The sequence below is a fragment of the Mercenaria mercenaria genome, chromosome 3 (assembly GCF_021730395.1).
Source record: "Mercenaria mercenaria strain notata chromosome 3, MADL_Memer_1, whole genome shotgun sequence".
In the NCBI taxonomy this organism is placed as follows: Eukaryota; Metazoa; Mollusca; class Bivalvia; order Venerida; family Veneridae; genus Mercenaria; species Mercenaria mercenaria.
The window spans coordinates 82,546,915-82,660,772 of record NC_069363.1 but is presented as its reverse complement, the minus strand read 5'-3'; the positions used below and the strand labels follow the sequence as shown (position 1 = coordinate 82,660,772).

General features: G+C 35.2%; 2 protein-coding genes across 4 annotated transcripts; one reads left to right on the top strand and one right to left on the bottom strand.

Annotated features, from left to right (window-relative positions):
• Positions 1 to 17,967: 17,967 nt before the first annotated feature.
• LOC128555746 (transcription factor sem-2-like) lies at positions 17,968 to 27,033 on the bottom strand. 3 transcript variants are annotated; one of them, XM_053539082.1, is made up of 3 exons: positions 26,922 to 27,033; positions 26,050 to 26,307; positions 17,968 to 23,608 (listed from the first exon to the last, which is right to left on the bottom strand). In XM_053539082.1, the coding sequence occupies exons 2-3, from the start codon at positions 26,261 to 26,263 to the stop codon at positions 22,560 to 22,562; spliced, it is 1,263 nt and encodes a 420-aa protein (XP_053395057.1). In that variant the 5' UTR covers positions 26,264 to 26,307; positions 26,922 to 27,033; the 3' UTR covers positions 17,968 to 22,559. The 3 variants fall into 3 exon arrangements, with proteins under 3 accessions (XP_053395057.1, XP_053395056.1, XP_053395054.1); XM_053539081.1 differs by lacking the exon at positions 26,922 to 27,033 and adding an exon at positions 26,495 to 26,797; XM_053539079.1 differs by lacking the exon at positions 26,922 to 27,033 and having other exon boundaries at positions 26,050 to 26,796.
• Positions 27,034 to 48,972: 21,939 nt separating this feature from the next.
• On the top strand, positions 48,973 to 99,368 carry LOC123524249 (thimet oligopeptidase-like). Its single transcript, XM_045302310.2, has 17 exons — positions 48,973 to 49,312; positions 57,102 to 57,241; positions 61,283 to 61,398; positions 62,522 to 62,653; positions 65,969 to 66,006; positions 67,332 to 67,444; positions 70,375 to 70,429; positions 75,737 to 75,901; positions 81,160 to 81,321; positions 86,022 to 86,087; positions 87,059 to 87,163; positions 88,299 to 88,406; positions 88,765 to 88,838; positions 89,786 to 90,017; positions 93,127 to 93,258; positions 96,354 to 96,470; positions 99,211 to 99,368. The coding sequence occupies exons 1-17, from the start codon at positions 48,983 to 48,985 to the stop codon at positions 99,304 to 99,306; spliced, it is 2,181 nt and encodes a 726-aa protein (XP_045158245.2). The 5' UTR covers positions 48,973 to 48,982; the 3' UTR covers positions 99,307 to 99,368.
• The last annotated feature ends 14,490 nt before the right edge of the window (positions 99,369 to 113,858 follow it).

The following is a 113,858-nucleotide window of genomic DNA, read 5'->3' as shown; positions in this document are numbered from 1 at the left end:
AGAAGAAATTAAGAGGGTGTCCATTTTTCATTGTTTTTGTTACAAATTACATACAAATTTGTATTGTTTTGTTGTTGCTGTTGTTGTTGTTGTTGTTGTTGTTCATTTAACCCTTAGCCTGCTGCAGGCGAATTTAACAGCCTTTGCAAACAGCTTGGAACCAGATCAGACGCCGATTAAATCGGCGTCTGATCAGGTTCCAAGCTGTTTGCTACTCTGACAATATTTCTTCCAATTTTGGAGCAAATTGAATGAACTTTACAATTTTAGCAGACGACATTTCCAGCAGACAACAATTTATCTAGCATGCTAAAGGTTAAGTAATTGAAAACTCTTACGTGTCCGCTTAAAACTTTGTGTCATTTTCTCTAAATAAATCCTGAATACAAAACTAATGAAAACTGTAAAACAACGGAGGAACGGATTTCAGTATCATGACCGAGAAATGATAGTTTTGTTAACATTAAAGACGGAGATTATGCTAAAGTTTGATCTTTGTATGACTCTTTCACAAGTGTGAAAATGATGTCATATCGCCTCATAAAAAACAAATTCGTAAAGGTCACGAATGAGAATGAGCTGTCTTAGTCACTGGATAAATTGCGGAATTTGAAAAAAAAGCATCTATAGTAATAAAAATGTGTAATAATGAGTATATATGGAACTATGAATATGCGTCTGGCTAACTCTTAGATTAACAATTTGTGGTTTCCCAAATCTCAAATTAAACTATAACGTCACCCATCTTTAACAAATCAAACTCCAGCTTCAGCTTGAAATACTGCCAAAATATCATGTCAAAGTCACACGGCAATGTCTTAATCTGTTAATTTAATCTTGTAAATGATAACTTATTTGTTGAAACAAGATTGGGAATCACCGTTTTTTGCTACTTTGAACACGAGATAAACCGAGATAAATGATTTTTTTACGTTTATATATATAGCGTCGAAATGCGTATCCTTGTTTGAATATAGTATGTCCCTAATGGCATCACAGCGTTGGCTACAGTTATTTACATAAATTATGTGACGTCGTCATGGCGACCTCGCCAATAATTTTGATATAGCTATTCTCTTTCCTACAACTTGACCGAATTTCCAGTGTATTTAAACGGGCGCTTTTTTAACACGTTTCAAATCTGAACTCGGCGATATATGACCATTTTGTGTCGATTCGCCGTAAAACCCAACTCACTCACTCAAATCTGAACGGTATTTTCATATAAATATCGACGTTAAAAACGTCATATTGCCGTAAATCCTAGTTTATTACTTTACAATGGCGTTGCATAAAATATCTACCTCTAATTGTGCAAATGAGATCTATTAGAAAGATTAATAAAAATTTGAGAAATCAAAACTTTAATCGTTTTAAAAGCGTTACAAGTTTTATGAGATAAAATCAGTATTTTTTTCTGGAAGCGGGCTTTGCGGTGAGATGTCAGAACGTTGATTTAGCATTTTTGGGCCATTTTTCACGGAAAGCGAACATTGTGGCGCAATGTTAGAATGTGCTCTGCTGTGTTTCAGCAAAAGTATGAATTTTTATCAATGGCCTTAACTTCTGAAAAACAATCTTTTTACTTAAATTTTCAAACTTTTAGTTTCTTGTGTGACCCTGTTTATTTTGTAAAAAATAAAACGTATGATTTTGTTCAAGTATTGCTCACAGTACAAGGTGAGCTCGATTGTAAATCCGTGTTTAGGCTTATTTGATCTGGTACACCGATTTGCAGTCTATTCATCCGGATAAGATTCCGTTGATCTGCGATTGAGAAAAACCTGGCATGGTATATCGGCGCATACTGTCACGTCCGCCTAAAGAACTCAAATTTGCAGATTTACATTCCGTGTTAATATGCACCGTGCAATACTCATTATAGATATTACATAGAGAACATGTAAACGGACTGGGTCAATTTTTATCATAATACGGTTTTACAGTGAGAAGAACAACGTGATTACACACAGCCGTTAACATAAAATTGATTGAAGTGTGTTAGAAGGGTGCTTAACGTGTGATATAAGTTATTTCACTTCAATTTTTTCTCTCCCAGACTGTTAAATTATGCATTTTATTGTATTTCAGCAATAAAACATACAGTCTAAGATCTGCGGCTCTAATGGCCAAGTTATACCTAAACATCGTAAAAAAATATGGTAAAAAACTTTTGTTACAATGGTGCAAATGTTTGGAATTCAATACTAAATGAAATTCGCTCCACATGTTCTCTAACGTCTTTTAAAAAGAAATATAAAAGTATATATTACAGTTGACTGCCTAAAGAATCTCTTTGTTTATATCAACTGGATTATAACTATGCCATTATGATATAATTGATTATTATAACTAATTGATTGCCTAAATGGAAATTGTATAAATGGATACTTAAAGGCAATATCTATTTTAAGGGGCAGTGACACGTTTTACGCTTCGCAGGATATTTCAAGGTAATGCACAGGGAAAGACATAAATATATATATATAATTTCCTCACAAATATGCTCGTAATCTCAGTAGGGTTGTCATATTAGACACGTTAATAGTTTCTCTAACAGCAGTATTCGTGCCATTTTACGCATTTATTGTATATATTCATTCTTTATTAAAGTCTCATTCTTGCATAAACATTCACTCAAACAATAATATTTATACAATTAAAATTGCAAGACCATTCTAAGACCATACTGTGATCCTGATTATGATTTTTACGCCAAACTCTTTGTTTAATTTTGACGTTGTCGTCATCGACATCATTTGATGTTGACGTCATTTCCTTTGTTATGTTTAGTTTGAACCCTGAAGAAGGCTAATGTAGCCGAAACGTTGGTTAAAAATAAAGTGACTTGTTTTAAAAAGTTTTTGTAATTTTGACTACTTTTAATAAATGGATACTTAAAGGCAATATCTATTTTAAGGGGTATTTGTCTAAGAATGAATGTGATATTAATAAGGATGAATGTCGTATTAATTAGGTTATATGATAATGTAAATTGTATTTGGTTGTTGTTTTTCAGAAGGCCACATTTAAAAGCAAGATGTATCATTTGTACTTTGTACTGATCTATATCTTCATGAGCTACCTTCTATAAATAAAGATGTTATTATTATTATTATTAAATTATTATAACCTTTATGTCTTCAGTTGCCCGTTTTGCACACAGTGACACGTTTTACGCTTCGCTGGATATTTCAAGGTAATGCACAGGGAAAGACATAAATAATTTCCTCACAAATATGCTCGTAATCTCAGTAGGGTTGTCGTATTAGACACGTTAATAGTTTCTCTAACAGCAGTATACGTGCCATTTTACGCATTTATTGTATATATTCATTCTTAATTAAAGTCTCATTCTTGCATAAACATTCACTCAAACAACAATATTTATACAATTAAAATTGCAAGACCATTCTAAGACCATACTGTGATCCTGATTATGATTTTTACGCCAAACTCTTTGTTTAATTTTGACGTTGTTGTCATCAGCATCATTTGATGTTGACGTCATTTCCTTTGTTATGTTTAGTTTGAACCCTGAAGAAGGCTAATGTAGCCGAAACGTTGGTTAAAAATAAAGTGACTTGTTTTAAAAAGTTTTTGTAGTTTTGACTACTTTTATTACTTATATTCAAGACCATTCTAAGAAAGACTAATAAGAGACTATTATCATAGTATTTACAATACATTGCAATGTCTATCAAACTAAAGTTAAAGCTTGAGCTGAAAGTGTTAATCCTGATAAACTTTCTAATATTAATATTGATAAGCCTAAAATCGGCCATAAAAAAAGAAGACCGGCGATATTGCCACAAAAGTGCATGACAAAGAAATCGTTCTAAAAAGCAATTATTACACCAGATTAGATCAGGTGTAAACTGATTAGCACCAGTTTCTCAACTATATACATTGTATATATATATATTGTAAGAGGGGGTTGTAGGACTGCTGATAGTTGTGCAATTGGTAAAATGGTCTAAGTTGTTAACGAAGAGAAGCATTTCAATGAACTTGAGACATTATTACTCACAAATGGAACACAGTGTGTCGTCAGGGAAAATACCGGACGTAAAAAATACGAAAGACACTTAACCCAAAACGTTCGGATCAACTATTTTATAAAAATACACACGTTTGATTTAGTCACACAAACAAGTAATTATAACGCTTAATCAGTATACGTAGATAAATAAACATATATAATGTATAGACAGATAAATTGCAAGTCATCGTTCAAAATTTGGTCAGTTTCTAAAAAGCACTTTGAAATTTAGAATGTCGTGGGTGGAGAGTAACGCTGACAGGAGATAAAAGGTACAAGATAAAGACTTAGACAGCGTACGTCCAAGTGTGCGATATCAGCTTGTTTGAACAAATGTCAACAGGTTATCTACAAGTTGTCATCAGCTCATATTTATAGATACATACATGTTGTTTTACATAATGTCAATAAGTTTGACTGCAGGCCAACAATAACACATGCATATATAATATTTTAACGTACTACATTTCCACTTTCAAGTAAAGTTATTAACGTATTGATTGATCAGTCAGTCTGTACCCTTTAGACAAAACGATTTATGATAATATGAGCCGCACCATGGGAAAACCAACATATTGCATTTGCATCCGCGCAGTCTGGTCAGGATCCATGCTGTTCGCTAACGGTTTCTCTTATTGCAATAGGCTTTGAAAGCGAACAGCATAGATCCTGACAAGACTGCGCGGATGCGCAGGCTGGTTTGGATCCAAGCTGGTCGCAAACGCACTCTGTTGGTTTTCTCATGGCACGGCTCAAATATGGTGAAAAAGTCAAACGAAATGAAAACAAAATGTTATATATGTTATCAAAAAACTTGAAGACATACTGAGTAAGACAATTTATAACACTCCTACTTGATTTTCAATGTGAAAAAAACTTAGCACAAAAATACATAATTATAACGTTTTAAAGGCACTGACCTCCAGATTTGACTGAAAATAATCTTTCTTTCAAGTTGAAGTTTGGTCATATTATGAACATTAGAATATGAGGTTTTGTTTCTAAAATATCTTATAATTTTAAACCAAGAAAAAAAATGACCTCGTCGGGAATTGAACCCTGGACCGCCGCGGCAATAAAGACATTTTCCCGGTGTCGTAACCAATAGCGCTATAGCGGAATAAGTAAATTATGACTTCGAAATATAGATATATATAATCGAGACAGTTTACCTGGAGTAAAGCGTTACAAACGCTTTTCGATTTTCATCGAAAAAAAGTATTCTCATGTGTTTCCGTAACATATAGTATGACAGTAATTAAGTTTTAAAGCCTTTTTAAGAAATATAGCATTTATTTCCAGATATCAAAAAAAAATTCTTTTGTTGTCGAACGATCTGGAGGCCAATCCCTTTAATACATTTTGCTCAAATTTCATTTAAATAAGAGCCTCTCAGGCGTTATTATTTATTTATTTAATGATGAATCCAGCTCGGTTGCCTAGTGGTAGAAGGCGAGAGGTCGTTGGTTCACTTTCTGGTCGCGTCATACCAAAAACATGAAAAATGGTACTTTCAGCTTCCTAGTTTAGCGCTCAAGCAGTGAAAGAATCTCATATTCAATCACCAATGCCGCAATTTAAGCAACGGGTACAACTGATACATTTCTGCCATGCCTTTTCCTTTTATGTAAGGTCTTTAAGTACGATGTTGTACAAGGTCAAGGATTTCTTTTCTTTGCAGTCAAACTTCCTCGAAAGACCGCGCCTGTTAAGAACCACTTTCATTAAGAGACCGCTTTTTCAGTTCTTTTCGTTTTGTTGAAGAACAAATTATGTTATGTATAAGAGCAGATATGTTAGGAGACCACATTCTTCCCTTCCATCACGTAATCTCTTAATGCAAGTTTTACTTATCTTCCTTTGGAATCGAAAGGACAGCAAACATTTATGTACAGCATTCAGATATCATTGACCGATATTTTGATAATTAAACCTGCAGAATTTTCATCGCACCTCACTTATGCTTCATATATCAATTGTTCTTTTACTAAACAAGCATAAATTGTCCAGAAAAGGTCTGCAATGTTCGATTTGAGATTTCCTATTTTAGAAACAAATAACTTGAAGAAAAATATTTTGTATACCGTAAATATGAGTCAATGCTCTTTAAAAGTATAGATGGGCATCTGTGATATTGGCGCTAGGAAACAATAATCGTTTTACCCTTTAACTACCTTTTGAATCCCTGGTATCAATCGACGGTTCTATAACCATTCTTTTAAATGACACCGGCCCCAACAACTGACACTCGGCTTCCGAAGGGAAATCAATAAATGTCATAGGTCGATTCCAAGTGTTTGTGGCTCAAATTGCTCGATTAGCAGACGAACGCCTGTTATGACAGACGCTGTCGCGTGGTGTGTAGCGCGTTCATTTAAGGTAATGAAACCGTAATGACATTCGGACATTCACGTTCGATTGCATATTCTCTAAACGCTATTTCGGCATCCATTCTCCAGCTGCTAATGTAGTTCATATGAACAACTAGCCGCAGAATGCCGAAATCGTATTCGGAGAATACACAAATCGTACAGATATTGCTGAATGTTATTACAGATCCACTACGTTAAATATGACTTGTGTGTTTTTGTCTTTTTGCTTGGGTACGAAATCTATCCAATATGTTTTATCATTAGACATCTCGTAAATTTGTACTTTATACCCGAATGAATAATTCTGAAACAGTGATTTACATAATGTATTGGAAATTTTGCTTTTACTTTCAGTTACATCGTTTTGATTAATCCAGTTATGCGTTCTGTTAAAGACGCGCCACAAGCTAACTGTATTCTTTTGTATTTCCATAATGGTAATTATACATGATTTGCATGAGAAAAAAAAGAGAAATACAAGTATCTGTAGTTACAAAGTGACAGTGACATATATAAGGTCAAGTCGATGTATTTAATGTCTAAATATATTATTGAATTAATGTAGTAGTATGCACAGTACTCGGGGTATTAAGGTAAGTTTAGACCATACTTTGTTTCTACAGTGTAAGATAGTTATTATTTTATGTTTTTAAAACTGTGCTGAAAAAGAATTGACTGAACAAGTTTGCAGATGAAGTTGTAAAAACACATTAATTCAGAAAGGGCCTAAGTTGCCCACCTTACATCTTGTAGAATACTTGTATTATACCAGTTTTATCAGATTGATGTGCACGAAGTTCATTTTGGAGGAAAAAGTAGGTCATTAAGCTGTGGTGAGACTTTAAGAGCGCCGAAGGTTCTCACGTGGCACCACAACGCAAGATTTTCACGAACTACAACCGGTAAAGTGTCCGCCTATATCATATAAAAAGTTCGTGTGAAAACAGAGGCAACCAATTTTATGTTTTCAAATATGCATTCCTTTTCGGGTCAATATATTGATAGGGACTGGAATGCATTCATTATATACAGCTGAATCGAAGCATAAGCATTTAGACTGTCAATATTATCGTATGATCAGCAAATTTATTTCTTGACCTATATAAATGAAAACAGTGAGCATGTATGTATTTCAAATGTTTAACTCGGCTGATAACATTGCAACTAAACTTTAAACCATTTAAGTGTTACAGTTACAAAGGTTGGCTTGTTTCTATAAGAAGATTTTCCAGTTATAGCACGTGCAAATTGTCATTGGGTTTATTATAAATAGGATCTTTTCTAGGACATGCATGTCTAAACCAAAGGGAAACAAAAATGCTATGCTACTTACATTGATATTTTTGGAGTAGAGAAAAATCATAAGCAATTCTTACAATAATAATAATAATAGTAGTAGTAAAATTGTGAATCATATTCTCTAAATATAGATTTGTAAATTTAGTGTGCACGAATATTTCTATCCCTTTATGCAAGGTACTTGATTAAATAATATGAAATTGCTAAAATAATCTACCATGAATTCTGTTGTTTTTGTTTTGTTTTGTTGTTGTTGTTTTTTGAATATCTATATAAACGTAATTCAAAAGTATTAAATATTTATATATTGCGATCTTACGCCCCTCCAAAATATTTTTAGTTTGCTTCAAATTTCAAAACAAATTCACAAACCATACAGCGGCAATGGCAACCTTAAATTATTTCAATAAATGAATGAATGAATGAATGAATGAATAAATAAATAAATAAATAAATAAATGCATGGATAATTCAATATATGAAATATAAATATTAGGGCTACAAGTTTTGCCATCATTAAATGATTTGCCGTTCGGTATGTCCCGTTTGCGCTAAAAGACTACGATAATGTTCATGTAACTCAACTTTTATGGCTCATCTTTGCATAGAAAAACTAATAAACTTTAGTACTTCAAATACTTAATGAGTGTCAGCGCTAGTATCTTCAAGCTTTGATATTATGGAAATTATTTATACTTACAAAGTAAGGACTTGAGTAAGTGGAAACACTATGTAGTTAGGTTTCATTTTCAGTTGTGATTCAGCAGTCACCCCATCCTTCCTGTGTCGGTCAAGTGTTTCAGATATAGTCTTACGCCGGGTTCATCCGTACAAAAGCAGTCCGAAGTCACGATATTTCATTCATGATTCTACTTTTGATATGTCATCCAAAACATAATCTATTTATGCAGGGTCTGATTCAGGTAATTAATTAACGACGGAAGCAAATGCTTGTCCTCATATGTCCGCATTTTGTGACCTCATTTGATACCAAGGTCAATAATTGATCAAAGGGCATGCTACTGGTGTATTCATTGTCATTGTTTTGAAGTATTGCATTTTCTTAATTCTCCGGTGGAAAAGCATATGTCATCGGCGGAAGTACCATCTGGTGCGGGAACGTCGCGGGGCAGAAGAAACATGTCAGCAACGGCAGTATTGTATGTTGTATATAATACTTTGTGGAAATATCGCGGGTACGGCATTTATTATACACGGAAAATTTTATTATCTCGAAGTTCTTCGTAATAGGAAAACTGCGTAGAAGGCATATGTCACGGACAGTAATATTTCTTTCTCTACGTGGCGGTAACGTTGCGGAGAATGCACGATGTCATGTCATCGACGGGATTATTGTATTCTCTAAACCCTATTATGTTTAGTTGTCGCCGATAAGACACATTGTTAGTGTAAGTTCTTGATGAAAATTAATATATAGCATCAGCTACTATTGCCTGTGCGAGATTTAGAAGTTTTAACTAGCATTTCTCAATATGGCTTCTGTAAATGTGGAAAAACTAAAAGCGTTTTCTATTCGGTTATTATTATGTCAAAAGATGCAAGTCTTTGTAATTAAATTAGTCTTTTGTCGTCCATATCATCAAATCAACATTTTTTTCTAGATGTTTCCGCACTTCTGTACAATGTAATAAGTTAAGATAAATGATAACTTCTTGAAAAAGATCTGTTTAACATTATCTTCCTCTAAAATCACGATGAACAAAATTGATAATCAATACACTACTTAAAAGAGTTTCCGTCTATTTGACAAGTTCAAAAGCAGAAGGTCAAGTTCTTTTTTTACAGACAATGCAAGTCATTGAGCCATCAAGGACCTAGGTACTTGATATTTACCTTTTTAATTTTGCGGAAAATTAAGCGATTCTTTTTCTATACAAAGTACAGTAGAGTGTTTCAATCATTTTCAATTCTTGAAATAACGAAACCACGGGATCCTGGAAAACCTGGGATGGGCTCGTGGGATGGGATGGGATGGGCTCAAGGACATGGGCTGAACCCATTTGCTCCCAAATTTTCTCAGAATTTCGAAGGTTTCTTAAGGTGAAACATTTCTCTACAAAACAAATGATACTCCTGGGAATTCGTGCCATGTTGCCAGTAAGGTCTGGTCGAGAGTAACAAATGTGTTCATGTCTTCTTCAATGGGCACATACCAATAATTACAATGAAAATGATATTTATTTATAATTCATTAATTGTTATTATTATTATCACTAATATTCTTGATCCAGTCTGAAGAACACTTTTTAAAATAGTAATAACTTTAATATAATAATTATAAAAGATAAAAACAATGTAAATGTTTTTATAAGTGATATTTTTTATGAAATAACAATAGAATGATATAGTGAAAAAAATATATTTAGATATCCAAATGATAAATAATTCGGCGGAAAGAATTATGAAGATAAAGGTTAGAATTACAATTACGTCACAGCGAGAAAAATGACGAATTTAGCAGCTGACTTAAAAATCAAGTAAAAAAATATGAGAATGAACCTTCAAATATTTTCTTTACATTTATTTGTTACGAAATAAACATTAGTTTTGAGAGAAAATATGAAATGAAAATAATTTAATTCTGAAAACCAATGTACTGAAATAACAAGAGCAAATGCTCGACTATTCGAGTTGCTGGAATATTTGGAGATAGTAACTTGCGTGCAAACCTTTAACTGGAAGTTTTAAATTCCAAAGGGGGCATAATTTTGCAAAATACTTGTGAGGATTATGGAACTTGATGCCATGACCTAGTTTTATAAACCAGAAGAAATGAGTGAAGTTTCAATTCAGTATTTGCATTAGTTTAAAAAGGGGGGCATAATTTGTCCAAAATACATGTTAAAGTAATGGGACTTGACCAAATGAAGTTGGTTATAGAAAAATAAAAAAGTAAGTTTCAATGATTATGCCTTCAAATGGTATACGTATTTGCCTGCAAAACTTTAACCAATGTGTGGTGCCACGCCGATGCAAGGGTGAGTAGAATAGCGACTATTCTTTGAATAGTCGATTTAAAAAATCAAAGTTTATTCACAAAATTCAGTACAAAAAGATTATAAAAATAAACTTAGATATATCATAACATATGATAACAAAGGGGATTCTGAAACATATGTTAATTTTCAATTTATTGAATATAAATAAAATAATAAATGTTAATGTTTACATTAACAACAAGTGAACAATAAACGGTTAATATTTTGTTCCCAAGTAATTGCTTTTTTGCTTTACTTATGATAAAAATACAATCCATAAAGTTTTCATTACTTACATTGGAACAGTAGAAGTACATTCTTAGGAGTTAGAGAACTAAGAATTTGTTTTGTTTTTCTTTATTTCCCCTCTTGGCAGCGAATTCACTCTCTCGGGGAATTGTAATTACAGGCTGTGTTCCTGCTATCCTTAGCTGATCTCTTAATTGCTGAGTTGAACTTTTAATTCATGTTCATCACTGTTTATTTCTTTGACCTTGGGCCCACGATCCCATGACCTTGAGCCCATCCCACGAGCCCATCCCATGAGCCCACCCCAAGTTTTCCAGGCTGCCCTATCGAATGTATCAGCGATTGATTATGAATTTCATTGTATTTGCCAATGGAGAGTTACGGAATGTATTAGCGGTGGGTGTTAGACGATGTTACCTGACATAATGGACAATGTCTATAGGTTTATTTCTAGTGTTCTTGAATTTGAAGAAATAGTTTATTTTGTTAGTAGGGTTTTAATTAGTAAATTATTTGCCGTATTGTTTCATATACACTCATGCAATAAGGTAAAATATGTACAGAAACGTACTAGTCGTACAATAAAATTAGATTATGTTGTCCCGAGTATAAAACCCTTAATTGTATACCTATATAACTTGTGTCAAAATACGGCTTCTATTTCACACGTAAATATAAACAGGCAGAAAAGAATCCGTATTGTACCTTTTGTATTGCATGTTGCCGGACTACTTTAATTTTACGCACGTAAAAAAAACACTAAGTTAAAAGAGGGGTGTTACAAAAATAATGTCATTTTTGTTTTATTTCGCGGGAATCGTGTAATGTGTACACAAAATCACCTCGTGTCGATAGAATGATCACTGAATCGTAACATAGGTAAATATCTCGCTCACACGTTAACTGACCTTGGTACAATGCATTGCTTTAAAGCGTATTCATTACACTTTACACAAAATGACTGGGAAAAGAGCATAAAATGTGCTTGAAGTTAGGGCCTACATAAAAGTTAGGTCGCTACTGTGCATGAGGCCTGTAGATATTCACCATGAGGTGCGGGACATTTATGGGGAGGGTCAAAAGTCTCACAGGACTATTTGTAGGTGGGTAGCTAAATTTTTGACCGGACAGCAGCAACTCAAAGATGCTTTCGCACAGGTCGTTCTGCAACAACTACGTCGAAAGGTAACATCGAATAAAATCTGCAATTTGCTAAAAATGGATGCTCAATTCAACGTAAGGCAATTGGCTCGAAAGACAAACTTGTCGTTAGCACGAGTTCACGGAATTTTGAAGAAACATCTAAAACTTAGAAAAATAAATGCAAGATGGATACCCCATTTGTTAACAGATGAACAAAAGAGGACCCGTGTAACAATGGCAAAAAAAAACACTTCTGAACATGTACCCAAAATACAGCAAAAATGTTTTTGACAATATAGTTACTGGTGATGAGACCTGGGTTTATTATTTTGAACCAAAGCGGAAGTGTTCCAACCGAATTTGGGCCGCCAAAAATGCGAGACGCCCAAGTATTGCCAAACGATAACGAACGGTGAAGAAGGTTTTGTATGTAATTCTTATCACTCATTAGGGTCTAATCATTCAAATTCGAGTGCCAAAAGGTAGTACGGTCACAGGAAAATTCTATAAAAACGTTTTTGTTCTACGAAAATTGAAGAACTACTACAAAAGTCGCCGTCCAAAAACAGGACTTAAGTACCTCCGACTTTTGCATGATAATGCACCCGCTCACAAGGCACGCATTGTGACAGAGTTTTTGGAGTCAGAGAAGGTTACCGTCCTTCCACACCCGTTTTCGCCGGACCTGGCCCCCTGCGACAATTTTTTGTTTCCCAAACTTAAATATCATTTGTCTGGAAAGAGATAAAAATTGAGAAATGCCTTTGGATCTGCTGTTTATCAGTATCTGATAGGTGTTCCCATAAAAGATATGAACAATGCTTCCAAAAGTGGATTGACCTGCTCAAAAGGTGTATTCAGGCTGTCAGAGTATTTTGAAAGACAGAGCAAGTTAACATGATCAGAAGATTTGAAGTATATGAGAACCGTATATGAGTATATGACATTACTTCTGGAATACCCCTTGTATTTTAACATCGAAAAACATTGAAGATTTCGTTCGATAACAAAACAACAATAAAGTGGAGGTATATAGAAATAAAAGAGTCATTACAACAGTAGCTAGATCTTGGATTTTGTATTCGGCTCTCGTAGATTTTGCACCTCGTGAGATCCGATCTGGCAAAATCGACTTGAACCGAATACAGCATCCCGTATCGAGCTACTATTATAATAACCCTATTGTCTTACACAGGCAGGCATGTTAGATCATTGTAATATTTTCTCTCGGGAAAAGATAAGCTGCACGTACGCATTGTTACGTGATAACTGAGCGCGACTTTAACCTTATATTATAGTTACTTATCAATTGTACAATTTTAAAACTGTATATCTTCAAGTGTTGCACTTTTCATTACCTTTCATTAACAGACTCAGACAAACCGAGCTTTGGTTGCTTCCGAAGTATGCCTTTAACGAAACCTTCTTATATAATGAGCCTCACCATGAAAAAAACCAACATAGTTCATTTACGACCAGCATGGATTCAGACCAGCCTGCGCACCCGAGCAGTCTGGTCAGGATCCATGCTGTTCGCTAACGAATTCTCTAATTGCAATAGGCTTTCAAAGCGAACAGCATGTATCCTGACCAGACTGCGCAGACTGGTCTGGATCCATGCTGGATGCAAATGCACTATGTTGGTTTTCTCATGGTGCGGCTTATATCATATTGATAACACGAAAATTGAAACCATAAACATGTATGTCCTGGTTAAAAGTTATATTTTTTAATATACAAGTATTCAATTTTGAAACAGTAAGTGTTATAGTACATTCCATTATACTCTTGTAATCTTGTTTATTCGTTTATACACCCAGAATGTAGTTTAAAAAATGCTATAGCTCAGAATAAGAAAAGTTTTGTTTTTTTTTGTTTTTTGTTTTTTGTTGTTTTTTTTATAACAGTCACTCGTGTTTGTTTAGTTTTAATACATTTATTCACATGAGACCATTTACAAAAAAAAAATTTGTTCATGAATCAATTGTTCATGTAGTATGAAAGTTTCATTGAATTTGGAGATGTTCAATATTACTTACATGGAAAAACTTATTTCTCTTTCGGTATATTACTATTATTGTTCTATTTATAGAACTGAAACGCATGTTTTCGTTCAGCTATTGTAGCGGCCAAGAGCATTTGTATAACCGGAAATCAGGGGGTTAAATACAATGTGTGTATATGATAAAATGTCACCTTAAATGATTCCGTTTCGTGTTGTTTTATTTTCAATACAAATTGATATAATGTTGTTATTGATGTTCTTAATTGTGTTGTTATTGTTGATTTTAGCATAATAAGTTCAAAGCTTTCTTACTCGATTTGCGTATGTAGAGCAGCTCCAAAATAATTTTTGCCTCCTTGTACTTTTTGTTCATACCTTATTAACATATTGAACAACACTATGTTGCAAACCGTAACATAGTTGTATTAAGTTCATGTTTATTATTCTGTTGCTAGAGTGATTCCACCATTACTAACCACCTTAGAAAGCGTCATAGTAAAAGTAACAGAAGAAACCATAGGAGCATAGAACAAGGAAACGCATCCAAAAGCCAAACACAGCTAATCCAGTGAACCACAAATCGACACTGAAGTGAAAAGATATAACAGACGGTGTTAGTATCAATCAATCTTTTATTATAATGATAGTATTGTAAAAGTAGGGATAGGAGAAATAATGAGAGCTGGGGAGGAGGATATATAAGCACGGAATACTCAACATATATTAAACGGCACTTTCATAACTGAACTAAGTTGAAATAAGGGCCACTTACATGGACCGGTCAGTATTCTTTGCAAAGGGATCTAGGGAGTTTACCTTTAGTCTGCTGTCGGCAAGTGATTCTTCTTTTGCAACCAATGTAAACCAAGATCAGCTTGCACGAATGTGCAGGTTGATCATGGTCTGCACTGTTCGCTATTCAGTCAGTAAATTTTCGGTGAACACCCCTTCGAATAATAAATGGTATTGCCCAAACTGAATGATGGACCACTCCATTTTAGAAATTTAGCAGGGTAAATATTAAACGCGTTTGAAAGACGCAAGCCTTACACATCCTAAATAGAACTTGATACACGAAATTGGGTAAATAGAATAACTCGCACTGAGCTAATCTTTAACGTAATTGACATATATCTGGTTGTATAAATTCAAATATATAAGAAGGTCGATCGAAAGCTTAGAAGCATGCAAACAAAATAGCAGCAGTTTGAGTTATTCTTTTTATGAGAGGCAATGAAATGTGCAATACACTCCACGCCCAAAACACTGGCTTTAGTGGCATTCGATTATCGAAAGAACTTAACTTGAAGTTAGGCCCTACTTCAATGATCTGTAGAAAACGCTGAGTATAAGAACGGGTTTACCTTTACGGTCATCACACGGTACATTTAGACTGCTTAAGTGATATATAACTACAAGCAGATCTTTTAAAATCATTAACATATAAAAAGGTCAAACCATGGCAACAGCACAGCAATGCACCCAGTAGCTCATCTAAAGTCAACGCTCCAAATGCTGTAAGGCCTAGACCTTGGCTATGGGTCAAGGCATTTCGGTCGTCATTAGCACAGTTGGGGCCTAATGACTTTCACAGAAACAAAGGTTATTGTTTATTGGAAAGTCAGCCAACCTTTTATCTGTATCAATAAGTGAGGAGTGAAAACGGTGTATTTCATTATCAGTCTTTTATTTCATTAATATGTGGTAACTTTAAAGAAAAAAAATCTATTTTGGGACATTTTTCTATTTAAAAAATGTTGTTCAAACATAACAATAAAAAGAAATAAGTTTTTAGAAACATATTACAAATCTTACCGTACTATTAGGGTGAGAAAAAAACATGTTTTAATTTTTCAAGTTCTGTCTGGTCTATGCAAACAGCTTTCAACTTATAAATTCAAAAAAATAAAATAAAAAATTTACTTTGGTCTTATCAGCGTTATTCCGACGGCATTTAAATCATAATCTTGTGAACATAAATTTTGTTCGAGATATACAGATGAAGTTAAATTTTTAAGAAAATTGTGACATTAACACATCTAAATTCTCATTTTACCGCTTTTTGAATATTGTAAAGAACATTTGTCTTAAACTGAAGAACCCATGTGCATTTTAATTTTATAAAATAAATCAAGAAAGGGTTGCACTTTTATTGAAAATGAAAATTCAGTGTAGATGAAACACACTAAATCGAATTTACCCATTATGTTACCTCCAGTAACAATGCATGTTTATGATAAAACTGCTTTACCATTTCTTGTGAGTATTATATATATGAGTATAAAGGTTAGAGCACTTTAACTGATTTGACCTTTTTCATTGTTATGTTATGTGCAGATATTGTTTAAGAATACCAAGATATCTTGATTTCACTTTATCCTTTTTTTTTATCATTATTATGAAAATCAGCCAAAAATAAATCTATGCTCTGATTATAATCCCCCAATACTATTTTTTATCAAATTCTCAGTGGTCACCGCAATACAAAGACCCTATGTTTTATTAGGGGTTTTTAATTGATGTTGGAATCCAATTTCAGTAACTGATTAGGGGTTTTTAATTGATGTCGGAATCCAATTTCAGTAACTGATACTTTTTTTCCAAATATCTTGTCATGCACAAAAAGGGCAATTCTAAAATGAAGTTGTTCATTCTGTTTGAAAAATGTGGCTATAATATTCAATAGCAGGCCTCTTCTTAATCAGAGAATCAGAACAAACTGAACCAGACAACAAAGATTATTGCTATATAATTGAGCCGCGCCATGAGAAAACCAACTTCCGCGCAGTCTGGTCAGGATCCATGCTGTTCGCTTACAGTTTCTCCAATTCCAATAGGCTTCGAAAGCGAACAGCATTGATCCTGGCCAGACTGCGCGGAAGCGCAGGCTGGTCTGGGTCCATGCTGGTCGCAAACCCACTATGTTGGTTTTCCCTTGGCACGGCTCATATATATGGGTTTTTTTGGACGACGACTATGTTTTAGAATAAGTATATCAAGTGATTAGTGTGTGCAGGAATTTAGATGATTTTGTTGCTAATCATAAAGACATGGAAACCATAGTCTTGCTATTTTATGTAGAAAATTAATTGATACTATAAAGACTATTCTGTGCAACTATAAGTCGTAAGTAGTTAGTGAAAGTTGTTAACACCGGTGTTGATGCGACACATATACATCTCGAATTCCAAGTGGGCCGGTGGTCTAGTGGTAACACGCTTGACTGTCAGTCCAGAGGTCCGGGGTTCGAATCCCGGTCCAGGCACTGGAGATGCTTTTGAGTTAGAGGCCTGTACTGGTTCTTCCCAGGAAAGACGGCTTCGCGTGTATCGGTGCTATGCACCAGGCACGTTAAAGAACCAGACTGTCTATTCGCAAAGAGATAGGCTAAGTTAGCCGGACACGCCTGTATCTAAAAAGTTCTGTCTGTTCTGGGGGCTTTATCTCACTTTGTCCCTCTGGTCAGATCGCTCTGTGTCTGTACTAATAGAGGATGAATTTCGCGCCGTGTGTGGCTGCGTTTGCTATATGTAAAGCGCCTTTGAACGTGTTTACCATGAAAGGGCGCTATATAAATCTGGTATAATAATATAAAGTTTTTGTTTTACTTCGAGATAACCGAAATCCGACGTAAAATTTTTTTGTGCACATTTTTTGAGACGGGACTTGAAAATGTCTTCGAGATAGCCGAAATTTCGTGATAAGCGAGTTTGAATTATCGAGTTTCAACTATATTTTTGTTCTTGACACTGTTCAAAGACACTCCATATCACAACAATCACGACCTGGTTCGCTTCACACTGGTTGAAATATCATTATTAAGAAATGTTTATAAACCATTAATAACATACATACATATAAAACTAAAATATTCAAAATTTTATTGCATGTATTATAATAATATATTACAAATTATCTTTTAGAAAGATAATAAAAATAAATCTCATATCTATTTCATATACAGCTAAAATAAGTATAATTATATCCACATAACAATTTGACAGTCAGTAATATTTTAATACGATATAAAACATCAGTTTTAATAAAAATTTATCTCTTAATAGTAATTTTAAATAGCTATAAATAACGTTTAATTAGCGTCAGAAAATGAAACATTTGCTTTTAGAGGTACCGCATTAATCATTGACCTAGACGCATGTTTGCCCTTGATGTTTCAACAAATAAGTCCGCATAATTTTTATCTGCAATATACATATAATGGGTGATAAGAAGTCTAAGTGCATATAAGGGAAGAAGCAGATAGCTTTCTCTCGCTTTCACACCCCGATATATACTCATTTCTTTATTTCTTTTATTTATGTACTGATTGTTTCTACTCATTTATCTCATTATGTAATGATTATTCATACTCATTTATCTCAGATTCATATAACGAAACTACAGATACCTCTGATCTAATTATTTCTTTATCTCAGAAACTAACCAAATCAAAATAACGTTACAACGTTACAAGCTAAAGCTGGAAAAGGTTCGACGGCTAAAAGCACGTTCTCAAAAGTACAAAAATGTAGTAAGGTAATTGATGCATAAATGAGCCGCACCATGACAAAACCAACATAATGCATATGCGACCAGCATGGATCCAGACCAGCCTGCGCATCCGTGCAGTCTGGACAGGATCCATGCTGTTCGCTAACAGTTTCAGGCTTTGAAAGCGAACTGCATGGATCCTGACCAGACTGCGCGGATGCGCAGGCTGGTCTGGATCCATGCTGGTCGCAAACGCACTATGTTGGTTTTCTCATGGCGTGGCTCAAATGAGAATCGGCAACTTCCGTGCGATTACGTAGTTCCCAATGGCTGCCAGGTATAACACTAATTTTTCACTTGGCATGGCAACAGAGGTCTAAATTAATGCTAGTTTCTGTTTAAATTTCATTGTGGATGTACTTTTGACATTTTGGTAGGAAAAATGGGAGAATGGGTCTAGCTATGTTTGGTAGCTCTTTAAAAAATGTCAGTTTTATATAGAATATATAGGGAAAACGATTTAACTGTGTGTGACCTTCGACAAACTTCGCCTTAACAGAAACAATCGGAGAATGCGTAAAGTGACGGAAATTGACGATAACTGGTCTAATACTTTTAAGAATTATTTTCACTGTATTTCTGACATTTGTTGTAGTTTCTATTGCAGTGTTAATATCATGATGTATTGTAATTATTTTTTCAAACTGTTCAGTAATGCCTTGTGTAGTCCTTTCCTGGCAATGAAAACTGTCTGGCTAACCTACTAGAAAAATCTTTTACATTAATTTTCTTAACTTCTGTTTTTTCACAATTTTGTTACGTTAGCAAAATTATAGACATTTGTAAATATCTAGGAATTTTATTGCTACTTTTAGTGCTTTAAAGCATATGGTTTGATTAAAGACTAAAAACATTTAAAGGCATTTCAAAGTCAAATAGCCGAAAAAGTGTTTTCATATGTTGATTCAAACAGTTATTATTCTATAATTATTTTTAACAGAACATAATTTTATTTCAGTAACTTATACCTATATAGTATCTCGTTACATACATACAATTTTATATAATTATTTCATGGTCACGTGATAAACACATACAATGTTTAAGTAAAGAAAAAAAGTAAAGAAAAGAAACATATAGCAATTTGTAATCACAGTTTGCAAATGGAGAATAGACGTTCACATTTAACAGATGTTGCTCTATTATAACTGCACGACATGATATCATACGTTGTAAATATTTTACAAGTTATACAGTACGATATAACACACTGACAAACTTATTACAAATATCTTATACATGCATTTATAAGACTGACATGTAAAGTCAATTGCACTAAGGATGAATCAAACATAAATAATATATGGGTCGAAATTAATAATGGACATATGAATTGAGTAAAATGTAAAACGAACCGTATGTACCACATATGCAGAGGTGCCAATTATTACAGACAGATTTATGCACATGGTTGTAAAATGATTAAATCAATAAAAATAACTCTTTCATATCATTGCGCCTTTACCTAAGCAATATTAACTTCTAAGCAGATAATATAGTACACTTAAAATCTGCTAAGTGCAACAAGTTACAAAAACCAAAGTATTTCCAAGTAAGGAAACATTTAACATTCATGGAATATCTTACAATCTACAAAGTATTATTTTGTTTAAAACATTCAAAACTCCCAACAGATACTTTGCTCATGAGCACCGGTGCTTGCGGTAATTACTCAATTAAATTTAATTGTTTTAAATCCACTTTACATTCAGTTCCATTAAAACCTTGCCTTTTTGGATACATTTCCCAGTTTTCGAAGAAATCGTAAAAACTGAATTGTTTTCGCTTTATTTCAGACATTCTATTGATTTCGGAAGTTAATTTTAAACACTTTTTGAAAACGAACAAAAACGGGCATATCAGTAGTTTACAAAGTATAATAATATTTACAACATTTTCAACTTTTTTTATCGATTTCAGTAATGAAAGCAATGTAATCAGAATTAGAAACTTTCCAACGAGTATTAGTTCTTTTAATAATTTTGTTCAGTTGTTATGTATTGATGATTTTTTTCTAATATTAGTTAAAATTTATTCGTTACCTTAGATTTGATGAAAAAGTCTGAAAATGACTACTGAATTTCCAAAAATTAAACAAAAAAATCTTATCATGTATTCATTTTAATACAGTAAAACTATTTTATAGTTTTTACGATATGCCTGCCAACATTAGAAAACTATCACAAGCACATAAAGTAATAAACTACACCACTCGAAACAGAGTGTCAAGTACATCAACTTGCAGAATAAAATATCGTTTTATAAGAAAGCAAACAGTTATAAATAAAATATATGTCAGTAACAATGACTTTAGAGATAGTTTGAACAGCCATTAAACATAGTTTGACTGATCAGTGTATAAAATAAGAACAAAAATATAAAAATGTGGAGATTAGACATGAAAACAAATAAATATATGTTAGTTTAACAGGTACAAGATATAAAAGAAACTGCAAATAGCTGATGAATATTTAAAACTGTATTAGTGTTTTATTGACCATTTCCTGATAAATATGATATTCAAGTAGTTTCTTATGAGTGAGTGAAGAGGTAATTACAATAGTAAAGGGGCATGTTTAAGCGTATAAACACAAAGAAAGATGGTATTCAGCTAATTGACACGTCCTTAACATTATAAAGTTTTGTACATGGAACCCTTAAGAATTAATTTCAAGAAACAATTATGAAATATGTTTATAAGAAATTAATTAAAACATGAGCTGCCATTTTAAAGGTGTCTTGTTTTTATTACATACATAAGCTGCATTTCAAACTTGGAAAAATTGTACCATTACGCAAATCAAAAGAGAAATTATGCATCCCTTTTTTACACTCTTCAAAGCAAATTTTCTAATGATTTTATTCTAAAATTCAGTCAACAAAGTCTGTTTCACTCCCAAGTTATTCGATGGGAATGTAAACATTTTCTTTTCACAGAATATCTTTGCATATATCATTTCACTAAAACGATATGTTTGCCTACTTCCACGCCCTGATTGGAGAGAGTTTACCAGATTCATTGCTAAAACCAAAGGTAAATGTATCTTTACTTACACTATAACATGCGTGTGTGCATTTTATTGTAATGATTTAAAGACGTTAGGTAGATAGTTAATCAGAAGTATGTGGAGAAACGTGCAAGAAGAATGCAGATCATTAAAATGTAGACTAAGAGTAAAACCGACACGTAAGGTGAAGTAAGATACCATAGACTGGGCAATATACCCGAGTTTTTAATTTTCGCTAATATTTGCGAACTGTGCGGCCTAGAAATTCGAAACAGGCGTGAATATGAACCAAAAATATGCCTTGAAACATAGCCACTGATCAGTTTCGAATTAAACAACGAGAATAGACTAGTAAAAAAAGCTATTTAAAAGCGGTGCAAGAAATCTATTAACATTACCTCACTTCAAAATTGATTTCTAAAAGGATGAATTAATTACAAGTCTTTAGTTGCTTTCAAGGACACTTTAAGTAGTGTCAAGATGTCTTTCTTATTACATGATTATTCTTTACACTTCTGAAGAAAAACTGTGCTGTATTACAGTACATAGAGTGTCCTAATATGAGAAGTAACAACTTCATAAAATGGTATAGAAAACATCTCATTCAAAATCTTTTCAATCATTTACAAAACGTTTTATCTTTTTTCCAGATTTTATTATAGGGAACTCAATCATTAAATATTGTTCATTTTTCAAAACCACACGATATTCTTTTCTCAAATGTGTTGTTACTTCTTAATATTATCATAATTGCATCTTTGTTCACTGTTGTTTTACTTCGCTAAAAGTTCAATGAAGTTTATAATAGTTTCTTTCTGATCTAATTGATAACAGCCTTACATTAAATCGCATGCAAAATACTTCTTTTTCACATAAATACTTTTGTTAATTTCATCCCGTTTTATGCGTAATTGCGTTAATAATTGGCTGTGCATCAAATTCATAACACACACTTGGAATATCTCGACACTGATCAGTATCTTGCATCATGGCGGGCATATTGCAGTTGCTGTTTTCTTCCGTTGTGAAGTCATTTTCCACCACACGATTTTGGTTTTCATTTTGTTTCTGAAAGCCATTGATGTTGCCCATATCGCCTCCAACGGAATGGTGAGGAAGATTTTTATTCAGATCAAATGATGGTCGGTTCATACCACCTTGCTGATTGTTTGGGTTTATATATATTTCCATATCTTCAGGATTAATATCACTCACGTCTAATGTCACTTCGTTCTGCTCATAATACCGAGATTGAACTGTTCTGCCATAAGTAAAGTCTTGGCTCATATTCGATTGCATTGCCTGTTGCGAGTAAAGAGACAATGGGTAATTTTCAGTTTTTGTTGTCTGTTTATTGATACTCCCCCAGTAGTTTTCATTCTCGTCTCTTTCTACTTTAATTTCTTTAGGCACTGGTATCTGAGAAACGAAAGCGGAAACTGTTTTGGGTAACTTGAAGTCAAGATGAGACGCTTGGTGACTTGATTCATAATGACTTACACCAGTTCCCTGATAACGATGAAGATACCGATAGCTGTAAAGGGTGCTGTCATGGGAAGCTTCGTCTGGGCTGCGTGATGGGTTTGATTCGGGAGATACTGACAAACGGTTGGCTAAAGGTGCGCTTGAGCTAAGTCGCTGGAAGTCAGCCTCGGACTGCTTGTTTGTGAAATCATCGTAACTAAAACTGTTGGACCTTGGAAATCCCCTCATTGTGTAGTGTGGGCTGCAGCTTGATGCCCTATCATAGAGTACCGAGTTTGATGCATTTTCTTGTTGGGGACGTGTGGTATGGTTGTTGTTTGTCTTCTTCGTGCCTTTTCTCCGGCGCGGACGGTACTTGTAATCCGGATATTGTTTCATATGTTCTTGTCTAATTCTCTCAGCCTCGTCAATGTATATCTTCTTTTTCTCAGGTGGCAAATTTTTCCAGTTCGTGCCTGTAATATATCAAGTATGAAGAAAAGTTGACAAAATATAGTATTCCTTTCGTTAACAAACTTGTTCTCATCTGATTACTATTCTGTTTTAGCTCTGAAGGAACATGTTTTAACAACCATTCGTTTTTTATGAAAGTATGTGGGAAAGCAACCAGAAGCGTGAGATATACAATAAAATTTGACGTATATTTTTTAATTTAAGCACTAAATATAATCATAATTTAAAAGATGTTTAATTTATAATGAACATATAATTGCAATAATAAATACATTTACATGTATTTACTCTTCGTGCGTTTTATATTGTCATTATAACTGTTTTAATCAATGTACAATTATAACATTTCAATTGAAATGATGTTTGGGAAATATTTAAAATTATCTCTGTCATCAATGCTAAAGTTAGTTAATCTGGATCTTATGAAATAATATTTTTATTAATTAAATGTTAAAAAAAAAACAAGAATTTGCTTATACTATTGATAATTAACTGTATACACAAGAACACAAATCAAGTTTATTTATGTCTATTCCTACGTACAGCATACTGTGAAATCATTAATATTCGTGGGGGACTAATTTTCGTGGATTTCGTGGTTGAGTCAATCCACGAAATTTAATCCCAACGAACAAGTAAAATTCCCATTCATTTTATGTTTAAAAGTTAAAATCCTCGGATTCATATCCCCACGAAATTGCCGTTTTGTCCAGAACCACGAAATTTTATGCCGACGAAATTAAATGATTTTACAGTAATATAACAGTATATTATCGAGACATTATAATATGCCTATGCAGAAATATAGCAGGCAACTTTTTCTTATACATTATATTTATACATTTACAAAATCGCGGTGTAATTTTGCATATTCATCATGTTTTCTTTCTTTTTTCTAAGGGGCAAACAGAAAACTTCCAAAGTATTGAAATTAGAGTCTGAAAAAACTACCATTTCGATTACTCATCGCCTTGTTAGCTATCTTTACCACCTGCAGGCATCCACGTGCCGGGATCACACAGACTTCGCAGGGTCAGATTAGAACCCTGCTTTCTGTTAATTAGCTTATCTGGGACTCCTAATTGTCAACTCTTATCAGATTAACAAATTAGACCTATCTGCTTTTTTACTACAAAAAAAGATTTACAGATAGTTTTACAAGCACTGCAACTGGTTTTTTTTTTTTTTTACTTAAGTTTCTTTCTTGTGTGATATTATATATCTTATTATATTATATTACATTCTATTATAATTACATCTTTTTTTTCCTTAAGTTTATTTCCTTGTGAATTTAGTATTATGTTATATTATACTGTATTATATTATATCATATTACATTTCTCTGCTTTTTAAAAAAAAAGATGTTCGGTCACATAAATGGTTATGTTAAGAGGGTTTTTTTTTATATTTGTAAATTCACATTACATATTTCATTACAAATAGCTTTACGTATCATTTTATATACATGTATCTCATTACATATCTCATGTACAATGAAAAACTTCAAGAACTGAGATAGTTGCTGCAGTTTCAGAATACAATAATTGAGCCGTGCCATGAGAAAACCAACATAGTGGGTGTGCGACCAGCATGGATCCAGACCAGCCTGCGCATCCGCGCAGTCTGGTCAGGATCCATGCTGTTCGCTTTTAAAGCCTACTGCAATTAGAGAAACCATTAGCGAACAGCATGGATCCTGACCAGACTGCGCGGATGCGCAGGCTGGTCTGGATCCATGCTGGTCGCAAACCCACTATGTTGATTTTCCCATGGCACGGCTCAATTCTGTTTGATTTTTTTCGTTCAGATTTAAGCTTAGTTTCAATAAGTTAGCTAATCAAACTAGACATTCAAACTTCCTGATTTGTCAAAATCTTGAAATAAATTTTGGACAAAAGGACGTGCGTAAATCCTGCCTGTACGTTTAATCTAGAGACTAGAGTCCTGTATTGTGTATTGTAATTTTTCATTTTGAACGAACATTTTCAAATCGGGTTTTAAACGTCTTAACTTTGAGTGCCATAAATGTTTATGTAATATATTTTTATTTAGTTTTTTATTACTTTTATCTCCACCGAACGGATTATTAATGTAGTTAATGAAGAACAAATGGAAGCGTTTTACTGTAATCAAGCACTGATGATAAAACAAGTAGCTGCACTTGATACACCAAACACCTTATGTTAACAATGCATTACTATTATACTATTCACTCGTATTTTCCAACATATACATAGACAAAATGAGAATTCCAACTGTTCCATTGATCTATTGTCAGTAATTTGAAGTTTATCTCATCACGAACACGAAGTTTTTACGTTCTTGCATCATAAATGCTACACAGGTAAAAGTTAATTTAGAGAATTCTATCTTTACAGGTTATTTTACAGGCTATTGTTGTTATGAACAATTGTGAATATTACACAAAACAAAATTCACTTACCTAGCATTTTGCTGAGTTCGGCATTGTGCACGTCGGGATTTTCGTCTGCGAGTATTTTTCGTGCCGTCTTTGCCCAAACCATGAAAGCGTTCATCGGTCTACGAATCCGTTGTTCTTTTCGTGGAGGAATATTCATTGCAATGTGTTCTCTAATAGCTGGATATGTCATGGCAGGTATCCACTGTGTGAAACCGTACGCACTAGAATGCGTCATACAGAAATCCGTCTGCTGTTCTGTAGGCGTGGAAAAGGAATAACCTGGAATAACATTTCCATCCATATTTATTTTCTGGTTATCTTTCGCTTCATTAGCAATTACACTTTTCTTGATTTCTAGTGAATTAAGCAGCTGTGTTACAAGATAATCAAAGCTTAAGAGTTTTTTCTTTTATTTTAAACAAAGTAATCTTAAAAATTCCAAGGCTGTAAATAACGCTTCACTTACACAAATTAAGACCAGTCATCAAGCGCGTGCTGTTCTTAATACTATGCAAAAAAAATCCCAGTCATGTGATTTTTTAAAACCGATTTTAAATTAGTCGTAATAAGTCGTTAGTATATCGAGCATTATTAGATCACCCTTTGAAACTTTGATCAGTGAAAGTTATCAAATCGCCGATAAAGTTCACAAATGTGTATCTTTCGTCCTCGGTGATTGGTAGTTATACATTAACTCTATTAGATAAATGAATTTTATTCGATAAACGCTTGGAAAACAACAGAACAGTCCTTGGCTAATTAGTTACTTCGAATCTGAGAAAATATGAACGAATAAAGAAAAGTAATAGCTGAGTTATATCTTATCTAGTTGAATTTTCATGCAGTGCGAGCGTCATATATCAAATTTATCGTGCGAATATGTAAATCCTTACCTGCAAAAAAAAATGGCGCGCCACTTGACAATTTATTGTTTAACGAGCCAAGCTAAATTCTTAAACAGCTTGCAAACTGAAGACGCTAGATCAAAAATATATGAAAGACTTAAATCTAAAGCCCTTTATAAGAAGATGTTTCACTTTTTTAAGGAAGATAATTGGAAAAACCGGAAAGCTAGGTCGTGGAAAAACGGAATTTAATAGGATGGGGGTGGATAACCTGGCCAGCGTATTACTTTACCGCGAAAGAGTTATAAATATATATATAGGCCTATACTTTCACATCTCTTAATAGAACACTTCAGAAGATCATTAGAGATCGTTTATCATGTACTTATATACAGATGCTTAACAAAGATAAACATTTTAAAGTGATAATTTAAGGTTACACAACATGATGTTATTAAGGTCGTGTCGCATTTCGATATTGATGAAGTTATCTTTTTTGAAATAGTATATGTAAACGGTATCTACATGTTTAATAAACTGCATCTTTCATATAATTTAATGCATTTATATTTCGGAACGTCCACTTTTAAGACACTTTGAAGTAGGTTTAATCAAATATCACGGGAAAAATATCATGGTCTGTACATGTGCGCAGAATTAATAATCTATAAAACGCATATTATTTTAAAGGGGTATAACTTTATTCGAACTTGAGTATTGGCATCAAGGAAAGTGCGAAAAGGTTAGCTCAACTCAATATATACCCACGTAACCTGCAAAATAGGCAGAAAAACTTTCTGTTGTAAAACAACAGGAATTGGGTTTAGGAATTTAGGAGTGTCTTACATAATATAACTCAAAATGCTAGTATCTTTACTACCAAAATCATTTTAAATAACTGATATTGACAAAAATAATTTTATGGCCGTTGTAATGCAGTCAACTTCTGCTTGAAGACTACCTCCGAATAAATGCGATTACTTAAAAAAACTGCTAAATAGAGCCACATTTTCACGTTAGTGCTAGATGAGAAAAGTACATAAATCGTTTTTTTTTTTGTTTTTTTTTTTTGTTGTTGTTGTTGATTTTTGTTTTTTCTTAAAAAGAATAGGAAATTAAGTTTGTATTTAATGAGCTTGAACAAAATTGAATTCGCGATTTTCTTTTGCGTCGCTATGGAAACAAAATGATTGTCAATTTGATCAACTATATAGAAATATTCGTATTTTCCCCACTTTCTTGCAAACGCGGCATGGGCACTGACCATTGCCGTTCCTTTTAAATCACATAGATTAGTTATTCGTTTCTGTTTAATATACAGATTTATAGGTTTGCGCAAAAGGCGCGTTACATGTCCAGAAATACTAGTAAATAATTTGATAAAATATACTGTATAATAAAGGGGATGCTGTTAGAAATGTTCGCTTCAGATTGTATTATATATAACGCAGATCCCGACAGTTGTTAGACTGTTGCTTATCATGCATGTCCATCCGATAATATTTTCCATCCATTCATTTGGACATGTCTGTATTCTTAATGTCACAATTTCGTTATGAAATGATAGCTTGTCACTAGAAATTGTATAAAGTTATTGCGAGAAATGACATACGTTCTCTTCCTATTAAATGTATATATGCATATCTATCCGTTTTGAAAACTTTGGTGGTGTATAGTGTTATGTATGCCTGAGTTATAGCTTACCCCTTTAAAATATATAGGAAATATCGTGTTGGTCGGGGTTTATCTTAGCGTGGGGATTTTCTTTTTTGGGGATTTAATATATTTATATATGTCTACGCACAGCAAAAATCTAAAACAAATTATTATTATTTAAGTCAATTTTGATCCTATTTTTTGCAGCCTCTTACTACACTGCATGGCCAGTACATCGGAGGATTTATGTAGTAAGTTTGTAATAAATACTGAATTTTCAACAAATTAAGCAAATTACTAATTATATTAACTACGATCTATGCTAGTTTCCTGTGCTTTTGGCCAGTACATGAGTATGTGAAAGGTAAATAAGTGCATCCTGGTACTCTCCGGAACATATTTATATACTAAAATTAAACGTACTTAAAAACGAAAGTAATTACTCGGTTTTGAACAGTTGACATACATCTGAAGACGTGCCCATTTCAATGTACATAATAAAAAAAAAATGCGTGTAAACAAACGTCATAGAATCCGTTCTTTCTAGGTACATCAACGCTTTGGTCACTTCTGGAAAATTTGAAATAAAAACAGACGTATTAAATATAGAAATGTATTGTCAAGGTTTAGTACTTTCCGCCCACAGACTAAGTTCTGTTTGTTTGTTTTGTGTTTAGCGCCGTTTTTCAACTGTATTTCAGTTATTAACCTAACCAGTGTTCCTGGATTCTGTACCAGTACAAATCTGTTCTCCGCAAGTAACTACCAACTTCCCCACATGTATGAATCAGAGGTGGAGGACGAATGATTTTAGACACAATGTCTTTTATCAAATCGTCACGTAGAACATACACCGCGCCCGAGGATCGAACTCACGACCCTGCGGTCCGTAGATCTGCGCTCTCCCTATTGAGCATGGACTAAGCTGCTGACTTTGAACAAAATGTAAAACCGGAGTATCTTTTTTATTTGAATGTCAGTATTATTTTGGGCCGAGAATTTTATATTTACCTAGCTAGATATTACTACACAAGTTTAGAAATAATATGAAAGCTTCAAAAATGGTGTTATGCTTAAATAAGCCAGAACTCTTTAATCTAGTACATGTACTGATAATTACTTGACCCATTTTATATATCACCTGTCCACAGTTCAACGCTATTTTTTTCTGGGCACAAGTCAAGCCTTGAAGAAAAAAATTTTGGAAATTTATATCTGATGTCATGTAATAAAACACATATTGAAAGGCTTGCCGGTCAATAAGTGAATACTAATGAACTTTTGTCATTTTTGCTTTATTCCCAACATATTTATACATTTTTGTTACAGCTATTACATTAAATTTGTTTTATACTTAAGAAGTGATACATCCCAAACAGTGGTGTATCGTTGAATAAAATCATTGTTTGGAATACAGATGCGAAAGGGCGCAGTCCGAGTGATATAATAATAAGCATATGAAGAACTAACAATGATTTTAAGAGCAAAATATTGTTTGGGATATGTCAATTCGAGTGTAACACGTTATTTACATCTTTGAAGATGTTTGCCAAATATTTGCCCGTTTCGTGTGGTTTTCGCTGTGACTTTTGACGCTATGTCGAAATAATTATGACGTAAAAACAGTGCACGTGTTATTATCAGTATCAAAATATTTATAAAACGCGTTGGAAACAAAATCCTTCAACATTAATGAACATTAAAGAAAAACATTACAAATTTCATAAGTTGACAAATGATATAAAGCCTACTTTCCTTCTACATATTTTTTTTCATTTATTTAAGTATAACTGTCAGACTTAAATTAGCAACTGACCTGCGTCTGTTTCAAGCAGACTCTATCTTCTTCCACCTTGATAAATTATTATGTTTGAAATACCAAGCTGTGCCACCAGAGCGGACACACAAGATGCTGTCTGGTACTACAGAACGCCTTTTAATAATTACCTTAGAATTGTCACTGTAAACTCTAACAATTGTATTCATCAGAAATAAATGGATTTGAAAACACGTAAAAAGCGATGGTAATGTTTGGATAATAAGCGTAATAAGTGTTAAACCACAATATTTAAACAAACTTGAGTTTTTATTGGAGAAAAACACAGACACAGCGCTATCTTTTTGGGAGAGCGTGATCATCGTAGCAACGCAACGTCAAAGCCTATTCCCCAATTTATAATTGTAAGGATAATGCATGTTTTTTCGTGTTACAACCACAGGTACCATGGCCATCGTGTTCACTACCCGCCTTGATTTGACCGTGTAAAATCCTTCGGGATACATAGATACCCTTGGGATTCTTCAAATGTTGTAACCATAGGTACCCTGCGGCTGGACATATAGCCGTCGTGTTTACTACCCGCCGTGATTTGACAGTTATTTCTCATATTTGAAATTATTTACGTTTATTGTTACCAAATACCCCCAAAGCTTTCGATTTAAGTGCATCTTTACAATATTCAGAATTTGCCGATGATATTTATAAAAAAAAAAGACAAGATAGCTCTCACGCCATTTTTCAACCAACAGAAATGGATTGAGCCCGACTGACTCGCGGATTTTGTCACTTTTTTTGCTACCTCCGGATTCATCCCTTCGTTTTCAAAAAATGGCATGAGCTCCTTGATCTTTTAATTCATCTGCAAATTCTATATTTTTAAAAAAAGCATTTAAATTGAAAGCTGTTGATAACTATAAATGTAAATAATTTCAAATATGAGAAATAACGGTCAAATCAGGGCGGGTAGTAAACACTACGGATATATGTCCAACCGCAGGATACCTGTGGTTACAGCATTTGAAGAATGCCTAGGGTACCTATGTATCTCGAAGGATTTTACAGATGCTACTACAAAGAACAAACATGCATTATAACTGTTGAAGCAAAATTTTGTAAAATTGCTTACTCAAATGAATATTTTGCCACTTAATACTACTTAATTAATAAAGCGTAACAGCGCTAAAGTACGCTTTCGGTCAGTCAGCCATGGATCGAGCTTATGTAAAACGGTGTCTCTCCTTTTTAACACACGTTCGCTACTCTTTTAAAAGAAATTAACAGAAAATGTATATTAGAATGATAAAAAGCATACTAGAGTCGAAGACGGTTACGTATTTATTTTATAAGATATGTTGTAAAACGAAAGTTTAAGTAAAAGACAACAATAGATATAATATCATAAAAATAAAAACGTTATTCATGATCATACGATAGAAGAGGCTGCGCATGATAACATTACTACTTTCGAACTTGTGTTGTTCTGGGAAGTACACTGATTTTCTTTTCACATGTCGAAATTGCGTTTTAAAAACGAACAACGAAAAACGTGGATTACCAGAACGTAGGACATTTATAGGTACAGTCTTGCTATTATTTAGCCCTATTAGATCTTAGTATGAGTTGTTATCATTTTAGGTTATTACCACGCGCTAAAATATTACCGATCAGCTGGTCAAGTTATGGAACAGCAACTTGTACCTTTATATCATAACTGACTTCACTGCAGCAAATTATAAAACAGGAAAATCAGAATTTTGGGACTGTCCATATAAAGATTTGTATTTAAGCATATTGCTTACATCAGTCCCTCAAAATATCCATTCAATAAATACGCTATTCGTTCACCTGAAAGCCACAAAGTACTAGTAAACTGCGCTACCAAGGGCGCTTCTGGAATGGTAGCAACGGCCAGTCAGCATTTTTTCAGCAAAGGAAAGAGAACAAATCACAGGGACTTAGGTCGGGCGAATATGGAGGGTGCGGCAATCGTTTGACCGGCTGCTCCTGTTAATACTATTGTACACGTTTGCCTTGGTCTGTAGATGCATTGTCGTGAATAAGGCAGTTTTTTGAGCGACGTTTAATATATTTTTTTTCTCACTTATTTTAGAGCCCTTTCTCTGTAAAACTTTCCAGTAAGAGATCTGCCGGGTGCATTGGGTCTTTGCACAACAGGACCTTTGGAAATGAAGAAAATTGCGCAAAAACACCTTTTTGCAACTTTGAGTTCTTTATTGCGATATTGATCGTACTTGCTCTTTCCTAAGCCACTTACGGTTGTTTATCTGCCTTTAAGGTTCGAAATAATATATCATGTCTCATCCCCTGCGGCACGTTCATTGAACCTCCTTTCACCTGCATATTTTTAGAATTTGCCTTTTGGGCTCTTTTGTCTTTAGTCAAAAGATGGGCTACCAACTTTGCACATTCCTTCGATAATTTTTCTAGTGTTTGGTTAGAATTTAATGAACATTTCCCGATGAATGCCCAGTAATGCAGCTGTTTTGGAAACTGATTATCTCGAGTCATCTGTTACAACGGCTGCTACAGCAGCAATGTTATGAGAACATGCTGACGGTTGTGGGCGCCCTACACACTTAGATATTAGACTTTAGATTCTCCCGTATTAAAGACCCTTACTCACCCATAAACAGCGGCTATCGCCGTAAACAGTTTAAAATTCTTGAAGAATCTGCTTTCGGGGTATATTCAGAGATATGTAGGACATAATTTCCTTCCTTCTTAATGTTAAAATCGTGTTGGCTATTGAAATCCCCTAGATGTCCATGAAAAAAAAATCGTGCTTGTATCTTTTATAGCTTATACGGAAGCGCTTTCGTCGCAATATTTCCTGAACTCCCCTCGTATACAATTTAACCTTGTTTTATTTGTCCGTTTTTTTTTATGCATTTCTCATCTTGTTGAGAGATATCAACTTGTTGAGATAAATCAAAACATCAATGGAAAAAAAGTATTTAACAAATCGAAGAATGAGAGCGAAACTATTGTATCTTGTTTCTTAATCTATATACAGTAACAATATTTTCGAGATCATCCCTAGGCATGCTTGACGTCGTGGGAGTGAAATGCATATATAGGTTGACACGAGAAATTCAAGATTCCCACCAACAACACGAAAAAAATGAATCTTTTAATGAATACACTCCCAATTACCACCAGAAAAAAATGAATAACAGAGGAACTAAAGAATTCTAATTAATGTTTGAGCTCACTGGCACCAGACCAGAAAGGAAAAAAGGCATTGTATATGTTATATGCTATCCCTAGGTATATGATAAGAACCATGGATCATGAACGGGAAATTGTTCTCTCATTTCTCACCTAAACATCACAATTCGGAACTATGCATATTGTACAAGTGGTGTCTCATTATTTCATATTGCAGAGACACTCCGCATATTTTATGCTTTCGTCAACATTACAGAAAAAAAATCTTAGAAGAACTTCCCTATATATTTTTATTTCGTAAAAGTAATAAATATTATGTGATACGGTTAACTTTCAAGGGAAGTGCCGTTTTCTATAATGCTGGCAGAACTTGTGGCCCGTTTCATTGATTGTTAATGTCTATCCGTGCTGTAAGTATATAAATACATGTATAATATGCGCTAAAATATGTTTAACCTAAACTACTTCCCTCTAGACGACACGTGTGCACATGAGGCGAACTGCAAACAAACAAAAATAGAATGTAAACTATTCAGTTATACTATAAAATTCTAAATGATGAATGAAAAGTCATCTTAGAATTCAAATGATTTTATATTTAATATCATACAGTGGTTTGTGGTGTTGTTTATTTAATCCACATCGCACATTTATGTTGCATATACATATTCAAGCGTATGGGTGACCGGGTCACCGGGGATAGTTACCTATTTCATATTTTATGGTGTATTGAATGAACTAAGTAGCCGATTTTGCCCGTTTCATTATCTTTGCAAATCTGAAGCATCGCAATTTTCATATCCGTTAAATTAAATCTAAATAATATTTCAACGCGATAAAGATATGTGTAGTCAAACGACAATTGACATGCATTTCCATATCAGCCAATCAGAATAAAGTTCTCCACCTCTGATTCATGTGGGGAAGTTAGCAGTAACTCGCGGAGAACAGGTTAATTACTGGTGCAGAACCCAGGAAACTGGTTCCGTCATTACATTGAAAAAACGGCGTTAAACCTAAACACACAAACGCACATTATGTTGTAAAATAATCCAGAATTTATTATGTTGGTATTGGTCAGCCTTAGAAATTATGCAGATTCGATCAGATACTATTGTATCTCCTGAGAAGAATTCATATTAATTCCGAACTATTAACTTTTTATTAACGTAAAACATATATTCCAGTATTCCAGACAAATACAAATTTAACTTGTACCGAAAAGGTACCATTGTTTGGGGGTTTTTTTTATTATTATTTACAGTTTTTGAAATAGACCTGACTGTGAATACATAGAAATATGTCAATGTACTAAACCGCTAAATTCAAAATGCCTGTTTTTAATTGAAAAATTGAAAAGATTAAATCTACCTTCCTAAGATATATTGTTCTTCCCTTTTTGCTAACCGACACCATTATGGACTGGTCCATTATTCAATTTGGGCAGTGCCATTTGTTAATTGATGGGGTTTCACTGAAAATTTACTGACTGACTTGCGAACAGAGCAGACCATGATCAGATGTGCTGGCTGATCTTTGTCTGCACTGGTTGCAAAGGCAGAATCACTTGCCGCCAGCAGGCTAAAGGTTAAACAACTTATGTGAGAGTAAATCAAATCTTGCATGTACCAATTCACGGAACCCTAGCAACACCTTAGTTACAGAAGACCATAAATATCTGCTAAAAACAAAGTAGAAATAACCGGAAATAATTGTGACTGTGTACTCAGCATGAGGTAATAATAAATTACCAATGTTTTACTTTCATATAAAACTATTTTCAATGCTGCACTGATAGGATACTTCCTAACAGTTGAAGTGTAATGAAATACTGATTCAATGCTGTTTCTTATTTGCATTAAAGTATCTCATTGAGTACAGCATGAAATGTTGCACCAATTAAACACTGTAATTCTATACGGATTTGTATTTTATTGGGATAGTCTTACGACTTAAGAGCGTAACGGATAGAATTTTATGACGAGAAATCCCAAGGTGCACGGGTGGAAGCCCAATGCTCCAACCACTGAGCCAAAGAGTCGACTCTCTGGCACAATTGTAACGGAGATTGGTTGTAAACTTACAAGCTCTCAGTAAGCGACCGTAACAATAGAATTAGTACAGGTTTTTAATTTATTTCAAAAATGTTTTCTTATTGGATACATTGAATGGACTACATATTCCAACGGACCAGAAAATACAAAAAAGAGAATTTTTCAGCCGCACAACTACAACTGCAATAGGTTAAGTTAACTAGTTAACTTTTGAAAACTAATAAATTTTAGAAGAGATAGAAATAAACCAAGCAAAATAAAGCCGACTCCGTTTGATTTGGTCTATTCATGAGAGGTTATGTATGTGCAACACCCATCACGCCACATAGAAACAACTATTTAAGCGGAATTTTGTTAAATAGATAGCTTGAAAGAACTCCAAATAAATACAGTGAAAGAACCCCAGGGTCACGAAAAATCAAACAAAAAAACATTGAGTCCAAGTACAGGGTAATCTTTTGTGGTAAGCTGTTGATAACTATAAATGTAAATAATTTCAAATATGAGAAATAACGGTCAAATCACGGCACTCTTTTAAAAATGTCAGTTTTATATAGAATATATAGGGAATACTATTTACTGGTGTGTGACCTGTAAATAGGCTGAACACCACCTGCAGGAAGACTAAAAATAGCTAGACCCATTTCAGAGAACAAATCCTTATCTCATTTTAAAGAGGTATGATCAAACTGATATAAAATGAAGAGAAAAGTAGCGGCCATGTATTTTCTAAGAGAGATTTCTCTTGTCACATTTGCTTACTGTAAAATCACATCAAAATCACACTGCTGTGATCTGGAAGTACTACTCATACTAAAATTGAGTTTCATTTCACCAAATACAACCTCCTCTCCCATTTTTCCTACCAAAATGTCAAAAATACATCCACAATGAAATTTAAACAGAATCAAGCTTTAATTTAGACCTCTCTGGCCATGCTAAGTGAAAAATTAGTGTTCAAAAACCTGTCCGCCATTACGCGACTGGACCAGATGGCTCCCACGCTGGTTCCGTTACTATAGTTAGCCCTACAATTGTTTTACCTTACTCCTCGTAAAATCAATCCGAATGCCATTTCACCTATCTCAAATGATTTAAAATGATGCTAAATGGCTTAAAACTCCTAAATGTTTCATATATCTTTGGAATTAAGAAATTGGACCTATTCTGGTCGATTTTAGGCCCAAGCAAGTTTTTTTATCACAGTTTACCAATGGCAATGTCTCAATGTTATTGAAATTAGCATGTTTTTATTGAACATATTAAACTAATATCTTGTAGATTAAATGGATCCAGAATTACAATTGCATGAGCAATAACGTTCATTTATCCTCAACGCAATTTCAATCAACTAAGGCTTTATGATCGTTGGCAAATTCCACGTTTCACAATTCATAAACAACTGTAAACTACTAAATTTACTGGGGAGAAACCTTGCAGCTGACTACCAATGAAAAAATACAAACATTCGCGTTTTCACGGCAGCTGGTTGTTTCGCGACTATAAAATTTCGCGGAAATACACTGACTGCGAAAGTCGCTAACTTAAATAGCGCGGAACCATTTCTAGGTTTACAATATAACGCTTTTTGTGTATCTTTTTTTAATGTGGTTGACCTGTATTAAATGTTCATTCCTCCATATTTTCTAAATATCTTATAAAAGAACTAAGCAAATCGTTATGAAATAGGTGTATCTTGTGAATGGCTGATAACTTCGAATAAAATTCAAACAGTTTTCTTATAGTCCAGCGTAAGGTTTGAATATACATGTAGTTTAACTTTTTAAGATAAAACCCATGAACATTTGTACCAAGTTCGGCGCTTTTTCCACAAATGCCACGACTTTATGAAATGGAGTCGTTATAATTATGACTGTACTATAGCAAAGTGCTGGAAAAGAAACCCATACAAAACAGGCAAAAATTTAGAGAATAACTTAAAATATACAGACAATACCTTGATAACGTGTAGAATCTAAATGATATACCTCAAAACAGTTACTTGCTCTTGAATAAAATCATTGTTTACCCTTCAGATTTGTATTTTTATATCACTCCAGCTGTGCTTTCGTGATATAATTCCTTCTGATCATGACAAATCGCTGTTTGGGCTATATTATTATTTCTTCACTAAACAAAATAGACAATCATGAAAGAATGAATATTTCTAAATGAATTTAGCAAAAATTAAATGTCAGTTTATAAAGTTGAGTGACATTTCTGGTGCATTGTAATACAGATTTAGATTCTAAGGACTTTTAATTGCTAAATCGGGAGTTTTTAAATCAAAGTTAGTTGAAAATATTCATGCTTCTGAAACACAAGTGGATATTGATAAATTAACCCTTACAATGCTAAATTTATATTAATGCACTTGTCCATCTTCCAATTTGGACAGTACCATTAACTGTTAAAAGGGGTGCATACCAAAAAGATACTGACTGAATAGCAAACAATGCAGATCATGATCAGACTGCACGGATGCATAATGTTTATGCTTAATAGGATAGATCGTTATTTAATGGATTTCTCATTATTGTACTGAATATAAAATCATGACCACTGAATGAGCTAGCCATTAGTTTCGATAATAAAATCCTAAATAACCTTTCATTTATGCAAAACATACCGGGATAGTAGCTGTTAAGCTGTTCTAAATTTAATCAAACCCGCCAGCTTAGCTCAGTAGGTAGAGCGTTGGTCTACAAATCGCGGGGTCGTGAGTTCGATCCTCGGGCGGGGCGTATGTTCTCCGTGACTATTTGATAAACGACATTGTGTCTGAAATCATTCGTCCTCCACCTCTGATTCATGTGGGGAAGTTGGCAGTTACTTGCGGAGTACAGATTTGTACTGGTACAGAATCAAGGAACACTGGTTAGGTTAACTGCCCGCTGTTACATGACTGAAATACTGTTGAAAAAAAAACGGCGTTAAACCCAAAACAAACAAAACAAAATTTAATCAAAACAAAAAGGCCATACTTTATCTCCGGCTAAGAAAACGGGAATAAACTCAAAGTCCTCTGGGGGAAATTACGTATTCTGAGTGGTGCTAGCGAGAAGAGCACTTTTTACCATCAGAGTACTTTTATGTATTAATTTTGGTACCGGGAATCTACAGTGTAAAGAAATGTTCCCAGTGTCAATTCTATATTTGCATTTCTTGTAATGTAAAGAGCGCTGATGATAGTGTGTGCATTTTTAAACCATGCTTAAATTGTAATAAAACATATTCTATGATTGTCACCTAGTTACTGCTCAGGTCGAGTTAAATTGCTGAAAGGTATTGGCTAACAGTTGGTAGTAGCGGTTATGGGGGTTGGATTCCTGACCCAAGCTGTCTAGTAAAATAGTTCCAGCTGTAGTTGGAGCAGATATTGCTTTTAATAAAAAATACTGATTTATATATATATTCTTAAGTGTCAGAAATTACACTCACCAGATCTGATCCATGAAAAACGTATTTGTTGGAAATATGTGTGTGCTTGCATACTTGAAAAAAATCTTATGATGTAGAAACCGCAAAAATATGCATAACGACAAGAACAATTATAGAAATTGAACATGAGAATAATTCCAGTTATAAATAAATTGTCAATATTATGGCAACACATGTAAAAACTATTACATTGCAAAAAGAAAGAAATATTTCTAGCAAAAAGATATGCATGTACTAAACTCAAAAAGAAGAAGTTGTTGGAACATTAATATTTATCACCAGTATTACATGTGTGTCTTTCTTTATTGAATTTATTAAACTCGTTGAATAAAAACGGTATGAAAAGACATTTATTTACTATACTTCATGAAACTATATATAATCATTTTTTTGCGTCTCATCGAAGTACATTAGTATATTTTACAAAAGTTGTAAACAAGAAGATATAAAACTACAATGCCATTCATATAACGGGCTAAAACATTATTACATAAACGTTATTTTATTCATAGCGTTATGTTAATTATATTTTATCAAAGTCAAGATCCATAGTTCGCATATGCAAGAAAAAAAATAAGTTAAAGAAACAGATACCACCCCGACCAGATCGTAGGCGAACTTCTTATATTATAGGAGTCGTAAGTAGATACAAATAAAACATAAAAAGGAAATCACAGTATTTGCAAAGATAAAACTGACTTCTTTATAAAATGTCATAGCAGGTTTTTGGCAAAAATTCTATTAATAAATGAATGATGTGAAAACACAAGTTTATGTAAAGTACTTAACTTGCGAAATGCAGCTGTGGGGTCAAAATTGCTATGTGAAGATGATAATTGTTGTTCATATTGTCGTTGCCCTTTCATATACATTGTATCACGATTAATTAATTGTATCTAGTGGAGCGGCTTCTGTACTTTTAACAATTTAAAGAAGCCGATATCAGTTAAGGGTCTGTCTACCGGTTTGCGGTTTATTTTGTTTGTTTGCATTTTTTTTTTTGTCACGAGAGTCTACTTTCACTTTCTTTTATCGTAATTATATTGTATTATTGCAAGTTTTACAAAATTTGCCTGACGTATGAACAACATCTCTTGTTTTTCCATATTACATACGTCAGCTATCGCACACCTACATGATATATATTGTATTTCCATATCACTTTGCGGATACATTTTATATTCAATGTCATAACACGTATGTGTTTCCTGGGCGCTAACAGTCATTCTATTTTGCAAAATCAGTAAATCATATTAAAATACACATTCAGTGAAAAACTGCCTCGACCACGAAAATGAGTATACGATAATGTCCCTAAATTTAACTATAAACTTGGAAATTCCGAATGCAAATGCCACATGACTGGTGTTCTCGTGTTGCACAAGGACAAGCGACGATAGTTAGTTTAATATATGTGTATAAATATATTAGCCGCGCCATGAGAAAATCAACATAGTGGCTTTGCGACCAGCATGGAGCCAGACCACCTGCGCATCCGCGCAGTCTAGCCAGGATCCATGCTGTTCGATAATGGTATCTCTAATTGCTATAGGCTTTGAAAGCGAACAGCATGGATCCCGACCAGACTGCGCGGATGGTCTGGATCCATGCTGGTCGCAAAGCCACTAAGTTGTTTTTTTCATGGCGCGGCTCATATATAACAATCTTAAATTCACATATACCCTGTAAATGGTGTTAATCATGTTACTAAATACAGTTTGGTTAAACGCTACTTTAAGAGAAACAATAGTCTTCTAAGACAATAAAATATGATGGCACTGATGTGTTTATACCTTTCTAACATACGGTTCACTTCAAAATTGTTGAAGGATTGCTTTTTTATCAAGACCTTGCTGTGTAATTGTTTTGCTAAATGTGTATCTGTTCCATTTTGCAAATGTCAATCATTTTCACAGGGCTTGTTTTGGGGAGGCCGCATGGTACGTGGCCATCATGAGACGATTAAAGAAATTCGTACTTCCCTGATTACCTCCCTTTAATACTCTACAGTTTTCTTTTATACCTCAATCGTTTTGACATGAACGGACTAAGCAGCTTCTTTATTCTGTATAAATATGACAAATTTCTATATAAAACTGACAAATTTCTAATGGCTGCAGCACATTTCTTTTTAAATGTCTTGCTACATACATTTTCTTGAAGAATATTGTCAGTGCTGAATAAAAATCAAAAGAAAAGTGGGGGTCTTGTTTGATGCAAGAAAACTATTTTCAGTCAAACACACAAACTGCACAATCAGCTAAAAATGAGACCCAAAATTGTAGTGGTTGTGTATGACATAAGATTCCATGACAAATTCAGGCCGTCAAGCTGTCATTTCATTATGAAAATGCTTCCTAACTGTCAAGCATAGATTTGTCATGTGATTTCAGCAAACACTTGCAAACAAAATAAGGGAAATAGTTCTACAGAGCAAAAATACTGAGAACTATTTGAATCCGCCATTATGCGACCACCATTTTTTTGCGCAATTTTCCTATTTAGTGTCTGTATACCTTTTAGATCTGGCATGGTTGTCAGGTTTCTCTTTACATTTCTGCAGTAAAATGTATTTCACACTTAAACTTCAAAGTTAGGTGAGGCACGCCATTTTTTTTTCGGAAAATTCAAAACGTAAAATCAGCAGTGACTAATAAAGCAAGAAATTGCGGAAAATAAATATTTGCAAACATTAATATCAATTAAAAGAATTTTGGCTTTGATATTTTTTCTCAATGTCTTCTTAGTAATTAAATGATTCATACATAACCTATATCTATATTTGTAATTGTTATTAATTATAAACTGCGTGGGAGTATATCGGCACGCGACTCGATACTTAAGTTAAATTGCATCTTTTTATATCTCAATCATTTCCCGCATTTTCTGTTTACAAAACAAAATATTAATCATGACTTAAAATCCCGGCTTGTCCTAATTAAAATGCATCACATTCATTGTAAGTATATTCGTTTTTGAACTTTGGTTTTTTTATATATACATTCTTTAATACGATCACGCCATAATATACCAGGAATTGAAGGACAAAGAAATGCCAGTTCTTATATTTCTCCTGTAACAATCTAAGAGCATGCCATGTGTAGTTAATGTTCGTGTGAAATAAAATACGAAAGTCATTTTACTTTTGTAAGCGAGCTCGATTTAGCTTAAAAATAATACTAAGAATAAACACACAAAGAAGGTCAAAATGCAAAGCTTTGTTGTCATATGTTACGAGCGCATCTAATTATAAAGAGTGTTATTCTTAGATAAAACATAAAAGTCGTGTCTTTTCCAAAATTCTTATGTGTACATTTTTTTAATCATATTGTTTAAGCTTATATTTTATATTTATACCTACAATTAAGTTAAACTGCACGTTTCTGTGAGTAAATAAAGTTCTTGTACAAAATGCATTTCAGGAATTTGGAAGTTGTGTTAAGTATAAATTTCATTGTCTTATATCCTTGATATTGTAAAACGAAGGCCAACAAATTAAATGTTAAATAATTATTGGTATGGTTTTGCTATTTATTTATTTTTATTTTACAAAAAAGGGAGAAAATATATATATATATATGTTTACCACAAGATAAGTCATTTGAATAATTCATATAACTTCTAAAAAAGATAATAGGTGAGGGTAGATTTTTCGGAAGCACAGAGCACCACAAACACAGCCTCAGAGCCACGCATTTGCAAAGTAGGCACACAACAAAAAGAAGCTGTAACGCAAAAATATTATAGACGGGTTGCTTCAAAAATCCAACAAGTACATTTTGATTTAATGCAAAATATAGAAAAAGGGGGAGGAGGGGGTAGAAAGGGGTGCATGAGGGTGGTTGAAGGAGAAAGTGGAACAAGGATAAATATCACAGTTACCCTATAAAGTAAACCACAGCTGCGCAGACACTCGCGTATAAAATACACACACACGCAGGCACGCACGCACGCACGCACATACATACAGACACACATAACTAACTTACATAGATAACACTGTAGAGCTACGCCCAAGCCACACAGACGCACAAGCACACACATAAGCAGGAAAAAACAACAATCGGGCACCGCCTAAGGATCCCGGCTGGGCACGATAACTTACTCATAGTAAAAGGAGAGGGGATGCCAAAGCAAAGGAGCGCAAATGCAAGGGGAAAGGATAGCAGGGGGCGAAAGGGGAAGTGAGGAGAAAGTGTTGATATACATGTTTGGAGGTCTAAAGCTGTTATGAATATACTAACATGTGCAAAGAATAAACGTATAAGAAATGTGTTACATATAAAATTACTACATAACTTGTGTACGCCTTGTGTTTTTGTTACGTTTATGTATGCAGTTACGTCCCCTCTGGCAGGTAACTGCCGATTTGCAAATGCACTCTGTAAAGGATTTTTTTTAAAGATAGTGTTCAGAAGTTGCCAGTAGTTCGGTGAATAAGTCAAATCATAGTGCTTGATTTGATATACTTTGGGAAAACATTCAACAAAGCGCTTGTTTTTAACAAGAGATAGTTTCAATGGTATTGAGTATGACTGTGTGTATTAAATGGTTGCATGCATGACATTATTTTTGCTTAATAAATAGTTATATCCTTACTGGACAACATTCACGTGACAGCAATTGTGTTTCATAAAGTTTCACGTATTTCTGTACTTAAAATCAGATTTTGAAATGTAAATGTTTAAATGACTGTTAAATAACCCTTAGAATTTCTAAGTTTGTATATCGATTTGCGTTGAAAACCTTCAGTGTAACTATGTAATAGTTATTCTGCTGCTGCAGTACAGAGTGACTGCATTATGCTTAGCAAGCAACTTGTTGCGAGATATTCCAAATTATGTAGTTAAAGGTCAATTGTCTTGATTGGGGGTTAAAACCTTCTTTAATATATTACTATATTCGATTCTTCTTCTAGTAGATATGATACAGTGTTGAAACTTATTCAAATGCGGACGGTCTGACAGACATAGGTTAAAACTGACACCCACATGTTTTACGATACTTTTCAAGCAATGCTATGATGTGTATAATTGTAAATGACTCGAATTTTCTTTTATGGAACTAACTCTCAGATAGAGAAAAGTAGTCCTGCGAAACGTAACCAGACCATATTATTAGGTCTTAACAACAAACAATAATATTATAAGTGCATGGTTAATATACTCTTTGGGTACATCAAAGCTTTCTTAAAGGCTCTTCCACCACACATGAACGTCTTGCTGTTAAACCATAAAGTTGACTAAAGAGTTTCGCCGATGGCATATCACAGAAAATAGTCATTGAAGGCCATTCTTTCTCCGCTGCTACGGTTACATCTGGTTTCCTCTGCAAACGGTTATGGACCTCAACTCTTTCTCCTTTACAAAAATGACTTACGATCAGGTGATGATTCAATGTTAGCCTTTTTGCCGATGAGAGCATGCTGTAACGTATCATCTTATCTGGACTTAAGAAGACCAAAAACAGTTCCAGGCAGATTTAGATTACCAGCAACATTGGGAAGATGAGCGAGAAAAAGGCTTTTGACTCTGTTGCAACGAGGATAACTAGCAAGATACAACTGATTCCGTACATGACCAACGGCTGCGATTGACCTGAGGTTCAAAATACCTTGGAATTACAATATTATTGATGGTACGTTTTCATGGAAAAAGCACATAGACTAGCGCTTCTCCGAACAAAACTTCTCTGCCTGCTCAAATGGAGCAAATACTATATACTAAATTGCCTTAGTCAAACCACAGTAAAAATGTGTGTCAAATGCGTGGAGCTTTCCTAACATAGCCAATACTTTCGGGTTCTTTGGGATCGTGGAGTCCGTTTTATTATACTAGAGTTTTGCTCAAGCCAGTGACAGGTGACAGAGGGTGTTGGAAATTTTGAACATTCCGTGCAGTTGCCTCATATATTCGTCTAACTTGTTTCTAGACATGCGGTCAACAGGCTTCCTCCTCTCTTCGTCAGCACCAACAGATACCACAACTCCTTCTCCCCTACTGGTAGCAGACTCTCTACGGATAAGCTATGGGTCGGCGATTAATGAGGAATGTTTGTTTTTTGTTTTTTTTTGTTTGTTTGTTTGTTTTGTTGTTGCTGTTTTTGTTGTTGTTGAAATAACCCAAAGACAATTCTTTCAGTAACAGTGTGAAAAGTGACAGGGTTGTTAAAATGTTATAGATAAGAAAGAGTAAAAAAAATAACGTAAACATCAGCCAACCAGCATATTTGCCACAACTTCGTCGAAGTATTCCATGCTAGGGATAATGCAGAGATGGAGTTATCTGATATACAGGTGATGTTTCACCCTGTTATTACACGCATAGTGACATTCTTTCACATGTATATGTATATTTCTTCACATTATGCGAAAATGCACAGTATTTTGAAGAACATCTTGCAAAATTAGACCCATCGCTGAACGCCAAGAAGAAGCAGAAGAAGAAGACTCATCGATTTTCGCACGAGTGAAAATATTTTATATAGCCAAAGAGAGGAACTTCACTTTCTTCTAATTTATGGAAAAGAATTACAGATATTTTAGCTTTTGAAAGCGATGTGATCATATTCAGTATATTGTTTTTCTTATGAAAATGAATTTAAAAGAAAATGGTCTTTTGGGGTATACTTTGTCTATTTTCAATTGGATATATAGTAAAATACGGATAATTTACTGAAATTACTTCTGTTTGACAAAGATCAAAAAAGTTTATTATTTGCACGATAACACCATTTCAAACGGCTTAGTAATCTATATTCATTTAACTGTTGTTTCATTTCAAATTCAGTTTTTTAGGTGAAGAAGAAAAAGGTCTTTTGGAAGCGTTTTGTAGATAAGTATAGATATTTTTTCGTTAACGGCAAGACTTTAAAAACATTCTCGTATATTTCCGTCAGTTCTTACGGAATTTAAAGTACCTAACGATAAAAACACAAATTGACGAATACGCTTCGTCATCCGATATTTTACAGTCTTTTTTTTATCAATTTTAAACAGCTTGTAGGTTGAAATTTGAATCAGAGTCTAGCTCGAAACTCTTAATATTCAGTTTTAAATTCGGGCCAGCATTGAAATTCCAGTCTGTCGAAATCTAAGGAATGTAAGAAGAAATCAAATTTTCAAACGGACGAATATCGAACTGAAGTAACTTCGAGCAAGAGAAATCACCAAATTTCGAGTTGATTTGAAATAAGAGCCAGCTGGAAGATCGAAATTCAAAATTTTCTAGTTATAACCCAAAATTTTCATGATAAACACTATCAAAACACCTTGTAAACACTGTCAAAACCGCTTTTTCGGTTTTCTTAGTGCGATCCATTGAAACAATCAAGAAATAGTTGTAATGGATCGCTAATGGAACATGTTCCACTAAATGGATTGCGATTTGGATGCGAGTTATTAACTTTACAGTGTCATTCAGAAGGCTTTCTCCTCTTTTATCAGAAAACATATGGTTTTAATCCCTCCAATTTACATTCACGGCTTATCATCTAGTTGCCATGGTTAAGTTTAAGAAATACTTTATAGCAAAAGAGTGTTTTAACACTCTTTATGCACGATGGGCGGTTATACGTCGGGTGTAATAATTTCACGAGGGAGCGGCCCGAGTGAAATTATTTGTACGACGTATTACCGCCCGAGTGTATAAATAGTGTTGAAACACTCTTTTGGTATGAATTATTTCGATTCTAATATGCCCTGAATCTAAAACAGTAGATAAAATATAGTAACGCTCTTTCTTGGTCGCAACAAAAACTTTGACGTCATCGCACGTTAACGTGACGTTATTCTCTTACGCTAGAATAACGTCACGTTAACGTGCGATGACGTCAATGTTTTTGTTACGCTCTCGTGAAATTATTACGCCCGACGTATAACCGCCTATCGTGTATAAATAGTGATAAAGCATTGTTTTGTTATAAATTATTTCTTAAATCTTGTCTTAGGAATAATATAGAGGGGCATAAATTAGTGCATTTTGTAGGTAATAAGAATAGAGGATGGACAGTGTAGATTAATAGAAGAGGAAATGGTGGTTGTTATTTCATTTATTTTCTATTATTTATAAATAAATGTATTTTCTTAATATTTACAATTAAGTATACATAAATGCATGTTTACGTTGTGATTTTTTTAAAGATATTTCAATAAAATAACTGTATGATAGAATTCCAAGATTTTATTTAATATAACATAATAGTTTTTTGAAATGCTGATTCAAATGGCATACTTACTGTACATTATAAAAACTAGCTAATGTATGTTTCTCTTTGTTTATCCGTATTTCATAAAGATTCAGTTTCTGTTAGCTGCATGATTTATTAAATGATTTGTGTAAAACTGAATCGCAATGATCATGAAAATGTTGTACGATTACTAAATTTGTATCATGTCATGCATAATTTATATAACAATATTGTAACCATCCTTTAATACTTTAAACGGAAAGGCCTTTTCAACAATTACTGTAAGTGCATCTTTGTAAATCTAGGCTACACATGAGTAATTTGCCAAAACTTGAATATAGCCTATTGTTAGGAATGTATCTGTTTGATGAAATGCATTACATTGAGCGATCTATTATGCGATCCATTAAATGATCTATTATGCGATCCATTAAGCGGTCTATTATGTGTTCCATTTAAGCGATCTATTATGCGCTCCCTTAGCGTGTTGTTAAACGACACATTTACGTTAATTAGCGATCCATTGGCTCATTTGCATGTGAAATTGTAGCATGGTTTTCATGGTGTTTATTGAACTAACAACTCGCTTGCGGATCATAGTTTTGGTGGCGTTTATTGACAGTGTTTATGTGGTCTTTTTTATGTTTGGGATAGCATGAATTTCTAGTCGGTCAGAATGGTTTAAAACTGAATTGCGATCTTCAAGCTAGCTCTAAATTCTATGTCTGCGCGATATTCATTCTGATGTTCGAGCTGGTTCGACATGCTGCACTGGATGTTGGAAATGTCAAGCCGGATCATGTACTGTATTCATAGTGTATAAGGTGATTGCTGGTAAAAGTTATGTTTGGTTGTCATAAAGTTGCCGTTTATTATGTTTTTTTGTAAATATTTATAATTAATCTCACCCGGGTTCTAGGCATGAAATTATAACAGCGGTGTCCGGTAGTCACCGTTATTTACTTATTTACTGGAGCAGTAAAACGGTTCATGAGCACAATCCATGTCTTAAATACTAAAGAAAACATTAAGTTTATTATTCAGATTTATTAGTGCTGAGGAAAACAAGAATTTTATAAAAGCTCCCGATTATGGCGTACACATTGCGGTCGTATTTATTATTTATCGAATTTGCGATCGTATTTTTCTCGGGATTAAAGAATTATAAATGAATTCTACTTGTTTCCTGTCACTTACAATGTATTTAAAAAGATGAGAAAAATACGAGAGCAAACATTTGAAAACATCTCCCGGTTTAAAGATAATATTGTAAATACTGATTGATTTCCGGACCTCTAGCCAGCATTGTAGGTTATAACACACTAAATAGTTGTTGTTCTTTATTCTATATAAAATTGACCTATTTCCAATGACCGCAGCACACATTAGGACCCATTTTAAATTTCTGTAACTTACATTTTCTTGAAGAATATTGTCAGTGCTAACTAAAAATCAAAAGAAAAGTGGGGGTCATGTTTGATGCAAGAAAAATAATTTCAGTCAAACACACAAACTGCAAAATCAGCTAAAAAATGAGACCCCAAATTATACTGGTGGTGTATCATCTAAGTTTCCATGAAAAAATTTTGTCATGTTGTTATTTCATTATGAAAATGTTACCTGCATAGATCTGTCATGTGATTTTAGCAAAAAGAATTGCAAAGAAAATAAGGAAAATAGCTCTACAGAGGTACTCGGGTTGGGTTGGGACAAATGTCCGGATCCCTATTTTCTACAAAATTTCAAATTCGATTAAGATTTAGAATATTATTTCTATCGAAAGTAGACTTTTTTTTAACCGAATGCATCATTTGATGGCAACATCGATCCGGCGTCTTGGGTTTATTTCAAGTAGAATTTTACCAAGTATATCGACTGTCAGTTGTGTAAAGTCCTCCCAAAGTATTCACCTCTCTTTTATTAACTGTAGGTTACAACTGATTTACAGAAAATTTCATTTTTCATCCACAAATTTGAGAATGACTAAGGCATCCGGTAACCGGCTAAACTGGAAACTCACCCAGGAGCTGATCGAGAAATCCACTGAAGAACTCATAACGAAAAATAAAGCAATCTACGACACCGTTGGTGCTGTTAATGCAAATGACGTTACATATGAAAATGTAGTAAAGGTAGCCATATAATATTGTTTTTACATCTTTGTTCACGGTTACTAGTGTTAGTCAGTTCGGATACGTCAGTGTCCGAAATTAAGCATTATATAGAAAATATTCATGTTGTGTAAGTCTTGTACATGTTGATGAGGCACTGTCTTGGAAGTGTGTATAATTTTTTGAACTTTAAAGTCACTTTTTTATCTTGGGAATTGTGTTGATGTCTGAAATTGAGCATTATTATAATATATAGGGATATCCGCGCGAAATCATTCGTCCTCCACCTCTGATAATTCATGTGGGGAAGTGGGCAGTTACTCAAAAAGAACAGGTTAGTACTGGTACAGAATCCAGGAACACTGGTTATGTTAACTGCCCGCCGATACATGACTGAAATACTGTTGAAAAACAGCATTAAACCAAAAAAAACTAAACATAATATTACCAGTGGTGAAAATAAACTTGTAACAAAATTATATATTTTGTTTGATGCCATATTAATTAATAGGTACAGCCGTACAGGTATGGAGGGAGCGTCTTTGAGAAACAATAGTTGAAATAACATTGTAGTTTTTTTTTTCAGATAGTGTTGTGTTAACTGAGCTTATTTTGTTGATTTTAGTTCAGCAACATCAGGATTGTTGGGAATCGTCGTAGTATATATTCTTGTTGGTAATGATGCAGAATGTGGCATAATGCTAAATATAATTATACTGAACAGAAAAAGAAACTATCCAGATGTATAAATGGGGTATTTTTTAATAAAACACATAAATTTATAAATTTGACTTGTTTTCTTCATACCACATTACACTAGAAGAACTTCACGTGTAAAATTTAAAAAATTGATCAACCGTGAAGTCAGTAGTCCCACAATATCCGTTTTATACGAAATTCACGTGCGCATGTTATTTACGATTTTATTTTATTGGCATTGGAAACATTGACGATTGATTCACTCGAAAAACAGGATAAAGTTAAAAACATGTTGTTGGCTGCATGGCACAACTGAATCAAATTCAGTGCGAGCGCGCAATTGAGATGTTACAATGCAACAGACACGCTGAAGATATAGCCAGAATTTCGTGCAAAACGGCTGTTATGGGACTACTGACTTTGCGGTTCTTCAAGTGTAATGTGGTATGAAGAAAACAAGTCAAATTCATAGATTCAAATGTTTTATTAAAATATACCCCAGTTATACATCTGGATAGTTTCTTTAACTGTTCAGTATATAATGTGTGGGGAAATGGGGCGTAATGTATATGTTTACCTGCATCTTTGATATTGCATACTATAATGAATACAAAATGGTTTATTTATAAACTCTGGTTAAACTATATATTTATGGGTGGAAATGCTTGAAATCATACTTAGAATTAAACTTGAGGAAATAATTTCACGAAATAAACTGAACAGAAGAGATAGATTTCTCTCAGAGTTGTTTCTCACATTAAATTATACATTAATAGTAAGCATTACTCAGTGGATATATGATGAGGTGCCTGTCATATTTAAGTAAAATATTACATTCTGTAGCTAACTGGCATACACATATAACATGACATTAGATAGTATCCAAGCAAAACCAGTTTCCGACCACTTAACATGTTTTTTATCCAGTTTCGTTGGCATGCAAGTCCAACCCTTTGGTTTATTGCCTCATACTTTCTATCAGTGTAAATGCTATAAAAGCATACCATTTAAGTTTCAAGTTTCTTACTGAATCCCTGGCATGATCACTTATTCTGAAAGTGGTCAGTAGGAAGTCATCAGGGCCTCCGCTGTCGATCGCCAATGTCGCCATTTGCGATAATTTTAAGAATTTGGCGCTAAATTTTACAAACTGGCGAAAATAAGTGGCGCATAGTCTTTTTTTCTCGTCATTTGTTTTTTTTCTGTAGTGATATAAGCGGCCCAATAATTGGTTCCCGATACACGTGTTTACCTAGTCGCTGGTAGTGAATAAAATCGATAACCAGTCTAGGCGGTGTAATTTGACAATTCGACTGTTGAAGTTGGTTGACACTTTGAGAATATAATTGCGTAATAATGTGTGAACTGATGGTTAATCAGTAATTAAAACATCTGCCAGCTTGTATGTTTGAACTCTGCCGAGAATTCACCAAAATTAAGGCCGATCACGGTGTACTTTATGTGTTGTGATTTTTACAAAAAAGATCGACATGTTTGTGGCATGCAGTTGTATGACTGACGAATTTTTAATAAGTACGAAAGATACATTTAATTTGTTACTTTTTGCAAATATATTAGATAATTTTGTAATTCCTCAGTTTTCATAAAAGATTTTAACGATGAATCCGAAAACAAAAACACAACAGCCTTAATTTGTATCCTGGACATGGTAAATTAATTTCTTTGAAATGTTCAGAAACTGGAAGATATCACTTGCTACCATGGCTTCTTAAAAATCATCAGATGAGTGTTCAACTCGACCTTCTAAAATAGCAAAAATTCCGAATTTTCCTTTCCGAAAATAAATGAGTCCTGGAATATTGGTAATTCATGGATAGATATGATTCTTAAACTAAGGAAATGATTTGTGTCATTTGTATCCAACTACAAATTGAATTTACTTCTACAATGAACTAATACATCTTCAAAAGAAATTATTTACTATATTTTATTTCTCTATGCACAATCTGACAGCCAAATAAGAGAAATAAAAGTGGCTCAGAACTTTGGCTCAAAAATGGAACTAAAGTGGCTCCAGCTTTTTCAAATCGGCGAAAAGGTTGGCGACAAGTATGAAAAACCCAGAGGAGGCCCTGAGTCATGCTGGAAATTTACATCCTAAATCCGACCATGTGTGGTATTTTCGCTCTTACAAAAAGAAACAGCACTTAACTATTACTGTAGTTATATTTCACCATGGTAAACATAGGACACTTGTAAATCAAGCCTGGTAACAACAGATTACAGGAGGTTGGGTAAAATAAATGGCAGGCAATAATTAGTGCATTATCTGAAGAACTATATCATGTGCATAATAACTCAACAGAACCTAGGTGTCACATCTGCTACATTGATAGCTGTCACAGATGACAATGTATGGCAAGCTTTTGACGACTCCGAATATTTCAAAATGCTCAGAAAATGAAGAAAACTGTTGCAAGGACAGCGTCAGAATTGTATTGTCAAAATAATTTTATATGGTACACTTCACAACTTTTGTTGGAACTCAGAAAATGAAGAAATCTGTTGCAAGGACAGGCATCAGAATTGTATTGTCAAAATAATTTTATTTGGTATGCTTCATGATTTTGGTAAGAAACATGTGTTAGAGAATATACATTCAGTGCAAAAGATATACAAATAATGGATATTGGTAATAATAGATAGTAGCCAAGGAAACATGCAGGATTTTTGGTAATAAGAAAAAGCTCCAGAAAACTTGGTGCTGCTACATAAAAGTAATTTATATAAACTTCCTAGTACCCACACAGTTTCATATGAATTATTTAACAATTTACGTGTTTTTAGCTCACCTGAGCATTCACCTGAGCAATGCTCAGGTGAGTTTTTGTGATCGCTCTATGTCCGGCGTCTGTCTGTCGTCTGTCAACATTTAGCTTGTGTATGCGATAGAGGCTGTATTTTTCAACTGATCTTCATGAAATTTTGTCAGAATTATTTCCTTGATGAAATCTAGGCCAAGTTTGAAAATGGGTCATCTGGGGTCAAAAACTAGGTCAAATCAAAGAAAAACCTTGTGTATGCGATAGAGGCTGTATTTTTCAATTGATCTTCATGAATTTTGGTCAGAATGATAACCTTGATGAAAGCTAGACCAGTTTCGAAAATGGGTCGTCTGGGGTCAAAAACTAGGTCACTAGGTCAAATCAAAGAAAAACCTTGTGTATGCAATAGAGGTTGTATTTTTCAACTGATCTTCATGAAATTTTGGTCAGAATCATACCCTTGATGAAATGTAGGACAAATTCGAAAATGGGTCATCTGAGGTCAAAAACTAGGTCACTAGGTCAAATCAAAGAAAAACCTTGTGTATGCAATAGAGGTTGTATTTTTCAACTGATCTTCATGAAATTTTGGTCAGAATGATTGCCTTGATAAAATCTAGGTCAAGTTTGAATATGGGTCAGCTTGGGTCAAAAACTAGGTCACTAGGTCATATCAAAGAAAAAGCTTGTGTATGCAATAGGGACTGCATTTTACACCAAATCTTCATGAAATTTGATCAGAATGTTTGTCTGGATGAAATCTAGGTCACTTTTGAATATGGGTCATCTGGAGTCAAAAACTAGGTCACTAGGTCAAATTAAAGAAAAATCTTGTGTAGGCAATAGGGGCTGCATATTACACTGGGTATTCATAAAATTTAGTCAGAATGATTGCCTTGATGAAGTCCAGGAGGATTTCGAATATGGGTCATCTGGGATCAAAAGCTAGGTCACTAGGTCAAATCAAAGAAAAACTTTGTGTATGCCATAGAGGCTGTATTTTTCAATTAATCTTCATGAATTTTGGTCAGAATGATTGCCTTAATGAAATCTAAGTCAGGTTCGAATATGGGTTATCTTGAGCCAAAAACTAGGTCACTAGGTCAAATCAAAGAAAAACCTTGTGTATGCAGTAGGGGCTGCATTTTACACCAGATCTTCATGAAATTTGAGCAGAGTATTTGTTTGGATGAAATCAAGGTTGTGTTTGAATATGGATCATCTAGGGTCAAAAACAAGGTCACCCAGGCAAATTAAAGAAAAACCTTGTGTAGGCAATAGGGGCTGCATTTTACACTGGATAATCATAAAATTTAGTCAGAATGATTGCCTTCTTAAAAATCATCAGATGAGTGTTCAACTCGACCTTCTAAAATAGCAAAAATTCCGAGTTTTCCTTTCCGAAAATAAATGAGTCCTGGAATATTGGTAATTCATGGATAGATATGATTCTTAAACTAAGGAAATGATTTGTGTCATTTGTATCCAACTACAAATTGAATTTACTTCTACAATGAACTAATACATCTTCAAAAGAAATTATTTACTATATTTTATTTCTCTATGCACAATCTGACAGCCAAATAAGAGAAATAAAAGTGGCTCAGAACTTTGGCTCATCCTAAATTTACATCCTAAATCCGACCATGTGTGGTATTTTCGCTCTTACAAAAAGAAACAGCACTTAACTATTACTGTAGTTATATTTCACCATGGTAAACATAGGACACTTGTAAATCAAGCCTGGTAACAATAGATTACAGGAGGTTGGGTAAAATAAATGGCAGGCAATATTAGTGCATTATCTGAAGAACTGTATCATGTGCATAATAACTCAACAGAACCTAGGTGTCACATCTGCTACATTGATAGCTGTCACAGATGACAATGTATGGCAAGCTTTTGACGACTCCGAATATTTCAAAATGCTCAGAAAATGAAGAAAACTGTTGCAAGGACAGCGTCAGAATTGTATTGTCAAAATAATTTTATATGGTACACTTCACAACTTTTGTTGGAACTCAGAAAATGAAGAAATCTGTTGCAAGGACAGGCATCAGAATTGTATTGTCAAAATAATTTTATTTGGTATGCTTCATGATTTTGGTAAGAAACATGTGTTAGAGAATATACATCTAGTGCAAAAGATATACAAATAATGGATATTGGTAATAATAGATAGTAGCCAAGGAAACATGCAGGATTTTTGGTAATAAGAAAAAGCTCCAGAAAACTTGGTGCTGCTACATAAAAGTAATTTATATAAACTTCCTAGTACCCACACAGTTTCATATGAATTATTTAACAATTTACGTGTTTTTAGCTCACCTGAGCATTCACCTGAGCAATGCTCAGGTGAGTTTTTGTGATCGCTCTATGTCCGGCGTCTGTCTGCCGTCTGTCAACATTTAGCTTGTGTATGCGATAGAGGCTGTATTTTTCAACTGATCTTCATGAAATTTTGTCAGAATTATTTCCTTGATGAAATCTAGGCTAAGTTTGAAAATGGGTCATCTGGGGTCAAAAAGTAGGTCAAATCAAAGAAAAACCTTGTGTATGCGATAGAGGCTGTATTTTTCAATTGATCTTCATGAATTTTGGTCAGAATGATAACCTTGATGAAAGCTAGACCAATTTCGAAAATGGGTCATCTGGGGTCAAAAACTAGGTCACTAGGTCAAATCAAAGAAAAACCTTGTGTATGCAATAGAGGTTGTATTTTTCAACTGATCTTCATGAAATTTTGGTCAGAATCATACCCTTGATGAAATGTAGGACAAATTCGAAAATGGGTCATCTGGGGTCAAAAACTAGGTCACTAGGTCAAATCAAAGAAAAACCTTGCGTATGCAATAGAGGTTGTATTTTTCAACTGATCTTCATGAAATTTTGGTCAGAATGATTGCCTTGATAAAATCTAGGTCAAGTTTGAATATGGGTCAGCTTGGGTCAAAAACTAGGTCACTAGGTCATATCAAAGAAAAAGCTTGTGTATGCAATAGGGACTGCATTTTACACCAAATCTTCATGAAATTTGATCAGAATGTTTGTCTGGATGAAATCTAGGTCACTTTTGAATATGGGTCATCTGGAGTCAAAAACTAGGTCACTAGGTCAAATTAAAGAAAAATCTTGTGTAGGCAATAGGGGCTGCATATTACACTGGGTATTCATAAAATTTAGTCAGAATGATTGCCTTGATGAAGTCCAGGAGGATTTCGAATATGGGTCATCTGGGATCAAAAGCTAGGTCACTAGGTCAAATCAAAGAAAAACTTTGTGTATGCCATAGAGGCTGTATTTTTCAATTAATCTTCATGAATTTTGGTCAGAATGATTGCCTTAATGAAATCTAAGTCAGGTTCGAATATGGGTTATCTTGAGCCAAAAACTAGGTCACTAGGTCAAATCAAAGAAAAACCTTGTGTATGCAGTAGGGGCTGCATTTTACACCAGATCTTCATGAAATTTGATCAGAGTATTTGTTTGGATGAAATCAAGGTTGTGTTTGAATATGGATCATCTAGGGTCAAAAACAAGGTCACCCGGGCAAATTAAAGAAAAACCTTGTGTAGGCAATAGGGGCTGCATTTTACACCGAATAGTCATAAAATTTAGTCAGAATGATTGCCTTGATGAAATCTAGGCCAAGTTTAAATATGGGTCATCTGGGAAACATGTTTACACTGTTATGATGTGTGTCTCAGGTGAGCGACCAAGGGCCATCTTGGCCCTTTTGTTTGTTTTTTTTTATTAAATATCTGTTTCATGAACCAAACTGATACTTTTGAAACTTTTACTGTATTTTGTTCTCTGGTTTTAAAAACTAGTAAAAACAATATTTTATTATTTCCTTTTCAGTAACATGTCAGCTCATTAAATTGAAATTGAAAATATTTATATCTAAAAATAGTCTGCGTTTACAATCAACATTATGCCTCTTCTAGCTGTACATGGTATCATTAAGAGAGCTTAGGTTTGAGTGCTGTCTGGATAATATATGCTACCATATATCAAATGATATCTGAGAGAAAATGTTTTGTATGCAGTAAAGCATGTCATTGTGCAAGTAGTTAAGCACAGGTATTTATATTGTTTATAGATGACCCATTTTGCTGTATATTATTGTGTTAAGGCCAACCTGTTGGGAATATCTGGCTGATCTGATAATTTTCAGGATATAATTCTACTCCCTTTGGGTCAGCCCAAAGTCAGTTGGTTTAAACAATATGTATTTCTAAATTTGTGTTACATACGCATATGTGTTAATGTCACAATAGAGGAGTAAGCTGCAAGCTCATATTGGAACTTCTTTACCTTTTCAGCCACTTGTAGATTTAGACAGGGAGTATGCAGTTGAGAGAAACAATATTGATTTTGTTCAACATGTTTATGCAGACAAATCACTCAGAGACTGCAGTGTGGAAGCAGACAAGAAGCTCTCTGAATTTGATGTTGAAATGAGGTATGATAAGCTAAGAAAAATATATATATTTATATTGAACAGACTTGTACAGGGGTCAGTTTTCTTTTGTCTTGAAAAAGAAATGCCAATTTGAAAACCTTAAGCAAAGTAGGGTCATGTTTCATATAATTTAGGTCACCCTTTATCAACATAACACAGATGAAAATTTCTGAAATCTTGTAGTTTTTTAACTCGTCTGATTTTTGAAAAAAATCTATGAGGTATTATAGTCACTTGATCGTCTGCGGTGGTTAAAGTTTTTGTTTAGGTCCATCTTTTCTCAAAAACTATAAGAGCTACAGCTTTAAAACTTTGCACACTTATTTATCATCTTTAGGGTACTGTGTAGGCCAAGGACCATAACTCTGATATGCATTTTATCAAAATAATGGCCCTTTTTGTATTTAGAAAATTTGAGTTTCTTGGTTAAAAGTTTTGTTTAGGTCCACCTTTTCTCAAAAACTATAAGAGCTACAGCTTTGAAACTTTGCACACTTGTTTGTCATCATTAGATTACTTAGTAGGCCAAGAACCATAACTCTGTTATGCATTTTGTCAGAATTGTGGCCCTATATTGTACTTAGAAAATTTGAGTTTCTTGGTTAAAATTTTTGTTTAGGCCTGCCTTTTCTCAAAAACTATAAGCGCTACAGCTTTAAAATTTTGCACACTCGTTTGTCATCATTAGTTGACTGTGTTGACAAAGAACCATAACTCGATATATGCATTTTGTCAAAATTATGGCCCTTTTTGTACTTAGAAATTCTGAACTATGACTTTTTTAGCTCACCTGAGGCAAAGGCTCATGGTGAACTATTGTGACCGCTCAATGTCCGTCGTGCATCTTTTGTCCGTCAACATTTCTTAAAAAATCTTCTTGAAAACCACAGGACAGAATTACACCAAACTTCACAGGGATGATCCTTGGGTGACCCCCTTTCAAAGTGTTCGAAGAATTGAATTCCATGCAGAACTGGTTGCCATGGCAACCGAAAGAAAAAACTTTAAAAATCTTCTTGTCTGAAAGCACAGCACTTAGGCCTTTGATATTTGGTTTGTAGCATTGTCTTATGGTCCTCAGCCAAAATTGTTCAAATTGTACCCCTGGGGTGAAAAGAGGCCCTGCCCTGGGGGTTATATAGGAAATAATACTTAAAAAATCATTTGATCCTATTTCCAAGACTGTTTAATTATAATTACCTGATGACCCCAAGTAATATGATGTCACTTGACTGTGACCTTGACCTACTGACCTACTTTCTTGTTTTTTAAGATACAGTCTTGAAATTTTGATGACATACACAGTTTTGCACACCAATAGTAAAACTGAATTTCATTGACCATGAATGTGACCTACTGACTTTCTTAATATTTTATCATCAGTTTGATCTTTGAAACATGTAGCTCATATTACTCAGGTGAGCGATCCAGGGTCATCATAACCCTCTTGTTTCTTACATACTGACCAGCACTTGCAGACGAGTGATGGCACCCGTAGGCGGTGCTCTTGTTGATTTATGTGAATGCAGTGCAACCTATTTGGGGAAAAAAACACTCTTTCTGCTCCAGATAGGTTAATTAACAAAGAATTCCTTCTAATGAGGAAGAAAACATCTGTCCTTGCTGGTTTGAGGGTTGTATTAAGGTTGTATAGTGTATAATGTAAAATCAGATATTTTGACTACATTTTATTTTATGAACATTTTATATAGTTTCAAAATAAAAATACACTCAGTTGCCGTTTACTGATGTAAATTCGAAACCTTGCTTTGGGTGTAGAACTTTCCATGTGAGGAAGTCTTCCAGCAGACCAGGGCACTTGTTTGGCCTATTTTGGGGGCCGAATATGGGCCCCATTCCCCTCATAAAATAATGTTTTTTTCCCCCTTTCTCAGAAGAAAATTCTGAAATAATGCCTGAAGTCCCACTTTGGGTCTTTCTCCACCATCAAAAGCTGGAAAAGGTAAGATATTCATGAATGGCCATCATTTGACTATAATTATTATAACATAACAGAACCTTTGCAAGAATTTATTTTCACAAATACAATAGGGTTATTATAACAGTAGCTTGATCTGGGATGCAGTATTCGGCTGAGTGGATTTTGCCAGATTGGATCTCACGAGGCGCGCAAGCGCCGAGTGTGATCCAACCTTGCAAAATCCACGAGAGCCGAATACAAAGTCCCAGATCTAGTTACCGTTATAATGACCCTTTTATTATATACCTTTACCATTTTGATTCTTGTTTTGTTCTTGAACGAAATCTTCAATGTTTATCGATATTAAATGGAACTTAGTGAAGTTTTTATGTGCGCTATTTATAGAAATGTGTCTGGTCATGCATAATAATGAAAATAGTCCGGCAACATACAATACGGAAGGTACAATACGGAATTTAAAAGGTACAATACGGAATTTTTGTCTGTTTGTTCATATTTTGTTGTGCAATACAAGCCGATTTTTTACAGAATTTATATAGGTATATAATAAAACTGCATATTTACTGGTAGTGAAAATACATATCTTTACACTAATTTCTGCTTTTTGCACTATAGACATATAATAGGGATAGGTATTAGCAATTTCGTAGCGTAGTATATTATGATAGGCAACTCCAAATTGTGATACATATCAAAACTGATGTTTCAGATTAACACAAAAGTAGTGTTGCACATGTTTCTGTTTCTCTTTCTGCTATACCAGCATCATGGTGTGGTAAGCTAATGAGCTTAATAAGATTAAAGTGTAAGTTTATGAAAAATAGTTAGAAATTTGCAACAAACACATTTGTTGAGCAGCTTATCATAAGCGATACACTGTTGCATTCGTTAACATACAAGCAGGTGTATCTGACTGATTGAGTAACACATCAGTCAATGACTCAACGCCGTTTTGTTCAGACCTGTATATAAACGCAGCAAAAATATCTTGCAATGGTAACTGCTTTTTTTTTTTGTCCCTAAACAGACCCAGTCTTCTTTCACCTGCGATTTTGCAGACAGCACATATATACAAAATTGGTTAAAAGGCATAGCCTTTATGCGAAATTGTTTAAAATAGCTGTCTTGTAGATCGCGAAATATTTTGAAATTCAAAGTAATTTATTTCTCTGTTAGAATTGTCATATGTGAATGGGAATTCTGTTGTACTGAGTTATAAGTTTTGAAATTTCATATTTTTAAAACAGAATCAAAATAATGTTGCACAAATGAGATAGATATATTACCAATATAGCTTTTCCAAGTACTTTGAATTTCGATATACAGTCGACATCGTACTTGCGACCACCTCTGTTAGGCGATTTTTGTATTAAACGACCGGTCAAAATCCCTCCCGAATGTTTTCAGTACATAAATTCATTCCATTAAACAACTTTTTTATTAAGCGACTAGCGACCACATAAATGTAGTCCCGACAGGTAAAATATTCGACAAAAGTATCTATGAAGCGACCGGGTACCAAAATTCTACCGGGCATTTCTTCATCTGTGTAATTAGAGAGTACGTTTTAAACATGACTGAATGCAATTAACCTTTGTATCAGTCAAACTGACAAACCATCTAGCCATAATTTTCACGGTTTGTGGACTTGGAAAAGTGTTCATGATGTTAAAACAGATTTTGAAACCATACATGTATGTTCATAATAAATACAGTTACATTAACAGTTAAAAATAACTTTTCTTTTCATCTGACTGAAATTCATTAAGCGACCATTCCATTAAGAGACCACTTCTTAGCAGTCCCTTGGGTGGTCTCTTAATACAATGTCGACTGTAATGTTTCTATAACTGTTTTTAACCTTTCGCCTGTTGTCGGTAAGTGATTTTGCCTTTACAACCAGTGCAGACCAAGAAAGCCTGCACATACGTGCAGGCCGATCATGGTCTGCACTGTTCACTATTCAGTCAGTAAATTTTCAGTGAATACCCTTTGGTAATAACTGTAAGAAATGATACTGCCCAAAATGAATGATAGACCAGTCCATTTTAGAACTTTCACAGGGTAAAGGTTAATGCTGTTTTTATATTCCGTTACAGTATGAGACAGGATGTGTTTGATTCTCTTGTCGCATTTGAGAAGACAGGAATGGAAGGGTTATCAGCAGAAGTTAAACGTTATATTGAAAGACAAATCAAACTGGGCAAGAGGAATGGTGAGTACCAGTCTGCTAACCCTATAAATAGGTTAGCATGACTTTGAACTATATATAAATATATATATATATATATATATATATATATTTATTTATTTATTATAAGATTTTTTGTACAATTTTAAAGACTGTACATAGAAACTGTCTTACCAAACTGACCTTTATCATATATTAAAACAGAAGGAAGAAGAATAGTGGTACCATATGATACAAGTCTAGGTATCTGTACAGCTTATTTGATTTTAGGCAAAAGTAGTGGTAGAAATGAAATTTGGTACAATCTGATCTGGAAAATTAAATAAAAATCATCTATGGCCAGTTTCCTGAAGTAGGTTGAAATGGCTAAAAATATATTCTTTCAATATATTTATGTTGCCATAAATTTTGGAAGACAAATTGTTAACTGGTCTGGTTGTACATTTTGTTACCTGGCTCTCACAATGTTGTGTCTTCTCTGTATCTTTTTCAAACACCAAAGTTTTCCATAACTGAGCCGCACCATGAGAAAACAGACATAGTGCATTTGCTACCAGCATGAATCCAGACCAGCCTGCGCATCCGCCCATTCTGGTCAGGATCCATGCTGTTCGCTTTCAAAGCCTATTGCAATTAGAGAAACCTTTAGCAAACAGTATGGATCCTGACCAGACTGCGCAGATGCGCAGGCTGGTCTGGATCCATGCTGGTCGCAAATGCACTATGTTGGTTTTCTCATGGTGCGGCTCAACTAGACTTTATGCAGAGTGTAACTGTTGGTCATTTTCAGTGTAAGGTCACGGTTGTATAGTGAACTGTCTGATACATATAAGCAGGGTTTTATTGCCAGTCCTTATCTTTACTTGGCACAAGTGTTTGTCGTAATCAGTGTGCAAAAGCCAGCTTTCAGACATGTTGGTTCAAGGTCAGGGTTGTTTGACTAGATCAAAGGCAAAATTGGCAGTATTGTGTGCCCATTCTTTATCATTTAGCCCTTTTAAAAAGGGAACAATTTCGAATAAACTTTGAATAGTTTTTTGCCATGGTAATATAATTCAAGGAATGCAACTTTGATGCATGTTGGATAAACGCTAACATATATGTCTTGTAGCTAAACTGATATGTAGATCTTTGTTTTATTTTACAGGGTTACATTTACAGAAAGAAACACAGGACAGAATTAAGGCAATCAAAAAGAGAATGAGTGACCTTTCTATAGACTTCAGTAAAAATCTTGGTGAAGAGAATACAATACTGGAATTCACAGAGGAAGAACTTGGTAAGCCTTAAAGGGTGTGAAAAAAATAAGAAATAAGTTCCTTCTTAGCTAGAATGCAATATAATGTTCCTTTTGATAATCAGATGTTCAAAACTACTTTTAGGTATTCCATTGATGTAAGAGGCAAAATACCAGTGCATGAAAATAGACAGGCTGTGATATCATACTTGTATTTGAATCTTATTTTTTTTTTATTTGATTGTTTGAGGTGTCAGATATTTAAAGTTTACACACAGTTGGTTTTTAGCTCGACTATTCAAAGAATAGTCTAGCTATTCTACTCACCCTGGCGTCGGCGTCGGCGTCACACCTTGGTTAAGTTTTTGCATGCAAGTACATACAGCCATCAATTAAAGGCATATAGCCATACATGCCATAATTTTTCCGGACCTTTCCGGGATTCTGAGTTAAAATTTCCGGGATTTTTACCCTTTGTCCGGGACATACACCGTGACATTAGTGTTCGTCTGTTTCATGCATAAATATCATAAAATTATATGCAGTTTCCGGAGATAAACATTGTTCCCTCGCTTAGGAATAATTTGTTGCAAATGTCGTCTAGCTTTCTAAGGGAGGTAAATAGGGTAATTTACGTCTATAGTTCGGCACGTGAATTGGTTGCGTTCCCCGAGGTGAACTGAATTGGGAGACTTGCTATATACGAAGAATTAACCTGGTCATCGTGATTTAGAATCCAGCTTATTTAGTATCTTTTTAAAGCTTAAAAGTTTACCTAATCGTTAATAAAATGGAATCCTCAAAGGAATAAAATAAATCTTGTAGATAAAATCGATATAAAATATTTCGGGTTGGGTCAATTTTCAAGGATCGGCCGGCAAAGGCATTCAATAGTCAAAAGTTTAATTTAGAATATGTGTGACAATCAATCTACATTTTGAAAGATTACAACCTTTTAAAATAATTATCATTTAATTGACCGTTATCAGCCATTTCTTCCAGTTAAGGCTACATGTAGCTTCACCGCCTACGTGCTAACAACAAGATTTTCGGCTATTGTTCCTAATATTAAATTATCATAAAACTGTTATTGATTGCATAATTTTGTCAATTCTTAATCAGGGTCATCAAAATAGCTGACTGTAAATTAATCTGAGTCATCAAAAGGTCGTAGTGCGCAATATGAGTGGTGATCGGAGCTAGCTTAATCAACGTGTCCCGCTCGAGGGCATGAAACTGATTATCGGATAATTAGGAATAAACAATGTGACACCGGTGACTGTTTATTGTGTTTTAAAATTCAACAATTTATAGGCAAAAAAATTTTTTTGGGGGCTTATTTTTGTTTTTCTGTATTTTTAATTTTCCGGGACATTTCAACACTGTCCGGGACACCGGGAGGAGTATGTGATTTCCGGGACAATCCCGGACAATCCGGGACGTATGACATGTATGCATATAGCTTTGAAACTTACTTTTTCTTTTTCTAGGTCAATTACCAACCTCTCTGGGTCAAGTCCCATAACTCTGACATGTATTTTGAGTAAATTATGCCCCCTTTTGGACTTAGAAAATTTTGGTTAAAGTTTTACATGCAAGTTACTATCTCCAAAACTAATGCAGATATTGATTTGAAACTTCACATGTGTCTTCGGGGTTATAAAACTAGTTGATAGCAACAAGTCCCATAACTCTTACCTTCATTTTGGCCAAATTATGCCCCCTTTTGGACTTAGAAAATTCTGGTTAAAGTTTTGCGTGCAAGTACATACAGCTATTTCTAAAAGGCATATAGATTTGAAACTCATTTTTTCTTTTTCTAGATTAATTACCAACCTCACTGGGTCAAGTCCCATAACTCTGACATGTATTTTGAGCAAATTATGCCCCCTTTTGGACTTAAAAAATTTTGGTTAAAGTTTTACATGCAAGTTACTATCTCCAAAACTAATGCAGATATTGATTTGAAACTTCACATGTGTCTTCGGGGTTATAAAACTAGTTGATAGCAGCAAGTCCCATAACTCTGACCTTCATTTTGGCCAAATTATGCCCCCTTTTGGACTTAGCAAATTCTGGTTAAAGTTTTGCGTGCAAGTACATACAGCTGTTACTAAAAGGCATATAGATTTGAAACTTATTTTTTCTTTTTCTAGATCAATTTCTAACCTCACTGGATCAAGTCCCATAACTCTTACATGTATTTTGAGCAAATTATTCCCCTTTTTGGACTTAGAAAATCCTGGTTAAAGTTTTGCGTGCAAGTACATACAGCAATTTCAAAAAGGCATATAGATTTGAAACTTTTTTTTTTCTAGATCAATAACCAACCTCACTAGGTCAAGTCCCATAACTCTAGCATGTATTTTGGGCAAATTATGCCCCCTTTTGGACTTTGAAAATTCTGGTTAAAGTTTTACATGCGAGTTTCTATCTCCAAAACTAATGCAGATATTGAATTGAAACTTCACATGTGCCTTCGGGGTTATAAAACTAATTGATAGCAGCAAGTAGCATAACTGATATGCATTTTGGTCAAATTATGCCTCGTTTTGAACTTAAAATTCTTTTGATATTTAACCTTTTTGGGTAATATTTTCCTGCTTCTGGGACAATATTTCGAGATATTTATATAAATAGTCGAGCTTGGCTGTCTTACGGACAGCTCTTGTTTGTTGTTGCAAACAACTAGGTTAAATTTATCAGACAGATTGTTACAGATTCTTATTGTTACATATAGGGATTCACTACACATATGTAAATAAGTACACATATGTATAGAAGTAGAAGCAATGAAAAATCATCATTTCTTTGGTAAATACACATGACCATAGTTATGTCCATATCTCTGTAGTAATTACATTAAAAGCTATATATTTCAGTGGTTCTATCAGGTATAAAAAGTTTTAATTCCATACCTCATATTTTTATTTCCATAGAAATGAGACAGGAAACCAAACTTTTTAGTCATTTTTAACATTATACAAAAATGTATAACATTTATTGTGTTGGAGTGCTGTAAAATCCAAATCTAAATTTGAAACGATTTTTTTCTCAAGTTCCAACTTCAGCCCAGCAAATCAGAATTGAAGTAACAACTGGTCATTAGCCAAAAAATATTAACTAGGGAATTTTATTAGGATCATGTAATGGTAAAATATATGGTGAAATATGTGTAACAGTCCTACTCCACTAGACCAAACATGCTCTTGACTTGGGGAAAAGTTATTGGATTAGAGGGGTTTTGTCATGATGGCATTTGAAGAAACGACATATACATTATGGCTTTGTGTCACGTGGTTGGCAGGCTGCTCTGTTCTTGTTGTACATCTCAAATGATTTACTTTTTATTTACAGCTGGACTCCCAGAAGACTTTGTTAAATCTCTTGAAAAGGTATGCTAACCCTGCTAAATTTCTAAATTGAACTTGTCCATCTTTCAATCAGGACAGTACCATTAACTGTTAAAAGGGGTGCTTACCAAAAAGATACTGACTGAATAGTGAACAGTGCAGACCGTGATCAGACTGCATGGATGTGCAGGCTGATCTTGGTCTTCACTGGTCGCAAAGGCAGAATCACTTGCTGCCAGCAGGCTAATGGTTAAATGAAGTTCATAGTAAATGTTTCTGGATCATTATGATATCATGGTATATAAGTATTCCACATAAATTGTAATTTGTGAATATTCATTGATTTTGCCTGCCCTGATTGCGCAATAGAGATGATTTATTTGTTCAAACTGCCTTGAATAAAAGCAGAATCTGATTGCTTCATAGTTTATTGTCAGTGTCAGGGGTGAAGGAAGTAGTCTAACTTTGAGTGGGCCTCCACCTCTAGATAACTGAAAAAAAAAAATTAATGGGTATTTTGAAATTTTACACTATGGTGTACTTTAGGGAGGAGATGTGGGGATATGAATATTTTTCCTTAATTATAAGTAATATTTTTTAGCAGGCAGTTCTTGCAAGGAGTTGAATTTGTTTGTGCAGAATTACAAAATTTTTACATACTTTTGTCAGGAGATATTAAATACAATTATTGTGGGTGGGTCGGGGGGTGGAGGGTTGTTAGGCGATGAAAAGAACTTTTTCCCAATAATGGCACAGTGACTTTGCATAAATTATTCATTGATATGTGTTTTATAATTTGGCATAATCAGTATGTTACAAAAAAAAGCAGTTTATAACCCAGTGACTTTGTATTTAAGTGTTTTAATCTATTTTAAGAATGGTGAGAGCTATTTTATTGTGCCGGCATTAGTGTCGTCATCACCATTAGGTTAAAGTTTTGCTCGCAAGTTTATTTTATGTATTTGATTGAGACCTGCTGAAATAAACAAGTTTGGTAATTCTTTGTTGAATTTAGCTCCGATTATGGATTTTTTTATGCACATGGAGTGTTTGGGTTAAAAATTTTCGTGCAATTATCAAGCTATATCACGATAAGTACTATATATTTTCAAACTTAGCACAACATACTTCTCTTGAAATGTTCACTCATAAACAAGTTGGAGAACTCTTGATTGAATTGTATTCAAAATATGACCCATATTTGACTTACAAAATTTGGCTGAAGGTTTTACTTTGCCATAATAGAATTTTTGATTGGTAATAAACTGTACTAAAGTAAGTTACATAAGTCTTACCTAGTTATGGCCCTTGTTTGACCTTGAAATAGTCCAACTCTTTATGAATAGTTCTTTTTACTTGTATTTCAGACAGATGCTGGGAAGTGTAAGGTATCACTAAAATACCCACACTATTTTCCATGTATGAAGAAAGCTCGAAATCCTGATACTAGGAGAAGACTGGAAACTGCATTTAATTCAAGGTAAAATAATAAATCTGAGCCGCACCATGAGAAAATCAACATAGTGCATTTGCAACCAGCATGGATCCAGACCAGGCTGCACATCCGTGCCGTCTGGTCAGGATCCATATTATTCGCTTACGGTTTCTCTAATTGCAATAGGGTTTAAAAGTGAACAGCATGGATCCTGTCCAGACTGCGCAGATGCGCAGGCTGGTCTGGATCGATGCTGGTTTCAATTGCACTATGTTGGTTTTCTCATGGTGCAGCACAATTATAATGTCTTTGGCACAATAAACACTGATGCTTACTTCCAGGTGGCAGAAAGTGGGAATAAAAGTAACCAATGTTAGGTGCTTTTCTGTATTTTTATAGGAATTTTTATTCTAAGTATCTGTAAAAATTGTTTGCTGTAAAGCTCCTTTGATTTTAAAATGGAAATATTTCTGGTCCTCATGATGAAAATATTTCAGGCTATTTAATGGAATACTTCTGAAATTTCTACTGTCATAAATCTAATATTTAAGTTCAGAAAATTACAACAACAACTAACAGCTCAACAATAACAACAGCTTGATACACTTCTATATCCATCAAAATTTCAAATTACTTATTATACACACGTGAAATGGGATGTATGATGAGAACATCTGTGGAATGGTGGGCCTCATTCACAAACATTGTCTGCTCCCTATCTTGAGCAGTCCATATGCAAGTCACACGTGGGTTATGGCCCTTGATTTGCTTAAAATTGTGAAAATTGTCTGTGTCTGCTTTATAATAACTTGAGCAGTTCTTATCCAATGTTTACCAGATGTAGTCACGACATTTAAGGGCATATTACCTTGGCCACATATGATAACCAGCCAGATAGTCTTTGTCACTGTAGAGTTTTTGTCCTTGTATTATGCAAAGTTGAGAAAATTTAAAACTAGACTGCTTATTAAGTAGGGTATTGTAAAAGCCAAAAGTAACTTGTTGTGACAGGTGTATATATTATATTATGTCAGTTTTACATCCTTGTTTGGTTTTTTATAGTTTGCAATGATGGTTGTTTTAAAGACACATATGACAATTTCCTATATGTATATAGTAGAGACCGTACCATAGCTCTTTGCATACTTTGATTTTTCAAACTAAAGTGATTTTTACAAGTGCACCGGTTACGATAAAAAAAATGTAAACAACGGACTCTGTCTATGAAACTTTGAAATGAATGAATGACAGTCGCTCTTAGTCATAATACTGATTGACAGTGAATGCTAATGACTCCATGTGTTGCAGAAAGGTATTTAGTTTGTAACTGTAATTTCCCATCAATTGAAATCCTCTCAAAACTGGTAAAATAATTACTTATATTTGGCCAAAACTCACCGTGTTTGCCGTTCGACAGCTGCAAAAAGGGCAAATATAAAAGATTCAGTGTAAGTAATATTTCACTGGTACTACCAGTTAGTAAGTCCATACTCTGAACAACACGTCAGAGAAATTTGGGCAGATTTGACCGATTATGACGTTGGCAGCATTAGATTATATTTTTTCTTTACACAAAAATTGCCGTTAGGTAACAAAGCGAATATGCCGATAATCCGGAGTTCACCGATTATTGTTCCAGTTCACGCAATGTAATCCAGCAATTAAACTGCATAGCTATTAGCTACTGCTGTTATAGGGAAGTGGTAGAGTGTCTGCCTTAGGGGTGAGAGGTCCTGGGTTCGAGTCCCAGTTAGAGCTTAACTATTTAGATTCTGCTATTTAAAAGCATTGTTTTGCTGTTAATAGACTGTTCCAGATGTTCTAAATTTTTAGCACACAGTATCATGGATCATTATTTAGCAATCCAGATCAAAGTTGAATGTTAAATCAAATGCACCCAATTAGAAAATATTGACTATATTATGTCCCTTTGATGTTTATGCTCTCCATGTTCAAGAAGAGTTACATTTCCTTGATCACAAAATTTTCGTTAACATGAAAATATTAAATGCTCATAACTCCACACTTCTGGTTAAAATATTGTCTATATTTCTGTTTTTGAGAAATATATGGACCTTTGTCTTCATTTCAAAGCTTTTTAACTTCAAACCTGTGATTTGAAAAACTTAGGTACTATCTCTATATATAGGCAAAAATTTTCCTACAGACAGAATTTCTTTAAACACTTTGTGTACTGACTGAGAATCAAGTTTAAAATGGAAATATGTATTAAAAATCATAGGTACCGGTGCTTGCTCTTGAATTATCTGCCCTTGAAAATCAGAAAATACTTTAAAAAATCCAATTTTCAAGGACAGATAACTCAAGATTAAGGCAAGGAAACTGTGCATTTTAATTGATCTTTCTGTTTAAGTCATCATTTGCATTCATTATACAAAGTTTAAAGAAATTTGGTCCATGGGAAAGACCAGGACTTTGAGGTATCTTTTTGTCATGTTTGTAGTCAAGGGCAGTTGCCACAGTGTCTATATTGACATGGGGCAAAATTTTCTTACGGATAGAATTTCTTCTTTAAACTGTGTTTACTGACAGAGAATCAAGTCAAAAACAGAAATATAAAATAAAGCAAATCATAGGTACCCAGCCTTGGTCATGAATTGTCTGCCCTTGAAAGTCGGAAAATACTGAAAAATCTATTTTCAAGGGCAGATAATTCAAGATCAGAAACTGGTACCTATAATTTTTAATACATATTTCCGTTTTAAACTTAATTCTCATTCAGTACACATAGTTTAAAGAAATTCTGTCCGTAGGAAAATTTTTGCCTATATACATGTAGGAAATTGTCAGATGTGTCTTTAAATCATTATCAGTCCTGTAAAATATGTCAGGCTTTGATTTCCAGGTAAAATGACAAGTATTAATTAGGTGCAGTAAAGAACAAATGCACATGCGCTGTAATAGTGCTACAGTCATTTATTGACCAAGATATTATTATTAATTTTGCTATGCAGGTGTGTGAAAGAAAATACAGCGATCCTGGAAGAGTTAATCAGGCTGAGGCATGAGGTAGGAGCGACTTGATTCATTGTTTGGCAAAGAACTATCTTGGGTTTTTGTACCCCAGAAGAATGAAGTTGTAAGGGGGGTATACTGGTTTCAGGTTATCTGTCTTTATGTCTGTCTGTCCGTAGACACAGTCTTGTGCACACCATCTCTCTTCATCCCCTTGACACAATTTAATGAAACTTCACACAAGTGATCAGTAACAACAGTAGTTGTGCATGGGGCATGTTAGGTTCTTTCAGAAAAAAAATTTGTAGAGTTACGGGACTTTGTTTTTTGTTACTACACTATATACATAGACACAATCTTGTGCAACCCATCTCTCCTAATCTCCGTGACACAATTTAATGAAACTTCACATAAGTAACCAGTAACAACAGTAGTTGTGCATGGGGCATGTTAGGTTCTTTCAGAAAAAAATTTGCAGAGTTAAGGGACTTCGATTTTTGTTACTGTATACATAGAGTCTGCATATGCAATCTTGTGTGCACCTAATCTCTTGAACCCATGCACACAATTTAATGAAACTTAATACAAGTGATCAGTGGTAACCCTAGTTGTTCATGGTGCATGTTAGGTTCTTTCAGAAAAAAATTCTGCTCAGTTATTTGACTGTTTTTTGTTAACATACTATATACATAAATCTGCATATGCAATCTTGTGCGCGCCTAATCTTCCGACCCCTTGAAACTTCACACAAGTGATCAGTACCAACCCTAGTTGTGCATGGTGCATGTTATGTTCTTTTAGATAAATATTCTGCAGAGTTATGGGACTTTGTTTTTTGTTACTATACTATATAGATACAGTCTATGTACATACAGTCCACATAATTATGCAATCTTGTGTGCGTCAAATTGCAATGTACTGTGTAAGTGAGTGCGGGGGGTACATTTATCACCTTTAGTGATAGCTCTAGTTTTTCAAACTTTCTTGTATTTCAGTTTGAATATAGTTTTTAATGTACAAGGAGGAAAGTTGATATTTTTCAGTTGAGAATTTTGTCGACTTTACAGGTTTTACATAGGTAGCTTGAGCTTTAGCGCATGACATGGAACGTTACATGATGGCACAAGTGCAGTCTGTAGTGCATGTGCGTAGCGAAAAGAATCTGTCCCCTGTGCTTATGAGCACAAGGTCTTATACTTACACTGATGGCTATGAATATATTGCATCTGATGTTCACTCGGAGAAAGATATTTGCATCTGACACTGATGCAAACAAATATCCTCATTGTTTTCCATTAAGAAATTGCAGGATTTGAAACTTGAATAAAACATTTTGAGAAGATCTACAACATGTAGAAATGAGGTTGTTTATCATTGAAAAAAATCTTAGTTTCAAAACACTGACGCTGGTAAGTTACAGTGATACTTTGTTAAAAATTCATTTCTCGGTAGATGGCTACCAAAGACAAAACAGTTTATAATGATTTTGAGAGGTCTTCGTATTAAACAGAAAATATGAATGACTTGGAGAAATATTTATCAGAGTAAAAGCATGGGGCAAATTTTACCCTTTTAACAATCCTGTGAAATCAGGTTTATTTCCGCTATATTAGTGAATTGTGGAATTAGTGAAATCCGCTGTATTAGTGAACTGTCTGTATTTGCGAAAACAAAATGCTCACGGAAGCATCATTGTTGTTGCAAGTGGCCTTCTATGTATAATGTGTTGGCCATATATCTCAAATATTCCTCCTTGAGAAAGCTAAAACTTAGCCTCACAAAAATATCTGGTTTTACATTATTTCTTGGAGCTGTGATTATGTTAATTTCATTAGGTTGAGTTTGAAACGAGTTCTACATCTTGCTTTAATCACTCTTGACACCACATTCCTGGCGGTGCCCTTCCCTTTGAGGGTATGAAAGAAGAGAAGCCAGTTTCACTTTCAGTGTTTAAGAGCTAACCAGTTGAGGTACTGGTACTTTTTTCAGCTTGACCATTCAAAGAATAGGGGAGCTATCCTACTCTCCCCGGCGTCGGCGTGAACGTCACACAAATGTTAAAGTTTGCGTACCACCCCAAATATTTTCAAAGTCCATTGAGATATTGCTTTCATATTTTGCATACTTGTTTACCATCATGACCCCAGTCTGTAAAAAGGAGGAGGCAACTCTATCAAGCATTTTGACTGAATTATGGCCCCTTTTCGACTTAGAATAAATGTTAAAGTTTGCGTTCCACCCCAAATATTTTCAAAGTCAATTGAGATATTGCTTTCATATTTTGCATACTTGTTTACCATCATGACCCCAGTCTGTAAAAAGGAGGAGGCAACTCTATCAAGCATTTTGACTGAATTATGGCCCCTTTTCGACTTAGAATAAATGTTAAAGTTTGCGTACCACCCTAAATATTTCCAAAGTCCATTGAGATATTGCTTTCATATTTTGCATACTTGTTTACCATCATGACCCCAGTCTGTAAAAAGGAGGAGGCAACTCTGTCAAGCATTTTGACTGAATTATGGCCCCTTTTCGACTTAGAATATGCTTATTGTAATGTTAAAGTTTTACCCATAGCTTATGTTATACTATCAAGCACTGAGAATAGTCGAGCGCGCTGTCCACTGACAGCTCTTGTTCATATCATTGTTATGACACTGTTGGGTATAAAACCCATGACTTCCTACACTCAATGATCTACCATTAGACTACAGAGGCAGTAAGTGCTTACAGAGTTCAGATTTATGATTGAGTGAAAACTCTGTGTATGAACTTGCAGTGTACGAAATTCAGATTTGAATCCAATAGCCCGTTCGGGCTACCAGATTAAAAATTTTCCAAGCCCGACACCATTTTCCCTAGCCCGAACTTTAACACCTTAAAATACATAGTTTTTGCACCATATAACATTTTGTTTTACAGACATCTCTATGCATGTTTGAAGTAATAAAAAAGACATACAATGTACAGTACATGTTTGCCATGTTTTTGAAAAATTTTAACTCTAAATACTCCAGTCCAGATCAACATCGTCAGAGTCCAAAAGCATCAGACATGACACTCCTTGCCAAAACGAAACCTAAACTATTATGCCTGATTTTTTAGGATCTGCACTCGCCAATTACTGCAACTCGGACTGTTGACAATTTGTAAGATGTAATACCGAGTGCTGAATACACATTACACACACGCTGATAGTATAATTTAAGCTCCACCTACTGCAGGTACTTGTGAGATTTTCGCGAGAAGTGTGAAAGATAATGAAATTATCCGTTAAGCCAATTAGAGCTGCGGTTACGTCTTTGACACTGTGTTTGATTGTCAACACGTAAGAGTGCAAAAACCAATAATTCCATAAGCGTTTCTCAGTCTGGAAAATCACGATGCAGTACTCGTTTAATTAGCATGTTTTTAGCTCACATGTCACAAAGTGACAGTGTGAGCTTTTGTGATCGCGCAGCGTCCGTCGTCCGTCGTCCGTCCGTCCGTGCGTCCGTGCGTAAACTTTTGCTTGTGACCTCTCTAGAGGTCACATTTTTCATGGGATCTTTATGAAAGTTGGTCAGAATGTTTATCTTGATGATATCTAGGTCAAGTTCGAAACTGGGTCATGTGCGGTCAAAAACTAGGTCAGTAGGTCTAAAAATAGAAAAACCTTGTGACCTCTCTAGAGGCCATATTTTTCAAAAGATCTTCATGAAAATTGGTCAAAATGTTTACCTTGATGATATCTAGGTCAAGTTCGAAACTGGGTCACGTGCCTTCAAAAACTAGGTCAGTAGGTCAAATAATAGAAAAACCTTGTGACCTCTCTAGAGGCCATATTTTTCATGGGATCTGTATGAAAGTTGGTCTGAATGTTTATCTTGATGATATCTAGGTCAAGTTCGAAACTGGGTCAGCTGCGGTCAAAAACTAGGTCATTAGGTCTAAAATAGAAAAACCTTGTGACCTCTCTAGAGGCCATACTTTTGAATGGATCTTCATGAAAATTGGTCAGAATGTTCACCTTGATGATATCTAGGTCAGTTTTGAAACTGGGTCACGTGCCATCAGTAACTAGGTCAGTAGGTCAAATAATAAAAAAACCTTGTGACCTCTCTAGAGGCCATATTTTTCATGGGATCTGTATGAAGATTGGTCTGAATGTTCATCTTGATGATATTTAGGCCAAGTTTGAAACTGGGTCAACTGTGGTTAAAAACTAGGTCAGTAGGTCTAAAATAGAAAACCTTGTGACCTCTCTAGAGGCCATATTTTTCACAAGATCTTCATGAAAATTGGTCAGAATGTTCACCTTGATGTTATCTAGGTCAAGTTTGAAACTGGGTCATGTACCTTCAAAAACTAGGTCAGTAGGTCAAATAATAGAAAAACCTTGTGACCTCTCTAGAGGCCATATTTTTCATGGGATCTGTATGAAAGTTGGTCTGAATGTTCATCTTGATGATATCTAGGTCAAGTTTGAAACTGGGTCAGCTGCGGTCAAAAACTAGGTCATTAGGTCTAAAAATAGAAAAACCTTGTGACCTCTCTAGAGGTCATATTTTTGAATGGATCTTCATGAAAATTGGTCAGAATGTTCACCTTGATGATATCTAGGTCAAGTTCGAAACTGGTTTACGTGCCGTCAATAACTAGGTCAGTAGGTCAAATAATGAAAAAACCTTGTGACCTCTCTAGAGGCCATATTTTTCATGGGATCTGTATGAAAGTTGGTCTGAATGTTCATCTTTATGATAGCTAGGTCAGGTTCAAAACTGGGTCACATGAGCTCAAAAACTAGGTCACTATGTCAAATAATAGAAAAAAAACGACGTCATACTCAGTTCAAAACTGGGTCATGTTGGGACAGGTGAGCGATTCAGGACCATCATGGTCCTCTTGTTTTTTGAACAAATGAGGAAAATTCGGTAGCCCAGTCGGGCTTGTACCTGTGGAAAATCGGTAGCCCGAGCTGAAATTTGGTAGCCACCGGCTGTCGGACTACCCTGAATTTCGAACACTGAACTTGCCTGTGAGTCTATACAAATTCAAATTCGAAGTCACCACCTTAATAGCCTAGTGGTAGAGCATCTGCTTCCAGTGCAGAAGGTCATTGATTCAGTCCTCAATTGCCTCACACCAAAGACGTGAAAAGTGGTACCAGTAACTTCTTTACTTGGCACTCGGCATGAAAAGGAAAACTACTTTTTCTTCTCTCATACGCTCATGGCGATGCATTTGACCAGGAATGAGGTGTCAAGAGTGATTGATATAAGTTGTGGAACTTGTTTAACAATAGATTTAAAATAAATCAGTATAAACTAAATTAGAATTGGCCCACAACATTTGTTAAAGAATAGTTTTTTTCTGTTTCAGAAAGCACAATTGTTGGGTTTTAAAACTCATGCAGCATTTGTTTTGGACATGAGGATGGCAAAGACTCCAGAAAAAGTTGCAACTTTCTTGAAAGATTTGGGGGAGAAGTTAAAACCATTAAAACAACAAGATATGGAACTTTTCTTGAAGTATAAGAAGGAAGATGTAAGTGAGCTGTGAAAATTATGAAACATTTTATATTCCAGTTTGATATATACAATAAAATCATGATTGTGCATGAGGGCCTAAAATTTTGCGAATTTTGCGGTTGCATCATGAAATGAAATAACAATGATTTGTATAAATTTTTAGCTCACCTGTCACAAAGTGACAAGGTGAGCTTTCGTGATCGCGCGGCGTCCGTCGTCCGTGCGTGCGTCCGTGCGTGCGTCCGTAAACTTTTGCTTGTGACCACTCTAGAGGTCACATTTTTCATGGGATCTTTATGAAAATTGGTCAGAATGTTCACCTTGATGATGTCTAGGTCAAGTTCGAAACTGGGTCACGTGCCGTCAAAAACTAGGTCAGTAGGTCTAAAAATAGAAAAACCTTGTGACCTCTCTAGAGGCCATATATTTCACAAGATCTTCATGAAAATTGGTCAGAATGTTCACCTTGATGATATCTAGGTCAAGTTTGAAACTGGGTCACGTGGGGTCAAAAACTAGGTCAGTAGGTCTAAAAATAGAAAAACCTTGTGACCTCTCTAGAGGCCATATTTTTCATGAGATCTTCATGAATATTGGTCAGAATGTTCACCTTGATGATATCTAGGTCAAGTTCGAAACTGGGTCACATGGGGTCAAAAACTAGGTCATTAGGTCTAAAAATAGAAAAACCTTGTGACCTCTCTAGAGGCCATATTTTTCATGAGATCTTCATGAATATTGGTGAGAATGTTCACCTTGATGATATCTAGGTTAAGTTTGAAACTGGGTCACGTGGGGTCAAAAACTAGGTCATTAGGTCTAAAAATAGAAAAACCTTGTGACCTCTCTAGAGGCCATATTTCTCAATGGATCTTCATGAAAATTGGTCAGAATGTTCAGCTTGATGATATCTAGGTCAAGTTCGAAACTGGGTCACGTGGGGGTAAAAACTAGGTCAGTAGATCTAAAAATAGAAAAACCTTGTGACCTCTCTAGAGGCCATATTTTTCATGAGATCTTCATGAATATTGGTCAGAATGTTCACCTTGATGATATCTAGGTCAAGTTCGATACTGGGTCATGTGGGATCAAAAACTAGGTCAGTAGGTCTAAAAATAGAAAAACCTTGTGACCTCTCTAGAGGCCATATTTCTCAATGGATCTTCATGAAAATTGGTCAGAATGTTCACCTTGATGATATCTAGGTCAAGTTCGAAACTGGGTCACGTGCGGTCAAAAACTAGGTCAGTAGGTCTAAAAATAGAAAAACCTTGTGACCTCTCTAGAGGCCATATTTTTCAATGGATCTTCATGAAAATTGGTCAGAATGTTAATCTTGATGATATCTAGATCAAGTTCGAAACTGGGTCACGTGGGGTTAAAAACTAGGTCAGTAGATCTAAAAATAGAAAAACCTTGTGACCTCTCTAGAGGCCATATTTTTCATGAGATCTTCATGAATATTGGTCAGAAGGTTCATCTTGATGATATCTAGGTCAGGTTTGAAACTGGGTCACGTGGAGTCAAAAACTAGGTCAGTAGGTCTAAAAATAGAAAAACCTTGTGACCTCTCTAGAGGCCATATTTCTCTATGGATCTTCATGAAAATTGGTGAGACTGTTCAGCTTGATGATATCTAGGTCAGGTTCGTAACTGGGTCATGTGCCGTCAAAAACTAGGTCAGTAGGTCGAAAAATAGAAAAACCTTGTGACCTCTCTAGAGGCCATATTTTTCATGAGATCTTCATGAAAATTGGTGAGAATGTTCACCTTGATGATATCTAGGTCAAGTTTAAAAGTGGGTCACGTGCCTTCAAAAACTAGGTCATTAGGTCAAATAATAGAAAAACCTTGTGACCTCTCTAGAGGCCATATTTTTCAATGGATCTTCATGAAAATTGGTCAGAATTTTTTATCTTGATGATATCTATGTCACATGCGCTGAAAAACTAGGTCACTTTGTCAAATAATAGAAATAACGACGTCATACTAAGTTCAACACTGGGTCATGTAGGGATAGGTGAGCGATTCAGGACCATCATGGTCCTCTTGTTTAATAATTTTCCATGTATTTTATCTATAAAATTTGAAATCCACAAATTAATACTCCAGTAAAAATTATGTTTTGCTAAGTCACAAAATGTTATTCCAACAAAATTAAATGATATCAGAGTAGTACATTATATAAAGATGAATCTAAATCATGTCATGGCTGCCAGGGGGCGTAAGTCACTTTTCCCAATATGTTGAAGTTCAAATTTAGAAAATTTATGAAACTGCTGGCCCTATTTTAAAATAATTTCACACAAATTGTCCTTGTGTGACCTCCTGCAAATACTATTTAAATTTTTCTGATTCGTCAAAAACCATGGCCGCCAGGGATGTGGTCACTTTTCATCAATAATTTCTTTAAACGACATCTCCTCCAAAACCACTGAATGGATTTTTATGAAACTTTACACAAATGATCTCTTGGTAGCCCGCTTTCAAAATTGTTTAAATAGTTCCTGTTCATTGAACATATGGGTCTTTTTAGTTCAAAATAGGTTTTCAGCTATCAGGCTTTAAAAATCCTTCTCTAGAGCTTTGATATTTGGCATGTGATATAAGGGTTTTTGACTCTACCATAATTGTCCAAATTATTGCCCTAAGATCAAAATGGCCATGCCCCTGTGTCTGACATGTACTTAATATAGGCTTATATGTAAGAAACTTTGAAAATCTTCTTCACGAATCCATAATGGCAAGAGCCTTGATATTTGGCGTGTGATATCAGAGTTTTACTGTCTACCATAATTTTTAGCTCACCTGAGCAATGCTCAGGTGAGTTTTTCTGATCGCTCGATGTCCGGCGTCCGGCGTCCGTCGTCTGTCAACATTTAGCTTGTGTATGCGATAGAGGCTGTATTTTTCAATTAATCTTCATGAATATTGGTCAGAATGATAACCTTGATGAAATCTAGGCCGAGTTCGAAAATGGGTCATCTCGAGTCAAAAACTAGGTCACTAGGTCAAATCAAAGAAAAACCTTGTGTATGCGATAGAGGCTGTATTTTTCATTTAATCTTCATGAATATTGGTCAGAATGATAACTTTGATGAAATCTAGGCCGAGTTCGAAAATGGGTCATCTCGGGTCAAAAACTAGGTCACTAGGTCAAATCAAAGAAAAACCTTGTGTATGCGATAGAGGCTGTATTTTTCAATTAATCTTCATGAATTTTGGTCAGAATGATAACCTTGATGAAATCTAGGACGAGTTCAAAAATGGGTCATCTCGGGTCAAAAACTAGGTCAATAGGTCAAATCAAAGAAAAACCTTGTGTATGCGATAGAGGCTGTATTTTTCAATTGATCTTCATGAATTTTGGTCAGAATGATTGCCTTGATGAAATTTAGGCCGAGTTCGAAAATGGGTCATCTCGGGTCAAAAACTAGGTCACTAGGTCAAATCAAAGAAAAACCTTGTGTATGCGATAGAGGCGGTATTTTTCAATTGATCTTCATGAATTTTGGTCAGAATGATTACCTTGATGAAATCTAGACCGAGTTCGAAAATGGGTCATCTGGGGTCAAAAACTAGGTCACTAGGTCATATCATGTAAAAACCTTGTGTATGCGATAGAGGCTGTATTTTTCAATTGATCTTCATGAATTTTGGTCAGAATGATTACCTTGATGAAATTTAGACCAAGTTCGAAAATAGGTCATCTCGGGTCAAAAACTAGGTCACTAGGTCAAATCAAAGAAAAACCTTGTGTATGAAGTAGAGGCTGTATTTTTCAACTGATCTTCATGCAATTTAGCCAGGATGTTTACCTTGATAAAATCTAGGCCGTGTTTGAAAATGGGTCATCTCGGGTCAAAAACTAGGTCACTAGGTCAAATCGAAGAAAAACATTGTGTATGCAATAGAGGATGTATTTTTCAATTGATCTGTATGAAATTTGGTCAGAATGATTGTCTTGATGAAATCTAGGTAGATTTTGAATATGGGTTATCTGAGGTCAAAAACTAGGTCACTAGGTCAAATTAAAGAAAAATCTTATGTATGCGATAGAGACTGTTTTTTTCAATTGATTTTTATGAAATTTGGTCAGGTTGATTGCCTTAATGAAATCTAGGTCGAATTTGAATATGGGTCATCTGAGGTCAAAAACTAGGTCACTTGGTCAAATCAAAGAAAAAACTTCTGTATGTGATAGAGGCTGTATTTTTCAGTTGATCTTCATGAATTTTGGTCAGAATGATTGCCTTGATAAAATCTAGGTCGAGTTTGAACATGGGTCATCTAGGGTCAAAAACTAGGTCATATCTAAGAAAATGCTTGTTTTATCGCAAGAGACCAATTTTTTGGTCCAATCTTAATGAAAATTGGTCAGAATATTTGTTTCCTTGAAATCACTAGGTCAAACATGTTTTAAACTGTTATGGACTGTTTCTTAGGTGAGCGACCTAGGGCCATCTTGGCCCTCTTGTTCAAATTATTGCCATAGGTTCAAAAATGTTTGTGACGTATATAATATAGGCTTATATAGAAGAAACCTAACTATACTTGTACCATTACGTTATACAAACACACTTGGAGCCATGTACGCAGATGAGCACTTTAGGGTCAATGACCCTCTTGTTTTGTAAATGAATCTTAATACATAGAAGGAAGCCATCCAGCTGGCTTACGGAAGGTCGGTGGTTCTACCCAGGTGCCCGCTCGTGATGAAATAATGCACGGAGGGGCACCTGGGGTCTTCCTCCACCATTATAGCTGGAAAGTCGCCATATGACCTATCATGTGTCGGTGCGACGTTAAATCCAACAAAAAAAAAAAATAAATAATAATAATACATAGAACGTAAAATGGAGAACAATCATGTTGTTTCATTTTCTCCATTTGTCTTAATATCATTCGCCTGTCTTTTTGTCTATCATTCACAAAGGTTGGACTCTGTTACTCTGCTTTAAAAGTACAAGAGATCTTTCATGAATCCTGGGACATAAGTTGTAAGCAATTAGGGAATATGCACATCATATTATTATGTCTGTCCTAAAATCCATCCCTGAATCACAAGATACAGCTTTTATATTAACTTTAAAAATACAAAACTTTTTCATGAAATCTGGTTTGTAGATGTTGGGTTATTTGGAAAATATGCCTGTCCTTCAGTTTAGTTTCAGTTAAAAAAATGTGGTTCTTATGGTAACAAATATGTCAAATGTCCCTTCCGTTTGGGGACTTTTATTGCTGGGCAGTGTATTTGCTGTTTCTGTTTTACAGTGTGATCAGTATGGTTACAACTTTGACAACAAGATCAACATGTGGGATTACCGTTACTATATGACTGTTGTTGAAGAGAAGAAGTACGCTGTAGATCAGAACACGCTGAAAGAATATTTCCCTATGGAAGTTGTAACGAAGGGATTACTTGATATATACCAGGTATGTTTTTTCTGTTGCTTTGAATAATGGTGGCAGCTTACCTATAAATATTGCTGCATAAAACTGGACAGTTATATGGCATACCGTGTACAATATTTTACTGTGTATACAGTTTAACCTGCCTTTGGGGCCACCTGTATCAAGCTTAAGCAGCCAGTCAGCTAACTTCCCAAAGTGACTTTTTAATCTGATTTCAGCTTGTTTTAAGCAATCACCTGCCCAAAGCATCAAGACTGTGCCATCTTTTGACTGCCTGAATAATGCAGGTTTGATCATACTTGAAAATAAAAATATAATTATGTAACATTGTGTCATTTCAAGTTACATAGTATGTTAAAGTAAATTTAGTTTTAGCAAGCACAAAATTCAAAGTATTCTGAAACATATAATAGATTTAGAGGTATGAGCCATAGGGAGAACATAGTCCAATTTTTTTTTTAGCTCACCTGTCACATAGTGACAGGAGGAGCTTTTGTGATCACCTTCGTCCTCTCCGTCTGTCACATTCTGAATAGGCCTTTTTGACTGAATAATGTAATTGCGTATACCCCAGTATTCAACATAGATTTCTTCATTTGCTACTATTACATCAGACCCAATCGCAAAAGGAGACCACATGTTGTATTTGATTTTAATCAAACTTGCACACAACTTGTATGGGCATAATTTCTCGGTTTCTTTCGAAAACTGGCCAGATCCCATAATGGGTTCCAGAGTTATGGCCCCTTAAAGGGCCAAAATTTGCCATTTTTGGCTTGTGAACATGATAGAGACCACATTTTGTAATCAACTTTAATAACACTTGCACACAACTTGTATTGGCATAATATCTCGGTTCCTTTCAAAAACTGGCCAGATCCCATCATGGGTTCCAGAGTTATGGCCCCTTAAAGGGCCAAAATTTGCTATTTTTTGGCTTGTGAACCTGATAGATACAACATTTTGCAATCCACTTTAATCAAACTTGCACACAACTTGTATTGGCATAATATCTCGGTTCCTTTCGAAAACTGGGCATATCCCATCATGGGTTCCAGAGTTATGGCCCCTTAAAGGGCCAAAATTTGCTATTTTGGCTTTTGCAGCCATATAGAGACTTCATTTATCGTTTGATTTGATACAAACTTGCAAAATATCTTCAACAACGATAAATCTTGGATTCCATGATGAATCTGTCAGAACTAATCGTAGGTTCCAGAGTTATTTTATATCTGATTACCTCCCCTTATTTTAATCAAAATGGATTTATATCAGTAAGTACTTATAGGACTCATTTGAAATTTCATTATTAGCTTGACTATTCGAAGAATAGGGGAGCTATCCTACTCGCCCCGGCATCGGCGTGAGCGTGAGCGTCACACAAATGTTAAAGTTTGCATACCACCCCAAATATTTTCAAAGTCCATTAAGATATTGCTTTCATATTTTGCATACGTGTTTACCATCATGACCCCATTCTGTAAAAAGGAGAAGGCAACTCTATCAAGCATTTTGACTGAATTATGGCCCCTTTTTGACTTAGAATAAAATTAATGTTAAAATTTGCGTATAACCCCAAGTATTTTCAAAGTCCATTGAGATATTGCTTTCATCTTTTGCATACTTGTTTACCATCATGACCCAAGTCTGTAAAAAGGAGGAGGCAACTCTATCAAGCATTTTGACTGAATCATGGCCCCTTTTTGACTTAGAATAAATGTTAAAGTTTGCGTACCACCCCAAATATTTTCAAAGTCCATTGAGATATTGCTTTCATATTTTGCATACTTGTTAACCATCATGACCCCAGTCTGTGAAAAGGAGGAAGCAACTCTATCAAGCATTTTGACTGAATTATGGCCCCTTTTTGACTTAGAATAAATGTTAAAATTTGCGTATAACCCCAAGTATTTTCAAAGTCCATTGAGATATTGCTTTCATATTTTGCATACTTGATTACCATCATGACCCAAGTCTGCAAAAAGGAGGAGGCAACTCTATCAAGCATTTTGACTGAATCATGGCCCCTTTTTGACTTAGAATAAATGTTAAAGTTTGCGTACCACCCCAAATATTTTCAAAGTCCATTGAGATATTGCTTTCATATTTTGCATACTTGTTTACCATCATGACCCCAGTCTGTGAAAAGGAGGAAGCAACTCTATCAAGCATTTTGACTGAATTATGGCCCCTTTTCGACTTAGAATATGCTTATTGTATGTTAAAGTTTTACTCATTGCTTATATTATTATCAAGCACTGAGAATAGTCGAGCACGCTGTCCACTGACAGCTCTTGTTGTCATTAGTTGGACTGAGACAATCAGGGTAGATAACTACGGACTGATTTATGTCAAATTACCTCCCTTTATTTCAAATTAAAATGAGTATATCTGCGTAACTAATGAAAATACTGATCTGAAACTTCATTTATGCCGTCAGATGGACTTGGACAATCAGTGAAGATACATATTGACTGAATTTATGACAAATTACCTCCCTTTATTTTTTTATGTAAATGAATATACCTAGCAGCTTTTAATGAGATTGGTTTGAAAGGTTATTTATGTCTTCCATGGTAAGAAATAGTCATGTTAGATAACTCTTGAATGTTTATCAGTATGAATACTTTTCTAATATATTGTTATAAAAACTTGTACTCTGTATCTTCTACATGCATATACCAATGCATGATTACCTCCCCTGATTTTTATAAAAATGGATTTATCTCAGTAAGTATTTATAGGACTCATTTGAAATTTCATTATTGTCATTAGTTGGATTGAAACAATCAGTGTAGTTAATATCGACTGATTTTATGTCAAATTACCTCCCTTTGTTTCAAATTAAAATGGGTGTATCTCAGTAACCACTGAAGATAAGGATTTGAAATGTCATTTATGCCATCAGATGGACTCAGACAATCAGGGTAGATAACTTTTGACTGAATTTTTGACAAATTACCTCCCTTTATTTTATGTAAGTGAATATACATCAGCAGCATCTAATGAGATCGGTTTTAAATGTTATTTAAGTCTTCCAGGGTAAGAAATAGTCATGCTAGTACAGAAATGCAGCATTTGAGCCTAGGACCCTCAAACTTGATATGGAGATTTGCCCTGACTAGTATGTGACTCATAGGTCAAAAGGGACAGTTACAAGAAATTTTTTATCCAGATGATATTTAATGTGTATGCCAATGTGATCTATGTCAAAACTTGATCTTATCATTAAGAGCAATGATACTCAGGTGAGCGATATAGGGTCATCATGGCCGACTTGTTTAAAGTAAATAATTTGATGGCTTGTCAAATTTCAGTCCTAATGATACATTTGATTTAACGAAAACTCAACATGTTTGAGTCAGTATTTTACATGTCATCTTATTTATAGATAAGATGCATAAAATCCAGCAGTTCATCTAATCAAAATCTCTTTTTAGCTGTTCGTAATCACTAAATCAATCAAAAACTATTTTAAGCTCCTTAATATGAATTTTTTATATGCATTTGGTACTTGCATGAATTCATCATGTAAATTTGAAAAGTGATGTATATGGTTTACCTTGTCTCTGGTAAGAAAAATCTAATGTAATGATTATTGCTTAAGAAATAATATATCTCATCCAGTGATTTGTCGTTGAATAAATTCATTGTTTGGACTTCAAATGCGAAGGAATTATATCATAAGGGCGCAGCCCGAGTGATATAATAATACGCGTCTGAACGACAATGATTTTATTCAAGAGCAAACCACTAAATGAGATATATTATTTCGATTCTAACATGTTATCAAGGATTTTTAAGTATATTCTTGAGGATGTCAATGAAATATCTGCCTGTTTTTTGTTGGTTTCTTTTCCAATGCGCCACTATGCCGTTTGACGCTATGACGTAAAAATTGTGACGTCAGAACAGTAAATTGTTGTAAAATAACACACAACTTTCAGCCTTCTTTGTTGAATATATCATTAATTTTGTTGGTGGAATGATTTCTGTGGATTCCATGTGTGTATAAATGCATGAAAGTAAATCCATCCCTATGAACAAATAAAATTCCAGTTCATTCTGTCTTTGAAAGTTGGAATACATGAATTCGTATGTCCTATGAAATAGTCATTTTGGCTATAACTACAACATTTCATTCCAATAGCATTAAATGAATTCAAAGTATGTTAACTCATTGCCAGTAATGTGTATATAAGGTTGTCCTGGTGCAGCAAGAGATTATCACATTATCGTGCTCAATGTTCAGTTTACGTTTTGAGTTTGACTTTGTTAATACTTGCCCGTTTTTAACACACTTAAGTTATCAAAAACCTGAATTCTTGCTTGGCTTCTTCAACTTGCTGGAGTTTATCTAATATCATATGTAAACATACAGTCAAAGACTTCAGAAAAAATATTTTAAAAATCATGTCTTTTAAAATAAGAGTTTGCCGCAGCCAAATGGTGAAGGTCGCTGACTTTGAATCATTTGCTCTTCACCAATGTTTGCTCTAAACTCTGCTTGGGATGTAGAATTCTATATACGAGGAAGCTGTCCAGTTTGTTTACACAAGATTTTTTGTACTACCTATCTTCTGCCCAGACCTTAAATAATGCCTCAAAGGGCACCTATGTCTTCTTCAACATCAAAAGCTGGAAAAGTTGTCTTACCACATTATTAACAACAACAAAAATACACAAAAATTTTTGTTTCAGATCACTCCTTTCTTTTCCAGGACTTGCTAGGTTTACAGTTCATACAGATACCTGGAGCTGATGTCTGGCATGAAGATGTCACCATGGTAATTAATTGGTTCTGTCTGCACATATTTGTTTGTTTAAGCCATAAGATCAAAATATCTTTCTGGGGCCTGTATGATCAAGTGGTTGAGGTTCTTTCATATGAGGAAGACGTCTAGGTGGCTTATGGAAGGTGGGTGGTTTTACCTTGGTGCCCGACTGTGCCAGTAGGGGCACCTGGTGTCTTCCTGCATCAGTAAAAGTTTGAAATTTGCCAAATGACTTCTGGTTATGTCAGTGTGACATAAAACCCAACAGACAAAATATCTTTCACTGATAACACCAGATGCAATATTTTCAGAATATGACCTAGCCACATATAAAAATGTAAGATCAAGTGTTATATATGTTAGATATTTTCACTTTACATGTATTCTATAGTTCTATACAAGTAATAAATAAAGAAAATATTAGATACATCTCACTCTAAGTAATATTCCAATAATCATAAGGTGTAATTAAATGATTTATTAATTTCAGTGAATTAAAATTGCTATAAAAAATGTGAAACTGAGCCAAATTTAACTAAATTCCCTATTTGATAAAAGAAATAAAGAGAATTAAACTTCTTTGAAGTTTTGTGAACTCGTATGATTTGAATTATCTAAGTCATACATTTAACTGCAGTAGATTTTCATGGCAGTCATTTTGTCCTCAAGCAAAATTTATTTTAACTGAATGTTTAAGTGGTTTTCCTGTTTGGTTTATACAATTTTACTGAAAGAAATCTCACCTATGTGGGTTCAAGCCTCACTCAGGATGTTGAATTCTTCATGTGAGGGCTTTCGGAAGATCAGTGGTTCTACCCTGGGGTCTTCCTTCTAAATCAAAGGTGGAAAGGTGGAAAGTTGTCATATGACCTATAATTGTGTTGGTGCAATGTTGAACTCTACAAAAAGAAGTCTGGGACAAGTTACACAAAAAATGTATTATGTTATATTAAGAAGTTGAGGCACTATGTTTTACTTTGCAGTACAGCGTTACAGACAAGGAATCGAAGAATCTGCTCGGTTACTTTTACCTAGATCTATTCCCCAGGGAAGGAAAGTATGGCCATGCTGCATGCTTTGGCTTACAGGTATATTTCTTCTTGCTCAATATGATATCACTATCAAAAAGACAATACATATGTACTTGTATGCCATGAAATTGTTTAACTTTATGGGCACATTTGGATCGGAATTTAGAAAGATGGTAACACTGCCATTGTAATAAATTTACACAAGGTTGCCATTAGTTAATAAACTGATTTTCATTTCTGTATGCTGAATCCAGGCTATATTCTACATTTTCCGGATAAATGACATTACGCCATCACTTCCGGTTTATCAAATGTGCATATCAACCTTAAATTGTGTCTGTGACTTTAAACCAAGTAATTCAAGAATAAATCAAAAACTTGCTCTGAGTTTACAAGATTATGCATTCATTTATTAATCCTTCGGCACTTTAACATGTGTGAACTGGGTCTGTCATGTTCGGGGAAAAAAGACAACACTATTAGTCAGGTTTAGAAATCCCAGCACCATTTAACTCGACCATGCTGGACACGATTATTTCTGCCTTTGCGACCAGTGCAGATCAAGATCAGCCTGCACATCCGTCTGATCATGACCTGCACTGTTCGCCTTTCAGTTAGTATCTTTTTGGTATGCACCCTTGTAACAGTTAATGTTACTGTCCAAATTGAAAGATCGACAAGTTCATTATAGAAATTTAGCAGGGTAAGGGTAAAAAAAAAAGCAGATACAAGGTGAAAAAAGCATTTAAGATAATAGTTTTTGAAATTATTGCACTATTATAGAAACAAATCTTATATTGCCAGTAACAAATGTACATAACATGCTTGGGATGGCGTACTATGAGTAGCAATTAATTTTATGTTTGCCAGAACTAACCTCTACCAACACTTGTTTCAAGACATAACATTTATGTGCTGGCAAAAGACAATATTTAAATTCTACCTCTGTTCAGCTGATGGTTGAAATATTGAGAGGCACCAAGAGTCTTTCTCCAGTCAACAGCTTAAAAGTTGCTGTATAACCTGACATTGTGTCATTGTGACATAAACGGAATTGAATAAAGATAAGTAACAGTTGATACTGTTGAATTTAAAGGTGGTTTAAACCCAGCAACAACACATACATATATATATATATATATAAATATAGCCTACATCAAGCAGCATTTTCCAGTAACAACTTCTATTGCAGCCTGGTTGTCTGTATGGCGATGGTACTAGAATGGTCAGTGTGGCAGCCATGGTAGCTAATTTCACAAAACCAACTAAAGACAAACCTTCATTGCTCTCTCATGATGAGGTAAGTTTTGTTACATGAAATCTGATTGACCAGTGAAAATCTCAACAGGAAAATAATTCTTCATTCTTCATTTTATGCCCCCGAGGGTGGCGTGTAAATTCTTGTTTTGAAGATCAAAACCAACGCTGTTCAGATTTGAGATTATGCTGCAAAATACATTTATTATCAGCTACCCAGATGAGGCTTTTGGGTCTCGGATATTGAAATAAAAAAATCTGTTGTTAAAACTCTTGTAAAGGGAAACCACTCTTGCATAAACAAACATAGGTTTTCATGTCTGGTAAAGTTGGCTTACATTTTTCTAAGTAATGAAAATGCCACAAAATGTGCTGTCAGTTTTATGTTTTTTCGTTCATAGGTGGAGACTTATTTTCACGAGTTTGGTCATGTGATGCATCAGATATGTGCCCAGTCGGAGCTTGCCTTCTTCAGGTAAAATTGTATGCTCAGTTTTATTGCAGAATTCTTTTCACATTTTAGAGCTTGATAAATCATTTTTGTAGGGATTGCTTTGTCTGAATATTTACCTAGGTTGAATAATGGTATGAAAGAGAATTTGATCATGAGACATTTTCACAACCAGTTCATAAATTGAAAATAGATAAGCTCTGAAATCTTTAACCCTTATCATGCTGGACACGACTGAGTCTGCCTTTGCTACCAGTGTAGATCATGATCAGCCTGCACATCCCTGCAGTCTGATCATGATCTGCACTGTTCGCCATTCAGTCAGTATCTTTTGACAGTTAATGGTATACTGTCCAAATTAAAAGATGGGCAAGTTTATTATAGAAATTTAGCAGGGTAAGGATTAATATTCATGGGGAACTATTTTTTGTGGATTTCGTGGTTGCAGCGAACCATGAAATGAAATCCAATGTACAGATAAAATGATGATCAGTTTATCCTAAAAAGTTGAAATTTATATCCCAACAAAATTCAATGATTCTAAAGTATTTTACTTATCTATCGCGAGGAGACGATTTCAGTCTCCGTGGTTAAGGTTGCTGATTTTGAATATTTTCCCCTCACCAATGTGACTTTGAATAAGGGCTGTCATTTATCGTGATATCAATGTTAGTCAAGTCAGAACGTATAGGTACAAGATTTGGGAGTGAGTGAAAAATGTAAATAAGTCAAATAATCGAGGCTAGATGAAAAAGTTTGCTCTGTAAATGCAAATAAAATAAATACAACTGTGCATTGATATTTTTGTGTGTTTTTTTCTACTATGCTTGCACTTGACAGATAATCTGAGGCAAAAAGTTTTATTGTGTAAGTTGAAAAGTTTTGGACATGGAAATGTCCACGAATTTTGCATCACTTCTTAATCAAACATGCAGAACTACCTTAAATGATGCCGCACGATGTTATTGTAGTGGTACACATGTGGAGAGAGATTTCGTAGAGGCACCATCCCAGATGTTAGAGAACTGGTGCTGGGAACGTGAACCGCTCAACCGAATGTCCAAACATTACAAAGATGGTAGTGCAATACCTGACGATTTGTTGGAGAAGCTGTTACTTAGCAGGAAAGCCAATGCTGGGGTGTTCAATACCAGACAGATTCTCCTTGGAACATTTGATCAGACCATACATAAAAGTGCTGAGGTTTGATTTATTCTTTTGTAAGGTATTTCTTAAATTTAGGAGTTATTTGCCCCTACACTGCGAAGAGTGGAAGCCATTTAATTGACTTGTGAAATGCTGACGATTCTACCCAAGATATGTCATCTTTGATAGGGTCAGAGAGTTATGGATTTGAATTCTGTTGCTATGTAACCTGTTTACTGAGTTGATAGATAAAATTGATAGATGGCACTCTGCATTCAAGAGCTTTAAAAATCAGGGGTTGGTGGTCTAGATAATCAGAATGTTTTGTTGCAGTAATAAGGTATGCTTAAATAAAATCAGACAGCTTAGACGCTTAGTCTTAGTTCACTAGTAATGGTATGAGGCTTTGAACCTATGAATCTAGGAGTATCAAGTTAGTACCCTGGAAAAGTTGTTTGTAAGTTGCATAGCACAAGTCAGTACTGGTGCGGAATCCAGGAATATTGATTATGTTAACTCACCGCCATTGAAACACTGAAATTTTGTTGAAAAGCAATATAAAACATAATCAGACAGGCTAAAAAAACAGGGAAAGCCATGTGGAGGGGAAGCATTCCCTAATTCTTTGTTAAAGTGGCATTATGCTTATCTTACTGCACATAGTGTGTTTTTGGTTAATGATTTATAAAAGCAAGTTTCGGTTGCTGTGCATTTAAATGTGTTAAATTAATGATAATGCCCCATAAGTATTTGAAGTTGATGCTTTAGAAATAAAGAAATCGGACTGATAAAGTAATAGTTCTTTTCTATAATCTTCTACTCAGTGATGTCCCTTACCTATAGACAGAGATTTCTGAAGTTGAAGGGAAGCAACTCCTGCATGCAGTTTGACTTTTCTTAAAAAGATTGCCCCAGTCAAAATAAGAAAAGTAATATTTGGAAAGATATTATTTCGTACTGGTAACAGGAACAATTGAGTTAAAAGCAATAACTTTCTCCACCCTTTTTATCCCCCGATGAAAGTCGGAGGGATATAGTTTTGGCATTGTCCATCCATCCGTCTTTCCGTCCGTCCGGAGCCATATCTAGGAAGTGGTTGGGAATATTTTTATAAAACTTTATATACATGTTCACCACAATGAGTTTATTTGGCCCGTCAAGTTTCTGTCAGATTGCCCAAGTAACACCAGAGTTATGGCCCTTAGAAGTTTCTAGTGTTAAGTATATAAGGTACTATAAATATGTCAATTTCTGCATCATAACTTTTGATATATTTGACCTAGAACTATGAAACTTACACAGAATTTAGATCACCATAATGTGGTTGTGCACACACAATTTCGTTTAGATTTCTTTTGTAGCTTCAGAGTTATTGCCCTTTAATTGTATAAAAATCCACATATTTGTATATAACACTTACCATTTGGTAGGATTTCATTAAATTCTTTTCATTCTTTTCCATGAACATTTATTATAAACATGTGAAGTTGCGCACCCACACCTGGTCACCCCCTTACCTTGGTCACTCCCCCCCCCCCCCAAAAAAAAACAAAAAACAATCTTTTGTTATTTTAGATTTTTTTCAAACAAACATTACACATGTCCACCATTATGAGGTTATGGGGCCCGTCAAGTTTCAGTCAGATTGCCTAAGTTACACCAGAGTTATGGCCCTAGTGTTAACTGTATAAGGTACTATAAATATGTCAATTTCTGTATCATAACTTTTGATATAATTGACCTTGAACTATGAAACTTAAACAGAATTTAGATCACCATAATATGGTTGTGCACACACAATTTCGTTCAGATTTCTTTTGTAACTTCAGAGTTATTGCCCTTCAATTGTATAAAAATCCACATATTTGTACATAACGAACTTACCATTATGTAGAGTTTCATTAAATTTCTTTCATTCTTTTCCATGAACATTTATTATAAACATGTAAAGTTGTGCACCCACACCTGCTCATCCCTTACCTTGGTCACACCCCCTTCCCCTCCCATCCCACCCACCCCCCACCCCAAAAAACAAAAAAATTTCATTCCTTATTTTAGATTTTTTCTAACCTTCCATGAATATTTATCAACATGCAAGTTGTACCATTCCTCCACCTCGCTCCTCCACCCAGTCATGCCCACCACCGATCATGCATTCCCTGCCCCCCTTCCTTCCCCCATTCACACCTTCAACATGTTAAGTTGTAACTGCCCCAAACTTGCCCCCAGCTATGTTCTAGATATCTTACTTGATTGTGTTCTCTTAAGGACATCTGTTCTTTTAAGTTCAAATGTACATGTTAAGCAGCAACACTTGGTGCCAAACCACTCAAAGACGATATTTCGTTGCAGTTAAAACTTCAAGCTCACATTTCAATTAACTGTATTTAATTTTATTACCTAAGCTTATTACAGTAAGCATATTCCATTCAAAATAAATTCTGTAGTCAGGATCAAAGCATCATACATTTATAATGTACTCTTTAATTTTAACATTTGTTTTCTGTTAAATTGATTTTGACTATTGAAATTATTTGCTTCTTAGTAACATCCGCAACTTTTTGCCGGGTATATTTTTTTGTCATTTTTCACCACAAACCGTTTTTGCGGGGGATACCAATTCATCGAATTTGCTTGTTAGACACTTATTTCAGCTGGAGTTTTACTTGAAAAATGTGCATAATTACACTTTAAATGTAGTGGCATAGTAACTGCATAGTAGTAAAGTACAGTTGCATGATACATCAGATTTTGATATAAAAGTACCGCCTCGGTAGCCTAGTGGTAGAGCGTCCGCTTCGAGGTCAGGGGTTTGATCCCTGGCCGCATCATACCAAAGACATAAAAAATGGTACTAGTAGCTTCCTCGCTTGGCGCTCGGCATTAAGAGGATAGTACTAGGACTGGTCAGCCCGGTGTCAGTATAATGTGACTGGGTGGGGTATTATGTCCCGTGTCTACGGCGTGGTATTCCATTGAGGCAGCACTATAAAGTTGGGCATTGTGCTCACTGCTACAAGTAGACACCGTCGTTTATATGACTGAAAAATTGTTGAAAAAGACGTTAAAACCTGAACACACACACTTCATATAAAAGTGAAACATTGCCAGATGTCTTTCTTCTGAATCATCTGTTATTAAACAGTCATACAAATTTATATTTCAGGCAGATACTGCAGCAGTGCTGTCAAAGTTGACGGAAGAACTAATGGGGTTTGCATCCACTCCAGGGACCAATATGGCAGCTTCCTTTGGTCATCTGGCTGGGGGATATGATGCACAGTACTATGGATATATGGTAAATTGATTGATTGATTTTAGAAATGCTACTTTAATATTTGGTAATCTATTTTTGGCTTGTCAGATTTTCTTTTAGAAATTAGCATTGGTCTTGGTTTTTGTTTAGATCCACTTTTCTAAACTACACTGTATATGGGGCAAATTTTTGAAACCTTGGTAATTTGTTTATCATCATTATTATAAATGTAGACTTAGAACCATAACTCTGTTTTGGATATTGACTTTTAAGATGATTGTTTACACCTGTATGGAGTACTCTTGTCTGGTTGTATTTTATTGGCATCATTTGAAAAGACACCTAAAGAAGTTGGTTATTTCCACTGAACTGTTTATTATACCCCCACAAAACGAAGTTTGGGGGGGTATATAGGAGTGAGCTTGGCGGGCGGTCAGTCTGTTGGTTTTGCATGATTTCTGGATGATAACTCAAGACAGGCTTGACCAATTTAAATAATTTTTGGTACATAGGTGTAACATCAGAAAATACAGGTCAAGTTCGAATTTGGGGTCAGTAGGTCAAAGGTCAAGGTCACAGTGACCCTGAACAGTTAAACGGTTTCCGGATGATAACATGAGAACGCTTAGGCCTAGGGTCATATATTTTGGTACACGGGTGTAACATCATGAAATGCAGGTCAGATTCAACACCTGAGGTCTGTAGGTCAGAGGTCAAGGTCACAGTGACTCAGAACAGTTAAACGGTTTCCGGATGATAACTTGAGAACGCTTGGGCCTAGGATCATAAATTTTGGTACACATATGTAACATCATGAAATGCAGGTCAGCTTTGACTTTGAGGTCTGTAGGTCAAAGGTCAAGGTCACATTGATTCGGAACAGTTAAATAGTTTCCGGATGATAACTTGAGAACGCTTGGGCCTAGGATCATAAATTTTGGTACACAGGTGTAACATCATGAAATGCAGGTCAAGTTCGACTTTGAGGTCTGTACGTCAGAGGTCAAGGTCACAGTGACTCGGAACAGTTAAACGGTTTCCGGATGATAACTTGAGAATGCTTGGGCCTAGGATCATGAAAATTGATAGGGAGATTGGTTATGACTAGCAGATGACCCCTAATGATTTTGAGGTCAGTAGGTCACAGGTCAAGGTCACAGTGACCCGGAACATTTAAACAGTTTTCGGACAATAACTTTAGAATGCTTGGGACTAGGATCAGGAAACTTAATCTGGAGGTTGGTCATGTCAGGCAGATGACCCATATTGATTTTGAGTTCCAAAGGTCAAAGGTCATTTAAACCTTTTAGGGACAATAACTTGAGAACACTTGGGGCAGAGGATCATGAAACTTCATAGGGAGGTTGATCATGACTAGCAGATGACCTCTATTGATTTTGTGGTCAGTAGGTAAAAGGTCAAGCAGGTTCGGCTTTGACATTGGCTTGGTTCTGTGACAAGGCCATATTGTGGGGGTATAATTCCTCACTCCTGTGACAACTCTAGTTTTACCTGATGTATCCTGTTACCAAATTAATCCTTACCCTGCTAAATTTCTATAATGAACTTGTCAATCTTTCAATTTGGACAGAACCATTAACTGTTAAAAGGGATGCTTACCAAAAAAGATACTCATGGCGAATAGTGCAGACAGAATCACTTGCCCCCAGCTGGCTAAAGGTTAAAGAAGATGTTTCAGAAGTCTAGCTTAAGGTCAAGATTGCATACTGAAATAGTTCCTGACTGAGAGTATTTTAGCCTAAGCCCGTCATATTCACAGGGTGATTGCATGGTGTTCAGTAGGTGACCCCTATTGTTTTGGGTTTGTAGGTCAAAGGTCAAATTCTCAGCAAAATTGAGACAGAAAACAGTATTGGACCAATAACTGGAAAACAATTAGGCTTATCAACTTCATTAAAATCACATATGGTCAGTAAATGACGACTATTATTTTATTTGTCAATAAGCCTTAAATCACAGGCAATGAAACATATTACTGCATATATAGTTGAAAATGGAGAAGGGCTGAGATTATGGCGGTCTACTGATGTGGGAGGCATAAAGTGATTGTCCTGTCCGTTCGTCTGTCCGTCCATCTGTACGAGATTAACCAAATGGGACCGTTTCATCTAGCATCAATACCCCTAACTAAAATGACTTGATACTAATTCAGATGTAACCTATGACCATTCCTTATCTTCAGACATCACCTGACCTCAGTTTGACCTTGACCTTGAACTTGACCTCGTTTTGGACTTAGGTTGCTTTGTATTGACAAGGATGCCACCGGGGGCATCAAGCGTTTATTGAACGCAGCTACTTGTTATTTACTTTTGTGATTTGATGGTGTTTTTGCATAACTTTATAAATACAGTCAAACCTGTATTAAGCAACCAGCCATGGAAGCGATACAGTCTGGCTGAAGCCCGCCCGCTTAGCTCAATAGGTAAGAGCGTTGATCTACGGATCTCGGGGTCGCGAGTTCGATCCTCGGGCGGGGCGTATGTTCTCCGTGACTATTTGATAAACGACATTGTGTCTGATATCATTAGTCCTCCACCTCTGATTCATGTGGGGAAGTTGGCAGTTACTTGCGGAGAACAGGTTTGTACTGGTACAGAATCCAGGAACACTGGTTAGGTTAACTGCCCGCCGTTACATGACTGAAATACTGTTGAAAAACGGCGTTAAATCAAAAACAAACAAACAAACAGTCTGGCTGCTTAATGTAGGTAGCTGCTGGAGACTAGTTGCAATTAGAATAAAAGGTCAATGTTGGAAGTTATCTGGCATATTGCTGTTTAATAGTTAATAATACAGGTGGCCCTTGAAGAAGGTTCCACTGTAGAAAATTCAGTGTTCTTGGAAACATATTTTTTGCTTAACTCTTATCATGCTGAACACGATTGACACTGCCTTTGCAACCAGTGCAGATCATGATCAGCCTGCATATCCGTGCAGTCTGATCATGATCTGCACTGTTCGCTATTCAGTCAGTATCTTTTTGGTATGCATCCCTTTTAACAGTTAATGGTTCTGTCCAAATTGAAAGATGGACAAGTTCATTATAAAAATTTAGCAGTGTAAGAGTTAATTCAGATATTAACTGATTCTGATCACAATATTTTTTCTTCTAGTGGAGCGAGGTTTTCTGTATGGATATGTTTGCGTCAAGATTTAAGAAAGAAGATGTAATGAGTCCAAAAGTTGGTGCCGACTACCGAAGGTGCATCCTTCAACCTGGTGGCTCACTGGTAAGTTAACGTTCACTTACGTTTAAAGATTTACTGAAATGTCAGATCTTTTTTTTTTTATTTTGAAAGAACTTTGAAATAGACAATATTTTTTTTATATAAAATGAAAATGACTGCGTTAGTTCTGAACAGATTTGTTTTTAAATAAGACTCATAGTGTTTGTAGAATCTGTGGAAAAGGTAAAATTTTGATGTAAAGAAATGCAACTGTCCTTTATACATTGTATCATACTCATTATATCTTTATCCCCTGCACCGAAGGCGGAGGGATATAGTTTTGGCATTGTCTGTCTTTCGGTCCGTCCATCCAGAGCCATATCTAGTAACTCTTTTGGAATATTTATAAAAAAAAACCTCAATATACATGTTAACCACTGTAGGGAAATGCTGCACGTCAGGTTTCAGTCAGATTGCCCTAGTAATACCAGAGTTATGGACCTTAGAAGTTTCTAGTGTTAACTGTATAGGGTACTATGAATATGGCAATTTCTGCTTGGTAACTTGTAATTTACGAAATTTGCTTGTTTCAATTCATTTCATATTGTTGATAGATTATAGATGCTTTTATCTGGTTAAGAAATATACAGCTGGAGGCATGCCCCATTAATCCTTTATCTGCTGTCTGTTTCTTCAAAATTAAAGTTAAGGGAATTTCGAGTAAACTTTTCATAAATGTTTAATAGAGGTTATAAGAATCCTGCTAAATTTTGATTCAGGGAGCACAGTTTTTTTTTTTTGCAGTGTATCCACATATTTTTTGTGAAAGGATACATATAGTCAATGGTTTTTAGCTCACCTGAGCACAAAGTGCTCGGGGTGAGCTATTGTGGTCGCTCACCGTCCGCCATCCGTCCACACTTTCCTTTAAACAACATCTGCACATAAACCACTAAGCCAGTTTCATCCAAACTTCACAGGAATGTTCCTTGGGTGAAGCTCTACAAAAATTATTCAAAGAATTGAATTCCATGCAGAACTCTGGTTGCCATGGCAACCGAAAGGAAAAACTTTAAAAATCTTCTTCTCAAAAACCAGAAGCCCTAGAGCTTAGATATTTGGTGTGAAGCATTGCCTAGTGGACCTCTACCAAATTTGTTCAAATCATGACCCCGGGGTCAAAATTGACCCCCCCCCCCCCCCCCAGGGGTCACTTGATTTTACATAGGAAAATCTTAAAAAATCTTCTTCTCAGAAGCCCTAGAGCTTAGATATTTCATATGTAGCATTGCCTAATGGACCTCTACTAAATTTGTTCAAATCATGAGCCTGGGGTCAAACTTGACCCCGCCCAAGGGGTCACTTGATTTTACATAGGAAAATCTTCAAAAAATTTCTAAAAATAATCCAGAAGGCCTAGAGCTTAGATATTTCACATGTAGCATTGCCTAGTGGACCTCTACAAAATTTGTTCAAATCATGACCCCGGGGTAAAAATTGACCCCGCCCCAGGGGTCACTTGATTTTACATAGGAAAATCTTCAAAAATTTTCTAAAAAATAAACCAGAAGGCCTACAGCTTAGATATTTCACATGTAGCATTGCCTAATGGACCTCTACAAAATTTATTCAAATCATGACCCCGCCCCAGGGGTCACTTGATTTTACATAGAAAAATCTTCAAAAATTTTCTGAAAATAAACCAGAAGGCCTATATCTTAGATATTTCACATATAGCATTGCCTAGTAGACTTCAACAAAATTTATTCAAATCATGACCCCTTGGGTCAAATTGACCCCGCCCCATGGGGTTACTTGATTGTACATAGAAAAATCTTCAAATTTTCTACAAATAAACCAGAAGGCCTAGAGCTTAGATATCTCACACGTAGTATTGCCTAATGGACCTCTACAAAATTTGTTCGAATCATGACCCCCAGGGTCAAAATTGACCCCAGCCCCAGGGGTCACTTGATTTTACATAGGAAAATCTTCAAAAATTTTCTAAAAATAAACCAGAAGGCCTAGAGCTTAGATATTTCACATATAGCATTGCCTAGTGGACCTTTGTTCAAATCATGACCCCCGGGGTCAAAGTTAGCCCCTCCCCAGGGGTCACTTGATTTTACATAGGAAAATCTTCAAAAAATTTCTAAAAATAAACCAGAAGGCCTAAAGCTTAGATATTTCACATATAGCATTACCTAGTGGAACTTTGTTCAAATCATGACCCCAGGGGTCAAAATTGAACCAGCCTCAGGGGTCACTTGATTTTACATAGGAAAATCTTCAAAATTTTTCTAAAAATAAACCAGAAGGCCTAGATCTTAGATATTTGACCTGTAGCATTGCCTAGTAGACTTCTACAAAATTTGTTCAAATCATGACCCCTGGGGTAAAATTGGCCCCTCCCCAGGGGTTACTTGATTGTACATCGGAAAATCTTCTAAAAAAATTCTAAAAATCATCAGTTTGACATTTGAAACATGTAGCTCATATTACTCTGGTGATCGATCCAGGGTCACCATGACCCACTTGTTAACCTTAAGCCTGCGGGTGGCAAGTAATTTGGCCTTTACGATCTGTGCAGGCTGATCATGGTCTGCACTGATCGCTATTTGTTAGTAAATTTTCAGTGAACATCCCTTCGAATAATAAATGGTATTGCCCAAACTGAATGAGAGACCAGTCCATTTTAGAATTCAAGCATTGGACAAATCTTTTTGTCAAAACGTCAGTTGCATGTGTGTGAAAAACTGTTGATGAATACAGAAGTAACGTTAAATTCCCATTTATATTTCAGGATGCAGATGTGATGCTGCATAACTTCCTTGGCCGTGATCCCATTCAGGAACCATTCTTGATAAGCAAAGGCTTGCAGCCAGACAGCAACTTGTGACCTTGATTATACAAAATGTCAAACGGGTTCATGTTGAAAAAAGCATTAAATCCAAAAGAATATCTTCATGTTGTGTCAACGATTAAAAACTTCCAGTTTTCCTTTGTTATAAGTGTTAAATGCGGTGCCTTCAGAAGTGGAAATGTTCAAGTGCTATAATTTATAAGCCGTTTAATTTATTTTTAAAAAAGATTAAGGCTATTGTAGCAAGCGTTTACAGCCTTATGTAATTTTTATTTTAAGTGTATACCTTATGATACAGTCTAGTTTCTTTTCAGTGACAGCTCACAAGATCAAACTCTTCTTGATAGAAGCAGATATCCCCCTACCTCCCAGCCAACAGCTAAAATGTTTAGAAAATGAACCTCTCCAGAGCAACAGCCTCTGTACAACAAACATATTTTAGTCTTTCCAGCATTGTACCCTGTAGAGAGGTTGAGCTGTTTTCTTTAAAATGCATCAAAATGAAGAATTACTAGTCGAGAGAGCTAAGGTGCTTTCCTACTGTGGTGAAGGCCCCGGGTTTTGATTCCTGGCTACTCCCATTGCGGTGTGGTCTCCTCCAAGGCACTTCATTGCGATTGCCTCAGTTGACCCAGCTGTATATGGGTACCAGCAAATTGCTTTGGGTAAGGTATAATTGTTCTAAAAACTGTTCTAAAATTAGGGTCGTTAATTGTTTAATAAAGCAACGGTAAGCTGGAAAGACTGAGATGTGTTTGTACTACAAAGGGTGTTGCTCTGGGGAGGTTGATTTACTAAGAGATTGCTAAAACAGAACGAAATTATCAGTCATTGTAAAGACATTGCTCTTTAAAGGTGTTCTTCACCAAACTTGAACAAAATGTGTTTGACGATACGTTCTTGGCCATATTCGATAACTAGTCAAATCGGCCCAGGCACTTTAGAATTATGGCCCTTGAATTACCGAAATCGGCTTTTTTACTCTTGTCCGTGCTCTAAGTGGAACATTTCTCATTCGATCTTCACCAAACTTGAACAAAATGTGTTTGCCAATGAGTCCTCAGCCAAGTTTGATAACAAGCCAAATCGGCCAAGGCACTTCGGAATTATGGCCCTTGAATTACCCAAAAATGGCCTTTTTATCCTTCAAAGGTAAATTTGTAGTGAGTAAACAGTATATAAAGACTGACTTACTATTTAGATGATTAGACAGTTGTGGGAGACGTGCACTTTTCTCAAAAGCAGCTCTAGTCTGTCATTGTTAAGACATGTTTGCTCTTTAAAGGTGTCATTATTCAGAGGCTGCTGATCTGGAGAGGTTGACTTAGTAAAAAATTGTCAAATCAGAATGAAATTATCTCATTGTAAAGAGGTGTTTGCTCTTTAAAGATGTTGTTAAACAGAGGTTGTTGATCTGGAGAGGGTGATTTACTAAGAAATTTGTCAAATCAGAATCAAATTATCTGTCATTGTAAAAACGTGTTTGCTTTTCACAGGCGTCGTTAAACACGGGTTCAATTGTTCTGTTTTATATACCTATACATACTTACCACCAACATTTTTACAAGTTTCCTACATCAATCAACATTCCATTTCAGGCATTAATTAGATTAAATTATTCTCAGATATAATAGTATGGATAAATTTTCTAATCATATTTTATTCAGTTCACACTTATACAGGAATTCTTAAAAACTGAAATTAAGAATTCAATAAAAAAAAAAAAAATAGCAAAAGAACAATGTGTTTTGCCTTTTCTATGTTTTGTTGTAACTCTAAGAATAAGGCTTGTCAGTATAAGTAGCTCATGCACAAAAACTTGAGACTGAGGTTTTAAACGACCTTGGTAGTAAACCACAATTGTTTGCATATCGTTCAACAATAGGTTATGTGAAACTTGATTTGTTATGGTACTTGGAAAGATCATCAGTACTGTTATAAACTGGTGCAAAAATATTTTTCACAACTCTTGAGTTGCAAACAGTACAGCCAAGAAAGTTTGGAAATAAATGAATTTGGAAGTCGTGTGCTATTTTAAAACTTGCGTTCTGTTTCAGAGATTTGAAATATTTAAATATCTATCTGTTGCATATACAACGCAAAAAGTTGTAGTGAAAGAAAAAGCACTTTTAATGTGCCCAAATATATATTTTTTGGGGGGGATGGGGGGGGGGGGTGCACTTAGTGTTGTCCTTGTCTGTCCGTCCATCTGTCTGAATTTGTGTATTTGACCTAGTGTCATCAAACCTCACAGGAGGTCTCCCACAGCCAGGCCAGAGTTATGGCCCTTGACTAAGTAAAAATTCGGCATGAAAAGGGCCTAATTTTGTGTTGGATGTATCTCAGAAAGTATTTGAGCCAGGATTAAGAAACATTACAGTAATGTTATTCAGCATGTTTCCATTTCATGTGCATTTGCGTACTGGTCAGTTATATACCAGTATATGTACATCACAGATATTTCAGGTTCCGTTATGTTAAACAGTGGGATAATAAACGGACCACTGACTAGCTTTTAGGTATAATAGTACTAAATATGTTAACAAGCAGCACTTGTGGGGCTAGTCGGATAATGGTGGAAAGAAAAAATTCTCAATTTTTTCCAAGTTAAGTGGTATTTTCATATTTTATGTAAGCCAGTTCCTGTTTTTATTTTATTATGGACCTAAACTTGACATTTTGATAGCATTTTCAAGGAGATTTTTTTTGCATTTGTAGAATTGTAAACGAACCTTATTACACAGTGTTCATACCCACATTTTAGATATTTGTTTGTAAGATATTCCAAAGTGTTATTATTATTATTATTATTATTATTAATATACCAGATTTATATAGCGCCCTTTTCATGATAAACATGTTCAAAGGTGCTTTACATATAGCAAACGCAGCAACAGCGCGAAATTCATCCTCTACTAGTACAGACACAGGGCAATCTGACCAGAGGGACAGAGTGAGATAAAGCCCCCCCAGAACAGACAGAGAGAACTTTTTTTAGATACAGACGTGTTTGGCTAACTTAGCCTAGCTCTTTGCGAATAGACAGTCTGGTTCTTTAACGTGCCCAGTGTATAACACCGATACAAGCAAGGCCGTCTTTTCTGGGAAGAACCAGTACAGGCCTCTAGTTAGGTGGGAGACACTCGAGAGCATCTCGGAAATTTCCAGTGCCTGGACTGGGATTCGAACCCCGGACCTCTGGATTGACAGTCGAGCGTGTTACCACTACACCACCGGCCCACCTAGAAGTGTTGACCTGTCAGACAAAAATTTAGTAGAAGATACATGACCCCAACTTTTCTTGGTGTTTATTTAGCTCACCTGAGCATGAAGTGCTCAAGGTGAGCTATTGTGACCGGTCATTGTCCGGCGTCTGTCAACATTTGCCTTGTTAACTTTTTAAAGGCCACAGTTGTGACCCAATCTTTATGAAACTTGGTCAGAATGTTTGTCTTGATGATCTCTAGGTCAGGTTCGAAACTTGGGGTCAAAAACTAGGTCATTAGGCCAGATCAAAAGGAACATCTTAACACTCTAGAGTCCACAGTTTAAGTTTGAAACTCATTGGGCTTGATAACCTCTAGGTCAAATTCGAATCTGGGTCATTTGGGGTCAAAAACTAGGTCACCCGTTCAAATCAAAGGAAAAGCTTGTTAACATTCTAGAGGCCACATTTATAACTCTATCTTCATGAATCTTGGTTGGAATGTTTATCTTGATGATCTATAGGCCAGGTTTGAATCTGGGTCACGTCTTTCACTTTTAATCAATATACTGTACTGTCTTCAAACACTTCGCCCAAATTCCAATGTGTACGTTATGTACACACTTGGTCTGTGAAAAAAAATGGGCAAAGTGTCTGAGAGAAATATCAAGGACGCTATGTGGCGAGGAAAGCATCCATTTTCCTTTTTCAGTCGACGCTTTTCAGCTCACATGTCACAAAGTGACAGTGTGAGCTTTTGTGATCGCGCAGCGTCCGTCGTCCGTGCGTAAACTTTTGCATTTTTCATGGGATCTTTATGAAAGTTGGTCAGAATGTTCATCTTGATTATATCTAGGTCAAGTTTGAAACTGGGTCACGTGCGGTCAAAAACTAGGTCAGTAGGTCTAAAAATAGAAAAACCTTGTGACCTTTCTAGAGGCCATATTTTTCACAAGATCTTCATGAAAATTGGTCAAAATGTTCATCTTGATGATATATAGGTCAAGTTCGAAACTGGGTCACGTGCCATCAAAAGCTAGGTCAGTAGGTCAAATAATAGAAAAACCTTGTGACCTCTCTAGAGGCCATATTTTTCATGGGATCTGTATGAAAGTTGGGCTGAATATTTATCTTGATGATATCTAGGTCAAGTTCGAAACTGGGTCAACTGCGGTCAAAAACTAGGTCTAAAAATAGAAAAACCTTGTGACCTCTCTAGAGGTCATACTTTTGAATGGACCTTCATGAAAGTTGGTCAGAATGTTCACCTTGATGATATCTAGGTCAAGTTCGAAACTGGGTCACGTGCCGTCAGTAACTAGGTCAGTTGGTCAAATAATAGAAAAACCTTGTGACCTCTCTAGAGGCCATATTTTTCATGGGAACTGTATGAAGGTTGGTCTGAATGTTCATCTTGATGATATCTAGGCCAAGTTCGAAACTGGGTCAACTATGGTTAAAAACTAGGTCAGTAGGTCTGAAAATAGAAAAAACCTTGTGACCTCTCTGAGGCCATATTTTTCACAAGATCTTCATGAAAATTGGTCAGAATGTTCACCTTGATGATATCTAGGTCAAGTTCGAAACTGGGTCATGTGCCGTCAAAAACTAGGTCAGTAGGTCAAATAATAGAAAAACCTTGTGACCTCTCTAGAGGCCATATTTTTCATGGGATCTGTATGAAAGTTGGTCTGAATGTTCATCTTAATGATATCTAGGTCAGTTTCGAAACTGGGTCAGCTGCGGTCAAAAACTAGGTGATTAGGTCTAAAAATAGAAAAACCTTGTGACCTCTCTAGAGGCCATACTTTTGAATGGATCTTCATGAAAATTGGTCAGAATGTTCACCTTGATGATATCTAGGTCAAGTTTGAAACTTGGTCATGTGCCATCAATAACTAGGTCAGTAGGTCAAATAATGAAAAAACCTTGTGACCTCTCTAGAGGCCATATTTTTCATGGGATCTGTATGAAAGTTGGTCTGAATGTTCATCTTGATAATATCTAGGTCAGGTTCAAAACTGGGTCACATAAGCTCAAAAACTAGGTCACTATGTCAAATAATAGAAAAAAAACGACGTCATACTCAGTTCAAAACTGGGTCATGTTGGGACAGGTGAGCAATTCAGGACCGTCATGGTCCTCTTGTTATTTTATTAAAATCTGTCCAGTAATGAAAGAAAGTATAAGCAAAAATGTTCTCTAAATCGAGCGATTTCCCCGTGTGTACGATAACGAAAAGTCACATGGGTTGGCTACCCTGTATAAAGCTACATGATTTATCACTAAAACAGCCAGTAGAAAGGTTATATTGTTTTTTCTACGGAGTTATACGCACTGTATTCAAATCATGCACATAGGAGCAGAAATGGAAGATGTCATCCAGCGTAAAGAAATTAGGGCTGGGACGATTTCAAAATTTTGAAACCGGCTAATCACTTGTATGAAATCGAATCGAACCGGTTAATCGGCTGCCATATTGAAAATGCTGTTGTTTTTTTCCTGACGACCGTATCAAGGTACTTTCAGCAGCTGACTTCATTAGGAACTTTCGGACAAGTTGATATGTTTTAGCATAAATATACTGCTGGTCAAAGAAATGTATAAAGTACGATTCGTGATGTTTATTGTTTGTGAGCGACTAAAGCGGTTTTGCAAAATCGAAACCGGTTTCACCTAGTAATCGAATCGGGTCCGATTAACCGAGTAATCGTCCCAGTCCTAAAAGAAATGGCACAAATTGCCTGTCTCTAGGTCCAGAAAACATATAAATACAGTACACTTTGCACAATCAGCCTCTGTCTGTTGTCAGTCAAGCCACCACCTATATAGGCGTGGAAGTAACATCAAACTTATATTGGTCACCTCGTGTAAATAAAATTTCTAATAAAGCTAGTCAGAACTTGGGTTTCTTAAAACGTAATATACTTTCTTCTGCAAGTTCCGCCAAGGCAGCTACTTATAATAAATACCATTGTAAGACCAACTTTAGAATACTGTTCTAGTGTATGGGATCCTTACCATCAGAAGGATATAGATAAACTAGAAAACAATCAAAGACAAGCTGCAATTTGTAACAAACAATTGTAGCAAGATCCCGGGCATGGGCTCAAATATCATAAAAGACTCAAATTGGAATACATTGCAATTTAGAAGACAATACATGTATAGTAGACTAATTTTATTTCTCAAAATGGTTTATTGTCATGAAGATGTTGATCCTAAGCAAAACTTTATATCCTTCACAAGACAGTCCAGGCACTACAATCATCTAGCATTTCAGATACCATTTACTAGCGGAACACATTACCATCCCGTGTAGTCAAGTGTTGAAACGGTCTCTGGATTCAAGTCAGCACTGGCTGCATTGATGTTTACACCATAATTCCAGTATAAATCTTTCTGCATTTAACCCTACTAACGTCTTCCTTTCTTTACCCCCCCCCCCCCCCCCACGCATGGCCGTAATGTATCAGTATTGAGCGTTTGCCATTACTATAAGTTGATGTAAGGGAGACAATTCAATTATAGGGTGGGGGAGGATACTCCACATTTATCGTTATAAGCCGACCTTGCGTCAGTCCATCTCTGCATACTCCACACCCTTTTCGCCAGTGTTAAAGGCAGAACTAAATTCAGCAAATTAAACAAGGAATTTTCTTTGTGTAAAATTATGGTCAATAATACCATACTAAATAATATAATGTGGGGATAACGCATGTTTTTTCGTGTAATAACATCTGCAGAATCCCGAGGGATTGGTTGGTGCCCGAGGGATTCTGCAAATGTTATAACACGAAATGAACCTGCGCTAACGCTATTCTAGCATAACACGCGTAAAAACTGATAAATGAATACAATGTCACTCAACGTCATTAAATTTCCACGAAATGCGCGGGAATGTCTGAGTTGTTTTTTTTACGTTGACGTAATTTCGTTTTGAATTATCCGTTTTGGGGCCGAATGAACGCGCATATATAAAAAGGTGTTATAACAGCACGCGAGCGCGAGAATCTCTGTTAACACACGTTTTCTCTCCTGTTAAAACACCCCCGAAAAGTGACAAGAACAGCAGTTTTATGCTAGAATACTATTTATCATGTGCTCATACAAAAACACAAAAATAGCATCTGGATTTTGAATTTATAACAATATAAAATTTATATTGTTACAAATTCAAAATCCTGAATTCAAAATGTAAAAAAAAGACATTAAGAAAGTAAAACACGCAACAAGAATATAAGCATTTGATATTAAAGAAGAATAACCTGGCGCTTATAATACATGCATGTGCTGACAAAAAGTCCATTGCATTCCGATGCGTTTCTGTAAGCCCTTAAAAATTTTCTTAACCCTTATCATGCTGGACACAATTAAGATGCCATTGCGACCAGTGTAGATCATGATCAGCCAGCACATCCGTGCAGTCTGGTCATGGTCTGCACTGTTTTTGATTTAATCGTATTTTATTGTTAATTTATCACATTAAACAAGACTTTCTACACATATGCAGTCAGAGGGTGCGAATTAACAAGAAAACTCTTTAGTGATTCAGACCGATGACATGATTGGTTCCAGGTATGCATAATTTTCGTGTTTTATATGGCTTTATGTTTAAAGCAATTTATATCTTTGAAGGAATGCCCAAAATATACTTTGACCTAATTTTGACCCTCGCACATGTCTGGGGATCGAAACTACAGCATAACAGGCTAAGCATTATTTAGAAAATTGTGTAAGTCTCGTACATGTTGAGTAGGCACTGTCTTGGAAGTGTGTATAATTTTTTTAACCTTAATGTCGCTTTTTTATCTTGAGAACTTGATAATTATGTTGATGTCTGAAATTGAGCTACAATATAGGGATATCCTCGAGATCATATCAACAACATAACATCCAAAGCAAAAAATTAACGTGATGAACATTTAAACACACATTCACTCTTCACAGACATTCCATTTAATTAGGAATGTAGATATTAAATAATTCACGGTCGTTATGATATGACTGGAAAATTGTTTAAAAAGCACTAAACCCGAACACCTGTATGCATAAAAGGATGCTACATAAAACATATAATCCTCGCAGCCGTGAAGCGCCGTTATATTGTACGTAGTTGACGTCGTTACGTCACTGACGTTGTTGCGACGCTACTTAGAGACCGCTCACACTAGTTACACACAAAGGAACAGCAATTCAAAATGACTTCATTTCTAAAAAAAATATTTGGTTGTTGCGTTACAGAACAACAGACTGTCGAATCAAGCAACACTACCGGGTATCTGAGTGATATTATTTACATATCAGTACCAAGAAGTGAATTTGGAGCATACTTTACACACGAGCCACAGGACTTGAATTTGGACCTCAGTACCTTTATGGCATTGTATAAATATGCTACCGATGATCTTGTACTGAACCCAGGACTAGGCTATATGTACGAAAAGTTCACATTTGTCGTTGACAGGGAGTATATAAGTGTGGAAGGCTGGGTTCCTATCCCAAAGCTTGACCTTAGTTGGTGTCACCTGGACGAAAGCCGAAAACCAGCAACAAATGCAGTGCGTGTATTCGGAAAACCTTTTCAGGACAGGCCACGTCCAATGGATGTAATTTGTGTAGACATTTCCAAAAAGGTATCTAGAGTAGAAAAGTTGCTCGGTATTAAAGAAGAAGACATTTATACTGGAAAAGCATTGCTTTTACCTAAATCACAAAGAGGAGGCAAGTTATTTACATACAGCCGCCACATGAATGCTTCCTTGAATTGCAGAGGGGAACTTGCAGATTCCTTGAGGAAACTTGGATACAAGTGTAACAAGTGAACATTTTTTTTGTCATTTAAACAATATATCATTTTGAGAAAAAAACATCTTTTGTTGATAATATGTGCATGTAGTTAAAATTCAAAATTAAAAATGAAATCAAATTCTGTCCTATATTTGTTTTCACATACATGGACACCTGTGCTTTTGTGTTTGCTATTTCATTTATACGATATAATATGTGTTTCGTTACACGGTGAATACCCAAGAACAAAGCACAATGGCAGATGCCAGACTTCACTCCTGGGACCTTCCCCTCGATCCCAATCTGACTAAAATACATATCCTATTACGCTACGCATAGGATCTGAGAACGACCTATTCATTGCCTCGTTCTGACGACCCTTTCGCTAGCCAATCAGAGCCTAACTTACAACATCCTGCAAATCTACCTGTAGCCTTGACTTTTGATATTTACAATTTTTATGTCATAATGTATCAGATAGCTGGTTAGCTCAGTCGGTAGGCCACTTGCTTGGTAAGCGAGGGGTCCCGGGTTCGAGCCCTGGAATAACTGCACATTTTTCTTACTCTTTGACATTCGAACAAGTCGTCTGATTGGATAAAATAAAAATAGCAATACTGGAAATCCAAAATATACAGAAGACGAATGTGAATGGGTCGTTCTCAGATCTTCGTTTAGAAGATCAAGTACTTTAGTCAGATTGCCCTCGATCCGTACAATAGTGTCTTAGCTCTCTCGACCATTTCTTCTAGGACCACCTAACGCGTGATTAGCATAACACGCCGATGTACATTCTATTCATTTGTATGTGTGTCTTTTTCTCAAGATGGCCATATAATATATCGCAAATATTGTACCTTGCGAACCATATATGAGCCGCGCCATGAGAAAACCAATATAGTGCGTTTGCGACCAGCATGGATCCAGACCAGCCTGCGTATCCGCGCAGTCTAGTCAGAATTCATGCCGTTCGCTTTCAAAGCCTATTGCAACTAGAGAAACCGCTAGCGAACAGCATGAATTCTGATTAGACTGCGCGGTCTGGATCCATGCTAGTCGCAAACGCACTATGTTGGTTTTTTCATGGCGCGGCTCATATATAAATATAGCGAGCATTTAGCCTCACGAAAATACCAATTCTACAGTATGCAATTTGAAATGTAATTTCGACATATTTGAAATGTACATATTTTGTAATATTTTCACCACTTGACTATCCTGTCGCACTAAAATTATAAACATAATGAAGGAATATTTTGAAAAGGGGTTCGACGTTCTTTACGAAACCAAGGGACCTCCATGGTCGAGTTGTTTAGGTCGCAAACTACGAATCACTCACCCTAGACTTAGCCCGACCACCATATGTAGCTGTTTAGAATATGCAGTCTATAAGTCTTTTTTTTTTTTCATTTAGGGTTTTGTGCCATTTTAGGCGTTGTCTGAACGACCCGTGAGGCGCTGAAATACCTGTTTTTGAACGTGTTCATCAGATCAGTTGGATTAAACGTATTCATGTACATGTACAAACATACGGTCACATATAATCATAAATGTATTTCTAAGGAGCTGAAAACAAGCTTCCACAAACGAATTGAATTGAATTCACTGTAAGTCTATGTAAAATCATCTCATTGGACTCTAATTTAAGCATGTATATAGTATAAAATGTGTTATATCTCATACTTATCATTTTTACAATGAAAATGCTACAAAGTTTAGTTGCCCATCGCTTAGAACTATGTTTGCGTGGCGTTGTCTTACAGGTAATATATAATACTGTATTCTAGTAATGGCCTAACGAAAGAACAGCGCGTTTGTTTATAAATCCTAATTTATTTTAGGTGGATTGTGAAGCAAGTTCTACAACATATATTCGTGCATGCCGGGCAGGATATTTTCCCGTGCTTTTCCGGTGATAAAAAAACTCGGTGTAAGAGACTCGCGTGCTATAATTTATGAATGAATGCGTAAATTCATACGCTACTGTAACAAATTAGTGCCTTAAAGAATAACCTTCAGGTACCCTTAGATTCGAAAATTTTGGGCACGTGGCGAGTGGCAATATTGCACTTCCCTAATGAGCAGAATAATCAGGGTGGCCATTTTATAAATTGCGTGCATGTTTTGTGCTTTTAATTAATGGCAAGATCAGGACTCTCATACAAGAATACAGAAAGTTATCAAAACGAAAGATTTACACAATCAATTAAAAATAGCATGCCAAAATCATCAATTTTGCACTTTTTGAGCAGCCTGCAATGATCCCGCTGCAGGAACAATGCCCAATTTTATTGCATTTCTCAATTTAATAGTCCCTACTGAACTTCATGATATAAACGGAATTGGGGCCCATCCAGCTCGTTTTTTTTCACAAAACAGTGAAAAAGTTCCTGAGTATCAATCAACAAGCACGGAACCCTTCCGTGATTTGAATTTCCCGCGCCAAGGTGACTCACCGATTCATACAAAGCTAGCAGCAGTTAGTTTTACAACTTACTTCAGAATTTTACATGTTTCGGCTGTTTAAATTTTCTAAAGAATTAACAATCATTATCTCTCACCTTTTTTCCATCCAAAATCACGAAGTTCTAATTATAACAAATACTGACGGGGGCCAAAATTCGAAGTGTACCCTGCTACCTTATATCTTATACAAATTGAAGATTAAGGCATGCAAGAAAAAGAATCAATCACTGGCGCTGAGTTACCGCCTAAACAGTTACCCGAGTGCCGGATATTCCCATCTTTACCCGCTGCCAGTGAAAGATTCTTATATTCTCCCATGCCAGACAGGATTTTCCCGTGCTTTTCCGGTGCTAGAAAAGCTCATCTTACACTCAGGGGTGTAAGATGACTCACGTGCTATAATTTATGAATGAATGCGTAAATTCAGACGTTACTATAGCAAAATAGTGCCTTAAAGAAAAACCTTCGTTTTTTTTATATCTTCTACAAATTGAAGAATAGGGCATGCAAGAAGAATAATCAATCACTGGCAGCGATTAAAATGGGAATATCTGACACTCGGGTAACTGTTTAGGTCTAACTCGGCAGGAGCCTCGGTACCGCCTAAACAGTTACCCTCGTGTTTACCTGCTGCGAGTGATTGATTCTTATATTAATCACTCTCGACACCTCATTCCTGAAGGAATCCATCGCAACGAGGGTATGAGAGACGAGAAGCCAGTTTCCCGTTTTTAATGCTGAGCGCCAAGCAAGGGAGCTACTGGTACCATTTTTCACGTCTTTTGTATGACGCGGCCGGGGATCGAAACCACGACCTCCCGCACTCGACTTTGGTTTCAGATGACGGGGGACATTAAAGTCTATATTACCTAAATGAGATAAATGAGCAATCGATTGAATAATGCCGTAAAAGGTGAACAAGAGCTCCGCCTAAAGAAGCATAATACGCCCATTCGCAAACAGAAAAGGACAGGGCAGTAAAAATGGGCATAAGAAACAAGAATTAATTTTGAAGTGTGTTGTGAAAAGGGGAGCGGGAGTGCAGTACAGGATGCGGGTTAGGAATTCTAAAATACAATATCAAGAAACTTAACAGAAATTTAGAAAAGGATCCCTGTGACCTTGATCTTTGAGACACTGTCCCAAACTGATAGGGATCTTCCTCTACTGGTACTTTTAAAATCATTGTGTAAAGATTGAAAACCATTGCTATCAAAACAATAGAGATCCTCCTCAAGTGTCGCCAAGGCATGAAGTAAAGTTTGAATGCTGCACCAAAAATACCAGAAATTAAATAAGGTCCCTTTGACCTTGACCTTTGAGTCACCGACCCCAAAACTAATGGGGATTTTTCTTAAGTGGTACTCAATCACTGGTTTAAGTTTGAAAATTGTAGCTGCTATATTTTGTGACTTAAGAGTTCGGAAACCATTTTCTCCGTGTCACTGTAACCTTGACCTTAGATAAACTGACCCCAAAAACAATAGGGATCCTCCTCAAGTGGTGCTTAGGCAGCCTATAAAGTTTGAAAGCTGTAGCTATTCCGTCCTTTTTTTTTCAAAACGGGTGTGAATAATTTCTTAACGAAAAAAAAAACAACAATGTAATTAGGCCGTACTATAATCATCGCATGCTTATAAAAAACTGTATCTTAGGATATTTATAATTTTTACATCGCGGAACACTGAAAATGACCGCTGCATCAGGCGCGGATATATAGGGGTCCGCAGAACATGTCCGTAAGTAATGTGTGAGGCCCCATAATGATGTTAATTTTATCCGAAGAAAAACACTATATTCCTGAACCTGTTTCGTCAGAAAGATGACAATTCGGCATGCGTTTATAACAAAGGGAGGGAACGTAAATCTACCGCACACAGGGGCTGTAATTTAATCTAAAGAAAGTCGATAAGAAGGACATCCCTTTTTTGGAGCATTGAATGTGTTTTCAATGGAGCAAATTGTAAAGATTGTTAAGGTCATGTAAAAATAATATTAATTAATTCGAATAAAACATTCAAATACAAATTAACAAAATAATAATAATAACTAGGCCTACATTTACGCTACAATAAAAACTTCGCGCTGAACTTAATAATTCTTCAAAATAAATCACAATAATCCGTATTTGGGTACATCAAATTCTTATGTTACAAAAATGAAATCTATATCATTCAAAAAGATATATTCATTGAGATAAAGAAAACGCTTGCACCTAAGTCAAGTAAAGTCAAGTAATATTTATTTACAAGTCGGTATAATAACCAGACAACATATAAGCTCTAAACGTCCATTCAACAGATAGAGGAGCAACTCCAGTTTAAACATGTCGGCACAGTTCAACTTTTTATACTTTTTGGTATTATCATTATTTTGCTTTCAAAATGAAGGAGGCATGTTTTATACTGTCTAAAATCGCACTGAAATGTCCACTAGAGATAACTAATTTTCGAATTTAGACGTTTAACACATGCATATGACATCAAAAATCTATGTCGGCGATCTAGGGTTAAATTAGATTGCATGGTACTGAAATTTAAATATCGGGACAATTACTAAACTGTTATGCTCAAATAATTAGTTAATGATATACATCTTGAACAAAACATCGCCTTTTTTCAATATGACTGTGTCAATCATTTGTATATTGACCGCGTACCTTTTGTGTCGGCAATTTGGACAACAGATACGTTACAACATCTATTCACTTGAAATACTCAGGTACGTAATGCATGTTCCGGAACGACTATTGACAGTTTGAATGTTTAATGATATGATTATCAAAATAATATTTATTTATAAACGAAATAAACATATTGTAGAAAATAAAATAAGATGATGTTCAACTGCCACCGTATTTCAATTTGTTTTTAACAGATACGTTATGAAGTGTTTCATTCAGCATACATTTATATTGCATTTATCTAGAAATGTTACTGGACAGTGTGGTAGAACACGTGTTTAACTTTGTATCCGAGTTAAAGTATTCAACTTTTAGTCCAGATTTCATATTTTTCACTTGAGAAAACATTTTAAAAAAAGATACGTTACAAACAACAGATACGTTATACGACTGTGCTATGAAAGTGTAAAAATGTTTGAATGGTTTGAATAATCATCACCTTAA

Excerpts from the sequence above, each read along its gene's own strand:
- LOC128555746 (XM_053539079.1), bottom strand. The coding sequence starts at position 26,329 with ATGGATGGAAATGTTATTCCAGGTTATTCCTTTTCCACGCCTACAGAA. Across the intron at positions 23,609-26,049 it reads CGAACTCAGCAAAATGCTAG|GCACGAACTGGAAAAATTTG; the intron begins GTAAGTGAATTT and ends GATATATTACAG.
- LOC123524249 (XM_045302310.2), top strand. The coding sequence starts at position 48,983 with ATGCATCATTTGATGGCAACATCGATCCGGCGTCTTGGGTTTATTTCA. Across the intron at positions 66,007-67,331 it reads TTGTTAAATCTCTTGAAAAG|ACAGATGCTGGGAAGTGTAA; the intron begins GTATGCTAACCC and ends CTTGTATTTCAG. Across the intron at positions 75,902-81,159 it reads TGAAGTATAAGAAGGAAGAT|TGTGATCAGTATGGTTACAA; the intron begins GTAAGTGAGCTG and ends TCTGTTTTACAG.